At 49.9% G+C, this 106147-nt stretch overlaps 36 protein-coding genes across 36 annotated transcripts; 16 read left to right on the forward strand and 20 right to left on the reverse strand.

The window, feature by feature from the left end:
• Positions 1–6442: 6442 nt before the first annotated feature.
• COCSADRAFT_266540 (uncharacterized protein) lies at positions 6443–6632 on the reverse strand. Its single transcript, XM_007697468.1, has one exon. It carries the CDS (start codon positions 6610–6612, stop codon positions 6451–6453), a length of 162 nt encoding a protein of 53 aa, XP_007695658.1. The 5' UTR covers positions 6613–6632; the 3' UTR covers positions 6443–6450.
• Positions 6633–8868: 2236 nt separating this feature from the next.
• Positions 8869–10701, reverse strand: COCSADRAFT_156375 (uncharacterized protein; the record flags this gene model as incomplete). Its single annotated transcript, XM_007697469.1, has 4 exons — positions 8869–8895; positions 9130–9731; positions 9779–9990; positions 10049–10701. The coding sequence occupies 4 exons, from the start codon at positions 10699–10701 to the stop codon at positions 8869–8871; spliced, it is 1494 nt and encodes a 497-aa protein (XP_007695659.1).
• Positions 10702–12438: 1737 nt separating this feature from the next.
• COCSADRAFT_156377 (uncharacterized protein) lies at positions 12439–15181 on the reverse strand (the record flags this gene model as incomplete). Its single annotated transcript, XM_007697470.1, has 4 exons — positions 12439–12655; positions 13637–14224; positions 14418–15116; positions 15177–15181. The coding sequence occupies 4 exons, from the start codon at positions 15179–15181 to the stop codon at positions 12439–12441; spliced, it is 1509 nt and encodes a 502-aa protein (XP_007695660.1).
• Positions 15182–17798: 2617 nt separating this feature from the next.
• COCSADRAFT_22397 (uncharacterized protein) lies at positions 17799–18915 on the forward strand (the record flags this gene model as incomplete). The annotated part of the gene is made up of 4 exons (XM_007697164.1): positions 17799–17850; positions 17938–18080; positions 18412–18581; positions 18645–18915. The coding sequence occupies 4 exons, from the start codon at positions 17799–17801 to the stop codon at positions 18913–18915; spliced, it is 636 nt and encodes a 211-aa protein (XP_007695354.1).
• A 4047-nt stretch (positions 18916–22962) lies between these two features.
• Positions 22963–24434, reverse strand: COCSADRAFT_132964 (uncharacterized protein). Its single transcript, XM_007697471.1, has 3 exons — positions 23699–24434; positions 23563–23648; positions 22963–23513 (listed from the first exon to the last, which is right to left on the reverse strand). The coding sequence occupies exons 1-3, from the start codon at positions 24236–24238 to the stop codon at positions 23000–23002; spliced, it is 1140 nt and encodes a 379-aa protein (XP_007695661.1). The 5' UTR covers positions 24239–24434; the 3' UTR covers positions 22963–22999.
• An 841-nt stretch (positions 24435–25275) lies between these two features.
• On the forward strand, positions 25276–26703 carry COCSADRAFT_177834 (uncharacterized protein; the record flags this gene model as incomplete). The annotated part of the gene is made up of 1 exon (XM_007697472.1): positions 25276–26703. One exon carries the CDS (start codon positions 25276–25278, stop codon positions 26701–26703), a length of 1428 nt encoding a protein of 475 aa, XP_007695662.1.
• Positions 26704–29137: 2434 nt separating this feature from the next.
• Positions 29138–30763, reverse strand: COCSADRAFT_266589 (uncharacterized protein). Its single transcript, XM_007697473.1, has 2 exons — positions 30742–30763; positions 29138–30375 (listed from the first exon to the last, which is right to left on the reverse strand). The coding sequence occupies exon 2, from the start codon at positions 30303–30305 to the stop codon at positions 29229–29231; it is 1077 nt and encodes a 358-aa protein (XP_007695663.1). The 5' UTR covers positions 30306–30375; positions 30742–30763; the 3' UTR covers positions 29138–29228.
• A 1331-nt stretch (positions 30764–32094) lies between these two features.
• On the forward strand, positions 32095–32405 carry COCSADRAFT_266600 (uncharacterized protein). The gene has a single exon (XM_007697474.1). The coding sequence runs from the start codon at positions 32133–32135 to the stop codon at positions 32379–32381; it is 249 nt and encodes an 82-aa protein (XP_007695664.1). The 5' UTR covers positions 32095–32132; the 3' UTR covers positions 32382–32405.
• Positions 32406–33828: 1423 nt separating this feature from the next.
• On the reverse strand, positions 33829–35507 carry COCSADRAFT_32871 (uncharacterized protein). The gene has a single exon (XM_007697201.1). The coding sequence runs from the start codon at positions 35435–35437 to the stop codon at positions 34043–34045; it is 1395 nt and encodes a 464-aa protein (XP_007695391.1). The 5' UTR covers positions 35438–35507; the 3' UTR covers positions 33829–34042.
• A 1526-nt stretch (positions 35508–37033) lies between these two features.
• COCSADRAFT_167176 (uncharacterized protein) lies at positions 37034–39820 on the forward strand (the record flags this gene model as incomplete). Its single annotated transcript, XM_007697475.1, has 3 exons — positions 37034–38954; positions 39007–39428; positions 39479–39820. 3 exons carry the CDS (start codon positions 37034–37036, stop codon positions 39818–39820), a joined length of 2685 nt encoding a protein of 894 aa, XP_007695665.1.
• Positions 39821–41394: 1574 nt separating this feature from the next.
• On the reverse strand, positions 41395–43464 carry COCSADRAFT_32874 (uncharacterized protein). The gene has a single exon (XM_007697202.1). It carries the CDS (start codon positions 43195–43197, stop codon positions 41794–41796), a length of 1404 nt encoding a protein of 467 aa, XP_007695392.1. The 5' UTR covers positions 43198–43464; the 3' UTR covers positions 41395–41793.
• A 966-nt stretch (positions 43465–44430) lies between these two features.
• Positions 44431–46953, reverse strand: COCSADRAFT_266635 (uncharacterized protein). Its single transcript, XM_007697476.1, has one exon. The coding sequence runs from the start codon at positions 46743–46745 to the stop codon at positions 44640–44642; it is 2106 nt and encodes a 701-aa protein (XP_007695666.1). The 5' UTR covers positions 46746–46953; the 3' UTR covers positions 44431–44639.
• Positions 46954–47023: 70 nt separating this feature from the next.
• Positions 47024–50547, forward strand: COCSADRAFT_80034 (uncharacterized protein; the record flags this gene model as incomplete). The annotated part of the gene is made up of 4 exons (XM_007697477.1): positions 47024–47053; positions 47139–47159; positions 47245–47437; positions 47957–50547. Coding segments are annotated over 4 exons (2835 nt in total), but the record flags the coding sequence as incomplete, so codon positions are not given.
• A 331-nt stretch (positions 50548–50878) lies between these two features.
• Positions 50879–51934, reverse strand: COCSADRAFT_32877 (uncharacterized protein). Its single transcript, XM_007697203.1, has 3 exons — positions 51690–51934; positions 51166–51631; positions 50879–51109 (listed from the first exon to the last, which is right to left on the reverse strand). The coding sequence occupies exons 1-3, from the start codon at positions 51817–51819 to the stop codon at positions 51013–51015; spliced, it is 693 nt and encodes a 230-aa protein (XP_007695393.1). The 5' UTR covers positions 51820–51934; the 3' UTR covers positions 50879–51012.
• Positions 51935–52096: 162 nt separating this feature from the next.
• On the forward strand, positions 52097–54271 carry COCSADRAFT_107750 (uncharacterized protein). Its single transcript, XM_007697478.1, has 2 exons — positions 52097–53881; positions 53935–54271. Exons 1-2 carry the CDS (start codon positions 52428–52430, stop codon positions 54050–54052), a joined length of 1572 nt encoding a protein of 523 aa, XP_007695668.1. The 5' UTR covers positions 52097–52427; the 3' UTR covers positions 54053–54271.
• Positions 54272–54608: 337 nt separating this feature from the next.
• COCSADRAFT_177842 (uncharacterized protein) lies at positions 54609–56679 on the forward strand. The gene is made up of 2 exons (XM_007697479.1): positions 54609–55247; positions 55307–56679. Exons 1-2 carry the CDS (start codon positions 54933–54935, stop codon positions 56435–56437), a joined length of 1446 nt encoding a protein of 481 aa, XP_007695669.1. The 5' UTR covers positions 54609–54932; the 3' UTR covers positions 56438–56679.
• Positions 56680–57105: 426 nt separating this feature from the next.
• On the reverse strand, positions 57106–60348 carry COCSADRAFT_177843 (uncharacterized protein). Its single transcript, XM_007697480.1, has 2 exons — positions 59850–60348; positions 57106–59797 (listed from the first exon to the last, which is right to left on the reverse strand). The coding sequence occupies exons 1-2, from the start codon at positions 60235–60237 to the stop codon at positions 57468–57470; spliced, it is 2718 nt and encodes a 905-aa protein (XP_007695670.1). The 5' UTR covers positions 60238–60348; the 3' UTR covers positions 57106–57467.
• A 239-nt stretch (positions 60349–60587) lies between these two features.
• On the forward strand, positions 60588–61023 carry COCSADRAFT_156390 (uncharacterized protein; the record flags this gene model as incomplete). Its single annotated transcript, XM_007697481.1, has 3 exons — positions 60588–60723; positions 60800–60879; positions 60937–61023. The coding sequence occupies 3 exons, from the start codon at positions 60588–60590 to the stop codon at positions 61021–61023; spliced, it is 303 nt and encodes a 100-aa protein (XP_007695671.1).
• A 157-nt stretch (positions 61024–61180) lies between these two features.
• COCSADRAFT_266677 (uncharacterized protein) lies at positions 61181–62178 on the forward strand. Its single transcript, XM_007697482.1, has one exon. It carries the CDS (start codon positions 61337–61339, stop codon positions 61886–61888), a length of 552 nt encoding a protein of 183 aa, XP_007695672.1. The 5' UTR covers positions 61181–61336; the 3' UTR covers positions 61889–62178.
• A 33-nt stretch (positions 62179–62211) lies between these two features.
• Positions 62212–63253, forward strand: COCSADRAFT_132992 (uncharacterized protein; the record flags this gene model as incomplete). Its single annotated transcript, XM_007697483.1, has 2 exons — positions 62212–62425; positions 62477–63253. The coding sequence occupies 2 exons, from the start codon at positions 62212–62214 to the stop codon at positions 63244–63246; spliced, it is 984 nt and encodes a 327-aa protein (XP_007695673.1). The 3' UTR covers positions 63247–63253.
• A 41-nt stretch (positions 63254–63294) lies between these two features.
• On the reverse strand, positions 63295–65691 carry COCSADRAFT_32880 (uncharacterized protein). Its single transcript, XM_007697204.1, has 4 exons — positions 65448–65691; positions 65211–65390; positions 64873–65164; positions 63295–64818 (listed from the first exon to the last, which is right to left on the reverse strand). The coding sequence occupies exons 1-4, from the start codon at positions 65532–65534 to the stop codon at positions 63455–63457; spliced, it is 1923 nt and encodes a 640-aa protein (XP_007695394.1). The 5' UTR covers positions 65535–65691; the 3' UTR covers positions 63295–63454.
• Positions 65692–66836: 1145 nt separating this feature from the next.
• Positions 66837–72429, reverse strand: COCSADRAFT_177846 (uncharacterized protein; the record flags this gene model as incomplete). Its single annotated transcript, XM_007697484.1, has 4 exons — positions 66837–68259; positions 68308–71913; positions 72082–72168; positions 72229–72429. 4 exons carry the CDS (start codon positions 72427–72429, stop codon positions 67090–67092), a joined length of 5064 nt encoding a protein of 1687 aa, XP_007695674.1. The 3' UTR covers positions 66837–67089.
• A 335-nt stretch (positions 72430–72764) lies between these two features.
• Positions 72765–74397, forward strand: COCSADRAFT_156393 (uncharacterized protein; the record flags this gene model as incomplete). Its single annotated transcript, XM_007697485.1, has 2 exons — positions 72765–73784; positions 73834–74397. 2 exons carry the CDS (start codon positions 72765–72767, stop codon positions 74395–74397), a joined length of 1584 nt encoding a protein of 527 aa, XP_007695675.1.
• A 955-nt stretch (positions 74398–75352) lies between these two features.
• Positions 75353–76731, forward strand: COCSADRAFT_32885 (uncharacterized protein). The gene is made up of 4 exons (XM_007697205.1): positions 75353–75836; positions 75894–76240; positions 76296–76486; positions 76552–76731. Exons 1-4 carry the CDS (start codon positions 75788–75790, stop codon positions 76712–76714), a joined length of 750 nt encoding a protein of 249 aa, XP_007695395.1. The 5' UTR covers positions 75353–75787; the 3' UTR covers positions 76715–76731.
• A 439-nt stretch (positions 76732–77170) lies between these two features.
• Positions 77171–78367, forward strand: COCSADRAFT_32887 (uncharacterized protein). Its single transcript, XM_007697206.1, has 3 exons — positions 77171–77258; positions 77330–77419; positions 77553–78367. The coding sequence occupies exons 2-3, from the start codon at positions 77360–77362 to the stop codon at positions 78030–78032; spliced, it is 540 nt and encodes a 179-aa protein (XP_007695396.1). The 5' UTR covers positions 77171–77258; positions 77330–77359; the 3' UTR covers positions 78033–78367.
• On the reverse strand, positions 78339–79924 carry COCSADRAFT_266756 (uncharacterized protein). Its single transcript, XM_007697486.1, has 3 exons — positions 79807–79924; positions 78740–79735; positions 78339–78642 (listed from the first exon to the last, which is right to left on the reverse strand). Exons 1-3 carry the CDS (start codon positions 79888–79890, stop codon positions 78433–78435), a joined length of 1290 nt encoding a protein of 429 aa, XP_007695676.1. The 5' UTR covers positions 79891–79924; the 3' UTR covers positions 78339–78432.
• A 1108-nt stretch (positions 79925–81032) lies between these two features.
• COCSADRAFT_32889 (uncharacterized protein) lies at positions 81033–82076 on the reverse strand. The gene has a single exon (XM_007697207.1). It carries the CDS (start codon positions 81889–81891, stop codon positions 81256–81258), a length of 636 nt encoding a protein of 211 aa, XP_007695397.1. The 5' UTR covers positions 81892–82076; the 3' UTR covers positions 81033–81255.
• Positions 82077–83663: 1587 nt separating this feature from the next.
• On the reverse strand, positions 83664–84042 carry COCSADRAFT_266776 (uncharacterized protein). The gene is made up of 2 exons (XM_007697487.1): positions 83913–84042; positions 83664–83847 (listed from the first exon to the last, which is right to left on the reverse strand). The coding sequence occupies exons 1-2, from the start codon at positions 83950–83952 to the stop codon at positions 83720–83722; spliced, it is 168 nt and encodes a 55-aa protein (XP_007695677.1). The 5' UTR covers positions 83953–84042; the 3' UTR covers positions 83664–83719.
• Positions 84043–84264: 222 nt separating this feature from the next.
• On the forward strand, positions 84265–86687 carry COCSADRAFT_32890 (uncharacterized protein). The gene has a single exon (XM_007697208.1). The coding sequence runs from the start codon at positions 84542–84544 to the stop codon at positions 86309–86311; it is 1770 nt and encodes a 589-aa protein (XP_007695398.1). The 5' UTR covers positions 84265–84541; the 3' UTR covers positions 86312–86687.
• COCSADRAFT_167196 (uncharacterized protein) lies at positions 86669–87250 on the reverse strand (the record flags this gene model as incomplete). The annotated part of the gene is made up of 1 exon (XM_007697488.1): positions 86669–87250. One exon carries the CDS (start codon positions 87248–87250, stop codon positions 86669–86671), a length of 582 nt encoding a protein of 193 aa, XP_007695678.1.
• A 447-nt stretch (positions 87251–87697) lies between these two features.
• On the reverse strand, positions 87698–89097 carry COCSADRAFT_60823 (uncharacterized protein; the record flags this gene model as incomplete). The annotated part of the gene is made up of 4 exons (XM_007697456.1): positions 87698–88161; positions 88288–88548; positions 88597–88912; positions 88966–89097. Coding segments are annotated over 4 exons (1173 nt in total), but the record flags the coding sequence as incomplete, so codon positions are not given.
• Positions 89098–90566: 1469 nt separating this feature from the next.
• On the forward strand, positions 90567–94194 carry COCSADRAFT_156400 (uncharacterized protein; the record flags this gene model as incomplete). The annotated part of the gene is made up of 3 exons (XM_007697489.1): positions 90567–90739; positions 90791–90860; positions 90925–94194. 3 exons carry the CDS (start codon positions 90567–90569, stop codon positions 94192–94194), a joined length of 3513 nt encoding a protein of 1170 aa, XP_007695679.1.
• An 852-nt stretch (positions 94195–95046) lies between these two features.
• On the reverse strand, positions 95047–96304 carry COCSADRAFT_133022 (uncharacterized protein). The gene is made up of 3 exons (XM_007697490.1): positions 95951–96304; positions 95632–95895; positions 95047–95578 (listed from the first exon to the last, which is right to left on the reverse strand). The coding sequence occupies exons 1-3, from the start codon at positions 95990–95992 to the stop codon at positions 95378–95380; spliced, it is 507 nt and encodes a 168-aa protein (XP_007695680.1). The 5' UTR covers positions 95993–96304; the 3' UTR covers positions 95047–95377.
• Positions 96305–99445: 3141 nt separating this feature from the next.
• Positions 99446–100197, reverse strand: COCSADRAFT_266872 (uncharacterized protein). The gene has a single exon (XM_007697491.1). The coding sequence runs from the start codon at positions 100030–100032 to the stop codon at positions 99652–99654; it is 381 nt and encodes a 126-aa protein (XP_007695681.1). The 5' UTR covers positions 100033–100197; the 3' UTR covers positions 99446–99651.
• A 1387-nt stretch (positions 100198–101584) lies between these two features.
• On the reverse strand, positions 101585–102046 carry COCSADRAFT_32897 (uncharacterized protein). The gene has a single exon (XM_007697209.1). The coding sequence runs from the start codon at positions 101842–101844 to the stop codon at positions 101665–101667; it is 180 nt and encodes a 59-aa protein (XP_007695399.1). The 5' UTR covers positions 101845–102046; the 3' UTR covers positions 101585–101664.
• Positions 102047–103127: 1081 nt separating this feature from the next.
• On the forward strand, positions 103128–105911 carry COCSADRAFT_79901 (uncharacterized protein; the record flags this gene model as incomplete). Its single annotated transcript, XM_007697492.1, has 3 exons — positions 103128–104983; positions 105032–105297; positions 105346–105911. 3 exons carry the CDS (start codon positions 103128–103130, stop codon positions 105909–105911), a joined length of 2688 nt encoding a protein of 895 aa, XP_007695682.1.
• Between the last annotated feature and the right edge of the window lie 236 nt (positions 105912–106147).

Genomic DNA, 106147 nt, shown 5'->3' on the forward strand with positions numbered 1-106147 from the left:
ATATCTCCTATCAGTTTTACCTTAACGCGCTTGTATTTTGGGTGACGGCGAAGCCAACGACGTGCCCAGTTCTTTCTAATTAGAAGAGAAGCTTCATTAGTACCAAGATACGCCTCTTCAAGTAAAGCGTAGGCTTATATAGCGATAGTATAGTATTGGATACCAAAGCCGATCACTGTAACAATGTTACAACTTCGCCAAGTATCGGACTAATCCCAGAGCCGGATCGGAGGTAGCATTCGCCGCCCTCTTCATTAACCACTCGTTATAAAGTCAGATCCGATTCGGATCTAACTAAGATAAGTATATAAGAAGACACTCCCTGTAACTAGCTCTATAGACTTTTAATATCCTTTCGTACAAGGCCTATAGGTGTCTATTCGAATCAAGGCTCGTTTAATGTCCCACGCACTCCCATATGCCTCTGAGTGACACTACCGCCGATACTGATCCGAGTAGTCTTGCCTGCGCCGTTACAATCGCGTCGATCGCTTTAAGATACCGCTCAAGAGCAAGGTCTTAGGCTTTAGTAAGCAGACAGTTTGGCGGCTTTCGATCACAGCGTATAGGCTCGTTCTTATATATGCGGAGGAGTCGTTTATACTTTAGATTATAGGCTCTAGTATAAGATAAGATGTTTGGCTTAGGGAGCTTATAGAGCCCTTCAGCGTAATTTCTATACACCACCACCTCGTTAGTATATCTTAATACTACAACATAAGACTTGAGCAAATTTCAAAACTTTTAGCTAATTTAGATTTTAATTATAGAGCGTTGTGGTGTTGATCGTATTATCTTAAAAAATCCATTGCCCTTAACATGATCATTTCCCTTACGGTGGTAGGCCTGTGCGAAGCACGGGCAATCTTTTAGATTTTCCACCGGAACCGTTGGGCCCGAGTAATGGTAGCAGGTAACGAGATTACAAGGAAATCGATACTCGAATATGAGATAGTCGGTTACCGTAAGTATATGCAAATCCAGCTGAATCATAGATAAGACTCGATAAAGTTCGTGTGCTCTGTATTACTCCTTACATGCTCGCGAGTTATAGCCGTTAGCGATTGTAGCTTCACCCCTACACGTAACTGCGCAACGGTTTTGAATAGTCTCACCCTCTAAATGTGGCTTAGCGCTAGATGTCTGCTGTAGAATGGCTGATGTTATTAGTTAGTCGTTGATCTAACGATGACCGATTTTGTGGAATGCTGCACGCAGAGGTGGAGCCGTAATCGTTGACGGCCATATGTCCTGCATCGCTGTAGCGCTTTCTCGGGAGACCGGTAAAAGCCGGAAACAGAGCCGGCCACTCCACCACATTGCAAAGTCACCCGGAAACGCCGCCAAGATCAGGCCCTTGCGCATAGGCTGAGAGTTGAAGTTTGTTCCTTAACACTTTGAAACTCTACCTCTATATGCATTTCAGATTTCTTGGAGCCGTTTTGGACAATTATCGACTGTGCAGTTGGTTTTGCTGGGATCGAGCACACACTAGACCTTATAGAACCGCCGAACACCTTCTATCTTAGTTGCGCGGTTTCTCCTACTAAGACTGTGGCAGGCAGGTGGTGCCTAGGTCTCTGTTACGCTCATATTCGGTGGTTTTGGTGGGCGGAGGCCGCTTACTACGTGTGGTCAGTGCGTGCAACAGTTCACCCAATGCAACACCCCACCAAAATGCGTGCCTACCAAAAAATGAAGCTTTTAACCACCACCAGAACGTTATTATCGCGAGACTTTTTGGTGGAGTACTAAGATAATCGTATATTTAATATATATCTACTAATATTTGCTGGGTAACCGCACACTGCGGCAGCGAGTGGTGGTTTTAGTAGGAGGCTTAGCGGGTGGTAATGCATTAGCACTACTACTTTTAGCCTCTATAACACAACGCCACTTTAGTATTTTTCTATTCTAAGCTAATAAAGCTTTTCGCTTAGCTATATTCTGCCTATCGCGAGATTTTTATGAGGTTATAGCAGCGCGTTCCTATGCCTTTTTAGCGCGCGCAGCAGCTAGTTATATAGCCCTCGCAGCCCGCTCTGTAACGGCGCAGGCAAGACTACTCGGATTAGTACCGGCGGTAGTGTCACTCAGAGGCATATGGGAGTGCGTGGGACATCAAACAAGCCTTGATTCGAATAGACACCTATAGGCCTTGTACGAAGGGATATTGAAAGTCTCTAGAGCTAGCTACAGGGAGTGTCTCCTTATATACTTATCTTAGTCGGATCTGAATCGGATCCGACCTTATAACGAGTAGTTAATAAAGAGGGCGGCGAATACTACCTCCGATCCGGCTCTAAGATTGGTCCGATACTTGGCGGAGTTGTAACATCGTTACACTACCCCTCTCTTAGTAGATAGCTAGTCCTATAGCTATAAGACTATTCTTATACCTCTCTATTGCAGTTCCTTCACGCTAGCGCGAGAGACTGTTTTAGGTGACTTTCGGCTTATTCTATACCTACTTTTCTTTTCTTTCCCTACACTTAATCATTCTATAGCAAAGTTATATCGTCTATACCTTTCTCCTAAGCTTAAATCTACTAGCTAAGAACCTAAGAAGATCCTAGCTTTAATAAGTTTTGTTTATAAAACTCTCTAAGCTTATAAGAAGCTCCTATAAAGTTAGAGATAGGGTACTAGATAGGATCTAGATTATATCTAATCTAGCTCACCTAATACTTTAACTTAGTACGATATAACTTACTAGTAAGGATCTAATCTACTTCCCATTCTTCTATACCTTGAATAGGCTCACTAGAAGGCTTAGGAGCTTCTTATTCTAAGAGGGGGTCTTAGAAGTTCTTATATAGTAAGTCTAGAGCGAATATATTATAGATACAAGAGCCTACTAGTAGTTAAAGTCAATATAAGTAGCTAACTTTCTCTAAGACCTTAAAGAGACTCTTCTAATTAGTAGTAAGCTTACGACTTAGATAGTCAATCGCTAAGTTCTTAGTATCTAAGAATACTATATCACTAATGTCCTAATTAATAGGGCGACGATAGCAGTTAACGGCGGATCGTATCTAGTTCTAGGCCTTCTCTATCTACTACTTAGCGGTATTCTATACGGCGTGCATATAGGTAGTAAGCGCTAGAGTATCCTTATAATTAAGTTTATTAGTAGAGGTAAGAATACTAGTTAAATACTACTAGTCCCAGCTTTGCTTAGGTACGAATCTGTAAAGGATCTAATATAGAGATATACTAATAGAAGAGTAAGGTAGAGAAATTTAAGTATAATTAATTAGAGGTAGCAGCCTACTTTAGTTATCCTAGTAGTAGGTTACGAACGGACGTAGTCTCTAATTAATGTACTTATTTATAATCTCTATTTAACTATTAGTTTCTTTATAATAGGCGGTAGATAGCTTAACTTTAACGCCTAAGATCTAATAGAACTTAAACTAGAAACTAGACACGAACTATAGTCCTTAATTAGAGATAATTATCTCTAGAGTATGTCCAAATTAGTACACTTACTAGATAAAGAGTTTAGCTATACTCTTTACGTTAATTATCTTATAATATAGAATAGAGATAGCCTATTTAGATAATTAGTTAATTAGAACTATAATCTAATTATATCTAGCCTTATCTTTAGAGAATTTCTTAAAGTTAATATAGAAGTATTATATTAGCTAGTTAGGAATTAGAAGAGGGTAAATTAGCCCTAGAACTTAGGTCTGTCTTAGATAGGCTTTATAGCAGGCTAGGCAGTTCCGCACGTATCTCTTATAGGTAGCTTCTATACCTTTCTAATAGTATTTCTAAAATAGTAGCTAATAAGTCTTCTTTACACTTAGGTAGGCTAATAAGACCTAATTATAGGCCTCTCGGATTAGTCGCGTATACGTAGAGAAGTCTAGCTATATATAGAGATAGTTCGAGTAGAGTAATAGTTTATTTTCTATCTAGTATGTATCTCTATTACCTACCTCTCTAATTTCTGTACCTATATTAGCTCGTAGTAGTGATATTTTAAGGCGTTTTATTACGACGTTAGGCTCGCGCGGATAGATTCTAGAGATATAAAAACTACTTAATATATTATTAGCTATAAAAGCAGATATATACGCTACCTAAAATATGCGTAGAAAATTACTTTTCCGTATATTAAGTAATCCTTAATTACTATAGAGTAGATTAGTAAGCTTAGTACTATACGCGGTTGCTAGAGGTAAGTACACGCTAATATTAAGTAGCTAGAGGCTCTAAGTAGCGTAAGACGGAAATACTGCGAGGAGTATTTAATTAGTATAGTAATACTTAATAAACGACGGCGTAAGGTAACTACTATACTTATCGACGAGAAGTATTCTATAGTCGCGTTTTGCTTTATCCTTCGTAAGCCGATTAAACACCTATGTTACACGGGGTATTGGTCTATACTTCTCTATCCTGGTCCGCACTAAGGCAGGTGAGTATTACGTTAGTGTTCCGTGAGGCTTGTCTGGCGATGCAGTGGAGTTGGCGTGCTTAAGGAGGGTTTGACAAGACTAATCTATTTAATAGACTAACTTGTGACAATCTTGTTAAGTAAAGATACTAGTAAGAAAGTATAATTTGAGTTGACCACAACGAGAGTAATAATGAAATCCATCTATCCTTATATCCTCATTGCTTCCAGTCCTGACATCTGGCCAAGCCCTTAACATCTCTGATGTCACTGGCATCTCCAGATGTCCTGGCATCTCCTGAGGGTCTGGCATCTCCAGATGTCGTGTCTTGGCGAGATGCCAAATCACGTGATCAGCGCCCCGCGTTGATCATTACCTTCTGACGTGGACGTCCATAGGCCTTCCGCCATCTCGTCATTTGTCAAGGAGAGAATCCTTCTTGTTACTTGTAACAACCTACTTAACCTAAGATAGCGCGAGCTTATTATTACTCTATCTAGATAGGCTGCTGTAGTAAAAAATCTAGTATTTTTTAACCTCTAGGTTCTATAGCTATTTATCGCGAAGACTATCTACTCCCTTAAAGATTATTATAGGATCTACTAAGCTTCTATCAGCGCAGATATACCTAATAATCATAATCTAATCTCTAATCCTATCTTAGAGTGCCTTACGTACTTTCTTTTGCTTCTATATAGCCTTTAAAAAGATTCTTTTAGATAGTAAGATCTAGCTAAGTAAGAAGCCCTTCTTATTTGTATTATAGATATTATGTGGCGCAACGTTATATTAATTAAGCTTAGCATAGAGGAGATTAAAATATAATTAGTAGTTAGCTAGGTTTTTAGCTAGATAACGGTCGTGGTCAATACTAGTAGCTTTTCTAATATATAAGTTATCGTAGTAACAGTATAAAAAATAAGTAACCTAGCTATTAAAGGGCTCCTATTCTGCAATAACGGCTATATAATTTTTTACTACCAATTAAGAAGGTAGTAGGCTACGTTTTAATAGTTCTTCTATATATTTTACTAGCTTAGATTCTTATAGTAGAGTGAGTAGTTGGCGTTTTTTTACAGCTACCTCTCGCGACTATGTTTTATTTTAGTGCCGGCGCGTTAATATTATAACCTTAACACTAAACTTTTTTACAGCTACGCGGTACGAGAGTTAACCTTCTGCATCTTGCGAATCGATCACCGCAATCGCTTTTTCGATAGCTGTCATGGTGGTGGAGATATCACGTGTTGAAAATGATGGGTGGATATTTTGATGGGGCAGATAGTGTTGCATTAGGTGAACTGTTGCACGCACTGACCACACGCAGTACTCTCCATTCCCGGCTTTACCGTTGGGTTTTGCACCGTTGGAGGCTCCGCAATCACCTTTCCAGGATGGCCACCAAGTGCAGCTGCTCCAAGCGCGCGATCTTGGGGCTATCACGGAAACAATGGCTGCCTCTTCGCCAGCTGTCGCGAGGGTGATTCCAAGGTTGCAATTGAGACACTTTACCGTACAGGGTACACTATTGGTTGCGGAGTAGATCTTTCCACGCAGACAATCTGGTTTACACGGGACGGAAAGAGGCTAGCAAGTCATTTCAAGAACGTGCAAGGAAGATTGTTCCCTCTACTAGGGTTGAAGGATAAGGTGGTAGTCGAAACCAACTTCACCGGACCTTTCGTGTGGAAGGAAAGAGCAAAGTCTTCAACAAGCTGTTCAGAGGATGGTTTCGATCATGGCTCAGCTAATGCTTCAGATACAAGTTCAGTATCCTTGAAAGGTCCAGGCGATTTTGATTATACACGGCGTTCAGATGATTCAGCGTCCTCAAGAGGTTCGGGTGATTTTGATGATTCAATAAGAGGTCTGGAGGAGGATTCAGATTGAATAAGTCCCAAGTAAGCAACCTAGACTAAGATCGATTAGGTATGTGTAGGTAGAGAGCTAAAATCTCATATAGCGACACGAAGCAGAGCTGCTTAAGTGCCCTGCAGCACTAGCCTGTATGTCTCACCACTATGATGTATTGCAGTCAGCGTCAAAGAGTGCAGGCTACGAGCTGGATGCGTCCGGGGCGTTGGCCAAGTGCGCACAGCGCATTACGAGGAAGCGCAAGGCCATCTCTTATGCCCAGCGGAAATGCAGCAACGCCAAGGAGATATGCTTTGGTCTGGGTAATCGCATTTGAGAGGAGAGACATGACTTCCCTAGAGGTGAAATGCTTCAATCATGGCGGTTGAAATGATGGTTTTGGTCGTTAGTATCATCGCGATTGTGTGTGGCTGGTTTAGTTCTGCGTAGCGGGAGGAGATGCGCATATCTAGCATCATATGTGTTGTATGTAAGTCTATCCTCATAGGGGCATATCCCGATTCTTTTGCCTCTGAATTTCTTCGCTCGCGCCTTGCTGACTGTGGACGGAGCAAGAGCTTCGATCTGTTCGGCAGTGCTCTTTCCAAAACCACCTATATAGTATTGTTACGCAAAATGGAGAAAATGAGTTGACTTGACGTGATCAGTAAATGGATCTCTAAAGCCATCGCCTCTTAACGTGGGCTTAAACATGATAAGAGGGTCATGTCGAAGTCCGATCGTTCTAAACAGCCGTGCGCAGAAAGACAAGTAACGAGTATCCGAGTCACCGCACTACTAGGGACTTAGTACCCTTACAGTTTTTTTAAATACATCGACTGTGGTGAGGGTGTAGTTGATTGGTATCCTGAAGGTTGGACCGATCAGCGAAAGCAAGCCGGAGATTTTATCGCGAGGGTCGCTACATGCGAGTTCGGCGTGGACCTTTACAATCCTAGCGAGATCGCGCAGCTAGTCTAATAACTACTTAGTAAACTAATGGCTTGCATCCTGTTGGGCTCTTCCTTCTTCTAGCTTTGAGCCGTGTAGCTTCTTGGGCTACTCCATCCTTATTATAACTATCCCAAGTTTATTGTCTAATTCCTGTTATCCCACTCCCGCAGTTTCTAAATACAGTACTAAATCAAAAGTTTCGCAAGTCAGCCGAGGCCCCACCATCACCGAAACTCAACGCCTATGATATTTTTGGTGATATCTCACCCAAAACTGTATATAATTTAATTTTGAAATATAGAGTATTTTCGTAAATACTAGTACTTTATTTACTAGCCGCGCGGAGCTCTACAAGCTGCGAGGCGGCGAGGCATTAAGTTAATAAGCTGTTCTATACTCTTTCTTGGTATCCGCCGCCAGCTATCTTTTAACGCGTAGCAAAAGCCATCTATCTATTCCTAACTTTTACTATAGTTATTATACTGTAGATAGAACTTATTTATACGTCGTTTCAGCTGCCACCAGAGATACTTAATAGGGTTAAGATCTAGTGAATACGCTGGCCAGTTAAGTATTATAATATAGTAATCTATAAGGAAACTCCATACAACTCTAGACGTGTATATACGCGCGTTATCCTGCATAAATAACTATAAGGGCCTATAAGAAGGTAGAAGGCCTATACGAAGGGCTTTAATGTAACTTTAGCTGCTATAGCCACTACGTTCAGCATCAGTATCCCTTTCTATTATTACTAGTAGGCTGCGTCGACCTCGCCCACGTTCATCCAACCATATAGCCCCCCACACCATCTACGTAGCTACCTTGCCCATAATTACTTCCGTAATCATGCAGGCCTTCCATTTTTCTTCTAGATATCAAAATCACCACTCCTGTTCTTAGTAAGTACTCTTCTGTATAGAGCACTTATCTAAGAACTTAACTATACGGCGATGCTAAGCAAAACTTCTATATCATATAGCAAACCGCAACCGCTTGCGGGCATATTTTAGAGTTAATTTTAGACGCTTTTTACAGCGATATTTAACTATATTAAGACGGTGGAGCATCCGATAAAGCGTGAACTTACTAGGGGTAGGTAAACGGGTGCCGTTAGGTTGCACAATAGTCGCAGCTTCAAGTAGCTGTTTATACTTAATTTTAGGCGAACGGCGTGCTTCGCGAAAGATAATCTTCTTCTAGTGCCTTAAAAGTATCTGTAGCCGGCCGCTGTAAGGTCTATCTGCTATCGTTAAGGTGGTGTTGAACTTTTAGTGGAGGCGGGTGATGGTAGAGAGCGCGCGTAAAAAGATAGCTGCAACTTCAGTTGCAGTACAACCACCACGTAACATGCCAATTGCAATATTTCGCTCCTCTATTGTCATATTTTGGCGACGGCAAGTAGTTTGCGACATTCTATGATTGAATTGGTGCGCTGTAGCGTTAGTGGGAGGTATTCAAAATGTGGACGGTGGGGAGTGGGGTTTTGGTGGGGCAGCTTGACTTGCAAAACTTTTGACGCGTGGCTGTAGTATTTAAGTGGGCTACGTACCTTAGACATTTTTTCTCCCTACTACTTCTATTAGTACTTAATAATTATTATAGTGATTGTATAACTAGAGAGAATCTTCGATACTATCTATAAACGTGTCTAGTATAGGTCTCTAATTGAGAGTGCCTAGAATTAATCAGGATGTACCTTGAGTTTAGAATAGCGTTTATCGCTTGTCGTTAGTTAGCTAATCCTTTCCACAGCACGCTTATGCATTTAAGCCTATCCTAGTACCTTAGCTCACTCACTTAATCATGTTAATTAAAGGCTAGTTATTACATAGCTAATCTACTAATATAGTCCAAGAGTTTCTCCTACTATACTTCGGAATATTCCTTTTGGATCAAATTTCTCTCTTACACTCTTGAATCTTCTGAGGTGTTCTGAATCGATCTTGTTGTTTGCCATCGTCAGATTGAAGATATCTCTTGTATTCTTAGTCCAGTGTGGTCGACATGGAAATCGTTCGATTAGGCCTTTCGCCAGCCTGTCATAGAAACCCTCGTTAAACCTTTTGCCATCACCCCAGTTAGGTTTGAAAGTTGGAAAGTCGAACATCATAGCGCCTTTTGTCCAGTCTGCACCGTCCTCAGTGCCAGTGGAGACTTGTCCAAGTAAGTCATTGTAAGGCTTGCCGAACTTGATATTTATACCAGAACGATACGTGGATGTCATCACAATCCCTTTCTTGAGTTCGTTGTCGAATGCCTCTCGCACATGCTTAAGCACATCATTTGCCATTGTGACCGGGAACGCAAGCTCAAGAGTCAAACCTCGAATTCCAAGGTCCCATTGTGTTCCGTAACCAGGATAGAGTCCGCCGATCAACACGTCATAGTTCCAGCCGTATACCGGCCAAGTTAAGATTGGTTTGTCTGTTCTCTTATCACGGAAGTTCGGTGGTGACCATAATGCAAAGAATAATGTCTCAGCAGCCATGTTAGACGTAGGTAGGAACTTGCCTTCTAAATATAAGTAAATGTGCATCATAATTTTGCCCAACACTGACCAGAGTTTAGCAGACCTGCTGCAAAATCAGCTTCAGTCTTTGTGACACTAAAGGTTGATTGAAAGCCTTCTTGATCGGACAACCCTGCCGGAATCGGATCGTAATAACGATGGTGAAACTTGCGCAGATAGGGCCACCACCAAAGGTTTGCAGTTCCGTACGGCGCAATCAGTCCATAGATGTCACCGTTAATTACTTTATTCTCAGCGAGACTAGGCAGTTAGTCAATCCAGTATAGACAATTATCCAGACGGACAACGGAGTACTCACATGTCTTGCTTAGCATAAACCTTGAAATCCGGATAGATCTTGAACTTTACTTTGGCAATGACTCCAAGTAGACCCAGTGAGGTAGATGCAGCAAGCCATTCGTCGCTATCGGACCTCTTGATCACACGAAGGCCGCCATTTCCGTCGATTATGTGCAGCTCCAACGCACCTGCAGCTACCATACTGTCCTCGCGAAGGCTGCTCCGATGGGCACCCATTGCAATACTCCCTGCCAATGTTATGTTCCAGTTCACTAGTGTATAACCCATGCTTGCGTTGTTCAGATGAAGATACTCAGCAAGCTGGAAAAATGTAACGCCTGCCTCAATCATCACGGAACCATCTTGTGCCCCGACCGGAAGGTCGAATTCGCTGATGCGGTTGAGCTGTTCGGTCCGGACAATCACAGTCGATGGATCATCAGAACACATGGTATCATACCACATGTGGCCTTTACCTGACGCTCTGATAGGTGTGCCATTGCTAGCAGCTGTGCGGACAATATCAATTGTCTCCTCTACGGTGTTTGGATCGTAGACTTTTGCGACTTCGCGACACGCAGGGAAACCTGGACCGTCGAAGGTATTGAAAGGGTCAGAAAAGACAATTGTTGAAAACAACGAAGCAAGGAGTGCAAATCGAGCTTGAGGCATGATTATGCTGGTGAAAAGCCCCCACTGTTTTTTACTCTTCGATTGTTTCCAGTAAGTGTAAGATGAGTTCAACAGTTTGTCTTATGAGCAAGATATTCTAGCTACTTATAGCACTCATAGCAAGCTGAATCCCGTTTTTTTCATTCATGTGATATTGTAAGCAGCCAGTTGATGCCGAGAAGAGCTTCCTTTTTCACAATGACATACTTAGATAGAAAAGGGCCGCTCAATATCAGATATCATTTAAGTATCTAACGACGGAAATGCACCCAAAATAGGTGTTTAAAGCGAAAAATCTGCGGGAAAACACATGTTTTCGAATACCAAGCAGTATCTACTGCGGGGTAAAAATATTGGTACTCTTGGCATAGAGCTTGGCATAGAAGGTCAAGACGCTCCGTCATTACATAACTGGAATTGTACAAACACGAAGGTTTTTCTTACTACAAAATAGCTTTGGCATTATTCTCTAGAAGAAAGATATCTTTATCACACTACTAGCTGTAGTGTATGAAACTGTATTTAGATATATACTTCTCCTGCCGAAGTTGAGATACACAGCGTTGTAATCACCGCTTTTAAAGACGAATTCTTCGTAGGGTTGTTCAGTGAAAAAAACGAGGCTGCCTCTAGATGCAGCTTGGCCATTATGATAGCACTTTATGGAATTCCTTAAGGTATCAGCAGATTGTTCAGGTGTCGGTGCGGGCTGATTACCAAATCATCCGCCAGATCCGCCATCTGGTGAACCCGGGTCATACGGTATGCCGGGTTCGGCATCCTCTAATAGATTGACTGGTATGCACATTTCGTTCGTCTAGTTCTCATGAACCTCTTCTTCTTGAGGCTCTTCGCCGCCACCGCCGCCAATCGGACACTGAAGGGAGTCAGATAGCTCAAGGTGTTGTGCAAGAGGATTCGATGCAGTTTTTACAGTTGGGCTTGCTGCATGCGTTGCAATCTTTTCCTTTACAAGTCGTTCACGTGGGGCCTTTACACCCGAAGTAATTGGCACCACTGCTGATGTTGTAGACAGGACCACGGCAACTGAAACAGTCGAGGTCCAGACATTTAATGCAGTCAACACCAGCACACATTTTACAGAGCAGGCCTAGTTTGCATCCACCGCCACCGCTGTCTGGGTCGCAATCGTCACCTTTGAGACCTTCGTCACTACCATCGGTGTTATCTTCAATGTAGGGCGGACAAAGCATGGCCGCATTAGTGTAAGGGCAAGGCGTGTGGAGTAGGGAGTAGTTGTAGGTCACCGGGGGAGCCCAGAAATGAACGCGATGTCTCCAATGCTAGAGGTGTATTCAGGTGGAAATGAAAGTGAAGATCCGGATGCGCAGGTTATTATGGTTTTGCCAGCAGGATCTACAACAGTAAAATCCGGCCATACTGGTGTAGTATACAGTGTAAGGATAGTGATGACTGTTGCAGGTACATTGGGATTTGTAGTTTGTCTGCTTCCACATTCGACGACCAGCGTAGAAATACAAATGACTGCGACCACCACTGGCGGTTGTGTAACAGTGGTGGTAAAGCCGGGCTCTGTCACGGTGACAGGAGGGCACTGCTGGGTGGTCGTGACCTTTGTATACGGCGGTAGGACTACCGTGCAAGGAAACTCACATGTTATCGTAGGTTCTTCAGTGTTCCAAATTTAAGGACCAACCTTGGACGCATAATTTCAGCACAACTTCGAAGCCAAAGAGTATAATGGGTGAAACTTACCTAGACGAGCTCTGAACCTCCGCCACCGCCAGCACTTGCGTCAAAACCGATGGACCAGATCGTTGTACCACCAAGACACATGGAGTTAGCAAAATCCTCCTTCATCGCGATGGTTTCGACATCATCATAGCCAACCCAGCTGTCGCCAGCATAGTTCATGTACTTTACCATTACAGTCCTGTTTAGACACAGTGTGGTACCGTTATTGACCATGTCCCTGATTTCTCGATTAGACAAGACTCCTTCGAATGCCGTACGCTCTCCAGCTGCCGCTAGTCTAGCGAATTTTCATTGGTTCATCGTAACGCAAGATGCATTAGCAATCTTGTACGTACGACCATAGTATACCGAACCCATATTGATCTTTACAGGGTTTACGTTATTGCACCAAAAGGGATGACTCCAAAGCTGTTTCTTTGAAATCTATGCAACGCGACATTCGAAGGAAACAAGAATGGAGGTAGTAACTGGGTCGAATGACCATACGATCATAATTTGTGACAGGGATGTCGGTGGGAAACAACTTGCCAATTTGAAATCCTCCAAACAAATCCAACAGGATCAGCCATCTCATGTTTGGGAATCAAAACGCTGCATGGAGGGTGGTTTCATGAACACAATATGAGGAGTGCATTTCTAGTAATCTATGAAGAGCTTTCGATCAGCAAGAGACGTGTTGAAAGAAACTACGGTATCTGACCAACTGAACCGACCACACCAGGAGAAATCAACGCGGCATTCTAGTGCAAACGATTGTCAGGAGGGCTGAATATTGCGGCACGATACATGATGGAGCTCAAAAGATCAAGGGGAGACCTGCAATCATGATAGAACAAAGCTGGAATCTAATCGCTGCTAAAGGATTGATTAAAGAAGGTCCCTATCTACGTACGAAAGAAAATCGCTCTATATACCCACGATCTAATCACGTGATACAACACCACAATATATTGAGAACATATCGCTGGGTGTTGTGGAAGCATTTCGTGAGTCTTACATAAAGTTGCAATATAATAATTCTTCTACACGCGTAAAATAGAAAGTAAAAACGCTATAGAAAGCGCCCAGGAAATGGCTGAAGGTAGTTTTTAGCTTTTCAGAGATGGTTTATAGCATTGAAATCTAGCGACCTATCTCGAATAAGTCTTTCAATAAGTAGACACAGCATAGGATTGGATCCCCAAATGCAGTATCTAACTTCTCAACCTCTTTATCGATCTTCTCCTCCAGAGCCCGCAAGAAAGAGCGTGTCGCATCCATCGCGCTAGAAGCGTGCATTCGATCAAGTATCTGCTGCTTCGCATGTTCAGGGAGTTTCTGGTTAGGTCGGCGGCTCAGCTTCAGAATACCAACAACTTCATCTTTGCATTCTGGAAGCAAGTCAAAAAGTTGGATCAGAGGATAGGAAAATTCCCCTTCATCGAAGTTTTCACAAGAGCCTTTCTGTTTTCCGTATTCAACAGAGCAAAGGTTCATGTAGTCATCACGGATCTGAAAGAAATGACCGAAAAGAAGGACGATAGTATCCAAGCCCAGGTTTGAGGGGTAGCTCACAGTGTTCTCTGATTTGGCAAGCTGAAGCAACATGCGAAAAAGACCACCGGTTTTACAATCGACCATATGGAGATACTCGGAGATGCTCGGACACATCATTGTATGCTTCCAGTACAAGTCCAAGGTTTGCCCCTGATACATGCGTTCAAGACCGTCTAACAATAGAAGGACTGCAACTTCGTTCTTCAACCCAGAAGCTTCCCGGACCGCACGTACGAACATAAAGTTGTCGCTATTGATAGCTTGTACTTATCCAAAGACAAGATGAGTTGCCGTTTATCCGCAGCGCAGATCCGAATCGTCCTCAATGTCATCCAGTATCAAGGATGCATTGTGAAGGTCGGCTACGATTTTTTAATGACATGCATAGGATTTTCGGGAACCTCCAGCCACAAGTTAAAAGCCTCAACTAGCATTGACCGTACACCATTTGGAGGTATGAGGCGATGTATTTGATTGGCCTCATCAACACCCTGTCATTCTCGTTCTGAGTAGGGTTCTGATTAGATGTGCCTCCGAGTTCAATAATTTGATTGAGTCCTTCGGAACCAATGTTCTTATCAATCTCGAACTCATTCACAAGGTCTGGGGTAGTCAAAGAAGTCGAGGCTGTAGAGCATTGATCGGAAGAGTTGTCTTCAAACTCGATTGTGTTATGAGTGCATGACTGGGCACCGTCTTGTGTAAGTGGAGTGTTCTGCGCTTGTTCACGATGCTCTTTCCAGCCATGGTGGCATGCACGTGACGACGCCCAATAGTGCATACCTCTCATGATGGAGCCGGCTAATTCGATCCATCTTCGGAGTTCCAATGACAAATTTGGATGCTCTTGGTAAAATTCCACTTTATATTGCACATATTCGCACTCCAGACCAATGAGACGTTCTTTCAGCCACTCTTTCGCAGTCGCTTGATCAAGATTCAATATTCGCATTGCAACATCCACACTGTTATTGATGCGGTTTCCGTTGGTAAGGTGGTCGGAAAGCTCCCTTTCCCAGCTCCAGTAGTCGTTGGTCAAGCAGATGCCCTCCTCGATAGGTTCCAAAACATGCTGTACAAGATCATGTTCTTGGGCAGCTGGTTCATAGCCCATAGAAAAGGACAGCATCGGCCAGAATGCACTGTCAAACCGTTAGTGGTCAGTCACCTGTTGTTTATGCTGTAGATTTGTTCTTGCTTACCCCATCCAAATTTTTGGCTGCTGTATTTCGTATGCTCTTGCAAGCTAGAGAAGCCTTCCTCAGGTCTTGGTTTCTCAACAACATCTACCCACTCAGTACGATACTTATCCACCATGTATAAGCATCGCTCTCGATCAATGTTCATGCCCTTGAGCATACTCTCTGCAGCCATACATTTCATACCCAAGACTCTATGCCACTGTTGCCCTTGGTTACATGTAGGCTGATGGAAGTTGATAGCTGCTGCGAAGGCACCATGTTTCACCCAAGCTTGTTTTTCTTCGGCAGCTTCAGTGTGCTCTAGAAAATTATTAGTGCCGAATAGGGTTAGTGACGAAAAAGCGGCCATACCGTCTTAGAGGAGTCCAAGATCACCCCAGTACGCAGCTACATCCAATCTGTCTTGCGGGGATTCGATAAAGGTGAACGAATACATGTTACTTAAACTACTACAAGCGTTCAGAGTGAGAAACCCTTGGCCATCACCAATGTAATTTGCCCAATCCTAGGTGATTGCTAATATAGTGAACAGTGTTTCTATATCGATCAAACTAAGACAATTTTACCTTCATGACGCGCTCGATTGCCAGATTTGCCTCATGGTCATAGATAATCCGTCGAACCTCAAGAGTTGTGAATGATCCCGATGCCTTTATGATATCGCTGTGTATTCTCTCAGAGTACCTTCATATATCAATCCGAAGACTATCGTATTTTTCAAGCTATGTGTCATTCTTTGCTCGATTGATACCAGCGCTGTTGGTGAGTTCCGTTATATGGTCTTGAAGTAAGTACATTTTAGTTGAGGTTTGCTGGTTGGAAAGAGGATGGTAGTAGGAGAAGATGATTTGCGATAGGCGAGATTCCCTCTTATTCAGACTGAGCTTTTATGTTTCCCAAGAGATTAGTTTCTAAGATAGATAGGTATAATACGTTTTGTTGCATATCTACCTATGGTGAAGAAGCGGTGTTTGAGCTTGCGCAGCTACCTCTCTTGATAGTCGTAGTTAGGTACCCTGGTTTCAGATACTCAGGTATGTTAGGCATACCTTGCATAGCTAAACACTAAAGACCCATCTAGATCATATTGCGGAAGTTGCCGCAGAAATCTGAAAGATAGCTTAAAATCTAAGCATAGAAATAACTATATTTAGCGTCTGTAAGATTTTAGGCATTGCCATTTCCGGCAACATAACGGCCGCAGTCCCTGCTTCAGTCTAACATCCAAAAAGTACAGTAATGTCCTCTTTGTCTCTTGCAACGTATTACTAGATACCTAAAATATGTTAATTTCATACCCAAGTTATTCCTAGCTCATCTCTCTAGGGTATATAATCTCTTCTATTAGCAGGCCAACCTCGTAACCACGAGCCTGCGCATATGCTTTCTTTATTTGCTCATGTTACACAAATATAAGAGTAGCTCGACGTAAAAATAGGTCTTTATGCATTTCACTTTTATAATTAATTAAAACAACAAGCTAAGCTACTCTGCAGAACAAGGAAGAACTATAGCAAGCTTAATATTAGTAATGGAATATGCGTTCAAATATTAGATAAAGGCTTTAAGCTTAGTGATATCTATGTGTGGCTCTATCATCGATAATAAATAATTCTTCTCTAACATGTGTACACACTGACCTAGGTAATGATTGAAGGCTTGCTACGTTATGATACGCTCCTGTTATAAAAAATGAGGACAACTGAATTTGATGCACTGATGGCACGGAAGCAAATAGACCAGACAATAATGAGAGAAGTTTCTTGATAGTTATGCTACTCAGATAGTATCAAGTCGGCGCTCAACGACTCTAATACGTACCGGTAAACGGTAATCTGCCCATAATGCCGAGCTCTTGCAGTCTCGTTCCCAGATGAAACAATCTGGACTCGTGAACTCAATGTCATGCTTGAACAGCAATTTCGCAGTAGTTAACCGTAGCGACTGCAATGCCATTTCTCTTCCGATACAAACCCTTGGACCAGAAGAAAAGGGCTTGTAAACCTCATGGAGATCGTGCTGGTACTTACCGACGTCCTTGTGCTGCAAGAAACGCTGAAGAAGAAACTTGTCAGGATCGACAAAAGCATTAGGGAGCGCTAGACAGTATACGATCAATGTATACCTGAGTTCCAAAAGGGACCCAGTATCCATCAACCATGGTACCAGGAGAGCGACGGCTCATGAACTTGCCTGCAAGCGGAGGCCATAGTCGTAAAGACTCACTGATGCAAGCGTTCAAATACGGCAATCTTGCGCATTGCTGCGCGTCGATCTCGTTAGAAGCTCGGAAGGCCCTAGTCTAGTTTGATTTAATCTATTAATCGCTTGAACCAGTATTACACATAAAGTGTTGAACCCTGTTTTCGAAACTGTGGAGCTGCAGGTTGTAGACCCAGACCTTGTACGATCGGCATTGAGTCATTGCCAGATCACGTCAGCGCAGAGCTAGTCTTTGCGACGACCAATGCATCCCACAATTGGATTTACATAAGGATCGGAGCTTATATCCGCAAATGCAACAAGACCTCAAACAGCGAAGTTATAAACCGCCCCAGGTTCCATAGGAACACATAGCGGATCCCACCTTTACATTATCCATTTATCCCGGCAGGTGTAACAATGGCCAAAGATCTTGTTCTAATCACTGGTGCTGCCAGCCATGTTGGTTTTGGTACACTCGTTGCTCGCCTTCAACACGACTACTGAACACGTATCGTCCATCGTCGACAAGAACAAATTGACAAACTGAAGCATACAGCAACTCTACAGAAACATCTAGAAGATGTTGAGTTTGTGCTTATTTCAGACTTGCAAGAGCCCAGTGGACTGAAAGAAGCTATCAAGGGCGTAAGCGGTGTTATCCATGTTGCCACACCTATCCCGTTAAAACTTGACAGAGATGTAAGTTAGCTTCTAGAATAGCCTCTCATCATGGTTACTTGGAACTAAGAGAAATAGTGTGACTGACAAAAGCATTTTTACGATTCGGCTAAGAGGGGTACCTTGAATCTGTTTACTGTTGCAGCCAACGAACCAAGCGTGAAACAAATTGTTGTCACTTCTACCTGTGGCATAACTGAATATGCACGCCCCGGTCCAACTGGTAGTAGGTTAAAGTTAGATATGTACCAGACTCAACTCACCAATTGCATCCCTAGACATTATCCCATTACTAGACGCTGAGACAGCGAAGAAGGCGGGTAGTGCATATTTGGCATACCAATAATCAAAGGCTATGGCGTACTATGCGGCACTTAAGTTCATCGAAACCAAAAAGCCTTATTTCGATGTGATACACATGCTGCTGGGTTACGTCCAGGGCGCCAATGAGCTGTACAGCTCGGCTGAAGAAATGGTAGATACAGATCGATGTGGATCCAATAATGGAGTGATATTGACAGCGTGAGGAATTTTGTCGAACATCCCCCGCATAACTGCACAAGTCCATCTCTCTGACGTTGCAAGAGCTTATGTTCTTTTCTTGGAGCCAGAAAACGCGAAGGGTTGTGATAATTTTATCCTAGCTGGGCATAGCGGCCAGAACGTCCCTTGGAAAGAATTTGTTCCCATCATTCGCGAGCGTTTTCCAGACGCGAGGAACGATGATATCCTTATTTCTTTCGATGTTAACAATTCTGAAGCGGCATTCGGCAAATTCCTTGGAAGCGAAGAAATGATTCAAAATGTTGTTAGTCAATATGTAGATCTTCTTGAATCGCAAGACAGTATGCAGTAGATCTTGGGCTCTTTATATATTGAAATTAAGAAATGATAAGTTTGATATCTACTAAAAACTAAGATTTGGCTTTTCGTATACAGAGAATACTGTATAATGAGCAGTAGACATAGTAGGTCCGCCTCTTTTTTCCTTTCTATTATAAACTACTTCTTCCCTTGAACACAAAAACAGTTGGAACACTATATAAGATGATCAGCACTCTCTATACTATGAAAGAAGTGCATTATACACCTAAGGGAGATAGAATCAGAGTACTTACCTGAGGACCGGATGCAACTTGTCCATCCACACCACAACAAGTATCACTAACACAGTGTGGGTCGCCTCCAGGAAGGGCAGCTGGAGCAGCTGTAACAACGGCAAGTAATACAGAGAGTAGTGGAAGAAGTTGGAACTTCATGATAGCGGTTGTTGTTGTTGGTGTTAATGAGAGATTTCTTTGCGTAGGTAGAAAATGATGCCGAAGAGTGAGATATCTATCAGAGGAAGTCACTCTATTTATGTATTTCCTTTTGTTTAAGATTATACAGGGCTTTGTGGGGCGCGTTAGAATGATGTGGATGGGGTGGGCCACCTGGTAGGACATACTAATGATGACTGATTTTGTAGAATGTCGTACACCGGGGTGAAACCGCAATCGCTCATGGAATGTGAACAAGTCGTCTATATCTTTACTATCTGTACATTCTAAACCGAACCGATTATTACCGTTGTCAAGGGTAATGAAACCAACTGGATGGTCCGGGTCTAGCCTTTCATATTGGCAGTAAAATTTGTCGTATGATACAGAGAAGAGCTTTTACTACACAATTAGACTGCCAATGCCGACTATATCGTATTACTCCATCATTCTACATACCACATAGCTGCCGTATCTGTCTCTACATTCAAGCAGCTTGAAATTTAGTATATCCACATTTATCAGCCATCACATTGACTAAGTGTATCCAAGATCATAGCTTAAGATTCTTCAATTAGGTGTATACACACTAGGAAGCACTGGGGCGAACATCTGATACGAAGTGCAAGTGGGCTACGATGATATTTGTTTTTGAAGTTTTAAATCATGAGCACACTGGGTCAACGGTTTGGAGTCTAGAGCGCTGCACCCGCTGAACCCGACGATAATAACAACAAAAAGATGCAGTTGAAGCACGCATGAGAGCGGGCCAAAAGGAATCTATGAACCAATGCCCAGTATGCACCTCTCGCTCCCCGATAATACAATCTAGCTGCCACCGTCCCGCATGCAAAGTCGTCCCTGTCTGCAACACAACTTGCGTAGCATTCGGCGCGCCCACAGGATGCAAGCAATGCTGAACATGCTCCACCGAACGCGAGTACCCCACATTCCAATCTATCGCTCGTAACTATAGAATCTGTTTTCGGGTTATCAACACGTACTCATGAGGAACTTGAGGCCATGAATAGCCTAAGTCAGACAAGAGATGAAGAGCTAGAATTACTTCTGTCCCAGGAGATAGAGTACTCCACCAATGTATGTTGGAATACTGGGGATGAAAATTTAAGTAATTTACGTATATAGTAATCTATATATGTAAATAGGCTTATTGTGGCATCGTGTGATGGAAGAAAGGCACGACCTTAATCACAATGGCTTTCTGAGGCGATCGTGGCAGAGTTACCAAATCTTGTCTCGAGATCGAGTAGCATCGTATCGCACAAGGTTGCCATGTCTGCTATAAGAAGTTGTAGCATATACTTCCTAAATGCAATATGAGATGAGCAGGGTCCGAAACGGCCTTGTTGTATGTTTCTAGCTAGTCATCTTCGCATCTACTGGCTCGCACAGCTGAAGCAGATATAAGTATGTAGCTATGAGTGTTTTGACTGTCACCTTTAATCTAAAAGCTTAGTGCAATTGGCACGTCGGCCTGTAATACACGTAAAGACCAAAACATGGCTTTTTTGTCCTGTTAATCCCAGCAAGATAGATCACGGATCGAATATCCAAACCTCCAAAACTCCATGATTACGATGGTAAACAACTCTCGCCCACATCGAATTAGGGTAGAGATTGGATCAGAGTAGCACGCACCATGCAGTCAATCAGGAAGTTCGTGGACTCCTGAGCATGAAAACACAGCTTAGGGCCGGGGGGGTAAGGCAGAACTATATAGCTTGAGTAACGCTGTTATGAGTGAAACTATGTTTTTCATCGGTCTTTCACCAAGCCAACTCATCTTCGAACCCACAAAACCGGAATTTCCTTACTTCCATCTCCTTCCCCTCCAACATGATACTCGCACGTACGACTTCATAACTATCCCCTTCGTATAACTAGCCTCAACGCATCTTCTTGATCTGTGGACATTACTGGATATACATATCTATCCACTCTTTTCCCGGGACAATTAACCAATGCTCGATATGCACCCACCCATGTCAATATCTTGCCATCTAGTAAAGTTGCAGGTTCAAGGCGGGGAGGCTGAGGTGAGGTAATCGCAAAGAGCCTTGATAGTCGTGATGGCGAGACTAGTGAGCCGTAGAAGAAGTAAGTCACTAGGTACATATCCTCTCGATTGTGATCTTGTTCATTAGGCGAAGCGAGCTTGGATGGAAGATGATGAGGAAGAGTGGGATCACAGCCTAAGGTTGGTAGATTGAGAGGATCTTTATGCGCGATATTGAGTCGAATCTTGGTGAAGTTCCTCGTAGGGTAATGCTCGCCGAGCCAGGAGTGCAATGCATCAATATCGAATTGGGATAGGCGGCAGAAGTGTGCTTCGCCGTCTTCCCCAGTCTCAGTCTCGAGTCGTGGGACGTAAGGAAGTCCCAAGATGTCAGCTACGTCCTGCGAAATTGAAAGAGGATATTCCAGACGAAAGAGATAAACTGCTTGCACTCGTCTACGGCGGTGCGCAGGGTGTTTTCGCGAGGGAAATGTGTTTTTAGTTATAGTAGTAACTATAGATAATAGAAAGCATACTAATACCTCCTACTTAATTTACTAAGTGCTTGTAATACGGAGTCATTAAGCTTATCTAGATAGTCTATTAAGATATCGCAGAAATTAAATAGTCTTAGGCCGCTGTATAGATCTTATTATAAGCTTTAAGTTCTATTAGAGTAGCGCATATTGTTCTTGTGATGCGAGCAAAGATTTTGAACATCAGTAAGAGAAGAAGACGCGACGCGAGTAGCAACAAATCATGGTATGTACTTATATGTAATGAGTTCTTACGTCTCCCAATCATATCAAATATGATTCGCCCTGCACTAATAGGCAACTAAGGTATTATTGTACTGCGCTTCAGCCGTAATAGATATTGGTCACTGACAACACAACGCGAAGTGATGATCTAGGGTATGCATCTCTTCTTGTTGCGTTAAACCATCGTGCAGTATTCCATCATGTATTACTCTTTGCCCTGATGTCGCCGCGATCATGGATGTTGTTCGTGGACGCCTTGAAGCTACCGCTACATGCGCTGAGGGGCGAACGAGCGAAGAGCAGCTACGTACCGCTGCCGCCAACGAAAGATTCACTGGATATGGTACGGCGGTAAAAGGCATGTTGAGACAAGATAACACGCTCAACTCACTCTGTAAACCTCGCTCATTGTGACATAACGTCTTCCTTGGTAAGATATCGTGGTGTACGCCTGTACACAGCAACTCTGTAGTATAATCCTACTTACAGCTATGAGTATGACCTACCTGGGCAAGGAAAGGGTGCTAGGTTGGGCTGGCGAAAGATCACACTTGAATTGTCAATAGTGACTCCTTTGGTTGCGTCAAATAGAAGCTGCCGTCTCAGTGCTATGTAGTTGTCCACAACGCATATTTGGAGTTCAGAGGAATAGCTCAATCAACCACGCGATCGTCGTAAAGATCTTATGCGACGCTGGCTCCGCCGAGTGCTGAACTCGCTAATGAGCTTGGGGCTCATCGCATGACGAAATGAGGCGAAATATTGGTAGGGTCTTACTGTAGTGGCCAGTCAATTGGGCAAATCGAATGTGCTGGTCAACTTGAAGCCCTTTACGAGATTGAGAACGATGTTTGTGATGCTAAGGCATCCGAATCATATATTTGGGTTTGGATAAAACATTAGCTACTTTTTCTCTTTTGGCTCTTGTCTCACTTCTTTCATGCGGCCTACTGCTTTGTCCATGCCACTCAATTTCCTGATGAGGTGCTGAACACCAAAAGGAAGTACACCAAGGACTTGGATATATCTTGAGTAGAGGGGTACTGCAATCTCTCCACTATCGCCCTTCTCAATCATGCGTATAATGTCCTTGCCAATCTCAGCAGGCGTGACAATGGGCGCAAGGAAGTTGCTTGGAGTCTTGAGGTCTGCAAACATCCGTGTGCCCATCTGACCAGGCGTTACAAGGATGGTTTTTATATGCTTGGCGTCGGGGTTCTGCGCAAGTTCAGCGCGCAATGACTGATGGAGCGCCAGGAGTGCTGCTTTGGAGGCAGTGTAGGCGGATAGATTGGCCGCGCCCAGGTGTCCAAGGACAGACGCAACAGTAACAATGGTGCCTCGGCCTTCCTTTAGCATATGTGGTACGAATGTGCGAAGAGTGTTGAAGTGGGCAAGTGTGTTGACGCGGAAGGTCCTGTTTGGTGTATCAGCAGATGTCCATGTTGGCGACGCTTTATGCATACCTCTCCACTTCCTCCGCAGTCGAATCGAGGACCGACTTGGGCTGCATGATGCCTGCATTGTTGATGAGAATGGTTGGGGCCCCGAGCTACGGTTGTCAGTATCTAATGCGATGCGTCCGAGTAGAGAGATGCTTACATCTTCAACAATCTGAGCTGCAGCGGCTTCGACTTGTTTTGCATCGCTAACGTCACACTCATAGTACAGCACGCCCGTATTCTCAGAGACTTCGTCGTCGACCTTCTTGGTGTCGAGAACAGCAATGTTGGCATTGCGCATGCCGTATGTCTCGGCCAAGAGTGCGCCCAATCCTTCGACACCGCCCGTGACTACGATGACCTCTTCAGCCAAATCCACCTCGCGCGGCGGTCCAAAAGCGATGCGGTCGCTAAGCAGGCCGAAGATGCCGATGATCGACATGAGCATAGCCCAGGCAGTAGCGAGGCGCATCTCGAGGTTACCATATGGTGTGTATTGCGCCCGGAGGCACAAGACGACGACCCATGAGACAAACGGATGGAATATCGTGTACCCGAAGACGTACCATATCAGGTCAATGGTAAGGTAGTGATGCCATGGCTCGTCAGGACGGTCGAAGCTCTTCGGGAGCTGGACAGGGATTTCTTTTATTCCGGACGGCATGGCGGGCATGTCGATACAGGAAGCTTGTTGGTGCATCGAGGATGGCGGGGCGCGTACTACGTATTACTGGCGCGTCTTTGGGGCTTGGGCGCGAATCGGACCTCTGCACCGGACCTGCGGTGCAAAAAACTAGCGAGGAAGGAAAAGAAGAAATGAGACAGCGGTAGGAAAAACAATGGCGAAAGGCATGCCAGGGGCCATGGTCTTCTTATTATTCTCCTGTCGTTGATGCTGAGGGTTGCAGTGTTTCATGCCCGCCTCAGGTCGCAGAGCCGCTAGCCCTCACAGTCCCAGGCAAGCCTTGGTACGTACCAATTCTGCCCTGACAAGCGCAGACTTGTTCTCTTCTCGGAGCCTTCTTCGCGTAGTTACGAGTCAGTACCTACGACGTATGCGACACCCATCTTGCGACAACAACTAGAATTGATATATACATTGGACAATGTGCGTAGTTGTTGTGACCGCAATCACCAAGGCGGGCGGCTCCGTTTCGACCACACCGACATTATTGTATCAACCAAAACCCAACGACGCCAACAGTACAAGAAAGAAAATAGTCTGGAAACTCTCAGGGCAGATCCGATATAGACAAATCTTCATCCATGATAGTTATACATTGATTCAGTTATCATAACCAACAAGGAACTGATATCCTCGCTGGATATGTCTAGCGGTTGGCAGCATACTTGGCAGCATTTTCCAAACGATGAACTCGAAAGGCGTTCCACAGACACATGCACAGCTAGTGGAAATATGGACGAGCCTCATAGGGCGTGCTGGCTGGTTGCGAGATAGTCTATGCCACCACGTTTGCACTTGCTTACCTTGGCTATCGATACACGACCTGCCATACCTGCACCTGACAACTTCAATGTCATCCGAGAACCGGGAATGAGGGTTCTTACCAAGACTGCTTCTGATCGCTTTCTGTAATGACGTTTGCCTGGCACATCATGAATACCTGTCCGTTTCTTTATACATCCATCCCTTCACCATCTTACTTTGCCTCTGCTGTCCTAACCAAATCGCGCCCGAGTATTCGCCACATAAGTGGTTTCTACTATCTCGTCAAAATGATTGGGCTTTTCTGTATTACGATGCTCCTCTTAACCCTAGCGCAGGCTCGAGCCATCGTGACCAACAAATGCCAGCATAACGTGTGGATCTGGTCCTTTCCATTCCTCGGTCCTAGTCACACTGAAAACGTCCCTGTCAAGCCTGGAGGCCAATACCGGGAACCCTGGCGTCTCGGATCGATAGATGTCCCTGGTGTAGCAATCAAGATTTCGACGCAATCAGATGGCATCTACACGCTTGTGGACGAAATTGACTTTGGCTATTCAATCAAGAACAAAGATAAGTCCAAGGTTTGGGTTCACTTGACCTCAGTTGATGGAGACTATCTCCGCCATAATCTCACTTTTCATAGCTGCGCCTCCCAGTACAACTCGACTGACGTTGTGGCGCATGAGTGCGATGCAACAGACGAGGTGGAATTGGTCCTATGTGGGACCACTCGCACCATACCCACCAAGGACATTGCGTCTCTTGAGCAGATCCGAGCCTGCTATTGCCCCAATGGCGATGATATCGAGGTACCTGATCGGCTTGAGTACCACGGATCCTTTGAGCAATTCCCAACCGACATTGACGCGGATGAACTCGAGGAACAGCTGCAGAATCCCCGATTCACCACTCCTTGGCACTGCAACAACCACTGGTTTGACCCTTTGACATGCCACAAATTGAGGACCAACGATGAGCCATCAGTAGACGAAAACCCTCTTTATGGAGACGATTCTCCAGTCAGTTATGAGGTACTCATCATCACCAATCCACCAGTCGTTCGCAACTGTCAAGCTAGGGTGATCTACCCAGGAAGACGAACCGCCCATGCATCGCCCACACCACGAGCCACGTCCACGTTTCCGCTCAAAATTCGCGAGCAGCATACGTCGCTGTGCCAGCTGATCGAGAAACACCACCCTGGAGCCATACGAGACTGCCACGAGGAAGTGGTCAAGGCCCATGCTCGCGCTCTCCACCCTCACATGTGCGATCCCAAGTACAAGTTGCTTTTGATAGGCTTTTCTTGCGAACAAGTAGCCAAAAAGCTCGAGGAGCTGTATCCAGATGTCGTGAGCGACACAAAGACGATTGGACAAAGGTACAATGTTGAGCGCAGGGAATGCTTGTCCAACTTTTGCGAGCCAGTAATCCCTGGGGTCGACTGCATCCATGCTGCATACATGTTGAGAGCTACGATTGAATCATTGGGTATGAGCTATACCGACGTGATCAACGAGGACTTGGAAGGATGTGCGCCCACGCCGATGCTTGCTCTTGATGGGCGCCCTGTAATTTATATCTTGAGGCTCTGTGCTGCACTGTATGCGGAATCCGAGTGCGAAGATATTCAGGCTTCGCTCAAACATAATGCCAAGGGCGGGATATACCAGGACATTGAGTTCAGCATTGATGCTACCATCTGTGGCAACTGAGACGAATTTGACTGCCGAGTAGTCACAAAGTGATGGAGGGTTTGGTTCTATAGTGAATAGTGATGGTATGCGTAGTGTATATAGTTTAAAAGGCAACACGAATGCCGACTCGCGTTGATATTTATTTCAAAAGACAAGTAGTGTGTGGATGCAACAGGTTCTCATCTGGGAAAGGAAAATATACTCCGTCCATTCCCAAGTCCAAGACTTGGTAGGGTTCAAGGGGATCGGCAATATACTACAAGTTGCGGGAGGTAGTAGTGCTGGCAGCCCAATCAGTGCAAGGCTGAACTGTTCGTCTCGACAAGGCTTTGCGCTTATATATCAACAGCGATTAACTAGTTACAACTAATCACTACGCCGTATCCAGCAGACTGCATCTCTTGAGATATACAGTACAGTAGAAGACATAGCATGGAATGAAGCACCCCTCTATGACATCACTCTCCTCCAAACTCACCAATATATTTCCATAGGCCACGCATACGATGCCCAAGCCAAAACCCAGAGCCACAGAACATACGTAGGCATAGGCGTAAGTGTGTCCATCTTCGCACACGATGAAACAAACACTGGCGATCCTGTCCCTGTCCTCTCAACTTGGTCTAGTCGCAACCGTCTCGGTCCCACTACAGCAATCCCACCAATCACACAGTTAAACCTGCACCGGTATAATCTCCACGCTAGACCCAAGCGAGTAGAGGGGGGGGAAAAAAGCAAGAAAGATGAAACATGGGGCGCGCGCGAACAGGGCATCCACCGCCAGAGCCCAAGGGTAAAATACTTTAATGTACAAGCAACATGCAGAGTGTCAGATAGCTGAATCCGGATCACCGTTTGATCTGCACCCGGGTTGCGCTCGTACACCCAATAGACCAAAAAAAGGGTAAATTAATTGGCGAAAATAAGTTTCGACTTGTGCGACACCATGTTCTTGGGTATGTAAGTACTTACGCGGTACGATATGTACGGGCTGGGTTGGCGAGACAGATGCAACGCCAGGTAGATGCAGAGGGGGGGCAAGTGTGGGAGGTAAGCGAAAAGATTGGTTTTCTTTGGCTGTCGATAGGGGGGAGTGTGGTTGATTTAGTTAGATGAGCATGCATACTAAATTTTTCTTTCGCTCTTCTTCACAAATCATGTAGAGTAGCAATACGTATGCTGTGCTGCCTTGGTGTATGCCGTGCTTACCGCGGGAATCTTCGACATTGGTATCGCGGGCTACGTGTCAGCTTAGTTCCGGTCTCAAATATCACCTACATCCCGCACTTCATTGGTTTTTCCGCAACGGGTCTGGGACGCAAGGCCAAGAGACAAAAAAGCGGCAGACGTAGATCATTCAATCAAACAGTAGGCAGGTAGACTTGGTACATGTAATAGGGTATAGTCTGTCAGCCCAATGTGGCTGCGCAAGCGGAGATGGACGAAGAAAAGGTAAGTGGGACATGATGAGAAAAAAAAAATGCCCGAGTCGCATCACGAGGCAGATACGAGAGGATGACATAGTAGTATATGTGCTTGCGGACAGATATTCGGGTCATCTACTACTATACTATGGAAATAAGCTATACCCCCCATATGCTACTGAGACACGCCTGCGGCCCGGTCGGTCATCGGTCAATCTTTATAACAATCCTGATGCTGTAGGCAAGAGTATATTCTTCCATATCATAGCCCTCTCGTGTGTGTGATTAGTTAAGACGGAAAAAAATGGAGGACGGACACGGCATGTCCCTTTTTTTTTGTTTGCCGCGGCCTAAATGTGGCATGTCCCTCGGCCATGTGTGTGAGTCGGGTTTGATAATGGATCTACAAGGGGTCTCAGCGTCTTATTGATCCCACGTCCTCTTTGGAACTTTGGCACACAGGTCGCGTAATGTAGATGAGTCGCGCATGGCCAAATGCAACAGTCGTTCCCGCTAGGTGGATAAAACGCCCTAGTAGTCGTGCGGTGCGATAGATAGCCGTTGCAGTCCTAGCGCGCCCCGTCAGATGCAATCTACCGAGATTGAAAGGCAGAGCAAAGGGCGTCATGCTGTTTTATTTTTCGGAGACCCAGGCCGTTTGGTGCACCGCCAAGCCAAAAGAAGATGCAAAAGTCAGAAGTGGAGTGATTCGAAATATGTTTAATGATTTTTTCATTACTCGCGCCACCTGCCAAACGAGGACAGACAGCGGAGCGAACCTTGAACTAGTAGCCGTATGTCGGTGCTCCGACAAACTATTGATGATGTGATGAGGATGATAATTTCCAACGCCGATTCCATGCTGTGTTATGCAAATGCTGAGAAATGAACGCCTTGCAATGCAACTGGTGACGAGATGGGCGAAGAAATGTCCCATCCAGTGAGCATTTTTCGTCAGATCATGTCAGCCGTATAACACCCGTTGAGACTCCCTTTGGTGAAACCAAGCGCAAAGCTAAAAGAAAGAGAAAAAAAAGTAAAACACAAAGAAGGAAACATGACAAGGTTGTGGTAAGCGACAGTGTGTGTGTGTGTGTGTGTGCAAGATAGCGAATCAAATTAATACGTGACCTGACGGCCGGCATATGCGCCCGTCTGGCCGAACATCCGGCTGAAGATGCCGCCCGCCGACGTCTTGACCTTCTTGGAAGGCTGGTGCTCGTACAGTGGGAGAGCATGCTGCTGCTTGGGAGCTGCGTACGGGATAGGGCCATTGATATATACAACATTGGCACCCTGGTCCGCGTCGTAGCGGTGGAGAACAGCCTCTGATGGCTCCTCGTGGAAGCTGGAAGGCGACTCCGATGAGACTGAGGCCGAGGAGCTTCGGGTGGGTGGTGATAGCGAGGGTGTGCGCGAGGGTGCGCGGGATGATGGGACGTATTGCATGCGATGCCTCTGAGTACGGGAAGCGTGTGAAGACATGGATGAGTTTGATGGGTAGGTGTGGACTGAGCGCGAGAGGTTCTCAGTGGTGAGCTGGTACTGCTTACGGGCAAGCTCCTTCTCCTTTTCGGCAAGCCTGGCCTTCTCGGCCTGGCGTGATTGCCAGACACGGATGGGGGCTAGGAAGGGCTCGAGGTGGTAGTAGAGATCGTCCGTGTTGATGCGGAGGTCCCAGTCGAGGAGGAAGAGCAACTGCTTCTCCATGAGGTTGACCTCAGTGATGGAGAAGCCGAAGTTGTCGTAGCCGCGAACAGAGGAGTACTTTGCCCAGTGCTTGTTCTTGGGCGATGAGTCGTTGAGGTTCTTAGCCGCAAGAATGAGCGAGGCGAGGAAGATGCGGTGGACAGTGCAGCGCATGCCCTTTGCAACTGGGGGGAGGCGTGACCGTAACCGGCTGAGGTAGATGAGGGAAGACATGAGGGTGGCAGTCTGGACATGTGACCTCTCGACAATGGAAGTGATGAACTCTTCGACGGATGGAAGGGCCGGTTCCCGGGGGTGAGAGGCGATGTGCTGAGGGGGCGAGGCTGGTGGTGTGGGTGGGAGGTTCTTGTTGACGCATGGCTCGCAGCGGATGACTTGAGTGGCCTTTTGAGCAAGATATGAGATCATGTCACTTGACACTGGGAGTTGGATGAAGTGGTCCAAGGCCGCCTGGTTCTCGGCAGCAAGATTTGGTGAGTAAGGCATGGTGAAGTTGTGTGGTGGTGGTGGTGGTGGTGGTGGTGGTGATGTTTTTAGAAGTGAATGTGGTTCCGGTCTGAAGAGTGGGTAAGCGGGTGTCCAAGGCTGATTGTGCTGTGGCTTGGTGGCAGCACGACAACAAGGTTGAATTGGCAAGGCAGCAGAAATATTAGAGCAACGGAAAAGTCCGAGTCCAGTCGGAAGACGAAGGGTAGTCGAGACGGGGGGAGAAGTTTTTTTGGTGTTGTGGAGAGAAGGTGTGGATGGCGCTGCCAATAAGGGAGTTGGGGTGGTGGTAGTGGTGGTGGTGGCGTTTAGTAGTAGGGGGAAGGAAGGCGAGGGGTCACTGCCGGAGTGGACGAGGCACCTGCACCGCTGGGATGGCAGGGTCGGAGGTGGGAAAAGAAAAAAAGGGAGGGAAGAAGGGAAGTTGGTGACTGACAGTGTGTGTGAAGGAGTGTTTCCGAGCGCCGGCGAGCGTGATACTTAATAGCAGCAGGCCCCTGGGGTGGTGGTGCAGATGGGATGCTAAACTGAGAGGCAATCCTACGGGCCTATGGGCGTTGTGGTTCGGCGGCTGGCGGTGGCAGCCAATCGAGTGGGTAGCGCGCGACGCTGGGGCGGCGGCCAGCGGCTGTATGGCCGGTTCGGGGGGGTTGCAAGATTGCGAGTGGTGCTGAGGGCACGAGGGCAGGAATGCACAGTGTTTCAAGTGCAAGCCAATGGTTTGCCAGCAGGGCAGGGCGCGGTAGGCGACAGGGAGCGACGGCCAATCAAGGCGTGTTGCGAGTCGCGTTTCGAAGGGCGGGCGACAATGTTTGAGGACAGGGAGGGGAGATTGAATGGGTGTGGTGTAGTGTAGTGTAGTGTAGTGTAGTGTAGTAATAGTAGCGATAGAGACGACTGCAACTGACGACTGCGCTGCAGGCCAGGGCGTTCAAGACGTTGCAGTTGTGCAGCCGGCCGGCGTCGTCAACAATTATGTATCTGCAGACACGGCGGGGACTAGACGGGCCTGCTGGCAGCGCACCTGGGTCACGTTCCCAGCCTGGTAGACGGTGCTTGAGGCGGTGAGGCGTGTTAGAGTGGAGCCGGATGGGCGTGGTGGATGAATAGCAGGCGACCACGCAGTAGCAGTAGCAGCATAGAGTACAGTGACGCACACGAGCCCGGCCGTAGCAGCACCAGCACGCCCAAAGCAGGGCGACGGGCCCGTTTCCCAGCCTCGTGCGCCCGGGATACTCTGGCCACGGGGCGGCGGCCTCTGCGTGGGAAAAGCATCTTCGGTGTGTGTGTGTGTGTATGTGCGTGTGCTGCTGCTGGGCCTCGACTCCAGCGTACTTACTCACTACGACGCGTAGCAATGCGTCGTGGATTGGGCGGCGGAGCAGAACCAGCAAAAAAGGCAGAGAAGCTTTCGCTACGCCTGCCGGCACTATGCTACCCTAGGAAGGCCTCGTATCTACTTAGTCTATGCCTGGCTTCATCCAGCAAAACCATGTCTGCAGTCAAACGATATGGCCCTGTAGCATGAACACTCCAGTCCAGTCCAGTCCAGTCCAGTCCAGTCCAGTTCATCTACAAACATACGCCGGGCCACTGCAATGACGAAGTGACCGTGAATGATTAAACAAAAAGAAGCACGCCCACACCCACACCCATACCCATACCACCACGCCCTCTGCCCAATGTTGCATGTGCGCCAAGGCCCGCGGGCGATCAGCAGCAGTTTCTGCCATCTGTCACCCCGTCGCATGACAGCGTGTCCATCCGACCTCTCTCGCGACGGCCAGATGGTGCTCTACGCTCCGCCAGCTCCACCACCGACGGCCCATGGATCCCTTGGATCGCTGTCATGCGCTACTTGCCTGGCTCCGATATGCCCTCGGGATTGGCTCATGCGCATTGCAAACACCCATCTATTTGTTTCAACACGTCTGTTTTGCATTGCTCTCCACAAATCGCCATGCTGCCGCCACATGCCAGCGTGCACCCAGTCCAGCCCTGCTGCGGTGGGTAATGGAGCCTGATGCTCATTGTACTGCTACATGCTACTCCTACCGCGACTCCGTACCATCCTAACCATTCCATCTCTACAAGGCCCAGACCCTTTTTTTTCTGCCAACGGTAGCGAGAGCCTCAACAGCCGCTGCACCGCCTCAGCCACCCCGGCCGGCCAATCACCGTCCGACAAAGCCACCGATATAAATGTACATAATGCCCATGTCCAATCAATGCTCATGCAACTTGGTCTAAATTGCATCCATCTGCCTCGGGCACTGGTCCTACCGGAGATGCTGCTGTTCTTTGTCAAACCATGTTACCAAGCACCACGTGCATCGGCTTGCCCTGGCCGCCTGTTACTCGACGCATGAACATTTTGCTCCCAAGCCGGGCGCCAGATGAGGCTCTTTGCATGCTAGTCGCCCGCCGGCTGCTATAACGGGATGCTGGTTCGTGCGAGCCGCCCACCCCACGAAGCGCTCGCGTCACCCACCCCCAAACCCCAAAAATGGCATCTCTATCTTGGTCGTCGGATCTCGTCGCCTCCGCTTGAACTGCCCTTCCCCAATTTCGTCGTCTTTGCTTACATACGCCCCAGGGCTGCTACTATTCACGGTACGCCTATACGCTCGACTCTAACCCAGACCCCGCATTCACCATTGCACCATGGCGCAGGCCCCCCACCACACCCATCATGTTTCATCCAGTCCCGACCACACCCAACCGATAGGCCACGGCTAGGTGTAAACGTCCCAACGCATCCCAAAAACATACTAGCCATAGCTTCTTGGCTTCTTGCCATTCGCCTTCCATGCATTACCTTCTACCTTCTGGACCGCGCCCCCTCCCAAAAAGGGCCCGATTCTATCTAGTAGCTTGTTGGCCTGCTTGTCGGCCGGCAAACCTTTCATGCATAAAGCAGGAGTTACATGCTTCATGTCACGGTACTCGTACGGCAAATGCAGTTGGACTGGCTTTTGCGGCCATCCAACTACAGGCACGCACGCAGAATCGACGTGTTCGCCCCAGTTCGAGTCATAGCCGGCTGCCAACGCGCTCCATATATCGTCATGCCCTTCCTTCCCAATGCACGCCACCGTGTACGTACATGGTCCCGAAACAGACAGTTGGCTGCCTGATAGCTCCCGCGCCTTGTTTCAATCTTCATGTACAGTGACATGTCCAAAGCTACTGCTTTCACGACGACGACGACGACGACGCAGAACAAAACCCTCTCGGCACGTTCCAGACAAGTCATGTGGTAGTAACGCAAATCAGTGTAGCCACACTAGACTCGTCACATCGTCTTCTGCTCTATCGAAAGTTTAGTGTACCAAACTACGTCTCCGTCACAATTCTCGGTAAGACAACGGCATGGCTGGAATAAGAAAAAGTGGGTACGCTTGGCAGGAACAAGAGCATGTTCGTCAATGTCAACTACAGCATGCCCGGCTTCATTACTATGCTGGTCCTCTGTAGACCACAGCACAGCTAACTTCGAGAAACCTCGTACTTAGTTTTTTTCTTCATGATAAGCTGTACCAATTACTGTCTAGAAAATCTACACTCAACACCTATTCAATACAGCAGTAAACAAGACAGCAAACCATGCTCATCTCTTAACCCTGCCATGAACTAACTCAATGTCACCACCATCACCACCACCACCATCCCAATTAATCATCCAATCATCGGATTTCCCCATTCTGTTCAACTCCAAAATTACCCTGTCCACCTACTTACTCCATCATCCTGCGCTCAACACGCCCAATCCTCGGCGGTGTCTCATTCATCATGGTCCGGTGCTGTTCCTCGTCGCCATACCGCGCAGCCACATTCGCTTCCTCGCGCCGCATCACCATACCATCCCCATTATTCTCTTGATCACACTGTTCTGGCCGAATCCGCCGATACGTCCGCCCCGTTGCTGCCGCCGTGGCTCGAATGAGTGACGACTGCGTGTATCTGCTCGTAGTCCCACTGCCTTGCTCAAACGAAGCAAGAGCACTTAGAGGACCATCACGCCTTGGTTGCAGGCTGAGAGAGCTAGATCCCGATCGATACATGCGTACAGGCGCGTGGCTTGCAAACTCGGCCCTATACTGGCCCGATGGCTGTCGTGGTGACGACCTCGGTGCTTCGGCCTCGACTACGTGGTGACTCTGCATCTGAAACTCGTGTTGCAGCGGGTGCATGTGCAATGCGCTTGCTGAACGAGAAACATCTCCACCGCGTGGCATACCCGTCGTTGCCGAACCATGCGCCGTGTAATCGCGAGATCGATTGGATGCGTCATGCGGGGCCACGGGCGGCAGCGCACTGTAACGGGATGATGACATCTCACTGCCTCCTATAGCACCAGAGTACGTGGTGTAAGGTGGACTCTGCAAGCGTTGGTATGCCGCTCTGTGCGCCGGCACTCGGCCATAACGGGCTGCATCACCATGATTGACTGGCACTGAAACTGGTGCATTTTCACTCGAGCGTTGTTCCATCCTGAGCGATTGAATTGGCCTGAGAAAGGTGGGTGAATTGCCCCTGGTAGAGAGCGAAGGATGGGCGGGGTTTGCATACGTAGGATAATTGAGCAAGGCATGCTGAGTGTGTACACGACGCTGATAGTGCTCTGCATACGGATCCAGAGGCGATTGCAAATCATGGACGGCAGCAGTGGCAGCTTCGACATGGCCTCCTGAAATCTGCCTTGAGCCATCTGATATTGGTGATGGGGAGGTGGCATCACTCTGCATTCGTGTATATGGCATAGACGGAAGTGGTGAAGGTCCATGTGACCTGGTCCTGACGCCATCCAGCTGGGGAGAAGGAGATGCCCCATCTTGTGAATGCTCACTACTTGGGAACCGCGTATCCGAAGAAAATGACCCATACCAAGAATAGCCGGTATTGGCGCTGGTAGCGTCACTGCCGCGCTCTCTGGGTCTCACGCTTTTATGATCTGATTGTCTCACACCTCCCACAGTGCTTGAGAAATTTCTCGGATCAAGTGTTGAATGGTCATTGCTGGTCAAGCTGTAAGAGTCCCTGTGACATCTGGTGGAATATTCTGGCACTGCTGGTGTCCCGAACACGTCGTCAGATGGAATGCTTGGACATGTGACACTGGACAACGGCATGGCTCCTGATGACAGGCTTCGTGTAATAGCTGGCTGAGGACCACTACTGCGGCGCGGCTCACTATTTGGCAGGCGCTTCTGGGAATGGCAGTACGTCTGTCTCGGAGTCTGAGTCAAGTAGCCATTTGAGCGGAGGGTAGAATTCTTAGAGCTAGGGTTAGTCGGTGATTTGGTGGGGTCTCCTGGAGACACTTGCTGGGCAGGTGAGGCAAGTTTCTGTACCTGATGTAATGGCGAATGCTCACGGATGATATCTCGACGACCATGGCGACCATGAGCGATGCCTGCTAGACTTCCACCACCTCGCAGTCCTGGTGTGTTCCCAACAAAGTCGGCTGAGGGCAATCGTGCAGATTGTCCATTACTACTATCGATAGTCCCAGTGGGTCCAGACGTTGCGGGTCCAGGCAGTGGATTTGGGGTTGGATGGGAAGCGCTCTCACCTTGTTCATCAGAAGTGACGTGTGTATCTAGTGCCTGGCGGTCCGGTCTAGGGCGAAATGGAAGCTGCATGGTACGTGATGCCGGCGAGACTGCTGGAACTGCTTCATCATTTCCCTCAGGCATGTGGTGGGGCAAGGCTGTATGCATGTTATCATGGCCTGGTGGTTCAGTCGGTTGCTGGTTGTGCACGTGCTCTTCCTCATTGACAGAATCGAAAACGGCTTGCTGGGGCTGCAAGGTGGGAATGTCACCGAAGGCAGTGATGGCATCACGGATAGCTCTCTGCGGCCCACGTCGCAGAATGGGCCGGCCGGGCTGTCCGTGAGGGCGCATTGCCCAGTGTTGTCGTGCTGTTGATGTCTGCTTGAGGGAGATACGGCCGAATGTCTCGTCAACGTCGTCTGGTGTCAGGGCAAGCTCTGATGGGCGCAAACGTAGCATAGTGAGCCACCTTTGGGCAAGCAAACAGCAATTGCCTGAGGGTTCTGGCAAAGGGATATTCTAGGGTCCAAAAGCGGAGGGTCTCAGCATGGTGGTGAACCGGATGGAACTGGTTCGAGACATGGTGTACGCTGGCCGTGGGCCACTGGCATTTCCAGTACTATTGCCATTGCCATTGTCATTGCCATTGTCATTGCCTTATCCGTCACCATCTCCATTGCCGTTGCCTGGTGTTGCACAGGGTCTCGGGAAGTTCCATGGCGGTGCACTGCTGCGCGAACAGCGATGCATGACGCCGTACCTGCCTCCCCGTACCTGGTGCTCGTGGGCAGCCATGGTAGTAGCAGAGAACTGGCGGGTGTGGTGGGTGTGCATGGTTGGAGAGATGGATAGACGAATAGACGGAGCATGGTGTCGTCGAGGTGTTGTCAGGCCGTCAGCCATTTGCCGAGACATGGCATCACCGAGCGTCTGGAGCACCACGGCCAGAGCAGCAGCCGCAGCAGCAGCGCCATACGAACCTCACCTCGCCGCATCTCGTCCCAATCCCCCCCCAACCCATCGATCGGCCTCTGGGGCCCCTGCCATGCCTCCGCTGCACCCTCGTATCCCGCACGCTAATCGAGGCTCCTTTGACGCGCCGCGGGTGGTCCCTTCGCTACCTGCAACCCTTCGCTCGTTTACCGCCAGTGCAGCCCACCGGCCGCCACGATGAATGGCGACCTGAGCCTGTCGCAGACGCTCGGCGGACTGCGCATTGCCAATCCAGACGAGGACGACGACGCTCCCTCGCCTCCCAGCCCCAACCCCCAGCTGCTCCCCCAGCCCTCAGATGCCCCAGACGCTCCGCCGCAGCTCCCGCAACCCGCGTCGTCATCAGCATCAGCATCACCACCACCTTCACCACTACCGCCCTCGCGCGCCTCGTCCTCGGCCACCGTTACCGACAGGCAGCAGCACCAGCAGCAGTACCTTCAGCACCCCCAGCACCACTCGCCCCTCGCCTCGTACGACCCCGCCTCCTCTTACGCGTCCATAGACGAGGAGCCCGCCGCCTCAGACTCGCTTTCCGTCAATCACAATGCCTATGCCTCGTCATCTTCGGGCTCGCCCGCCGCATTTCCCTCCCCCCTAGCAGAGACGTCGTCGTTGTCATCGCATTCGCCGCGCCTGTCCCACCGCCAGTCGATGCCCCTGGCCCAGCAAGCACAGCACCAGGCTGTCTATCCCGCCTACGCCGCCGCCCCGTTGCTGCAGCAGCAGCGCAGCGCTGTGCCCACGTCGCAGCCCATGCGAGAACGCCCCGTGTCCACGAGCATGTACCAGCATCCCAACCTCTCCACCTCGTCCACCACTGCCCCTGGCACATACCGTTACAACGACGACGCAATGGCCACAGACATTCGCCGTACTGCGAGCTCGCGAGTCGCCCCGGGTGCCATGCCCACCAGAGAGCACAGCAGACGGGACCCCTACCGCCAGTCGGCACAAATGTCGGCCATCAACGGGCCTCTCCCGCCACGGAGAAGCTCGCGGCGGGTGCCCATGGAAGCACACCATCCTGGGGCATCTCAATTATCCAGCTCTCCATACAGTGTTGAGGGTGGGCCGCTCTCAAGCAGCGAGGAGTGGAAAGAGCGGGGCGCCGCTGTGAGCACCAGACAGGACCTGGATCAGAATGGCAGGCCAATCACCCGCGTGGTGAAGAAGGGCGTCAAGGACTTCAACTTTGGTAGGACATTAGGCGAAGGTTCCTACAGTACCGTCTTGGCAGCAACAGATCGCCAGACACTGCGCGAATACGCAATCAAGGTGCTCGACAAGCGCCATATCATTAAGGAGAAGAAGGTCAAATACGTGAACATTGAGAAGGATACGCTCAACCGCTTGACGGAGCACCCTGGCATTGTCCGACTCTACTACACCTTCCAGGACGAACGCTCACTGTACTTTGTCCTCGACTTGGCATCTGGTGGTGAATTGCTCGGCTTCCTCAAGAAGATGGGAACATTTGACGTCGAGTGCACACGGTTCTATGGAGCCCAAATACTGGACGCAATCGACTACATGCACAACAAGGGCGTAATACACCGAGATTTGAAGCCCGAGAATGTCCTCCTCGACGATGCAATGCATGTCAAGATTACGGATTTTGGCACAGCAAAGATACTAGACCAGAAGAGATCAAATGGTGTCGGGTCAAGTGCAAGTGGTGACCCTCTGGATACCAGCGATTCGGACCGCGCGCAATCGTTTGTGGGAACTGCGGAATACGTGTCGCCAGAACTACTAACTGACAAGAACGCGTGCAAAGCGAGCGATCTCTGGGCCTTTGGCTGCATCATTTACCAATTACTTGCCGGAAGACCTCCGTTCAAGGCTGCAAACGAATACATGACATTTCAGAAAATTGTCGGACTCGAATACTCATTTCCAGACGGTTTCCCTCCATTAGCAAAAGACCTGGTTGAGCGATTACTCGTTCTGGATCCATTGACACGACTCCCTATGGAGCATATTAAGAATCATGCCTTTTTTGATGGGATCCAATGGGGCAAGGGGCTGTGGAAGCAAAAGGCTCCGCGCCTCAAGTCCTACAGTGCGCCCCCGCAAGAACCAATCAAGCTTAATGGTATAGTCGGTCCCTTCATACAAAGGCAACAAAGCAACTAACATCCTTTCAGGACCCTCTGCACCCGCAGCAACAGCTCCCACTCAACCCCCGGCGCGACCAAAGCCACGGCTCATCACCGAATTACCCCCTCCCTCTCAGCTCGACATCGATTGGTCTCCAGTCCTCACAAAACGAGACGAACGAATATTGAAGCTTGGAAACATGTTTGTCACACAGCATCCTCCTGGTCACGTCGTCGGCGCAAAGGAAGAGCCAGCGGAGCCACCCAAGAAATTCTCGCGCTTTTTCGGTGGCAATACTGTCAAGAAGCGACAGCGGCTCGTAATGATTACGTCCAACGCTCGCGTTCTGATGTGCGCGGCAGGCACAAACGACAAGAAGCTCAAGGAAGAGGTATCATTGCTCTCAGCAGGCTGTTCATGGAGATCGTTCCAGGACTCCAAGGGCCTTACTGCTTGGCTCGTAGAAACGGTACGTTGTAGACATCCTCCAGAATTGCAACCCCAGCTGACAAATTATAGCGAGATAAGCAGTACGTCTTCGAAGACACGAAAAGCACCACTAGCGATCCCGAGGGCAGCAAGTACTCTACTCAAGAATGGCTGGATAGCATTGACCAAGCTCGGGACTATGCCTTTTCACAAACAATATCGAATTCGTACTCTGCTGATGCAAGTCTGAGTGAGCTCGTCTCAAACCACACCACTCCCACCAGTACGTTGGGAGCTGACTCTGCCCTCGAGGGCGTGAACATTCCCGCCTCCCGCCATGGCCATCTTCGCAAAGAAGGCGATACTGACTCAGTAAAGGGTAGGAAGCGCTTTAGCAAACGCCACTCAAGGAATGGACTAGCAAACTTTTGAGAGCGGAAAACGACAAAGCTCGGAACTTATGGGAATGCAGATATCCCGCCTCCGGGTGCTTTCTTCGCAATACCATGCACAAACGACCATGCAACTACATCTGAACATACTCCTGCGTAAACCACAAGTGGTAAAAAAAACTTGACTTCAGCTCCAGTGCAATCCAGGCTCATGGGAATCTCTCGATACAGCGCACGGCGTTTGTGGCGTCCATTTCCTAGCGTCAGTTATCCCAGCTCATCCGATCATCGCCACTATCAATTTCTTTTGTTTTCCATTCTACAAGTACGGCATTACAACGTTCCATCTGCCAACAAGCGATATTTGTCGGATTCGGGTTATCTTTGCATTTAGCGGCTGCAGCTTTTTTTCGCCGTGACTTTTCGTTTTTCATACACATTCGGCTTGCCTTTTTTTTCTTCACCAAGACTCGGATTTTCTCTTTGGCTGTCGCTCAGATGATGTAAGTGAGGCGGCAGCATTCTTTCCCTTCTTCTACCTCTACTACTATTACTCTTTCTTTTCATCTTCTTCTTTTTCGAGTAAGGTTGGTTCGGAGAGACGCGTGCCTTCGCTAGACTTTGAAACAAGAATGTATTGCCGGTGCGTTGGAAAAGGTGATTTTTATCCTTGCAGTCGGAGCTTCGTGGTTCAGGGGGCAGGACGCGAGGAGTGGGAGAGAGGAGAAGTAGCGAGGGGTAGAAGCGAGGAGGGCGAGGAGGCAGTAGAAGGAAGGGCTAGTTTGGCACATGTACACCCATGTTTTGGCGCTCGGTGTGGTGAGGTGTCGAGGTCAATTAAAAAGAGAACTTGTAATGCAAATTTTTCGTGGCTGGTTATACATAGGACCAAGCGCTGTTAATATTGGTGTTTTTTTTTCTGCCCTTGGGTGTTTCTTGATCGGGTGGTGACTATGTATAACTACACATTGATGGATGGGTGTAAAACCATTGGTTTTTTTTCTCTTTTCGGGTGGGATGTATGCATTCATTGCATTTCTTTGCAAATATATCTTCAAGATCTAATCACGCGTTACTCTTATTCTGTGATTACTAACTTCTACAACAATTTAATGTCTGTAACTAGTAAATAGAAAATAAATTAACTATCTCTTTTGTTGTAGAAAAATAATAGTTATATCGTTTGCTTCATGTAGGGTAATGAAGATCGAAATATACAGCACCAAAAAAAATAAAAAAAAATAAGAAAGACGATGTACTCATATCAATAGTTAGTAGGATTAACTATTCTATTTTGGTAGATAGGTGAATGTAGGGAATAAGTGGAATAAAGGTTTTTAGTGCTGGACCTACAGGATAATCCAAAAACGATTTCTGAAAATGACTTCAAAAACATTATTTACATAAATCATCAACGTCTTGATTACTTTTATGATTTTTTTTTGGCTGTTTGAGAGGTATGTTTTTATTTTCGGGGAGGGGGGGTTGGTCTCTATCTAAAGCAATCATGCACAATCAGCATACTTTAGATAACTAACCAAAACTCGATAAAAGTACAGTGATAATATACAAAGAACATGATATCACATCATTCGCAACAAAGATACAGATATAGCCAAAAGTCGGATGACGGTATGTCCAACGTATCCAAAAGTGATTTATATTCATCATGATCATAGAGTTTGTCTACTCTTTTTACTTGAAGATAGGAAAGAAGCTAAAGATACAAAGAAAAAAAGGGGGTTTGCACACACGTACGAGCGATGAAACGCTAGACCGTACATACATACATAGGTACAAGAAATAGAGATAAAAAATTCATCATCAACCCGGCCATCAGGCGGGGTGGGTATACATCCTTTTGCCAATTCCAACTTGTGGAAAAGGAAACAAGATGGTCATCATGCAAGATAAAAGAAAACGCTAACAGATACTAACCCCAAGTTACCTTATACACACATATACATCCTTCTCCTCATCTTTGGGGCATTTCTCTAAGAACAAAAAGAAAGACTAATAAGCATCGCCAAAAATCTCCTTTGGCGTCTGAACCATTTCTTCTCCGCCACGGCGTCTCCTTCCGTCCATCTTCCTCTCCATCTTGCGATCGCGCCTCGTGGTCAGATGCGGTGTCACGGGTGTGACTGGTGTAAATGGCATATAAGGGCTGTAGGGTGTAAAAGGGACGCCGGTCTTGGGAGTACCCAAGGCCAGTCTGTCGACGCGGCGGTCAAGCACCGTGGTTTGGATGCCGGGAGAGTTGAGGGGCGAGGAAAAGGAACGGAGCGGAAGGGATTGGTTAGGTGATGTGGCGGTTTTCTGTTTTGACGGTGGGGGCGGGGTGGAGATGGTGAGGCCGAGGTTGTTGGACATATTCGAGCTTCCACGGCGATGGGGGGCGGGGTGAGGTAGTGGTTGGACTTGATCTAGGCTTTCGTCGGCATCGTAAGGCGATGTTGGCGAGTTTGTTTGGGTTGGAGGCGAGGGCGGAGCACCAGGTGCATAGAAGCGAGGGGTTAGAGGTCGTCGAGCTTCATCATCATCATCTGCGCCAGGGTACTTCGCAATGGGGCCAGAAATGCGTAGATTCTTGAGATTGAAGCGCGTGTTCTTACTGCTTGTCGTAGCATTTGATGTTTGCGAGCGCTTGGAGAGGATGCTGCGGGGGCTTGCAGGGGCTGGTTGTTCTGCACGGAGTCGGTCACGAGTGTTTGATGCGGTTGTCGGTCTATCCTGGTGACCTGGAGGGTATATGGCTCGAGCAGGAGACGCAGGGTTGTCGTAGTTGTCTTGAGAACGTGCGACACTGATGGCCGACGGTCTTCTCCGGTCAGTAGGCGGTGGAAGAGGCTCTGTCTCGTCTACACTAGCTCTGGCGGATTGTTTCTTTGCGTCAAACTCCATGACGGCAGCATAGAGGCGCTCCATGTCGGCTTGATCCTGGTCACGATGGGCGTCGAGAACCTTTTGATCAAAAGAACTGGGCGATTGGACGACAGGGCTTTGGGGGCTGCTGGGAACAGAGTCGTTCTTCTTGAATTTCCTCAACCACGATCGTGCGGATAGTGGCGGTGATGTGAGACCAGGAGTCTTGATGGTCGGTCTTGTGGGCTTGTTCTCCAACTCCAGCTCCAGCTGCTTGGGTGGCTCGAGTGCCTTTCGTCTCATCTTTCTGCCAACAGTGAGGAGTAGTACCCCCCAAATAAGTACTGTGAAGACGTAGCCGCCAACGATACCACAGATTTCGTAGGGTAAAACACTCTTGTCTCGGGTAGCGTGATATGAAGCAGGAGGGCCGTCTTCAGGCGCCGGGGCGGGGTCGCGATAGTTGTCGGTGAAATCGTAGGGTGCAGCAGAAACACCAGTTGCAACAAGGAGGAGGGATAGCAGGGCTGGTGGAAGAGCCCTCTCCAGCATGGCTCCGAGTGGGATCGAACCAAGGAAATATAAGCAAAGAAATAGGAAAGAGAGGGGGTACGTCTATCTTTTCTCGCACTGCCAGGATAAGCGATGATCTAGGGCTGCAGTCACACAGGTTGGTTGCCCACTTCCCGACAGTGAGGAACCGGGTGAAATGCAGAGTGTAGCAGGAGGCGACATGGTGATATGAAGAGGGATTCGCAGCGGGTAAGTACTCTGATCAGCGGTCTGCAAGTGGTCGGGCGCAAGAGGCGGACGACTGGGTGTGATGGCTTGGAAGCGAGAAGGCGGGGCGTGATTGGGCGGGCGCTATGTTGAGCGACATGCAGGCGTCCAGTGGATGCACTCAATCAGCCGCTGGAGCGGGGTCGCTTGGATGCGCGCTAGGCCCAGACGGGACCGCGGCCGATAAATGCAATGGCTTGCGATGCCAATCTATTGCTCTTGTTCTCTCCGAGTGGCTGTACGAAAATAGGATGTGACGAGGCTTTCTGTATGAGCATGAGCGCAGTGCCGGCGTGGCCATGGGCTTTCTCTCCGCATGTGTCGGCAGTTGGTCGTCGATACAAGCATTCAGCGAAGAAACATGTTTATCCGCCTCGCCCCCAATGCTCGAGCTGGCTTGAAACAGAACAAGTGCAACCCAGCCTCCAGGACCGAGGGCGATCTTGCTGCCAACTCGAGGCACAGTCGGCGGGAGGAGACGGTCCGCATGCATGAACGGCGTGCCCTGTGCCTGCAGCGTCGAAGAATGCTCATGCCCCCCCGCCCTCCTATTGGCCAGACTACAGCTTTTCTAAGCGCCCGGCCAAGCCAATCAGCACACCGTCGGCCCATGACACTAGTGCCAGCATCAATCATCAACCATCTCGCCAGTCCACCATTGCCTCAGGGCTTGCGTCTGGCCTCGTGGGTCGCAAATTCTCCGCAATCCTCGTCACATTTTCCACGTTGTCATGCAATCATGTGCCGTGCCTCACCGACTCGTCCTGCAGTACTAAGCTCCCAAGGCCCCCATTGACCACCCGCATCACCGCCGTCTTTCTGCTATCGCACGCTGCATTGGCTGTATCTTTTCCATTTCAACGATTCATGCAAGCCTCCGGCAACTCATGAGGACGCCTTACGCGCGTCTGATTTCACACTGGTGGGTCACTAGCAAGCAAGTCGTCAGGGGAAATAAGTGCTCTCAACGTGGTCAACATGATGACGGCCGCTTCCATTTCCAGTCCCAGTCCACGTACCTACGTACGCCCGGCTGCGTGCCGACATGTCACTATCACTGCCTAGGCATGCATCAGACCGATGCTGGATTAGCGAATGCTAGCACACATATCTGCCCATCAGAGGCTATAGAGGCTTACCCTGCCAGAATCCCACTATCCAATTGCATCTTCCACTCCAAAGTCTCCATGAGCACACCGATAACGCCGTCAGCTTCACTTGCCCTCGGCCTTGGCAATGAGCACTTCGTCCAGGTCTATCGGATCCCACACGCTCTTATCTTTCTTGTTCTGCACCCACACACTACCATCCTTGAAATAGACCACCGCACCTCCACGTCCTGTCGCGCTCGCCGTGATGCGGAAGAGCGGCAGGGCCGTCTGGTCGTGTGCTTCACGCAGCGGAATCAAGAGCAGATTCTCCTCTTCACAAAATCGCTCTACCGTATCCTTGAACGTTCGTTCTCGTACCGGCGGCGCAGATGCTACTGGCTCCTTATTCATTGGTTTGGCCGGTCGTACCGTCTCTACAGAGGGTCCAGTACTCTCGATCTGAGGCGACGGGAGATCTGTTAACCTCGCCTCACCAAGTTTCTCTGCCTGGTAATAAAGCGAGTATGCTTTCTTCCAGCCCGATTCCACAGAGGGCACGTTACTCAGTTCATTTCGCACGTCGTTCCTCCACCACGCAAGCCAAGCCCGGACCTCCCCAAACACCACCTCTTCGCTCGACACCCATTGATAAAGAATTGCAAGAAACTTGGGAAAGAAATGCGCCCGCAACAACTCCCCAATGGCCTCGTTCGATAACAGCCCTTTCCATGCAAATACAGCCTTCAGCGGCGCGACGTCTTGCTGTTCGTTAGGGTCTATTTCAAAGTAGTCTCGTAGATGGGCTGCCAAGCGTGGTAGTAGATGCGAGGTAAGCAAGTGATCAAACTCGCCCTTGCCAAAAAGCCTTCGCCACTGGTCCATTCCGGGTAGTGGCCCCTTAGAGAGATCAATTGAGTGCAGTGCGTGACGAATCTTGCGCTTGATTTCAGCAACAAGCCCAGATCCCTTGGGATCCAGATCTGCAGGCCTGAGGAATGGAAGCCACTCCATGACCCACGTGTGTGGGCTCTTCTTGAACTTTCGAGGATTCCACTCATGGATAGAAGTCGATAGCTTCCGCGTAACCTGTTCAAGCACTCGCTTGCCTATAAAAGGTGGAAGAACCGGTGTCCATACTTCTACCAAACGCAACAGGGGACGCGGATGCTTCACATCCCATTGTGTCACTGCTGAGCTAACGGTAGGAAGCCACAATTTTAGCATCATAGATTCGTATGCCGATGTAGTTCCACGCTTGATTGTATCTTCCTCTTCAACCGTGTTTTGATTAACCAATGCTTCTGAAGGATGGGTGTAGGCCTGAGACACGATTCTTCTGCTTCGAGGCTGTATGATGTTGGCCAGTTCCGCAAAGGCTGCTGCCATATCTTCAAGCGCATCCTCGAGCGGGTCCCATGAAGCCGTGACCTTGGAAAAGTGTGGATGTATGACAGCTATGGACTCGTGATGTAGTGGTTTCGACGGATATGCAGCGCGCAGACTCTTGAGCCCTTCGCAGACAGCCCCAAATGTACCAGTACGCAATGACTGCATTCGTGAATGCAGATCCTCAAGCTCGTCCATTTTTCGTTCCAAAGCTTCAAGCTCCTTCTGTAGCGCATACTCCTGGGGTGGAATGGACTGCGATTCGATTTGTAGTTGCTCAAAGGCCTCCGAGAAGCTGTTCAGGTCTCTCCGCACGCGTGCTTGTAGCGAATTTTCGAAGGGAACAATATCGGGTCCGCGAAGTGATACGCCAGAAGTAGGGGTAGATGCGCCTGTTGTGGCATCGATGATGGACTGCAGTACGGGTGGTACATGCATTCCAGCAGCTTCCAACTCGTACAAAGTCTTCTTGGGCCGGGGAGTTGCGGTACGTGCCTCGCCTCTAGCCTTTGCTTTTCTTTTCTTCCTCTCCTCGCGCTCTTCCTCAGACGTGTCGACATACTTTTCGCCATTCTCCTCAGCCTTGCGCCGCTCCTCACGCTTCTGTTGTTCACTCTTTTCCGCCACTGAACCGATGCCTCCCTTGGTGCCGCGATTGACGACCTGGATGGGCTCTGAGATACCGGCTCCTTCCTTTCCCAGACCACCTTCGCCCTTGTATCCCATCTTGGCAAGCATCTTCGCGCCAAAGCCCGTTTTGAGCGCGCTGCCATCCTCGACCTTTGCGCGCTTGTTCGGCTGCTGTCTGAAGCTGTGCTTCCGCTTGCCACCGTCGGCGTCCATGGTGGCGGTGAATGCAAGACTGATTTATTGGTCTTATCGTATACGGAACCAACTATCGATTGCTCGTCGCGCGTGCAGTGCACAGGGCAGTGGCCGTGTCGCCAGGTGGTCACGGCAGGAGCTTGCAATATCTCAGACAAAGTACACGATTGCGATTCTCCCTGTGTCCACGACGCGGGTGTGTACAGGCAGTGGTGGCATTGGCAGTGGATAAAATTGCGGGATGCGGAGTTAAGGCACTTGTACAAGTATTACGCTCGTAACGTGACCGCGCCAAGCAGGCGGTTAGCGTCGCGTCACCCTGGCTGGTACGCGTGCTATTATTGGAAGGGGTTTGGTTGGGACCCTATCACCCTCCATCCATGTCGGTGTCGGTGCAACAAACATTGCCAGATTCCCCTTTACGACAACCAGGTACGCATAAGTACCGACTCCCATTGTCCAGCAGTCTCCCTGCTGCCGGCCGTCCGCCATGGCCTCCACGCCTCCACCCTCGCAGCCCGTACCCATACGCTCTCCCGATAAGCGCAACGTCGACATCCGTCACCCAGTCCCCGATCTGCAATCGCTGCAAGGGGCCTACCTGGGCAACATTGAGCGTCTCGAGGAACATGCCGAGCGCATGAGCGAGGCCGGCTCCGACCTCCAGGAGGAGATACGCAAGACGTACTCGGAACTCAAGCTGACAGACAGTCGCCGCTCCTCGCTGCGCTCTCTCCAGACGGGCGAAGAACTTACCAGGCGTCTTAGCAACAGGAGCCGCGGCGTCTCCATCAGTTCCCATGCCAACTCTATAGTCGACCTGAACGGCAATGCACGATGGGGGGGTTACTCTCCAGGGGGTTACATCACGTCACCTGCCGATTCTTTGCGCTCGGGATCCTTGCCCAAACCTCCGACTTCAACCCAGCGTCAGCGATCAGAGTCAAAAGCGTCACGGCTGGGCCAGGTTGTACATCCAGAGCAAGTTAAAGTCAGACCAAGATACTATGCTGCCCAAACATCGTCACCCACACTGCCTCCAACTGCTCCGCCCCCCGAGGACCGTGATTCAGTATCACCTCCACAGCGAAAAGTCTCGTCCTTTACTAGGATATTTGATGATGTCGCAAATGGACTACCTGAAGACTTGCGCAATACCGTCATGACGGGCACACCTCCTAGGCACCCTGACGGTCACTATTCTGAAGACATGCACGATCAGTATCCAGACCACCGCAACCTCCCTGACCGACCGCCCACCTCGGCCTCAACCGACACCACCCATCAAGCACACACATTATGGCAAGACTTTGATGGTGTCCACTGCCCAGATACTGTCAAGGAAGAGTCAGAATCATCGCCCCGCAGTCGCCGTCGTCATAGCCGGCCATCTTCCTACAGCCACTCATTTATGGATACCAATCTAGGTCATCAGTCCTTTGGCGCTCCACCACCTGAAGATGGCATGGTCTTCTATCCTGCCCCTGTTCCACAAATGCTCAACCTTCCAAAACGTCTGTCACAACTACCCCCCAGTGATACAAGAACCCGGCGCCGGACACAACTTCTTGAATCGATGCAGGCGGAAAACAGGAAATCGATGCCCATGAATCCAGATAATATCGTGGAGACCTCCAAGCCAAACAAAAGAAAGACGAGACAGAGTTTAATGGGCCTACCACCTCAATTGCGGGCAAGTGCTTACTTCGACAATCAAGCGGCTCCTTCGCAGGAATTTGCTGTCAAAGGTGATTCTGCTCAAAACACACTCGAAAGCATATTGGATGCATCTGCACGTGCACCAGTCTCTGCATTTACCGACCATCCTTTTGGCGGCGATGTAACCCGTGAGGTTTATGGTGTAGATCACAAACGCAAGAGCTCCAAACTGCCAGAAGTGCCGCCAACACTACAACAAACCAGGAGGCGAAGCTCCTTCAATATACTCGACACCAATCACAATGCAAATGGAGAACGCCTCAAGAAACTGAAGAAACGCAATAGTTCAGCTGATATGAACCTACTTCTGGTCAAGGCAAGTGAAAACAGGATGAGCCTAAGTGACGATTTGGACCATTGTGATGAAGAAGAGCGAGGCCCTCATACTGCAAATGATTTGGACCATTCTCAAAATTCCCAGGAGAACCCGAATCGTCACTCTGATGACAATGACCGTGAACATGAGGATACTTCGAGTGATGAAGATAAGGAGGAAGAGGACGAAGAATCAGAAGAGGAAGAGGAAGAACTCCAGTTTGGTGCACCAACCACCTTGCTAGCTGAACTTCAGCTGCGACAAGCAAAGCAAAAGTTAAGAAACATGAACTACGTCACCCTGATGGATCAAGGTCTGATTGACGGTCGCCAAACTTTGCTTCAAATGAACGATGTAGCCGAAGCTGAGAAGCAGCGGAGGATCCGCAAAAAGGTCAATCTTGCCTGGGAAGCCCCTGGAGAAGATGATGATTCCGAGGACGATGTACCGCTTGGTGTTTTGTATAAACAAACTGCGCCCAACTATGCCCCACGCAAGATTGTGGGACTGATTGAGCAACGCGAAATGGAGGACAACGAACCCTTGAGTCGTCGGCGAAATAGGCTTCGTGGGGCTGACCCGAGACCTCGCCAGGCTCCTCAGCTCGGACAACCTGGCCATGAACCGAATCTTGCGGTTCCAGACGTCATGGCTGATCCCATCTCAGAGGAAGAGGAGGGTGAGACGCTGGCTGAGCGTATGCGTCGGCTAAAGGAGAAGCAACAGCTTGATGCGGCCTTAGGCGATGACGTTCGCAAGAGCACTGTGAGCGGTGATTTTGCGGCTGAGATGATGAGCAAACTTGGTGTTTCAGAAGGCCAAGATGAAGCCCAGGATGCACACAAAGCCGCGGCTGCCCCAGGTGCTGGGGAGGAAGAGGAAGAGACTCTTGGTCAGCGCCGCGCCCGCCTCCAAGCTGAGGCGGCGGCCCGTGGTGACCAGATGCCACCCGCCGGCCAGCGTCCTATGTTACGTGGTGCCTCTTCTCTCGCAGACATTCTCTCTGCCAATCCACTTGATCCTCACTACCAAGCGCGCAAGGTGTCAAACGAAGCATTGATTTCGAATCTCCCCCAGGGTAGCCTTCTGCACCAAAACATTGTCGACGAGGAGCGAAGAAAGCAGCAACGTTTAACGGCATATCGGCGGACCTCTGGCTATGGACCCATGGATCCTCTGGTCCCAGGCATCGGCGACAAGGAAAAGGATGATGACGATGACAACATTCCTTTGGGCAAGAAGATCCAGGCCTACAAGGATGCCCATAACCCAATCACGAATGGGCAGATGGCTGCTAGTATCTCCAAACTCAACGCTGCGCGACCTCCGTCACCACCACCACCTCAACCGCAGCCGCAGCCTCAGCTACCAGGTATGCTGGGCATGAACAGCATGGGCATGATGTCTGCGCCCAGCTTGAACATGCCTATGCAACAGCCCATGATGGGTGGAGGCATGGGCATGGGGATGAACATGGGCATGCCAATGGGAATGGGCATGAACATGGGTATGATGGGTGGCGGCATGCGTCAAAGCACCATGATGGGTGGTGGTGCCGGAATGCCCATGCAGATGAATCCCATGCAAATGAACGGAATGGGCGGTATGCAAATGCCCATGCAGATGCAGATGCCCATGGGTGGTGGTATGCCAATGGGAGGTATGGGTGGTGGAATGCCTATGGGAATGCCCATGGGCATGATGCCAGGACAGATGATGGGACCGCCCATGGATCCGAGACAGAGAGATCAGATTGATCGGTGGATGTCGGGCATTAGGAATTGATCGTGCTGTCTTTTTTTGCTGGGTTCTTTCTTCCCTCTCCTTTTCGTAGTCTGGATGTTTGTTTAGGCGTCGAGTACCATGTTTTTTCGTTACCAGCGTCTGGGATGGAAGGATATGGAGATATTATAGCATAGCATAGCGTTGTCCTTTTTTGTTGTTGTGGTTCCTCTATCCTGCATACAAATAGTTTTTTTTACAGCACCATCTTCATCTGCATGTCGGCGTTTAGGGATTAGAAGGGCTTGGTACCGTATATGTGCGAACAAAAGGGACTTAATATGGGATAAAAGCGTTACACAGCAACCAATGGAGCGATGAGTTACAAAAAAAATAGGCATTGTCATGGTGTTTTTTTTGGTATTCAACTCGGGCTGGTATATACACATTACTAGGCTAGACACTGCGTCCAAAGGGCCCAGGCAGTTGACAAGCTACTGGCTCTGCCTTCACAGTAGACCTAAACGCTTACTTGAAACGCTTCTCAGCCGCCTTCCAGTTGATAACATTCCAGATAGCCTTGAAGTACTCGGCCTTGCGGTTCTGGTAGTCGAGGTAGTAGGCGCTAGCATGGCGTTAGTATGGTACTTGTCTTTGCATTGAAACCGTCCAAGGACTTACTGCTCCCACGCGTCGACACCGAGGATGGGGCGGAACTGGCCAACCACAGGGTCCTGGTTGGCATATGTCTTGATCTGGATGCCGCCAGTCTGCGTGTCCTGCACCAGCCATGCCCATCCGCTGCCCTGAATGCCTGCGAGCGCAGTGTTGAATTTCTCCTTGAAAGCGTCAAGGCTGCCATAGTTGGTGTTGATGGCAGCAGCGAGAGCGCCAGATGGTGGCTCACCACCACCCTGGTTGGTGGGCGCGAGGTTCTCCCAGAACAGGGTGTGGTTAATGTGACCGCCGCCGTGGAAGTTGATGAGCGGCTGCAGGGCAATCTGAGCCTGGATATCCTGCTTCTGCTTGGCCTCGGCAATCTGCTCGCTGAAGTTGTTGAACGAGGTCACGTAGGTGTTGTGGTGGTTCTTGTGGTGTAGCTCCATGATCTTGCCCGAGATGGAGGGCTCGAGCGCGCCATAGTCGTCTATAGCCGTGTTAGAGCAAGAAAGGAACTCATTGGTTGATGGTGTGAATAGGCATACAAGAAAGGTCGGGCAGAGTAGCCTTTCCGCGAACAAAGGTGGTGCCGGCCAGTCCAGCCCGCGAGGTGAGGGGCGCGGCGGCTCGAGAAGCCGAGCGGAGGGCGGATGTGCGGAGAAGAGTGGTGTTCATTGTAGCTGCAATTGATGAGGGTAACAAGTCAATTGGGCTTGTCTGGTGGTGTTACAGTGGTGTGTCTTGCTGTTGGGGCTCTGGGGATGCTGCTGATTTATCGCCAGACATTTCGTCATAGCAGAAGATGCCGACCGCCGAGCTTGGGAGCTCCCCCTCGCCCTTGCAACGGCCATGGATCCCCCACCAATGATGCTCGCGCTACTTGGATAGTACGAATGCATTGTGCCCATCAGTCGCGATGAGCTGATCAATGTACATACATATCATTGTAAAGCCTTGACTGCAAACAACAACAGCCCATCACAAGAGCTGCCGCCATGTTCCCCCAACGTTGTGCAACCAACAAGCCTTGCGCGGCCGTTCTCGGACAATTGGACCAGTCAAGGGCCTTGGGGACGGGAGGCGACACATTTTTTTTGAACATCGCGTGCTTGCAGAGGAGACGTTCTTGGGGGCTCAATTTGGAATGATTTACTAATCAGTCACTTGGACTTGTCTGTCGTCTCACGCCATGTAGGCTGATTGAACTGCTCCCTGCGTTTTCTCGACTTTGGCCGTAGTCTGCGTTCCCGACTCGTCCATTCTTCTACCCCGCCAACGTCATCATGGCGCCTGTCAACGTTGTCCACCTACCCAACGGCCAGAATCTCACAGTAACGCCGGTATTTGGCGGTCTTTTCTTCAAGTCCAGCGACATCCAAACCCATTCGCATTTCCCGCCTGGTTGGACAGTTGTGCTCAATTCGGAAGATGAAGCTGCCGGCGAGGAACAGGAGCAACAGCTGCAGCCGCAGGAGGGTGAAGAAGACCTATTTCCTCCGCGTCGTGTGCATCGGTTCAAGCGACCAACCCTAACTGGCGACCACCTCTACATATCTTCCATCTCGAATCCGAGTAGCAATGAATTCAGGCCCGCTGCGTCACCGACGCGCCAAATCGCCATGATGCTGTGGGCGACGCTGTACTGGTATTTCCACCAGCCCGAGCCAACGCTGCAGGTCACAAACACACTGTCCAAGAATACGGCCGATGCAGGAAAGCCCAAAGGAGAGTGGCGCATCAACATCAACAGAGAAGGCGTGTTCAAGGGCAGGGTCGTGCTGCCCAAGCTCGAGCGCATGAGTCTTATAGCCACTGAGGATTCAACAGTGGGCTGCGCCCAAGACGAATCATCACCCGAAGGCTGGTCGCGCATGTTCGTTAGCCGGAGGACCTTTTGGCAGTTGGATCCTAGAATCTACCTCTTTACCCTTTCGCCGTTGGCTACACCCTTTCCAACAGCTTCACCATATCCTTCGCGACCGGCGTCGCCCGCCGCTGTAGCTGACGTGAAAAAAGAACAGCAGACGGATCAGATCTCGCAAGGTCTGTGGTCGCCCACCGCACCGGGTCCCTTCCACTCGAGCTCGCACCTGCCCACCTACTATCCTCCGCCCCCAGCGCAGTATGTCTTCACGAACAATACCCGCCACCCCATACGTCCGAAGCCACCGCGGCAGGGTGAGGTACTATACACCAGATACATTCCCAGCGTTGGACAATACCTATCATTCCGTGTGGCTTCGCTTTCAGCAAAGGCAGTGCGTCATCAAGGTCCTGTGTCTGACCACGTACCTAATCCGTATCGGCTGAGTGGCACTGCCGCACCCGATTCTCCAACCTCTGTGACGAACAATGGCATGTCTGATGTGGAATACCTGCACAAGTGGATGAACGATGCCCGCGTCTCACACTTTTGGGGTGAAGCAGGCCCTCAGTCCCACCAAGAAGAGTTCCTCAAGAATGGCTTGCGGTCGAAAAATTCTTTCCCTGTCATCGGATGTTGGGATGGAAAACCTTTTGGCTACTTTGAGATCTACTGGGTCAAGGAGGATAACCTTGGCAAGTATTTGCCTATGGTCGGTGACTATGACCGAGGCTTTCATTGTTTGGTGGGCGAACAGGAGTTTCGGGGTCCGCATAGGATCAGGATATGGCTAAGCGCGTTAGTGCACTACTGTTGGCTTGCGGACAACCGGACTGAAAGAGTCATGCTTGAGCCAAGGGTCGACAACGAAAAGTAAGTATTGCACCAGGAAACTTTCCGTCGGAACACTATACTTACGATTGCAGGCTTGCAAACTATCTCCAAGAAGCTGGTTTCTACAAGGAGCGCGAGATTAGTCTCCCGCACAAGCAGAGCAACCTTTTCAAGATCAATCGCGACGTGTGGCGAGGGCCAGCACTGTGAGCCCGCGGAGACGGGAATAATTGTGGAGTTGGGCAGAGCCGCATGAACGCCCGCTTGGGGAATAGAATTTTGTGGAGTACCCAAGGGGAGGGGAGATAGCACGGTCCAGGCTATGTTTGCGTACATAGTACTACAGTCGAATACATGCATGTCTATTATGCCGATTGTCGTCCTAATGCCGGCCTGTCAGAAATCGTATCGAACAGGATTGGTACCGATGGATAGCCTGAGAAATCTGAGATTTCCCCCGCCACCTTGTTGGGTTGGTTGCGGAGTGCGTCTTCGATATTTTTTCTTGGCACCCAGGTACCGCCGTCCTGTACATAGAATTTTGCAAATCCCGCACCCCTTCCATTGGCGCTTGTTTTGGGCAGATGATGTTGTAAAATCAAATGAAAACCCGTGTATAACAGTATGAGTCCAAGTTGAATGGGTTCATTTCGACGCTGTCGATTCCATGGAGAGGCGTTCCCAATGGTGCAATGCTTAATGTGGGGGTCTAGCGAGATCCAAAAGTTTTTTGACTACACGTGAGATCGTCACTCTTGCCCAACATTCTACGTACAGATAGTAGATTCACCGCGATTGGCGCAAGCACACAACATATGGACACTGCTTTCCATATCCATTGTGAACGCCACTGCCGATATACCTGCTGCCCTGATTACTAGATTGGGCTTAACGCAAACACTACTACTTAAGTGAGCTCCTACGCAGTTTCAATCCTCACTTCTCACAATCACTTCCTCACAGAGGTTTGGTTCAGTCTCATCTCCTTGCTCACTTTCAACACTGGTCCCCTACCTATATAAGGACCGATCCGGTACACTGCTAGCCCACACCTGCCAACCACTCAACACCTACAACTACCCCACACACCATGGCCTCCGGCACCTACACCACGCCTTTGACGGGCCGCTGGAGCTCTTCTGAGATGTCGCACCTCTTCTCCAAGGAGAATCGTCATTCAACCTGGCGCAAACTCTGGCTCTACCTCGCAGAGTCAGAGAAAGAGCTCGGCGTCGATGGCATCACTGATGAAGCATTGACCCAGATGCGAGAGCATCTGACTCTGACCAACGAGGACTTTGCTGTAGCTGCTGCTGAGGAGAAGCTGAGGAGGCACGATGTAATGGCCCACGTTCACGCTTTCGGTCAGGTTGCCCCTGCTGCCGCAGGAATTATTCACTACGGAGTAAGTCGATCATGTTTACCGCGTTGCTACTGAGGACGCAAGAGCTGACAGAATACAAGGCAACTAGCTGCTACGTGACTGACAACGCTGAGCTTCTGCTGATGCGCGATGCTCTGGATCTTCTCATTCCCAAACTCGCTAAGGTCATCTCCAACCTCCGTTCCTTTGCCCTGAAGTGGAAGTCTGAGCCTGCACTTGCCTACACGCACCTTCAGCCTGCCCAGCTCATCACTGTTGGTAAGCGCGCTGCTCATTGGGCTCAGGATCTTCTCTTCGATCTCGAGGACCTCGAACGCGTGCGTGAACGTCTGCTACTTCGCGGTGCTCAGGGTACTACGGGAACGCAAGCCTCTTTCTTGGAAATCTTCAAGGGAGACGGCGACAAGTGCGATCGACTCAACGAGCTGCTGTGCAAGAAGACTGGATTCCCGTCTTGCTACACAGTCTCTTCCCAGACGTACACTAGAAAGGTTGATTTGATCGTCGCAAACGCAGTCTGCGGCCTTGGTTCGAGCGCAAAGAAGATCACTGGCGACATCCGTAACCTGGCGAGCTACAAGGAACTCGAGGAGCCTTTCGAGTCCACCCAGATCGGTTCATCGGCCATGGCCTACAAGCGCAACCCCATGCGTTCGGAGCGCGTTGCCAGCTTGTCGCGCGCACTCCTGGGAAAGCACGCAGCCTTTGCTCAGACACACGCGGACCAAGGTTTTGAGCGCACCCTCGACGACTCTGCAGTGCGTCGCATGGATATTCCCGAGATGTTCCTCCTCGCCGACGCGATCCTGCTCTCGCTTGATAATGTGACTTCTGGCCTTGTCGTATATCCCAAGCGCATTGATGCACGCATTCAAGCAGAGCTCCCCTTCATGATTACCGAGTCTATAATCATGCGCCTTGTTGCCAAGGGAGCCTCCCGTCAGGATGCTCACGAAGAGATCCGCGTGCTGTCACACGAAGCAGGTTATCAGGTCAAGAATGAAGGCCAGGCCAACGATCTTGTTGAGCGTATCCGCAAGACTGAGTTCTTCAAGCCCATTTGGGGCGAGCTCGATGAGATGATGGATAGCAAGCTGTATATCGGACGCAGTGAGCGCATTGTTGAGAAGGTGTGTGGTGACCTCGAAAAACACTTGGCCAAGTACAAGGATTACATCGAGAACACCAAGACCAGTGAGTTGCATGTCTGAGGCACATGAGCATGGATTGCATTAGAAATATAATATCAAGTGAAATATGTGAAACGTGTGAAACCTGAAGGCGGGAACGTCTGGTCGGAATTATGATGCGGAATGTATGATGGGAAAAGGGAATTCGGTTTTATGAAAAGGCGTATGGTGGAAAAGGGAAGGAAGCTTGATTCAAAGCAGCTCCATAGCAAGTGAGCAAAAGTAATGAAACTCATCATGAAAATAACTTTTTTGAACGATGCAACTTCCCACTTTCTGCCTGCTTCCAAGTCCTTGATTATGTCAGGGGAATATCTGGTGAAATTTCAAGCCAGGGTATTTAACAACGTTAATTTTTCCTCAATTATTTGTATTGACTGATATGGAGGGCTCTCTGGAGTAGCTAGATGCAATTTCTTGAAGATTATGTTCGCAGTAGTTAGTCAAGACGAAAATATCAAAAAAAGCTTCTTCGGCACTAAAACGTAAAAACACCTTTTTATGGTCTCTGAAATCGTCAAGGAATTGATTTTGACATTAAATTGTGTTCCAGCAATCGGATGTTTTTGTTGGTTTTGGAAGGGGGGAGAGATTCGAGAACGATCTTCCTTGGTGGATATAATTAGTTCTCGTGACTGAGAGCGTGGTAGAGTAATGTAGAAAAAGGAGGTGTGTTTTAATGTCCTTGCCTACAACTCTATTGCATTGATAAAATATGTTTAAAAGTAGAAAACCCAGCAAAGGAAGAATATACCATAATTCATTAATATGCACACCTATGCAGGCGACCCCGTATAAACAAGACGAGCCCAATAACTCCGTTATATGACTCTCCTTCCCTATTCCGAAGAGGCAACCCCACCAAACGCCAGGCAATTAAATCCGCCCTGAGAATCTACCCAACCATAAAAGACGAAGAAGTGGTATAGAGCGATATACAAATGGCAACGAAGACGATGCTCTCCTTAAACAACCCCAACAAAAACACCCACAAAATGTATTATATGCACAGAGAAAAGAAGTCACCAAGCGAGAACAAGAACATGTAACCCTAGTACTTTCTCCCCCGTCGACGCGGTAAGCCCGATTCCATACCAGTAGACGTAGGTGCCGCAATACCCGAATGACCAACCATGACTTTCGGTGCTGGAATACCCTTCTTCGGCGTAGCATCTGTTAAGCCTGCGGCGCGGATGGAGTTTTCTTTTCCTTCTACCGAGCTAGTTAATTGCGGTAAGACGACTTTTTTGGGTGCAGCTAGCCGGCTTTTGCGTTGCATGGGGAGCGATGAGGATGATACCCCAACGGGTGCTACGTCTAGAGATGGCAGTTTGGTTTCGGATACGCTTGAGGAAACGCTGCTGTCGATTGAGGTGGGTGCCACGGGCATCTTCTTTGCCTTGGCTACTTTTGGCTTGGGTATTTGCTGGTGTTTTTGCTGTGTTCCTTTGTCCTGGCTTGTCTCTTTTTCTTCTTGCACTGCTTCCGGAAGGAGAGATGATGGAGCGGCCAAACCCTTTGCTGGAGTACCGTTGGCAGTGCCTAGGCCCCTGACTCTCCGGATCTTTGGTGTAGAAGTCTTGCTCGTCTTTTCCTTCTTTTTCTTCTTTGGCTCAGACCCAGTGTCTGAGAAGCTTAACTCGTCTGGGGTAGCCAGCGATTCTGCCTCAGCTAGGGCATTGGCGATAGTATCCGGGTTCTCTTGGTAGTATGCTAGCTGCTCATCCCAACGTACGTTCTTGCCGACGATAATTTCCTTGGGAGTATCGTCAATTGGTGGTAGGGTCATTGCATCCATTTGAGCCTTCATCAAACGAACAATGACACCGAATGCGCCTTGCTTATTCTTGCGTGTGTTTGCACGGGTCAAGTCTGCCAGGACTTTTGCATCGTCCTTCTTCAGGACAACTACTTCGTTTCCGTCATTGCGGCGGATGGCGATCTTGGGCGCTGGTATCGGTCCAGTTGACGCCGGCGCAGGTAGGCGCGACTTCTTGGCTCTCGATGAGCGTCTCGTAGTCTTTTCGTTTGTTTCGTCTGCATCTTCTGGCGCTGTTGAGGCTGGTGTAGGTGATGGCAGAGCTTCGCTAGGTGCGCTCAGTGTGGGCGTTTGCGAAAAATCAAGCGTCAAATCAATGTTGTGTTTGGCTGGCGAGTTGGGGTCTTTCTCTTCAAGAGCCTTTCTGGGAGAGGCTAAAGCATGACGAACGACATCTGAATCGCGACGATTCTGCAACGACTCCCTTCGATGTGTGGTGATGGCAGCCTTTTCGGCTTTGCTGGCGGCTGCGCGGTTGAGAAAGTCTTTTAGCATGGCCGTATCATCGTCGAAAGCGACCGTTACAGTGGTATCTTCGAAACCAGATGCTAGGCGAGGTGGAGGCGAATGAAGTTTTCGAGGCGTAGGTGAGGCGGGTTTCGACGTGCTCAACGAGAGTGCCAAGCCATCTGTAATGTCTTCTGTGGGCGCCTCATCCATGGTATGGTCCTCGAATGTTACAGAATCGCTGTCAGTGGCGGCTTCGTCGGCAGTAGGGCTGGCCTCATCACCCATGGAGTCGTCTTTAAGGTCATCCTCAGCGATCTGATGAGCTTGCACTTGCTTGGACAAGGAATCATCGCCTTGTGTAGCCATAGAAGAGGTTTCCTGCATTGTTTTCTGATAATCCCTTAGGATATCTAGCTGGAGAGATGCTTCGGTAAATTCTTCTTCAGGATCACATTCTTCAGAAGGACTAGGTGTGTTTTCCTCCTCTACGTCGTCCTCTGCGTTTTCTGTGTCTGACTCGGTTGGCAATGCCGCTTCGGGATTGTCTTCTGTCGTAGCCTGGTCTTCTTCGTGTGACGGTGGAGGTGACGAAGACTTGATATCGTTGGTTGGCAAGGCGGGGTACTGGATCTCAGTGAGAGACTCAGGCAACTGGTCTATGCTGTGTGAATCTTGATCTTGTAGCTTAGTCTTGCCGATATTGGCCTTCTCCTCGGGCTGCTCCGCAATGTCTTCTATGGCCGTTTCTGACTCTCCCTCAATGGCTTGAATCTGTGGCAGCTCGGGGTAAGAAACCTTGGCAGGAGAACGGAATAGATTGGCAAGTGTTGTATCCTCGGCAGACCGAGAATCGGTGTCTTGTTCCATGTCTTGGTGTCCATCTAAACTCTCGCGGTCCGGAAGGTCGTCTGTGGTAGTTGTGTCCAGATTAAATGCGAAAGCAGGCGTCTTGTGCGCGTCTACTGGGCTTGTGGCTGCGTCTTCTTGGCCCTGCATGGCCTCATCTGGCTCGTTGAAGCTTGCACTATCGCCTTCTATCAGATCATAACTGTGGTCTTCTCCCTCGTCGTCGCCAGTTGGTTCGTTGTCAGCAAAAGGGGTCGCTCGCTTCCCTGAAAGCGCGTCAGTGAATTATAGATAGCCATGCGCTGGTAAAAGACCTACTCGGCAACACGCTCTTCCTGCGGTCCCAGCGCGTGGCCTTGAAGGCGCGCTTCTTTGCATTGGGCCTAGTCGAGGTCTTCTCCATGGCCTTGGGGCTAATGTGCTGACGCCTCTTGACAGGTCTAGAGAGCGCATCTTGCTCCTCGTCATCAGCATCGTCCTGAGGGGTGTTGTCGACACGCGATCTTAGGTTGAATCTTCGCCAGATCTTCTTCTCCTTTCCCTGGCCAATGCGCTTGACCTCTTGCTTGCGCTCCCATGCGCGGGGTATTTTGGTAACAGGAAGGGTGCTGGGATCGAAAAGGGCGGCATCGGAATCATTCCAGGTGGTGTTGAACAGTGTTGTTTTGGCAGTCGGTGTGGCGCGTTTGCGCGGCGAGGGGGCCATGACGTCGACAAGGGGAAAAGAATGCTACACTGACAGAAAAGTCAAGGACGCGCAAACATGGGGACTGTAGTTGTGAGGGCCGTTAGTATCGTCGCATAGGGTTGATGTTGTGTGAGTGCTGTATGTGTGTGTGCAAGTATGCGCTGTCTGTATGTATGTAAACAAAGGCTAAGATAGGGCGCTAACATGCAAAGCAGGGATGACGACGGGGCAGCTCCGCACACGCCAAGCAAAGGCCATGCCCGCTGCGGGAAACTTTTGACCCGCCGGTGATCAACAACGACGACGACAGCGACGACGACAATATCTTGTTGCAATCCATTCACGTCCCGGGCGACTCTGTAACGATCATGGTCCCAAAGCCTCAAGGTAGTGCCGTTCAATCGGCCACTCATCGCCCTCTCCCACCGCTCCCCAAGCTCCGCGTCCGACGACCAAACAAGCCAGAGGTGAACCCATGCCTCGGCGCAATGTCCTCAGTTCTGGGTATGTTTTCGCTGGAGGATTATATAATTCGGAAATGTATTATTAAAATTGGCGCGGGCTGACACGTCTGCAATAGGGTGCTGGGCTTCGTCGGGTTACAGCATACAAGCATGCGCACAGCTTGAACAGAAATTGCGCCAGTGCATGGATGCTCCAGTATGTGCACTCGCTTCTATATGCGGATATACAAGTGGTTTCTAACCAATACTCCAGCGAGACCCCAACCAAAAGAAGAACAACATCAACTACCACCTCTCGCGAATGTACCCCAAGATTGTTGGCCCTCACAAGCGCAACTAGACGGCCTGTATCTTATTCTCTTTGTACACTACTCATACCCACGCCACGGCAGCCGCACGAAACAGCATCACGGAGGAGTTTTATCGCTTTTGGATCATCACTTGGCGTTATGGAGACGAAGGCTGTAGATAGGTCGTGCTAAGGAAGAGTCGGACGTTTGCACATGTTGAGTCTTGAGACCAATCTCTACTTGGAACCCTTTGCCATGATCACGTGTTGAGTACGCGCAGAAATGTGAAGCAAGGAAGAGGTCAGGCTAGGCTAAACCATTCACGCAATCAGCCTCACGAGGTGAGGCTGGCTACTTAGTCTCATGTGGCCCAACACGAAAACTAGGCCAGTGCGACCAAACTCCAAGGTCCGCCCTTTGCGCACGACCATTTGTGGCTTTGTTTGTTCTGTCTTGGGCCAGCGCTTACCACATTCTACCACAACTCATCCCTCAAGACCCTCCAACAGCGCCCGTCTTGCGAATCGTCGTGTATTGGTTGAGGCAATGCAACTCGGTCCCACACATTTTCCCAAGTGCAAAGCTCTTCTTTGTCTGCCTCAGCCTCTCACTTGCATGTCGATGCCCACTAAGGCGTGCTACAAATCACCTCCAGCCATCCGGGAATTATTGCAACAGTACTCGTCTTCGTCATTTTGCATGAATATGCTGTGTCCCGTTCGCTCAACATGCCCACTTTACCTATATTTACGTCCTGTTGATCTGCCACATGCACGCTCAGACCCACCCACTCTACACCACCACCAGTGCGCAATCCTACGCTTGTCCCGATTCGGCACAAATATACAATCTACTCGTTCCACCAGTGGTCAACTACTCTATCGTCCAGTCCAAGACAAGATAACCGAGGTGTGATTGGAGAGAGTGTGAGGAATGCCTTGCATGCTCATACTGACGCTTGCCCCCATGCTACCGTGACATTTCCTCATGATCGCACCACGATACCGCTTTCGATTGGATCGCCAGGGACATGACCCGATTGCTATAGGTAGGGGAGGCTCTGAAGCTGCCCTGGCCGCAGTAAGTGTTGCTGGGGTATTCTCCCTCGCTCTCACTGCGCTCAGCCGCCGCACACTCTCCGCCATACTGCTTACTTATGTACCCTCTATCTTATTGCCTCTGCCTCGCCATTTAGATATCGCCTTGAGAGAAGAACCTCCCGAGTACATGGAAACACAATGACGACTACTCTTTTCGCCCTCGCCTTTCTGGCGCCAGCAATCGCAAACGCAGTAGCGCTGTCAAGAGCGACACCAGAGCTTACACATTTCGTCCCTTCAGTGGATATATGGGGTTCCGCGCCAACAGCAGCAGCACAATTGCCCTTATCTCTATCCAAACGCCAGGCCAGTGGAAACTATTACACATGCGGCTTCGTCTCCGGATCGCCAGGTCAGTCTTCCTCGCCCACTCGAAGCTACCAACTTACTCACTTCAAAAAAGACAGCCCAATAACATGCGCAAACCCGACCCAGACCTGCGCAACAAACACCTTCTTCGGCATCCACGGCTGCTGCGACCCAGCATCAAATACCCCCTGCACACTCCCCACCTCCTGCATCGCATCCACCGCCATGACCGCCTCATGTACAAACACCGCCTGCTCATCCGACGAAGCAATCGTAAAATGCACAGCCAGCACCGCTCAAGAATGCTACCAATGGCACTTCATCTACGAAAACATGGTAATGACACAGCATGGTTGCGCCGAAACAGCTTTTACTAGCACTGCGTACCGTTCCCCTGGTATGGACATGTTGTTACCGAGTAATACGAAAACAGGGAAAAGGGAAACTGTTACTGCAACTGTGACTACGAGGGAAGTTGTTTCCGGCATTCCTACTCTTTCTGCTGTGACGGAAGATAAAGATACGACGACTTCTGAAGGAAGGAAAACAAGCCTAGGGGCTGTGATAGGGGGTACAGTTGGTGCTTGCGTCTTCGTCTGTTTCCTTGGTTTTGTGGTTTTTCTGGCGTGGAGGCGGTGGAGGAATTTGAAGGGGCAAAATGCGCAGTGCTACCAGCAGCAGCAGCAGCAGCAGCAGTCAATGGTGGAATATCATGCTGCTGTGTGTGAAGCTGCAAAAAAGGCTTGGGATCATCAGTGTGGGGTGGTAGCGTGTGAGAGGGAGATTTGCATGGGGGGTGGTGTGGGTGTTGTCGAGATGGATGGGACACAGAGACCTGTTGAAGCGCCGACGAGAGAGAAGTGAATATAATTTGAATCATGTTTTGTTTTCAAATCAGAGCTTTACATACTGTCACCATTTCAAATCCAAGCCACTGATTTCGTGACAATATATGACATTTGATGCTTCACGCAGACTATGAATCTCATATATTACTGTAGATAGACCCATCAGCTCTCCTTTACAGAAGCAACAAAAGCACAATCATCACAAAAATCTACTCTTCCTCAACCTACCACATCAAATCAACCTGCTCCATCTCAAGGTGGTGGCCAACATCCCCCTTGCCTCCATCATATCCCCCGCCTGTCGCACTACGCTCCTCCTCCTGCTTCTCCTCTTGCTCCTCTTCTTGTTCCTCCTCCTCTATAGGCACCCAACTCATCGGCCGACAATCCTCAAGCGAATAATGCTGATCAGGCTTGAACCAACATTTTTTCTGCCCCGTCGACTTGGGGCCCTTGCAATCCTCCTTTTGACACAAGTGCCCAAAGATACAAAGCTTCCTTCTACACTCACTTTTCCTGGGACACGGAGTGCGCTTCACAAGGTACTCGAGTACGCGCCTGACTTGTGCGTCGAGCTCGCTGTGGTCAAACTTGCAGTCATAAGATGTGCAACTGCCCTCAAGATGAAACGCGTTGCACGGTTTGGCCTTGTGAAAACGCGTGTTGTATGCCTTCCAGTCATGTGCGGAGGGTTGCGGATAGTATGGGTCGAGGCGCTGGAGGTTTTTGTTCACGGGAATGAAGCCTGGTACAGACTCTTCAGGAAGGACGGAAGAGATTCTACTTCGATCACCCAGGGGAGCTTGGGAAGTTTGAGATGATTCTGCAGGAGCCTGTGCCCAGGATGATTCTGAGAGAGCGTGTAGTGTTGGGCTTAGAAGTAGCTTAGAGTCCTGACCGCCATCACCACCATTGACACTGCTAGTCAAACTGCTGGGGTCGTGTGGGAAGGTGCATTTTCCACCAGCGCGACAAAATCCCTTTTGGAAGTGTCTGCACACCGGTTTCTTCTTGACCGGTCCAGTTAGCATGCTCTGTGGTGCTTGGTCGCGTAGGGGTGGACTGTCCCATCGGGCAGGCTCAGGCTCGGGCTCCACAAAGTCATTTGATTCTTCAGGTGATGAGTCGCCAAATGCAGACTCCGTTGCGCTCACTGGTCCACTACGTCTCCATGAACTCCCATGGGGGGGTTGTAGTCCGTTTGTCAGTGCAGGAGAAAAGCGACCGGATGCAGACTCTGCTACGCTCACAGAGTCGTTTCGTCTCCACGATTCTTTATGTAGGGCCGCTAATCCAGGTTTCAGTATGGGTTGTTGCAACGGCGCTTTTTGTTTGAGCGGAATAGGCGTCGCCGGTTTATTGACCGGTGGCACAGAGGACACTCCAGACCAACTAAAGACTGTGGGGAACTGGGTCACCTCCAAGTTGAATTGATGAAATTCTGGGTGCCATTTGCCGCCTTGTACGAGCGTGACCTTGTCACGTGCACCATTATAGGATACGAGTAGGGACTGATAAGCCGGGTCGTTACAGGCCGCGAACAGAATGTGACTGCAGGCCGCATCTTCGGACGCAAACTTGAATTGGTCTGCAGTACATTAGTCGTTGTCTTATAATTGTCTTAAGAAGTCAGTAACTATACCTCTGATTTTGATCCTGGTACCCTCTTCATCCAAGGTATCAATGAAGTCGAAGAGACTAAGGGCACGTGTGAAACCGGAAGTGAAAGACGCTAGAGATCGCTTCTCCATCCCAGTCAACTTTAGCCTTGCGAGCTGCTTGGACAAGTTGGTGAGATCGGCGTAAATGCGTACAATTACGCGTCTGGGCACAGTCTGCGATATGCTTTGTATATATTTTTCTATAGCATCATTGAGCTTGCGAGCAGCGCGCATGCCGCCTTCTTCCTTATCGCGGATAAGCTCCTCATTGAACTGTGCAGAGTCAGACAAGTCATTCCATGCAAAGCTGAAAACTCACAATATAGTCGTTTCCATCGACTAGTACAAGGACATAGGAATCAAGCGGCTTTTTTGCTGCAGTTACAGTAGGTGTTCCCACTGTAAATGGCTTTGAAATAGTGTTGGTTACCATGTCCTCGTAGGCTTTCTTAAGTACTTTGTACTCGTTGAGCAATTGACGATACTCTGCGAGAAGGTTCTAAGTGGGGGGTTAGTAGAGTATGGGGGAAGTAAGCGGATCTCGATATTCTCCTACGTCCAAATCAATCCGTCTTTCCTGATCACGTTCTTTGAACTGCTCCAAACGCGCGCCAAGCGAGTCGATTTTCTTTTCTGGTAGCATAGCGGCTGTGGTGCGACGTTACTATCGGCTTATGGCTGCAGATCTACTTCGGTCAAACAGCAGGCCGATGAGTTAATGGGGCGATGAATAAGAAATCCAGATCAATTGGAACTAGTACAGCCTCATAGTCAACCACGCTATGGATATTTTATATGTGGAGCGGAGTGTGTCGGCGCGCCTGCTTGCTGACGTAGGCAGGCAGTCTGAGTGGTCTGAGTGGCCTGTGCAGTAATTTAGCGCCCCTTATCGTCGTCATGTGACAGAAGAACTAGCCTCGCTCTTTCGCACTCATTTCAATCCATGCTCGAGGCAACAATTAGGCAAGAAGAGAATGGAAGAGTTAAAATATTGTGAATTATACGCATGATTGTAGTATAGTTAGAAGATCACAAATAATAAGAGCAAGATCAAGCTCAATTGTAGATGCAGGGTTAGCTGTAGCGAAGGCCTCAAGTTATCAAAGGTATGAACGAAAGTACAAAGAGATCATCTCTACGCTCTCACCAGAACCAACCACGAATGTAAATTTTACACAACGCAAATAAACAGCGCTGTGATGTTCGTTCTCAGGTGCGGAAATCTTATATGCCGAGGACCATCCACGTGACATGCAAAGTGGGCAAAAAAAATAAAAAGTAGCAAAACAAAAACATACGACAGCGAGGATTCACTAGTGGTCATCTGCTTACATATAGGGTAGACAAATGTATTGCTATATAAAATGTGCTGGAGTATGGAAGGCACCAAACCAACACCTGAAGGTAGCGTAACTTTCTGTAGCCCGCTCCAGTCGAATACAGGTCGCTCGATACCAGGGAAGAGGAAGGGGAAAGGGAAGGAGAATAGGCGCTAAAGCAGCACCTGAAGGTGAGGCAACTTTATGTAGCTCGCTCGAGTCGAGTACATGTCGCTCAATCACCAAGGGCAGAAGCGCTAAAGCAGCACCTGAGAAGGGGAGGTGGAAAGGTAAAGTAACTTTATGCAGCCCGCTCTAGTCGAGTATATGTCGCTCGATGCCGGGGAAAGGCGCCAAAGCAGCACCTGCGGGTGGGGAGGTGAGGAGAAGAAGTCAAGTGCAGTAGGCTTGGTTAAATATCCAAAAGGCTTACGTGATGTTATCGACAATCCAAGCGTAGCTTGGCACTGCTGCACTGCAAGAAGTCCACACACTATATAGACATAGTCAAAGCATCCAAAAACAGGCAGGATAACATGTCAGCAGCACTGTGAGCATTGTACGTGCGCAGATATGTAAAGGTATAGGCGCAGAGTCAGTTTGTTGTAGTCATATACGAGAAAATCAGGGATATCAAGAACTGCATTGTCACTACTCTTCTCCTCTATGAGCTTTTGCTGGAATAATCATCCCCGACCCGAGGCCAAGCAACCGACTCTGGCTCATGCATTTGAATGATCTATTGGATATCTGAAACACTCAGTAACTCCTACTGCTGCTGCCTCAGCAGTGAAGCCAATATCACTATTTCCTGGAGAGGATGTCCGGATCACAGTTTCCTCTCCTACTCAATGACTACAGTACCCAGAAGCTATATACTCAATCACTGCCCAAGAAACCTCTCAGGGCAGTTTCGACTTGCTGGTCGTTGTAACCCTGCCCGTGCATCTGCTGGATCATCTGCTGCTGCTGCTGCTGTGCGTGCATGCCCTGGCCTTGACCAACGCCGCCTCTATGACTTATTTGTGCACCTGGCGGTCCCGGAAAGCCATGACTAGGTGAAACATTCGAACCGCACCCATTAGTAGTGTTGGGTGGCTGAGGGTAGGTGTTATTTGGCAGATACCCAGAGCCGATGTACCCAGGCGGTGGAATGGGCTGAGCCTTGGCGAGAGCTGCCTTTTCTTTGTCCCTCTTTTTCTGCTGCACAAGAGTACCCTTGACGCCACGTAGATACTTTACTGCTGCATCTACAAGCTCCTTGTCTTCTAGTGAGCTCTTGAGAGCCTCCAGCATTTCACGGACTTGGGTTTCGGATTTGATGTGCGGACATGTGCGGGAGTAACCGTAGTGCGCTAGACCACACAAGCCACAGTATTCGACACCTGCGACTTTGAGCTCACAAGCACCTTGTGGGTGGCTTTTGAAGCAAGCTGGGCAGGAATGATGGCTGTAGGTACCATATGCCAACGCAAGCGGATTCCGGATCGGAAGCTGTACACGCTGGAACAGTTTGACTGCTGTCCTGTTAGTTTTTGATACTTTTGTCGCCTTCCGAGACGGATCTTGGAAGCTCGAGGCATCAGTAGATGAAGAGGGGAAATGGCCTGGCTGTGTGCCACTGCCAGGCTTTCTGTACTCATTGATAGAAACCTTGAAGCCGCCTCTCGGTGGTACGATCGCCATGGATGTAGATGGTAGAGGAATGGAGACATCGGGAAATCTTGGGGGTTGGCTTGGAAAAACACTGGACACACCTGCGCCGTTCTGCTTGTATAGCGACGAGTTGGCAGTGTTTGTTGTACCTTGACGATGATCATTGCCGAGCTCTCGAGCAACGTTGGCATCTTCATTATCCGAACCAGGCTCGCTCTCATCCTCAGACTCAGCTTGGAAGTCAGTGTCACTTTCAGAATCTCTTTTGATCTTGCGCTTCTTCTTCGACTTCTTGATAGGAGAGGGCGGAAGAGCGAGGTTGTCTTCGAAATGGTCTTCTCCAGCGACAGAGGTATTGTCAGCATCTTTCATCTCAGCAGTGTAATCAACATTCTGTATCAAGTTAGTTTCTGCCAACACAAGTAACAAAGCATGACATACAGTTTTAGCCCGTCGACCCCTACCCATGGCCTCAGCCCGCGCGAGTGCCTCAGCGGCCGCTGCAGCTTGCCTCTCCTTCAAAATCTTGTCCCAAACTCCAGGGTCTGGAGCCACCTCTTCGTCCGCCATATCAAAGTCGTCCTGTAATGTGCCTTTCTCATTCACCCAAATGCGCGCAAATCCAAATTGTGACTCGGCCAAATCATCTTCGCCCGTCTGCGTCTTCTCAATCTGGCTGCGATCCAGCAACTTTTCAATTGATGCATCGTCATAGCGAATGTCGTGGTCTGCATCATCGTCTTTGAAGAGCTCTGCTGCACCGTATTTGAGTATTGACTCAACATCCTCATCCTCTGGGTCTTCCCTGTCGAGATCTTGAACAACCACCTTGTCCAAAGCCATTTTCTTCTTTCCCATCTGCATAATCTTCTCTTCCACTGAGGCTCGGGTTGCTAGCTGCAGGCAAAGAACTTTGTTCTTTTGACCAATGCGATGAGCTCGGGCAATGGCCTGGAGATCCTGGTGTGGGTTCCAATCTGGATCCAGGATGATGACGGTGTCGGCAGTTGCAAGATTGATACCAACACCACCCGCACGAGTGGAGAGCAGAAAGGCAAAGAGAGGTGAGTTGGGGGCATTAAACTGATCAATACGCTTTTGCTTTTCGAGCGAACCCATTGTCCCGTCAAGTCGCTGGTATGCAAGCTGCATGCCATCGAGGAAGTCTTCAATGATGTTGAGCATATCGAGAAACTGGCTGAAAATAAGTACTCGGTGACCACGCTCCTTGAGTTTCGGCAACAGTAGTTCCAGAAGACCGAGCTTGGCAGAGGCTTCGACTAGGTTGCGATGAGATACAGCAGCAACGTCGGTTCGCTCCTCGATCTCGCGGCTATAGACAAATGGATGGCAAAGACATTTGCGCAGTTGCATGAGGATGTTACCAAGATTGCTGCGTTCTCGGGGGTTGAGTTGCCTGTCAGTGGTGAAGAGTGCCTTGAGAAGCTCAGGGCTCTTCGACAAGATCGACTTGTACACTTGCTTTTGTAGGTGGCTCATGGATATTGGAAGAATGATCTGACCCAGGGGCGGAAGGAAGGTCAACACCTTTGCTTTCGTCCGACGAAGGATAAAAGGACGGATTCGATCGTGTAACTCCCTAATCTTCTCCGCATTCATATCCGCATACTCCTCTTCGAGCTCAGCAGCATCAATTGTGTCGTCCAGGAACTGCAACAGATTGAAGAGCTCCCTGGCATTGTTTTGAAGCGGTGTTCCAGTTAGTAGCAATCGAAAAGGCACACGTACTGCTGTGAGAGCAGAATACAGCTGGCTCTTGTCGTTCTTCAAACGCTGACCCTCATCAACGATGAGACCTACCCAGTTTACGCTCCTGAAGAACCTCCTGCAACTGTCGTCGGCGGCCGCTTCATACGACGTCACAACAACGTGGCATCGTAAGTCTTTGGCATTGCTGGGATACATCTCGTATTTATAGGCCATTTCACGAGCTTTAGCTGAGCCAAAGTATGCAACGACGCGGAGAGACGGTGCCCATTGCTTGATTTCCCGTCGCCAATTGGCACAAGTAGAGTTTGGTACAACAATCAGAAAGGGAAAGCAACTATGTTCCTGGACGAGTGTTGCCATGAAAGCAATGACTTGAATTGTCTTTCCAAGACCCATCTCATCGGCAAGAATGGCGTTCTTTTGATCGTACCATTTGTAGTAGAGCCAGTTGAGCCCCTCCAGTTGGTAGTTCATCAGTTCTCCGCCCACAAGATTGTCGGGCTGCTTCTCTCTCTCCAACATGGCAAACGGTGTGCTACGCACTTTGTCGAGGCGTACCTTGAGCGCACTTTGTTTCGGGCACTTCACATAACGGCCCGCGACCCAATCGTTGTATGCAGTAACAAAGTCTAGCCATCTATCGCCATCTTCTGGCGTTGGGACGCTCTCCCATACGGCGTCTTCATATCCGAGACCTTTGTACTTGATAAGAGCCTGATCCACCTCTTTAATACGAGCCTTGTCAATTTCCTCGCTACGGATCTCCACATAGCTGGTGTATTTGATGTCGAGCACGATATCGATGCGGAGGTACTCCTCAGGAATGGCGTCTTCAGTGTGCATTTTGGGACCTTCTTCGCGTTTGAAGAAGGCTTTTCGCTGGACTCCGGCGGTAACACCCCAAGTCCAGGCTCCAGAGTGCCATGCTGCTTGAAAGTAAGATTTTTTTTCCCATTTGATGAGATACTGCTTGTCGTCTTCGCAGATTCGCTCGCAAGGTATGCCTAATCTATATGACTCGACATCCGACGGTCGCCAGGCGACGATTGCACCGACTTTCCGGTCGTTGGTTTCGTCGCACTCTTTACAAAGCCACTTTCTAGAGTATTCGCGAAATCGCTCATCCGCAAGCTCTTCGTCATCACGGTTGACGTCCATTGCATAGGGAGATATAGGTGGCAGGTGATGATAATGCCATGCTCGAGAGCATTTCGTGCATCGAAAGAGGACATTGTTGGCATTGTTGATCAATTCAGAACGAACGTCGACCACCGGATCATATCCGTCATTCTCTTCGCGTTCCTTCATCTCTTGTTGAGTTGTTTTACGACTCCTAAAAGGATGGCACGAGACGCCAGATACTGCACAGTCCTGGCACCGGGACAGGTCTGGGGCAGTCGCATCCTTCATCTTGTAGAAGCCGATGCATCGCTTGCACTGCAATACAAAGTCCTCGTCGCCAATCTTTGTCACAAGATGATCACGAGTAGATCGATTGCCAAGACAGTTCTTGTGGTACGCAAATGAACACCCTTGACAATAGATCAGGGGTGCAACGTTGGGCCCATCAAAGCACACTTCGCAGCCTTCTGCATGGCGCCCGCGGAAGGTGTGACTTCGGGGAAGTTTTGCGAACACCTCGCGGACGACTGATACCTTCTGGGCAGCCACTTTTGGCTCTGAATCCGATCGGTATATGTCATCCATGCCCGCTTCCCGCATATTTTTTGTTGCTCGTGTTGCCCGATCAGACTGTCGCTGGCCTACACGAGGGTCCTTTTCCGGATGGGCAGTGCGCAAAGACTGTCGTTTGCGCTTTCGGCCAGCGCCCAAATCAGAGCGAAGAATGTCAGTGTCCTCCTCTTCCTTGTCGTCTTCATCATAGCCCTGCACTTGTAGTGATTGTCTCGTTGAACGACGTGTGGGCTTTTGTACGCCTTTGCGATTTCGGCTTCTCTGCTTTCTACCGGAAACGTCGGAGTCCTCGTCGTCTGTGGATAGTGCAATCAGGCCGCTACTCAGTGAGTGGGCCCTGGAGGATCTCTGCGAGCGAGCGCCGCGCTTCAGTGTCCGTACGCGACCATGTCGCTGTGTGCGTGAGGCCGTTGCGGGCCCATGTTGGTCGTCGTCTTCCGAGGAAGAAATGGGAATCGTTGAGATATCCACAAAATCCTTGTTGGTGACTTTTGAAGATCTAGCCCGGAGTTTCATATCGTCGTCGTCGGCGCTCGATGTCACACTGGAATTGTTGTGCAGTTCAAATGCGTGCAGTGCTTCTGAGCCACCAGGTAGTAGGAGAAGCTCTTCGAAAGAGAGCTGGGTTTACTTAGTAAGATATCGAGAGGAATATGACGTGTAGAAAGGTGAAAAGGTGGGCAAGGAAGGATAGTGGCGGCAGGAATTAGACCGCTCCTATGTATTGTGAAAGGCATTTCTACCGCCTTTACCTGTGAGAGGGTGATTCTCAATTGACATCAAACTCACCTGCTCAACGCCATTTCCAGACAACTTGACTTGGTAGGCTATCTCCCCTTGTTTCCCAGAAATCTCCCGAACAATGCGTTCAACGTTCTCGCTTGGTTCATAGTATGTATATTCTGCTCTATTGATCCCGACTGGTGGTATACGTACACACTGCAGTCTACGTCTCACTGGGGATTTTTGGACGCGTAGAACAGATTCATTGTCAGATGACGAAACAGCTAGAGGAGATGAGGCTGCTCCCGAAGGCTGCCTTACGGCCTGCATTGGTGTGGAATTGGGCATGAACTTGGGTATAGTCTTTTTCTTGAAAGCGGCCATGAGCGCCGCGCTATCTTCGTCACTACTCATGATGGTGCACAAACGGTCACACAGGGTCTAGACTGTGCAGTGCGGTTATCGTAGAGTGATTCACTGGCGTGAATCGCACGATGCATATATTGAAGAGCGGGGGTGAGAGCGTTGGACGACGGAACCAAAAGAGTGTGTAGGCGGACAGCCGATGGGATTAACTCTCAGCGAACGTAGAGCGCGCAGCCCTAGGCACGTGATGACGCGTCTGCGCTAAAGCTTAGTGCAAACGCCTGGCTTGGCGGGGTGCAACTTTTTGACTTTGCGATAATTGGACCTAATACTGCAATACAAAATTGCCAATTCCACGGCCGCAACTGCCTATATTTCTTGTTATGACATACCCCTTTATCAATGGGAGCTCGCTATTTTGGACGCAGCGAATAATCCTGCCACGCACTTTTTGTCGCTATAAATCCATCACTGCTGCTATTGAGAGGGGTAGATCAGGCGGACCAGATCGACCCTTTAGACCGCGCTCACGAGCTTTTCAGGACGGTGAGGATGTCCGGCCAGTGAGGGCTCGTCATGAGGCGAGGTTTGAGCGATTTGGCTCTCCACGTGATAGTGCTTCCAGCAGATTTCAAGAAGACCGACCCAGGACTCGTACATCTTACCCACTCACCAAGGATCATGTGACATTCGACAATGGGCGTGGTCGAGATGGAGCAAACGGACGTTTTTCTGAACCACCGTTCTCTTATCGATCCGACACGAGAGGAGCACCACGGGAGCGATTTGGTAGAGAACAGTTTGCGAATACTCGAAATGTAGCAGATGGACATTCTTCTGAATCGCGGTTTTCTCGTCGCACAGACACAAGAGCAGCACCAAGGGAGCGACTTGGTGGAGGGCAGTCTAGCGAGGTGTCTGGGACAAAGAGTAGGACAGAGGTTCAAAGGAAATCGGTGCAGGGACCAGAATCACTTCCCTACACGACTGCCGCTTCAGAGTTCATCTACGGCCACTCAAGTGTCCTCGCTGCGATCAAAGCAAACCGACGTAAATTCTACAAGCTCTATGTACACTCTCGGGGCGCGAGCAGAGATGGGCTCATGTCTCAGATCCGAGCCCACAGGCTTTTCCCAATCACAGAAGAAGTAGGAGACGAGTATCTGCGTGCAATGGACAAGGCCAGCAGTGGACGACCACACAACGGCATAATACTAGAGTCATCGCCACTTCCTGTTCTGCCCATTAGAGAACTCAAGATGGGATCCATTCAAGATGAAAGTTTCAGTGTAGCGCTTGGCAGCCAGAGCGCTGAGGATGTACTTGTCAACGGCAAGCAGGAGCTATACACATACAGGTCAGGCGGCTGGAGATATCCACTAGTTCTGTACGTGGATGGAGTAGTAAGTGGACACTGGTCGTTGAATAGAGAATGGAAACTAACCAGATCAGGTTGACGAAGGCAATCTTGGGGCCATTGCACGGTCGGCCTATGTGTTAGGCGCAGATGCCATTGTGACCCCGACGCACCACACGGCAAACTGGAGCCACATTGCGGTCAAGGCCTCGGCAGGGGCCGCTGAAGCGATGCCGCTGTTCAAGGTTGGAGATCCCACAGATTTCCTGGGTAAAAGCTCTAGAGCAGGCTGGCGGATATACGCGAGCGATGCAGTACCGCGCACTCTATCTAGTAGTATGTCAAGTGCCGAAGCCACTGATATGGAGTATGGCGGGGTTGTATACACTCTGGCTCGCAGCACCAAACGGCTTCCCTCGGGCCACAGCCCTGTAGCAGAGCATCCTACGATAGTGATGATGGGGGCTGAGGGTACGGGGTTGAGGGCTAGCCTGTTGAATCTGGCGCATTATAAAGTGGGTATTCCGCATGGTCGCGGGGTCAACGAGATTGGTGTGGACAGTCTGAACGTTAGTGTTGCAGCCTCTATCCTCTGCTACGAGATGCTGCAGAGGCCAAAGGCGCAACCGAAGCGTGATGCAGAAGAGGCTCTCTTCTAGATGCTTTCTGTGCCCATGAATTGAGACGCCAACGGTTTGTAGCACGCAGGTTTTGTCTATCAGGGTCTCAACTAATGTTGTGGTCGGGGGTAATCAAGTAGGGGGAGGGGGACGTTGGCGTGGGAATGCTTGGCGGACGAGTGAGGAAGGCGCGGCCGTCGGCGAGATGCATGGTTATCAGTACATACGATATGCGCTGACTGCGACATGGCCCAATACGCGACGCGAGGCTCGCTTACAGCAGCAGGGCAATATAGATGGGCTGGGGAGGGCGCAAGAGACGAGGCATGATTGGAATCGGAGACGTTGAGCAGCAACGGCCTTAGCCAGCGAGATTTACGATGGCACTCAACAAGCGCGAAACCATGATCAACACAGCGCCCGCCCCACCGGTTTACCGGTGCTGCGTGTGGCGGACACGGTCATCGGTGGACATGTCTGGACGTGTGACCAAGTTTCTTATCTCTGAAGGCCAAACTGGGCCCAGGTGCAACCCATTAATCACACCAGGAGTGGTGTGCAAAGTTTTTTACAGGGCCGCAAGTGAAGCTGGCAAGGCGACAGGCAGTGCTAAGGACTGAGGGTGCATCGGCGATCGGAGAATTCAGCATCGAGTTTGACACCGCCATTTGACAATGCGATGGTTGCAGCATATCACCGCGGAGGACATTCCTGTATACGCGACAGGGGCGGGGGGAGGGACAAGATGGCCTGTGATGGAATACTAAGCGAGCAGAGCAAAGCAGGCTGGTTGGCTGGTTGGCTGGTGGTGCATCCATGGCGTGACTGGACCATGGGCGGCAGACGATGGTGGTACTGTATATGTACTATGTATGTATGTATGTGTGGAGGTGTAAGTGGTGTAGTTGCATATTAGCGTACATATATGGTAAGTAGTATAGTGTGCATGTGCATGCAATGGACTTGGGCCTTTGATTCTTTTCTTTTCTTTTCCTGCGCGTCGGGGGTGGAGCGGGGCAGGACAAGGCAGGGCAGGGCAGGGCAGGCCGAATGGCGTCCCCCTGTCGTCATGGCAAGAATCAATCGTGGTGCTAGCGCGACAACGACAAAAGCCCTGCTCTGATCACTCATGGCTCGTTTCAACCCTCCATGACCGGTGCCGTCATCATCATCATTATGCTGTGCTTCGCCCTCGTCCTCTTCTAGGCCCCCGGCTTCATCCGTCTTCTGCGCCTTCCCCCGCATCCTCTGCACGCGCCGTACCCACGCCACTACCACGCTTGCAACCCTTTTGCTTTGGTCTCTTGTCTGCGCTTTTTATCCACTACTTCAAATCGCGCACTCCCATCCCACTCCCGCCTACCTTTAAGGCCTCCGCTACGAGCCCTCAACGCCACACCCTCGACTCCTCGACACATCTACTCCCACCATGACGCGAAGAACAGTCTACGCCGCCGGCCTCGTCCTCACCTTGGCCTGTATGCACCACACACCCCGTCTTGAAATGCGCTCATCAAGGGACTAACTTATCCCAGGCACCATCATGACCATTGCAAGTATCTCGATGCCGCGCTGGGTCAGTTACAGCCCCAACGGCGAGCGCGAATACTCCTATGGCCTCCACACTCGCTGCTCTGCCATCACAGGCACCTGTGTTTCCTTTCCCAAGTCGAGCGACTGCACAAAAGATCCCTCCTTTTGCAACATGTGGCGCACTGTTGGCTTCCTGACCTCCTTTGGTGTTGTCGTTGAGCTTTGCGCCATCGTCGCTTTTGTCGTCATCATTTCTGGTGGTGTCCAGCGCAGGGCCGCTGGCTGGCAAGTTGCTGTCGGTGTCTTGTCCTTTAGTGCCATTGTCCAGTGCGCTGGCATGGCTATAGTGGTATGTTTCTTTTTGTCTCAAGACGCTAAACCCACCACCTAACAACACTTGCCAGGCTTTCCTCTTTGACCATGACGATCGCTTCTGGAACGGCTGGCATCTCGATCTCTCGTGGTCTCTGTGCACTGCCAGCTGGACCATCCTCATCCTGACATCTATTGGCATTGCCGCTTCCGCCTTTTACCTGCCTGCCGAGGGCGACTACGAACTCATTCCCGAAGACTACTACGGTCCTCCAGACGATCGGTGAGCGCCCTCGCTTTCCATAGCCATAACATGTGCGCATGTGGACTGTTTTAATTGTGGGTTAGGCTTCTTTCGCGCATTTCGGCTTGGGACAACGGTTTCAAGGGCCCAGACTCCGGAATGCAGTACAGCTATCAGCGGGATCAGGATAGCATGAGTGACGTCGTCAGCATCGCCGCCAGTAGCATTGCTGCCAGCCATAGACGGGAAAGTGATGTTCGGAAATAAACAAATAGATGCAGCACGAGGACCGCGGTACACCTACGGGCCACGCATACCATGACCCGCGATATACGTAATGTGGATGGAACCGGTGTTTGGGAGACGGAGGCATATTTTTTACCTTTTGGCGTCAATTTGATAGCTCGGCGGGATTCTGTGGCGTGGATTGTTATTGATTTCGACGATACCCCTGCCATCCACTGGTGGTTGGGCAGTGTAACTTTTGGCTGAAGTTGATGTAATTACCCAGAATTCGAGAATTGAAGCAATACCAACTGATTTCCCAGTGGTGGTTGCCAGTGACCAGGATTGACCCAACCCCAAACAAAGGTACCAATGGACAATGCAGGTCTCGTTTAATTAATAAATCGAGCATTGACGAGTAAGCAGATGCATGCGCGAGGTGAACGCACATATGTACATACATATTAATTTTGCGGGGATGGAACCACTTTAGCGCCACCATAGGGCTGGCCTTAGCGAAGTGTTCGCACATCTCCAATTCGCGACAACGACGACGGCGTCTAACTCAACAATCGCGTAACGGAATGTAAGAAACTGCCCTGTGCCTGCCTGGAATTCGTCACTTCCAATGATGGTCTAAACTAACAATTTCAGCAGAATCTCACCAAATCCACAATTTCGCACACAATGGCCGACCAAAAGGCACTAAAGTACTACCCTGCTGAGGAGGAGGCGCAGATGAAGAAGGTATGTGGAATTTCTTGCAGGTGAAATCGTGGTATTTGGGAAGATGAACAAGAAGAAGAGACACGAGAAAATAGCCAATTGAACTAGAAACAGGCGCACAAAACTACATAAACTAACAAGATCTGACTATAAGGCGCGCAAAACCGCACACCCGACCAAATACCGCGACTCGCTCGCCCCCGGAACCGTCTTGATCCTCCTCTCAGGCCGCTTCCGCGGCAAGCGCGTCGTGCTCCTACGCCAACTCGACCAGGGCGTCCTCCTCATTACCGGTCCCTTCAAATCCAACGGCGTCCCTCTACGCCGCGTGAACCACCGCTACGTCATTGCCACCTCGACCGTCGTCGACATCTCCGCTGTAGACACCGAAGTCGTTTCGCGCGTATCCAAGGACGAGTACTGGGCACGTGAGAAGAAGGACGAGGACGAGTTCTTTAAAGAGGGGAGTGAGACGCCGGCTAAGAAGGAAGTTGATCCTCAGCGGATTGAAGACCAGAAGGCCGTGGATAAGAGCATCATGGCTAGTATCAAGAAGACACCTGATCTGGAGGCTTACTTGAGCGCAAGCTTCAGCCTCCGGGGTAACGAGAGACCGCATGAGATGGTTTTCTAAAGGCGAAGTAGAGGGAAAGGAGAGGATGGTAATGAGATGACGAGTCCATGTGGTTTTTGGGACATGAATATGAAGAAAGGAAAAATTCAGGGCTTGCCTTTTGCTTGAAGAAAGAGTATGTTCGATTTGAAACGGGGAATATGGAGGAAAAAGTGATTTTAAGGCGACAGAGCACGACTGAATGCCTTGTTCGACTGCAAGTAGCGGCAAAAAGGCACGGTTTCATATGTATATGAGATACCCATGAAATAAAACTACATGAATACAGATACAAGAACGACAAGCTGCATATTCTTGCTACATTTGGTAAGAATATGGTATTCCAAGTCCGGTCCACTCCCTCTTCCAAAGCATCCATTTTCCTGCCCACACCATTCAAGAGGGAAAAAGAAACAGCCATTCAAACAGTAACAGGACTCTCCAGCGCCTTCTCAACCGTAACCTTGGTCTCCCCGTCATAAAACCTCAGCGCCTCCCTCGCCTCCGCAGCCTCCTGCAGCATAACCTCCTTAATCCTCTCCGACCTCGGTACAAACCTCACCTTGAACGGCTCAGGCCGCATGTTCTCGCTCTTCGTATAGGCAAAGATATCAAGCTTGACTTGATTTCCCTATCCAGAATAGTCACATTAGTTCCTCTTCGACATATGGGAAGGCCAAAAAAGTGAATTGCACAAGGGGGGGGGGGGGGGGGTTTATATTTCTTACATTCTCATCCAACCCAGGTAAGATGTCAAACGCCCATATCATTCTCGCCATTGAATATAGTAATCCTTGCTCTGCAAGCGGTTGTCCGCTACATCGGCGTCGCCCCCATCCAAACGGATTCATACCGTATTTATTCGGATACGGCATCTTTGCACTGCCCTCGCCATCTAAAAACCGCTCAGGGAGAAAGTTATCGGGGTCGGGGAAGTCGCGTGGGTGCCGGTGGATGGCCCAGAGGTTGGCGGTGAAGTTTGTGCCGGCGGGGAAGTGGTAGCCGTTGTAGTCGACGGGTTTGGTGTTTGCGTGGGGGATTCCTGCGAGGACGGTGACGGTGCGCCAGCGGAGGGTTTCTTTGACGAGGGCAATAAGGTAGGGGATTTTTTGGGCGTCGATGTCGGTCCAGCTTGGGGAGCGATCGTGACCGATTACTGCGTCCATTTCTGCGTGGGCTTTGGCTTGGATGCGGGGGAAGTAGGCCATGGCGAGGATGCAGGAGAGCATTGTGCTGCTGGTTGTGTCGACGCCGCCGCCGATGATGAGGCTGGTTAGGCCGGCGGCTTCAACGTCCGAAAGGTGGTGCTTGTGCTGTGCTTCTAGCACGTATTTTGCAAAGTTGTCGCGTTTGGCTTCGGCGCCTTCTTGGGTGAGAAGATAGAAGTAGCGTGACATTGTCGCGGATCCCGAACGCAGTTTGGAGGGGAGTTCGTAGAGCCATGCCGGGGCATGGAGGAGCAAGGGGATTGCTTCCATGATGAATACACCAGGGATCACATAGTCTACGGCTTCCATGAAGGCCAGTGCCAGCTGTGCAACGTAGTCATTCTTTCGGTCGATGCGTCGTCCCCAGCCGATGATGGATGCTACGGAGACTGAGTACCGTTCAATCGACAGTTCGAAGTCGTTTGAATCGAGGAAAAAGTCACGGATCAGAAGTGCCGATTCAGCCGCTTGGAAATCACGATAGTTTCGAACTGCTTGGGTGCCGACCGCGGTATGCTAAGTTGTGTTGCGTCAACCTCTTGTTCACACTTGACTTAGTTATCCATGATTCATGAAAACAAATTTACCATAAGTCTCCTATGCAATCTCCACCTGTCCCCGTATTCCAGATTCGTCAGACTAGTCTCAGTCGCATTAATCGCATCGCCCATGACGACAAATCTCGGGCGACTTGAGAAAATATCTGATCGCTTCTCCAGCAGGTCCGACGCAACCCATGTATCGCTCAGAATGATCCGCGGCGAACGGCCAATCCACAACGTCAACATTGGGGAATCATAGTACTTTGCCCATTTCTCCCATTCTATCCATGGCTTGACGGAAGGCGTCTGGAAGTGGTTTCCTACGATAGGCCAGGGAAATGGCCCGGGAGGGAGGTGACGCCGCTGCCAGAGCATGTAGCCATAGTCGAGTACGAGTCCAAGGAGGATAGTCAATGTCAAGATCTGTATCATTGTTATTTTTATTCAAGTCAAATTGAACAGTGAATTTTACAATCCCCTTAAGAAAAAGGGGCAGTTTTACTACTACCTATATATTACATTAGAGACATGATGCACAGATGGCTCCGCAGCCAAGCACAACCTCCGCATATTGGAGATACACAGAAGGGCCGTTCCTAACTTCTGAGAAGAGGGATTTGGGGAAAGAATGTGGGGTTTGGTGGGGTAGGTTGCGGGGAACTAATGCTTGGACGTGAGTCGGCGCATCTACTGTATGTACTCGCCGCTATGAAAACACAGTAGCAGCGCCCCACACAACGGTGTACTCGAGGTTTACATGGTTTCTAAAACTCTGAGGTATATGTGCGCTCTACATATGACTTTATATATGTTGGAGGGAGAATACCGACTAGCGTACTGATACATTGACTGATAATGTGATTGAACTTAAGCTAATGTAGGATCACATGGATAGCCTTGCAAGATCGTTGTCAGCTTACCGATACTACTAGCCACGCCATTATCTGTAACTACCTATTCAAAGTCTGATAAACTAGATTTTGAATCGATCATGAGTGGAAACATACTAGGTGTGATATTTCATGGCCTTTTGCCATCGTGAGCAACTAGCCTGTCGCATAGGTTCCGTACGGTCGGCCAATACACGTCACTCACTGTGCTGAACCACTCCTTATAAACCCAAGCAACAGGCTTTGCATCATGTTGATTTCTATCGTAAAGTACGTTGGCTGAGACATATTCCCTGCTAATGGGTAACCAAAAGATAAGTCATGTTAAGCGAGGACATGCACGTACAGTCATTGTAGTTAAGAGACTAGCTTCAGAAGGTATAGGATGTATTAAGAGAATGTAATTATCGCTTTGTGCTTTCAATGAATGTAACCATCGTTCTATGCTCTTAAGGAATGTAATTACCATTCTACGCTTTTAAGGAATGTTATTACCACTCAAGTCTATCCGCATTCATCATGAATTATTACCAACAGAGAACCAACTCCTTCTCGCATCTTGACATTATATCCATCATTCGTTGTGAATACCATCACCCACATCCTAGACAAACACCCTCGTAACATTGACCGCAACACAGCTCGGGTTGTCGGGCTTGTCTGAACCCAAGTTCCAAGCAAGGTTCTTGTAGTTGTAGCTGCCGTAGAAAGTCTCGCATGCGTACCAGCGGTAAAATTGCTCGTATTTGCCCGTGCCGTTGCTGCCGCGAACGTAGGCTTGGATAGCTAAATCGTCTTGGGAATCGAACGTCACCAGTGTGGGGTTGTCGCTGCCTGGGCTGATGATGGGGACGGCTAGGGAAGAGATGGGATCATATTGAAACGCCGCCGAAGATGAAACATTGAAGGCGCTAGTCGGGAGTATCCACGTCAGGATTCCAGGAACCCCAAATGATTCATCTGGTGCAGAAGAGTAGATGGAGGTGTTGAAGTAGAACTCTGCACCAGGGATAGGGGTAGGGCTACTGCCAAAGTTTCCGTTACTAAGGCAGAGTGACTCCAGGGCTGCACCGACGTGGCAGGCACTCAGTGTGTCGTTAACTTTTCCATCTTCGGACTGTACAACAAGGTGAAAGGGCTTGGAAGTGATATTGTAGAACGGTTCCGAGGCTTGTGAACAGTCTTGTGCGCTGGCAATAGCAGCCACCGCAAGAGACAAGAGGATTGAGGGGGCCTTCATGCTGTTATTAATAGAGTAAGGTCGTAGTTTGTATCGGTTAATGTCGGAATTGATTGTGTGAGTTTTGCTCGAGTAGACTGGGGATGTTAGGTGATGTTGGTGATATTGGTGAGGCTACAATTTTCCGGGCAGGATGACGAACTTTATATTGACGGTCGTCCTTTGTGAGTTCTAAATGAGGACGGCCTCAACGTCACTTTCCAGATTAGGTTCCACGGTGCATAACGGCCACATGTGTGGCGGAAATAGCAGTCAGCAAACAAGCCTTTAACGTTCGGTTAGCCGGTGATGCCGGTGGTGCCACACCCACATTACCCCTCCAGGCTGTTGTATCTGGGCACCGATTGTTCCAATACAACTAGAGCACATTGCAGCCGGATCAGGATAATCATAAATGATGCCGCCACGTTAGCGAGCGAGGCCCCCCAGCCGCGGTAGGCTCTGCATAGTGTGAGGGTGCAGTCTCGTTCGTGTCTGCAGCATGGGATCTGCTGCCACTACAAAATCAATAGTTCACAACCAGCCCTGCATGGAGAAAATAAGCAATTACGCCGAGAGACTGTTGGTCGACTTGCGACGGTTGCAATATGGGTGGTGGTGGAGGTGCTGTGTTTGGTGATGATTAAGCCGGTACGAGATGAATGTAACGATTGCGTGCAGTGTGCTGATGATTCAATACTCTCATGCAATACGTTCCTGATGATTGCAACGTTTGTATACGAAGAGATACAAGGCTTTCGGGTGTACAAGGGAGCACAAGGGAGCACAAGGACATCTCGCAACCATCCCAGATGGTGAATGACGCAACAAGACTGGTATAGGCTGGCCCGAACGCAATCAACAGACCGATGCGCTAACCCAGACTTCGGCTCGTCACGCTCGGTGCGCGTCTCGTGACCTGCCCGCACTAACAACACCACCTAGCATGGTGGACGCAAGGTTTGACGATCTCCAGCTTTTCCGTTTGGGTGATCCACCTATGCTCTGAAACGTCCTGCTGGTCCGATACTGACTTTACAAAGACCGTGCGCTTCTCTAGCAAGAATAAATAAAAGTATCATAATATTGCTCTAGAAAGTAAAAGAGCGTTCAAAGTACTAAGATGCATATGCAAGGTACAGGATGATGCAGTAGTTCAACCGACAAATGTCAGCGTGAGAGCGTCACCAAGGCACATATCAACTCTATCTCTTCGTCAAACAATCACATCCGCCTTCATTCACTCTTACAGCAAGACACGACACTTCGTACAATCAAACTTGAACTCGAGTCGTCCATCACACTACGTACTGGTGTCTGACTGCGCCATCTTACTGTATTTCCACCACAGGACATTTTCCTGTTGAGAAAACCTAGACTGTGTCAGATACCAGTATATCCACGTAAGTCCGCGGAAAGTGCCATCAGTTCTGACACCGCTCACAGCAGGGTGCTCAAAAGGGCGTGCTGAGTCTGTGCGAGGCCCCCGTAGCTATAAGATGTCGCAGTTGTCCGTATTAGCATCATTCCAGCACCGCCTAAGAGTAGCACCTACATGCAGTTGTAGGCATTATTTGCGAATCCAACGTCTTCTCACAAGTACTTCGCTGACTACCTGCAACTTATACAAAAAAGCACAAGTATAGTTAGCGTCATGCCGTATACCTTGGTGTGTTAGTGCCGTTATGTCAACTACATAGTGTGTACTGCCTTATTGTCTACCCCTTTACTCTAAGCACAAGCCAGGAACCAGTATAAGGAAGAAGATCTGAAGCAACGACCAATACCTAATATTCCGTCTTATAATAACTATCTCCCAAGCTCCCTTGAATGGACCTGTCCCTTTTAGCTACAAGCGAAGGGAATCTGGTGTGGCTCTGCCACGTGAGCTATGCGTGGTAATTTTTTTGGAGTAACCGAACATATGCATGTGTATTGCAAGTATGTAAGCTACCCACAACCAACAAGCTAAACAGTCTAAACAGTCAGGCAGTGGTCTTGGCCGGGGTTAATGATGCATTTAGCGCGGTGGGACAGCGTACCCACGTGTCCCGTATCCGGGCGGGGTCGTGGTGAAACCATGTCCAAGAATGTTGAGCCGCTCTGACATACACTCGGTTCACTCTCCAGCCTTGTTGAAATCGAAAGGAACGTGTCCGAGGAGCATGAAAGGATCTGCTGCTTTGCCGAGTACATGAAATGATGACCAGCCAGCTCTGTCGGGAAGGAAACAAGCACGATGCAAGGTCGCTTGTTGTACCAATGACCCGGTGGCTTATGCAGGGATAGCCAGTCCCCACAGCACGTGCCGGCCTGCCAAGGCGCCAGCAAGATCGTCGTCATATGTTGCTAGTCGTCACCTCTCGTCGAAGATTCTGGTTTCTCGTCTTGCTACAAAAAATCACGCCCACACCATTTCTTACAATCAATCTAGCGCCGCTGCAAATACTCATAATCTACTGCTTCACGCTGCAGCTGCTAAGCCCCTCAAGAATTGGTGATGACACGCACACGGACCATTTAAGCTTTGCAAACCCTTTCATTGGCTACTGTTTCATCAAGTGCACCTCACCGCCAGATTTAAGCAGCCGACGCACATCTCTTATAAATTCCCCAAAGTCTACATTCCACCTGCTCCGGCATTGCTGTGTTCATTCAAAATCCACCAGCCATGACTGACACACCCCAGACGACTGCGGGCGCCAACCCGCACGAGGCAAAGGTGCTCGAGCGACATTTGGACCCCAGCTACGACTTTTCGGAATTCGACCCAGCAACACCAGCACAGGAGGAGGGCCAAGGAAGCTCTTCCAACTCTACCGACCGTCAGATGCCAGAATCCTCGTTGCGCCTACAAGGTGGCGATATCCACCGTGATCTGTACAAGATTGCGGCGCAGAACAGACGCGAAAAGTTGCATAAACGAGCAGCAACCTTTTCAGAGCCTATTTACTTTGGCGATCAACGCCGCCCCTCTAACTCTACCGTTGATCACGATGAGCTTCCAGTCCGGGATCAGCTCTTGCCAGGTGGACTAAGACGACAGTATCTGCAACGGCAAAGCAAGCGTGTCAGCTACATTTCGGAACCTGTTACGCGAAACTTCATTTCCTTCCTCGCTCTCTATGGCCAATTCGCTGGTGAAGATCTTGAAGAGTCAGACGACGATTCTGCGCTAACGGACGAGGAGGAGGCCCAAGGTGAACGTAGACCGTTGTTGGGACGTCGCCAGAGCTCGAGGAAGCTGAGAGCCCAAGGTGATGCCAACCAAACAAAGACCTTTTTCACCCTCCTCAAGGCCTTCATCGGTACCGGAATCATGTTTCTGCCCAAGGCTTTTAAGAACGGTGGAATGCTGTTTTCAAGCATTACCATGATCATGGTATCTGCCATCACAGCTCTATGTTTTGAACTGCTGCTGGCAACGAGGAAGCGTTATGGGGGTGGTGGTTATGGTGACCTGGGTAGCATTGTTGTTGGCCCAAGGTTTCGCGCCCTTATTCTGGTCTCCATCACCCTCTCCCAAATCGGCTTTGTCTGCGCTGGTCTCATCTTTACCGCAGACAATCTAGCGTCCTTTCTCGACGCCGTCACTCGTGACAAAGCACCCTTATCTACGAACCAACTTATCCTCATCCAGGTTGCCGTTTTGATCCCTATGTCATTCATTCGGAACATATCCAAACTGGGTCCTGCGGCACTGCTTGCCGACGTTTTCATTCTTATCGGCCTGACCTATATTTACTGGTACGACATCTCATGGATCTCCAAGATGGGCGGCTTCCATCCTTCTATTGAGCTTTTCAACCCACGCGACTTTACCTTGACCATTGGCTCGGCAATCTTTACCTTTGAGGGCATCGGTCTTATTCTTCCCATCCAATCGAGCATGAAAGAGCCCGAGCACTTCAGCAAGCTACTATACATTGTCATGATTATTATCACAGTCATCTTTACCTCGGTAGGCGTGCTTTGCTACGGTACTTTTGGTGAACACGTCTCTGTCGAGGTCATCACCAACTTCCCGCAGAGTAGCAAACTTGTCAACGCTGTCCAGTTTCTCTACTCCATGGCCGTTCTTGTTGGCACTCCTGTCCAACTCTTCCCTGCCATGCGTAACATTGAGCTCAAGATTTTCGGTCGCGCATCCGGCAAGCAGAGCACCATGACCAAGTGGAAGAAGAACGCTTTCAGAACCGTGCTTGTCATTGTTTGCGGTCTCATTTCTATTCTAGGAGCTAGCGATCTCGACAAGTTTGTTGCTCTTATTGGCAGCTTCGCCTGCGTGCCATTGGTGTACATTTATCCCGCCTACCTACACTACAAGGGTGTGGCAAACCGCCCTTGGGAGAAGTTTGGCGACATTACCATGATGATTGTTGGGCTTGTTGCCATGGTGTACACTACCAGTATTACGATTGCGAGATGGTCTGAGACTTGAGGGTAGAAGACGAAGGTGAAGAAAAAGGCGTAGAGAGAAGACGAAGCTGAAGAGGAATCAAAACACACGATCGATTTTAGACGATATATCACTGTTGCATAGTACGTTTATCACACAATTGGCGTTCTTTTTCTTGGTTTTGGCTCGGAAAATGGAGAGGAATTGTTGCATGCGGTTTGCGATTTTGAGCGTGCATTTACATTTCGTTTTGTCATAAAGTACATACAGTAATGTCATGAAGAGAGAAAAAAAACAAAGGAAAGAATGACAGCTTGTAGTTCAGGATCTTATTCGAAGTGCGAACACAAGACCACGTAAACGTACAGTTATGAGGATATGAATGGAAAAAAATGAATACTACGCACATCCATCCTCCCCAACCAACATCTCCATGTGCGTAGTCCTCCACACCCCATCCTCCTCCTCAACACACATAATGCCAAACCCATGCTTCTCCCAAAAAGCAATGGCACCAGGCAAAAAAGGATGTGTATGCAAATACAATCTCCCTACCCCATCTTGCACCGCGCGCCGCTTCAGCGCACACACTAGCGCAGACGCGAGTCCACAGCGCCGGAACGGCGGCAGCACAAAGAGCCGCACTACCTCTACGGTGCGGCGGGCATCGGAGTAAGGCGGGAAGTGTGTGAAGCGGTGGTGATACGGGACAAAGCCGATTGTAGCTATGATTTCTTTTTCATCTTGATCTTTTGATTCCGATTGCGTGTGTGCCGATTCGTTGGTTGCGAAGAGAAAACAGCCTGATTGGATCCAGCGGGCGACTTCATCGTCGCGCTGAGCGCAGAGCTGCGGGAACATTTCGCGGCGCGCTTCTTTGATGAAGCGCACGACTTGGGGTGTGGTTGTGTGCGTCACGGGTTGGATCTGCCAGCATGGTGTTGGCGTTGGTACTGGTCGTGTGGCTGGAGATTGGGACATGGTGGTCGCTAGTATGGTCGGATCTGTATGTAAGCCAAGGTATAGTAACAAGGCTGGCCAACAAGGTGAAAGCGTTTTGATCGACTAGCACGAATACGGCAATGCCAAGTCCTGGGAGAAGTTCCTGACCACTAGAAGGAAAGAAGAGGCTTGGTGATTTTGGAAGTTTTCTTCATATTTTCTTTGTCTTTCTACTGCTTCTTTTTTTCCCCTATCGTTCTACTTTATACATGATCTCATCAAATAGACAGCATTGCATAGTGCATATCAATCATGTACACTGTCAGGCTGCAAGCGCTTCCCTTAACCATGGATAAATTTGATATCATCTCCAGCACCTAGAATCCCATATCCCCACTAGTCCGTGATTTTGGAGCCGTCTCAGAACTCTATGAGCATGGCCTCAGCTGCACCTCCATTGGGATCAGGTCCTTCATGGTGTTGTTCACCACCGAAATTCTCATTCGGCGTGATCCAATCCTTAACATTCGGATCGATCCCATGGTGTGAAGAAGGCATTTTGCAATATGAAACTCTGCGTTTCTTGCACTCTTTGTAGTGACACATGTGACCTCTCATGCAGAATGCATCGCGACAGCTTCCGGCATTGCGGCATGGAAGTGCTCTCATTCGATATCGGAGACAATGACGTTCGTTGGCGCTAATCTGGCCATGATCGTATCGACATAGTCTAAGACTACATCCGTGGCCCACGTGGAACATAGCGCATAGCCTTCTCGTAGTAATGCAAGCATTATACTCGTTCCACTGGGCCTTGGTGGGTGCATCCATGTGCTTATCGATGCGATCGCCAGACGCGTTGATGAGTATGATTTCAGATGCACTGTTCCTAGGAAGAGAGACTGTTGGGGCGGGCGGCATATGTATCCAGCTGACCGTGGCTTTAGAGGCTCCTCGTTGGGAGCTTCCAGTGACGGAAGACATCGGGCTGGCATAGTTCTCAGACTGCTCGCTCTGTCGATATATCAGCAGTTTCCCGTATATGGTGTGGGGTGCATGAATTGCAGTCAAGTTACTCACTTCGAAGCCGTTGCGTGTTTCTTTCAAATCATTCGAGTCGGCCTCGTTCCCCCCGAAGGACTCAAAGATTTGCGGCAGTGTTACACTCCGTAGACCCAGATTAGTGAGACTAGTATCTTCACTGCCTCTCTGGACAAGCGTGATCTTCTTGGCAAACGAAATATGCTTCTTAAGTGTGCGCATATACTGTGCGCTGCCACTCGCGCAAAACAAAATCTGGTTGCAAGCAGGGTCCTTGATGTGCATCTCGAACAATCCTGCACTGTGGTCAGCTGTGGTTGATAGAGAAAAGCGGTATCATTTACCACAAATCTTGCGCTCGACAGCCTCATCGTCAGCTACATCAACGCAGTCGACAGAAACATGACCACGAGAGAAGCCGGCAGCAAACGCCCCAAGGCTACGTGGGAAGGCCGGTTTTCCGAAGCATCGATTTCGGGTAGCGTATTGATTTGCGGCTTCGACCGACAGCTTCTTAAGGTTGGCGTACACACAAATCTTCATGCGACACGCCTTTCTGCTAGATTGTTGCGTTATAAGGTACTCGGTGACCGCTTGTTTGAGCACTGCAGCGGCCTTCTCACCGCCGCTCTCGGTGCCGTGCAGATAGTTATCCTTGAACTACAAGCTGAGTTAGTAATCGGAAATTCGACAGCGCTATTGGATATACTTACGTTGTGACTATGTGCGTCCACCAGCACGAGATTATATGAGTCTACCACGGGCTCATACGCGTCCGGTATCACCAGGACGTCACTGACGGAACTACTCTTCAATGTATTATACTTGGCCAGCAGTCGGTGGTACTCGAGTTCGATCATGTCTGCACGGCTCGCCGTAGGAGTAGCCTGGGTGAGGTATCAGTAGCGCCAATGGATTATAGAGAGGATTTTAGTCACCGTAAGGTCCCTCAGAAGCTGTGCGGCATTCTCGTCGCCAAGAAAATCGGGAATATCTCCAGACATTGCGTTCGTTGTTTAGGGGTGCGGTATAGGAGAGATCAAGGTGGAGGGGGATTGGAGGACTAGCTTGTTTGGCCAATATATATGGCAGGAGCAGCTAAAGGCAGCAGTGTTTACATGACTGGACACGGGTGAATGCAAACGGAGTGCAACTGCCTGATGAAATGAAAACAACACTTGGTACATAGTGAACCTTCCTTTCATTATGCTTATTCATAACCAGGCAAGCTGATTCGTTTCACTGGCAGGACGAGATGCGACTTTCTTATGTTGAGTTCAGTAGCTGGTCACTATTGTGGGGGCTGCAGAGAGCAGTATGAGTGATGTTCTTTGGATTGATGGGCAATGTTGATGGAGTATGAAATTGGCACCAGCAAAGGGTCCGTACCAAGTCCCTTTGCTATCTTTGGAAGATGAGGGAGAACTTGGCACCTGTTTTGATTCTCAAAAAGAAGGATAGTTATCATAGTAATCTGATTGTACAAAGTCAAAGACGAGGACGTAGTCTGGCCCAAGCTTATCGATTACTGCGAATGCGACGGAATGTTCTTTTTTCAGTTCAGGGTACAAAACGGCTGTCAAACCCCTTCGACAAGCATGGTCCTGGAAGTTTGCATTGGCTTTCAATATTGTCGAGACCAGTGTGATTCCTGATGCAGCAAGTGTACATACTACGGCCTGGTACTGTTTATCGATACCACAACATTGACATTGCACAATCCGCAGAGCTGAGAGTATTACCCCAGTGAACAGGATCGCAGTAGGCTGATCGATAGGCCGAGGCCCAGAAGCCGTGACAAAGATAGCCTGGTGGTCAGTGTTCAATGGCTGCAGCTGCAGGCGATTCCCGACGTGTGACAGTGTCGGAGGGACAGCCAAATACAAAAGTCATCGCGTCTCCGCCTTCCACAAGAGGAACCAGAATACGCGATCGAAGCCATTTTCTCAAAGCCCATAAAGACAACGGTTGTTATGCAGAATCCAAGTCGGCCATGTCACCCCGCGACACCATGGCCTGAAAAGGGAGAAAGCGGGCTTGGCAGCGCTCGGGCCAGCGCGATGTGCGGCCCACGCCGATTGTTTGGACTCGTCCCGCGTCACAACATTGAAGGCTCAACACACCCACGTCCAGACGACCTTCCCCCCCTCAGGATAGCTTTTTTAGCCTTTGGCTCAGCTACAATTGATTAGGACCACTTTGTATAGACATGTCTAGCTAGCCTAGCCCGCCCATTACCTTCACCCGGAACGCGACTGCCACCATCGCGACGCGCTTCATTCAACCTTAACACTTACCCAAAGACATATTCGACATGACTACACGCACCAAAGCACCCACGATCGGGTCCGCCGGATGGATCCTAGAGGAGCGCAACCAGGCAAACACGCTCGTCGCGCAGGAACTCGAGGATTTCGGCTTCTCTGTGCGCAATGAGCTTGAATGGCTTAACGAGCACATGTTCGACATACTCGCCAGCGACAGGCAGTACGTCGTGTCCCCCGTGCAAGCGTGCGTCCCATGCTGACCTACTGCTAGACCTAACCTTGATGTCTTCAAGACGCCTGGCAAACTGCGCGGCAAGACGCCTCGTACAGCGCGCAAGAAGGTGGCCGATCGACAGGCATGTTTCTTCCCTGTGCCTTTTGGTCTTGTATACTGACAGCAGACAGCCGCTTGCCAGCATCCAGTCCGCAAACCTACAGCAAATCCTGAGCCCGGCAGAACAGAGCCTGAGAAATGTAAAGGCTAGATTCCAGATTGCCGAGGACGCGGCCAAAACGGTTCGACACTCGCCCGCGGCCCGCACGCCAATCGCACGACAGCTCTTCTCCAAGCCGGAAAGCGCTGGCAAAGAAAACGTAGACAGCATCCACCATGCTCCGCTCTTTGAAAAGCAACAAGCACATGCTATCGCAGCACTGCGGAGCCCTATTCAGTCCACCCAAGATACAGTCGAGTCTTCGCAAGCCAGCGACGTCTTTTCACCCATGCAGTCACAGGAGACCCAGCCCACACAGCCCACTAATTCCTTCAGGCACTCGATAGAAGCAAAACATACAAGACGCGACACAGGCGATTCCTTCGTCTCGGCGAATGAAGGCTTCTCCAGCAAGGATGCATCCAAGGAGGACTCGCATGCAAATGATGTTAGTGTCATGGATGTTGACGGCGAGCACTCACGCTCCGATGCCCAGGATACCATGCTGCATCACGACATTTCCGATGCAGAGGACGCCGACATGGAAGAGATGCACGAATCTCCCGACCCACCACGCGCTGTTTCCGAGCAGTACAGCATCTCTGCCGAAACCCATGACGCGTTCGACACGGCCAACAACCGCGCACTCATGCCAGAACCCAAGTATCTTGCGCCAGAGCAATCCACAACACCCGCCGGTCTTCCACCTGCCCTTCTGGAAGCTAACGTTCACGATGACACTGTCCTTCACCACGATATTGACGATCAAATGGACGTTGACGAAGAGGATGATGTGCGCTCCCCTTCGGACAACTCCAGCCCAGTAAAGCCGCTTGTTAGGAAGAGCAGCCTTACGTTTTCATCTCTTCCTGCGCGTGAGCCATTGCTCCCCAAGAAGAGTATGGGCAATCGCGTGTCGCGTACAAGCCATATTGATCAAAACAAAGCCCGCAACAGCCACATGGCAAGGTTTACTGGAGGCAAGAGTCTGGGAGGATCGCAAATTGCTTACCCTGCTGAGATGCATCACGATGACGAGGACGAGGACATGGACGCTGACGCGGAGCGCCCAGAAGTTCCCAAAGAAGAATCTGAGTCTACCAAGGCTCACAACAAGACTTCCACTCAGCGTCTGTTCGAGCGCATCAACATGCTCAAGCAACAGAATGAAGCCCCTACGCGGATTAGCCAGAACATTGCTTCACAGCCTTCACAGCCACAGGGATTTTCGACGCAACCAAACGAGGAGGTTGCATCCACACAACTTTCCCAACTATCATACCCAAGCCTCCCACCACCAGAACCCACACAGGAAGAAGATGATGACGATGACTGGATATCACCAGTCCGGACAACAGCACCTGCGCCTAAATCAGTCAGACCTGTCTTTGGCAAAAACCACACTGCTGAGGCCCGCCCGTCTCCCCTCAGGCCTGTACCTGCAAGCCTTATTTCGGCCTCAAATCCAGATCTCACTGCGGATGCTGAGTCAACCACCCCTATTGGCTCTCCCACTAACAGGCGATACATGGATGCACCTCTGAGCGCCTCAAAGTCGAAGCTATACTCAGCGTTCCGGGCAGCAAAGGATAAGCTAATTGGATCAACTGCTACAAGCGCCCAAGCGAAGATGGATACCCTCAAGGAGAGCCCGGCAAGACCCAAGTTGCCCTCGCATGATTCATCAGACGATGCATTCAGTAGTCCCAGGCGTGCCGAGAGGCCGATTTCCATTTTCGATCACATGCGCTCGCCCTCCAAGGACTCTGACAACTCTAGCAAAAGCGGTAGCAGTCCCTCCAAGGGTGATGGCCGACGCACTCGCAGCTCCACTGAGCGGGAGAAGCAGAAGGAGAAGGAGACAAGAGAGAAGGAGGTTCGAGAGGCCAAACAGCAGCAACGTACAGAGGACAAGCTCAAGCAGATGCGTGAGAAGGAGCAGAGCAAGGCTGCCGCACATGCTCAGAAAGCCCGGGCTATGGGTGCAAAGACGCCAACCGCCATGTCGTCTCAATCAAGTCTCAGGCTGCCAACAGCCACGGCTAACATCAAGACTCCATCACAGGCGACTCAATCTGCCCAACCAGCCACACAACAACCGATACTTCGTCCTGGCATTCCCCGATCCAACACGGCGACTTCGAGAGAAGATGTCGACTCGGCGGAAGATATGCCACCGCCACCGCCACCAAAGAGCTTGCTACCGACTACCAAGCCGGCCAAGGCGCCTCTCCGAGAGCCCAGGAAACTGGCCAAACCGGCAACCAAGGAGACTATTCCCAAGGCAAAGGCGCCACAGAAGATTATGGTCAATCTCAAGAGCAGTCACTATGGCCAAGCGCCTCCACCGGCTCCACGCCCAGCTACGGCAGCTGCCAGGCCTATATCTGTAGCACCTCAAGCTGCTGGTAAGTCCACAGCTACGGGAAGGCAAACACCAGCCGGAACAACACGACCGGCTTCAGCTCTATCTACCAAGTCTGGACCTTCGTCCAAAACAGTACAGCCACTCGCTAAAGCACCAGCTCCTCGAGCAGCCCGACCTCAACCGCAGACTGTTGAGAAGCCCAAGGCTCCAGCATCACAACCTCCACGGCCTGACCTTGGCGCTGCACGACCTGTATCACGGATGCAGACGGTGCAAGATGCCAATCGTATCAACATACCCCCAGTCAACCCAGCTAAGCCGCCCCCTAAGCGACAGTTTCCTGGTGAGGGGGATGAAACTCTGCACCGACCAGCCAAACGTCCTTCACAACAAGCAAAGAACCTGAATCCGATTACACCAGCTCACGCGCAGTTTGCCAAGGGCAAGATTCCTTTTGCAGAACCTGCGCACCAATCACAGTCTCAGCCACCGCAAATACAATATCCTAACGGGGAAGACATCAAGCTTCCTGAGATCATGACGGACTCTGAAGACGAAGACTCTGATAACGAATTCGAGCCACCAAGCTGGGTCAACACGCCTAACCTCCGGGAAATGCTCAGCAATCAGCAGCTCATGGACCCCGAGCACATCTTTGGACCGATTGCGCCGCTGGAGATGGAGAAGGTGTTCCCCAACAAAGAGCGACACAAGCGGTTCCGTGAGCGAACGAGCAGTGCGTACTGGGCCAATGACGAGGTGACTGCCGAGGAGAAGCGCAAGGAACGCGAGGCGAGAGAGCGACTTGTACGGGATGGCGGGTGGACGTATAACCCATCGCCGCTTCCCAAGCAATCTGGATCTTCTCGTTAAATGGAGAGATGAGGGGGTTTTTTTTTTACGAAAAGAAGACCAATGGGGTGGATGGGGGTTTATGATGAACAGTGTTCTGTCTCTCTCTCCCACTCTCTCTCTCTCTCTCTCTGCCTTTGATTATTTTTGAAGCGGATTGTTGCGTTCTGTCTGTTTTTATTATATCAGCATGCTCCCCACCCCCCTTTGTGTTTTGAAGCGTTTACGGGGAATTGAAAGCATTGCATGTTTTTGCATATGGCCATGAAACGGGTGGAAAGGGTTCCGTTATGCATGAAAGTATCCTACTCGCGGCGTTTCTTTTTTGGGGGAAGGGTTCTTCTTCTTCTTCTTCTTTCACTTCTTCTTTTCTGATGGAACGAGTGCGGCTTATTACTTGTTTCTATCTACACTTTTTTTACTCTTTCTTGTTCGAGTAGTATATCATGGAATGAACGAACATGCTCCTTTATTTCTGCCGTTTATTCTTTGGTTTCTCGTTCTTCTATCTTTTTTTTGGAAGGGGGGGGAGGCGGCGGCAGTGGATGCGTACATAATGTGGGGGGCGGGCGATGGTGAAAGTGAATAGTGGGGGTTTGTTTGGTGTTTTTGACTTGGTGTTTATTAGTAGAGTATATACGGGATATTATGGCATATGGAACATTGGACATGTATAGGATCATAAAGACATCTAGGAAGTAATGCATGAATTCATCGATGTATAATCTGTAGTTGTGAGTAATGATTAAGTGAGTTTACATCATAGTCAACCCGGATGGGCGTTCTTGTTGGTGTTTTTATCTTCAACAAGTGTGAAATGAAAGTAATTTTTTGCTGTCGTGTCAATGAATTGAAAGATTTTTTTGTGAACATGGAGACAATAGCAATGAGTATCAGTGAAACTATGTATTAGCTATGGAAAGTCATGTGTAACTACGGTCGCTTAGAAAAATCATAGTATTGTAAAACACGCCCGCTGGTAAACAAAGTCATATGTATACTGGTATCCATAAAGCCCATCCAATTCGTAAAACCCTTGCCATAACCAACATCAGCATCCAGTGCGATGTTGTATCCATCATCGTGTTCCTATCATACAAGAGCCGGAATGCAAGCTCAGCTCAGCGAATGTGGTTGAAGTTCAGACACTGGTGGTGTCTGACCGCGTGTTCCAAGAGGCGTCTGAACACATTCTGCAGGCATTCTAGACCTGGCTCATGGCGGGGCCACGGCGGGCGCTACGGAGGTTGGCACCGCCGCCACGACCGTTCATAAGGTTGAAGGCGAGGGTAGCGACAAAAGCAGCCCATCCGAACCAGAGGAAGGCGGTGGTGGCCTGGGTTTGACGGCAGTTTTGCTCAGTGTTTGGTGAGCTGTTGAGGACGCTGTTGGAGTGCGTGTATACCTGAGCAGTGTCAGATTGAGCTCTCGAGCGAAATGGGCACAAAGAATACTTACAGAGTTGGAACAACTGTGGGCACCGATGTACGAGGGAAGTGCGACGGCGGCGCAGAAGCCAAAGATGACACTGAGGGCATCGAGTGCAATATCGACGACCGGGATACTGAACCTTTCGATGAAGGACGTAGGCAGGAAGTAGAGGAGAGTGAGCAGCCACCAGACGCCGACGAAGAGGGAATAGTTGATGATTGAGTGGGTTCCAGCCGTGGCACGCGCAATGTTGTTACCCATCAACGCAGTGACGATAACGGCGCAGATCAACTAGGTGGTGTTAATAAGGGGTTTTTTTTTTCATAGCGATAATGTGTGTACATACCTGCCAGGCGCGGAGGCCCATGGACAATGCCCTTGACACCATTTTTGGTGGTATATGTGTGTATGTATGTAAGTATTGGTAAAAAGGGCAGATGTGGGCGAGGTGCAGGATGCTGCTGGGATGCGGCGAGTAGGGTGAGCAAGGATTGGGTTCAGAGAAGATGTTTTTCTTGCAGTGGACGGTGGTGGGCTGAGGAAATATGTATCGCAGTCAGCGGCCCTGCAGCGTCATCGCAGACCCCTACGTCACTCCAGGGTCCTTCCGACGCAGCCTTTTCCGGGAACATCGGTACTTACACAGTAGGCGCTCACTAACCCCGTCGATCACAAAACGATGCTGCTGCAGGGTTGCAAAAAGGCGTCTGGGTGTGGATACTGTTGGATCGAGTGTGAAGTGGATTCTCAGAATGCCAGAGGGCGGGCTTGCGGCCTACATGTATCTTTTATCAGGCGTTGGGCGGGTGTTGTCAGCGTTGCTGCGCAACAGAAGTGGTGAGGATGCAGGTATAGCCAGGGATGCTCGCCATGCGCCATCAGCCACTGGACGACTGCACCGCCGCCCGACCTGTTCCTCCGAGCGAGAGCTACTGCACTCTTCGACGTAAACTTCTTCATCTATGACATGTGCTTTTGTCCAGACCCTCGACCGCCCCAATACCAAACCCCTCCTGTTGTCATAGTTCATGTCCAGTATTCCCCGCATCGACATGATCGTCATCGTTACGCACAGGTGTGGGTGCGCTGTCTCTGCACCTTGCTCATCAACGGGTTTGAAATGTCCACTGACGACTTGACCTGTATATTTGATAAAAACAAAACAAAACAAAAAAAGACGCAAGCCTAGTCGATTACACTTTCGCTGACTGCCGGTATTTCCGCTGCGGACATGTCAGACCCGCGTGCATTGTTTCGTGGCCCCGGCCTATTAGCCCGGTCAGGCCTATCACAGAGCCTGGCGCTTGTTGTCATAACCTTCATCATTCGCATTGTGTAAACACACTCAATGATCCTCTCTTCCTACAGCACATCCTCAAGCACCACATACAATTCAAAACTCGACAATTCAAAACCCGTCTCATTTACCAAACTATGTACAACCCGTATCTGTATTGCAAAGACAAGAATCTTGGTCTAGGCGACTTTTAAAGGCTGCTCGTCCAGACACCCGTCGCCGCTCCAGAGCGCGAGGGTGACGTAGACTGTTCATCTTCGACGTGTCTGGACAGAATGCGACAAAGCACTCCTGTCCACACTCCCTTGTGCCACTAAACAGGCTTCAAACGAGTGCAATCCTGTCGGAGCATATTTCTAATGCCACTGGAAGTGTATCATAACCTACTTGTTTGTCCGTAACTTCTCCATAGCTCTGAGCTAGCATAGGCCTTTGTCCAGTCCCCAAAGACAACGGAAATAGTGTCGCATTGTTGCATCAACCAAGATACAACATCTTGTTGCCTTACCTTCTATTGTCCGGCTCGGGCCTGGTATTGCTTCATACTCGATCCTGTCCAAGTCCAGTTGTTGTAGAATCAAAAGGCAATGCCATCATCCACTCGCCTTTCTCTTTGTGACCCGTTGGGGAACGTTGTTAATCGACTTTGTCTACATTATGTGAATCTCTTTGTTGTCCACGTTTTGCTCTTCGACATGACAGTGTGCTATCCCCAAATTTCTGCATCGTCCATCTTCGGTTTCGAGGCAAATTGAAGGCACGGTCCGACATCGCCCTGGTGTATGGAGGCAACCTTGATATCAGTCTATCATTTATACATACCGAAAGCTTAGCGACGCGTAGGCAAACTCGTGCAAATTCTCTCGTACAGTCGTTGCTCCCGTCATTGAGCTTGCATACCAGTGAATCGGGGAACAACATCATCCCGTCCACACTGGTGAGCTGCTATCTGCGTATATAGGAGAAGCTCTAATGGTTGACTCGATCGCGGAGGCGGCCACGAGGGTTGAGATTGTTGGTGATTTTAGCCAGAGGCGGATCTAACAAGCGCTGTCATGCAGTTAGTTGATACAAGCTTTGTCTCATCGTGCAATTTCGGATGGTGGTAGGGCAATGGACAAAGGAGTTGATGCAGTTCGAGTTAGAATAGCCGTGCGCAGACGACCAAAGGGCTTCGAGTAGCGGGGCAAAGTCGGTGCAGGAACAGTAGAGAATCCAGTAGTTCCAATGCAGGCCCAAGAGGAACGTGTGACTTGCCAAGACATTCAAAGGGCATCGATCTTGCCTGTCAAACTCGTAGTAACTGTTTACCCACATGCATCTCAATGCTCCCAGCAGTACCCGCTTGGTGGCTTCGATGATCTCCCGCTTTACCTGCCTAGCAACCGACCAAAGCGCTTGCAGCAACGAACGGAGAACCCCCCATCACCCACACTTCCAACACCTACCCCTTCCAACTCTACATTGTCAGAAAAAGGTAGAGGTCATTACATGTACCTACCCCGCCTTACATCCTCGAGTTTGTGGCAATCACCAAGAGGTTTTGACACCCTTACGGCGATCTAGTCCAGGTGATGATACCTCGAGCCCCGACTGCAAACTCGCCCCGCCTCCAAGACTACACCCACAACAGAACCACCAAGATTTTTTCTAAAGGTCGAGGTCCTTCTTGCTCTTAGATGAAGTTGCTGATGCTTGCTCTTTCTCTTATCTCCTGAGCTAAACTTCGCTGACCTCGACCGATTGCAATCTCCACGGGCAGCTAACAGACTTCTCAGAGCCACTCATACAGCATACAGCTACACGATTGAGCAACCTACACGTAGACGGACGCACCTTCAACAACAAGGATAAGCTCAAGCACCCCTCGGACGTCCTCTCCTGGCACTGCTTACTGTATGGGCGGGGCACCAATCAGCAATCACCGCCTTACAGATAGCCGTCAGTACGCGGAAAGCACACAAATCCGTTTGGTACTGCCAAGGATACCGTCGTAGAAGATACCACCTTGAACGCAAGAGACTACTTTGCTTAGGGATAGCGACACCGGAGATCCGGAAATCCTCGACAAAGGATACAAGAGGTGACATGTGATACACGCCTGCAGCCCTCTCTGCAACAATGCCATTGTTGAAAGTGCAAAAGGCCACCGTCTTTGTCGTAGTGGATCGACGGTTGTCGGGCCACTATGGCTCGTCGACAGCCCCGAACATGGCTCGATGCGGTCGCAGACAAGGTTTGTGTCAAGTCTCAGCCCGCGACAGACTAACGGTCAACGTGTCCAAAAAGAAAACAGCAGTACAGAATGGTTCAAGACTTGACAGGGACGGCAATTAGAAGCATTCTTTGCATCAGTCACATGCACTCCACGCGTGGCAAAGGTACTGAACGCCCAGCGAACGCGTCTCGGGTCGACACATCGAGGCCCATAGCCTTGGAAGCCGAAAAGGTTGGACTGATCCGGATCGGCTATAGGCCAGCAATAGGTATACATCGCCGTCTGACTGTGATCGGGAGGGATGTTACAAATCGGGCCGGAAACCTGCCTGGCGTATAGAAGAGGGCGCCCAAATATCAGAACCAAACCACTCGCTCCCGAGGAGTTTGCAGGCTCCTCACGAGACATTCATTACGCGCAGTTACGTACTTGACGGCATCAGTCACAAGCTTTGGAACAAACTTCTGCGTCACCACCGACGATGATCGAGGCATGTCTTCTGACTCGGCCCAAGAGAGGGGCTCTGGTGGGATCACAGCCATTTGAAGAGCGGGTGCATCGTTGACCAGGGTAGCTCATGGAGCTTGACTGTTCTTGAAAACGCCAATGCCATGCAGCAAAATGCGGGGTTGGCAGCAGCCAATATGCAACGCCGACAAAAGGGAACCTGTCCGACAGGCGTCGTACTATTCTTGCGTGTGCCCAGCAACAGCCAGCACCGCGGGCATTGGAGCACCCTGTCAGTTTTGCAGATGCTCGCCCAGCCGGCCAACTGTCGAGCAGCGTTGGCAGCATCGTTCGCGACTAGTTCCAGGAACGCTCGCCGTGCAGCCGTCGACTGTGATACGTACATCAAACACGAGGGCGAATAGGAGGGCGTCAAGGAGCTGCACAGAAGCGCCCACAGGATCATCGCATCGAGCGGGGCATGCCGCGGATGCGTCAAGCAGCTAAAGAGCTTGGTTGTCCAGATTGTCGTCGAAGGCGTAGGGGCGCGTGATTCAGTTGGACTCTAGGGCTGAAAGCGACGGTAGTGCTACCCAAGGTCTCGCCATCGGCGATAGTGTTGTAGATGAGGCATGGCGCTTGCAGCGAAGCAGAATGGCGTGCGACAGGCATGGAGCCTCTGCGTTGAGAAATGGGATCAGGATGGATGTGTTCCGACGGGCCCGACCGAGTCCAGACGGATCAAATGAGGGGCTCGTCGACGTGACCCCTGGAGGCGCATAGTGGATCAGCAGCTCTAGGGTGACGATGGAGGAGGCTCGCTGGCTTGACGCGAGGCGATGCAGGCGTCTTGTCGAAGGGTTGATGCTGAACAAGAGGGGTTGACAGGACAGATGATTTGATCCATCGGGCCCTGTCCGGTGGGCGTCGCTACCCCCAACAGCACAGCAATTTGCACCCGTTCGCCTGAAGCACGCACGGCTAGCCCTAGTTGGCCTGGCCGTCTCCGCATTTTCCTGCGCAACGACCCTACAGAAGCCCCTGACCCTTGGCCGGGCGTGTGAGCTGCAGAAGCCTCAAAGGCGTTGCATGTCTGCGTGTCTCTACGCTTCCGCTGATTTCCCCGTAATGACGGTCTTGCCTCCACCTGTTGTCCATCGTGTCCAACTGGCAGCTGTTCTCGCATCCTCTTACTGACCTCGCAGCAAGCTTGTCGCGCCTTTGCTGACCGTGTGTGGCCCCCCCCCTGATCTGACAAGGCGCGCGCGCGCGGAACGGCAGGGTGTGTCTTCTCCCCAACGTTTCGAACAATCGCCAAGACGAGACGCTGTTGCCATCACTTCTGGCCTCTTGTCCAAAGCCGTCCGCCTTCTTCCATAACATAACCGCTTTCTCAGTCGTCCGGGACACGGGGCGACATGTGCCTGCTCTAGTAGTCTCGCATCCCTCCTACTCTACAGACTGCGGTCCTAGAAATTGCGGGATAGCCTGGGTTTAGCAGCGTGGCGCTTCCCCACCTAAGGACCCGAAGCCCTCTCGCCGATCCTAGGCACGTATGATCTCATGCAACAACTGATGCCATAGCGTATCGTGTTCGTGTTCGACATCTTCAACAAGAAAGACTAGGGATAGACTGGTTCAAGAATTTGGCGCTTGGTTTGCGTACGTTTTAAGGTATGTTGTTACGACTCGCACCCTGGGCCCCGACGGGCTGCCGCAAGACTGTCTTGTTGGAAAGCTGACGTCTGGTTATAGTTAACTTCCAGATCGGTTTGTTTTATTAGAGTTATTGTGGGATAGAGCTTGCCCGGTATGTTTTCATTGTGCTGTAGCAGCGGCCGCAACACCCACTGTCCTGAGCATGCTGAGGCCATGTCTAATGGCCTGGCCTGGCCAGGCCAGGCCAGACCCAGCAGCTGCTCTGCATGCGCGCCGCCATCTTATGTGCGTATAGAATCTCACGTTGCTGATGTTTCCAAACAGGATATACCGCTCTTTCTTCTGATAGATCTGCTTTGGGCATCGAGCTCGGCACCGCGTAATTTTCCTAGACAATCCTGTTAACTAGGTAAGCAAACTCCATCTCGTTTTACTTTCCTCAGTCTTCCTCAATCGTTTCGTCAGCCATTTCTTCTTTCTGGTCTCGGTGTGCGTTCTTTTTTGTTGTTGTTGTGCGGTTGCGGTGTGGGGAGGTGGGGGGAGCAAGGCCTTGCGGTGTTGGCGGAGATGAGACAGCGGATGAGAAGTCAACAAGAGCTCTATCAGCCGCTGTGCACATGTTCGCATGCACCACAGGTCCTTTTCTATCTCCAAAGAGATCTTGGGATGCTCGCCTGGAAGATGAGAAGGTGTTTGCATCAGTGTCTTGATGACGCTCGAGGTGTCGTGGCCAAGTTTCCTTTGAGGATCGTCACCACGGACAGCAGCACATTCTTGTTGTTAGGAGGCGAATCAATCAGAGCAACGCAACCATTTACTCATCTTTTTCTTGTCTCCTATCACTACTTGAGCTTTTGAGCACCCTGAGCACTACTAAGACGATCATTGATAACAGTAATCTCTAAAGCCATTATTGCAAGAGGCTCCTGCAGCGAGCATCTCCATCGGTCTTTCCCTACAAACGTCTCTAGGCGACGGTCGAGCCACCTGAGCACAATAGAATAGCGCTGGCCCACGGACCCCTGCCTTTTCCTCCTTCTTACTCACCTTCTATCCAATCTCCTACTCCACCTCTCTTACTATTGACCTTACCTCTACTCCCTTCAACCCATCCTCTACCCATCCTCTTCTTGCTTCTGCGGTGTATCACACTTGCACCATCATCCCCTTCCTCCACGCTTCGGCGTCACTCAGCTCTTGTAGAGCAGCGGCGAGGCAGCATTAAGCTACCCCGCTAGACTCCATTGCAACAGACATAGTTGTTGCCTACCACGCCAGGTAAGTCGGCATCACATCTATACTATCGCCCTGTCTCACTAGATGCTTCTGCTGCAGCCGCTAGCTGCCATGGTCATCGCCCCTTTCTGACGGCGGGTCACACTAACGTACACTCATAGACTATCACGAAGCTTTGACAGCTTCTGCTTCAAGAGTTTGCACCTTTGCTAGTGTCAAGAACCCTGCTAGCTGCTATACACGTGGCGTGGTCGTCCAACTTGTCCAACGTATACACCTAGAACTTACATTTTTGACATCCACGATCCAGGTATGTGCCGCATGCCATGTCTACCCACTCCCTGCTTTATCTATATCACCTCTGTTGCTCTAGCATTGCTGCTTTACCCTTTGAATACTTGTGCTGACAACCAAGGCACTTGCCTTGACAGACAACTACGGTCTTCTAGACACACCCGCTACCCTAGACGGCACATTCTCTTACACATTCTGCCACAAGGTACAGCACTTATACAGTTTACTCAGTGCATTTTCCTTGAAAGAGATTGTGCAACTAGACAGCCACCTAGTCTCTATCCATTCACCTCTTAGATCTCAAGGTACGTCCGTGTCGGTTGTATAAGCTTTCGACAGTAACTAATCTATTCAAGACAAAGACGAATCAACATGAGTTCCAACACATACAAAGGTGGCTTGGCCGTTGGTGGCTCCGCCCTCGACAAGTCCAAGTTGCAGCTGCGCCGTCCAACGCCAGACAGTGATGTCTTGGCATCCAGTGATGATGATCGTGAGCACGTGGCTCCTGTCGTTCGTCAGGCTCCTGGCGCGTACCCTGCAGTACGACGCCCCTCTTCTGGCTGGCTCCATGACATCCAGCCGAACCGCAAATACTCGTTGCCATCAGTGTCATTTGCAGGATCGCTACCGACGACACCATCGCTCGAGTTGCCGCAGCAGACGCGCCCTAGCACTTCGGCATTCCCTTGGAATACGCCTAGCTTCACCTCGAGTTCAAACAGTCGCCTGAAGGAGGTCGCCCCCTCGCCTACGTCTGCGTACCCGCCTGGCGAGAAGCCTCTTGCCTCTCCCACCACCACGTACGAGGCCGACGACGGCATTGGTTTTCTCCTCAACCAGCAGGCTCCAAACCCATTCCGCAAGGCTGTCCGATCGCAATCCTATAGCATAGGCCAAGGCGATATCGAGCACCACCCTGTAAGCCGCTTCTCACGCCAACCCCCTAGTTCCAGCCTCCGTCACCGGCCTTCTAAGCCAAGCCTCCTTGGTGAGTCTGCGGTCGGTCTTTCGCAGCTGCGCGAAGACGACGTTGACGATATCGAGTCATCCAACGGTTCAGAGCACGGTGTGCGTTTGCCTGCTGGATACTGGGAGCGCGAGCAGAAGCAAGCTTTGCTGAAGCAAGCCGCCATGGAGAATGCACGCGCTCGTAACCGAGCCACCTCCACTGGTTCTCCAGTTCTTCAACTGCAGCAGCAGCGCCGTAAGACTACTGCTGGCTTACGCAACAGCGGGTACAACAACGCAGCCGAGTATGCTATCGAGGAGCTCGAAGACGTCGACCCGGCACTGAACGTCCCTGCTCCCGGACTCACTCGTCGCTTCAGCGAGCATGTCTCAGTCCTCAAGCGAGACCACGAGGTTGAAATTGTTGATAGTCCGCAGAAGCCGCAGTGGGCGACCGGCAACATCTCTCCCGGTGAGGCTGACCCCCTTGGTCGTCGCCACTCGTTTGCGCACTATGGAAGCTACAACTCAACGATGCCACTTTCGACTTTGAGCAACACTCAGGAGGAAGAGGAGGAGTACATGTCCCCCCGACAGACTTCTCCCAACGAAGACAACGAACCGTTTGATGCCGCAGCCTATTTCACTGGCTACGGCCCTGCGTCTCGTGCCATCAATTCCTCGGCTATCTCTGCAGCTCATCCAGATCCAATTGTGCCCAACACCGCAATGTCTGCCGGCAATCCGTACGCTGTTCCCAACATCCTTGGACGTTCCAACCGTCGCCTGTACGTCGTCACGTTCAAGTGTTCTCGTGCCGACATCTACTACGTATATGACAACACTGGTCTTGAGGTTCGCCGTGGTGATCTGGTCATCGTCGAGGGCGACCGTGGCTGCGATCTTGGCCAAGTCACTCATGCTGACGTGACTATGGAGGAAGCTAAGAAGTTGAAGGCAGAGGCGAACGACGAGCACTTCCGCTGGCTTGTCATGTTCTCTCAGTATTCTCTAGCTGGCACCCAGAACGATTCGGGAATGCTTGGTGCCCTCGCGCGTGCTAATGGATTTCCGAACCCCATGAGCCGCACTGGACTGGCAGGTCAGGGAGAGCCAGAGGTCATTAAGCCAAAGCTTATCAAGCGTTTGGCTCAACAGCATGAGATCATGGGTTTGCGTGAGAAGGAAGGTGGCGAGGCCAAGGCCAAGCGCCTCGGAGCACAGAAGGCTGCTGACCACAAGTTGCCTATGGAGATCTTGGATGCTGAGTACCAAGCGTAAGTGCTAATGTGCTCATGTTGGCTTCACCTACTAACACACCTCAGTGATTACCACAAGCTCACCTACTTCTACTACGCTGAGTCGTACGTCAACTTCAACGAGCTCGTCACAGACTTGTTCAAGCAGTACAAGGTCCGCATCTGGATGTCAGCGGTTAACCCAGCATCTGTCGTCAACCCGGCAGGCATGTCTCAGATCCCGCCACCCTCTGCCATTGGCCCTGGAGCGATTCTCACTTCCAACACGAATGCCCCGCTTTCTGTTGGTCCTGGATTCGGGTCCAACACCAATCGTCCTGCCCAGCAGTATGGTAAGTCTATCCCTTCTTCCGTCGACCTGTCAACTTGCTAATTGTGAGTAGGTCAAGCTCGTAATCATGGCTCATACGGTAACTACGATGAGGGCTTCCACGCTTTCTCGCACCAGATCCCTGCCTATCCCGCACAGGCTCAGTACAACATGCAACCATGGACTCATGGCCAGCAGATGGCACCTCATGGTCAGCAGATGGCGCCCCACATGTACCGAAATTACTATCCCAACGTGAGTGCGAGTGGCAGCCAGATGACCTACGGAGCCGCTGGCTACTATCCGCCGACAACTTACCCTTCGTCTTACGGTGGAAACTACGTCCCAACCACAACTACGGCTGGATATGCTACCTCGCGCAACTATACATCAAATACTGGCCAGTCGTTCGTTCCCCATGTGCCTACAACCTATGGTGGCAGTGTTCCCTATACCTCGGGAAGCAGCCAGTCCAATACTGGTGGTTACTATGGCACATCTGGACCACAAGTCAACGGCACATCTGGCGCTTATGCGGGTGGCGGTGCGCACACGACAACCACTGCAGCTCACCAGAACAACAACTACGACCCTGGTTTGATGAATGCCATGCAGCACATGTCTCTCGGCAACTAGGTCCGCTCGCAGATGTGGCAACCCCAGGGCCTCTCCAAGGTCCAAGCTAATCTATCAACTCTGATCTTGTAGCTGTCTCTACGATATGCTACATTTCTTCTCCTGATTGATCGTATGTGCGACAAGATCAATTTCGACCACAGTTTGAGGGATTCTTCCAGACTGTGCTTTCTTTCAGTACCATGCTTTACGGATCATTTAGGCGCACACGGCTGCTTCATGATGGATATTACATC

Source organism: Bipolaris sorokiniana (assembly GCF_000338995.1).
Source record: "Bipolaris sorokiniana ND90Pr unplaced genomic scaffold COCSAscaffold_2, whole genome shotgun sequence".
NCBI lineage: Eukaryota > Fungi > Ascomycota > Dothideomycetes > Pleosporales > Pleosporaceae > Bipolaris > Bipolaris sorokiniana.

Excerpts from the sequence above, each read along its gene's own strand:
- COCSADRAFT_266677 (XM_007697482.1), top strand. The coding sequence starts at position 61,337 with ATGTGGCCCAACACGAAAACTAGGCCAGTGCGACCAAACTCCAAGGTC.
- COCSADRAFT_32897 (XM_007697209.1), bottom strand. The coding sequence starts at position 101,844 with ATGTGCACAGCGGCTGATAGAGCTCTTGTTGACTTCTCATCCGCTGTC.
- COCSADRAFT_266635 (XM_007697476.1), bottom strand. The coding sequence starts at position 46,745 with ATGGACGCCGACGGTGGCAAGCGGAAGCACAGCTTCAGACAGCAGCCG.
- COCSADRAFT_32880 (XM_007697204.1), bottom strand. The coding sequence starts at position 65,534 with ATGCTACCAGAAAAGAAAATCGACTCGCTTGGCGCGCGTTTGGAGCAG. Across the intron at positions 65,391-65,447 it reads AAAGACGGATTGATTTGGAC|AACCTTCTCGCAGAGTATCG; the intron begins GTAGGAGAATAT and ends CCCCCCACTTAG. Across the intron at positions 64,819-64,872 it reads TACCAGGATCAAAATCAGAG|ACCAATTCAAGTTTGCGTCC; the intron begins GTATAGTTACTG and ends AATGTACTGCAG.
- COCSADRAFT_32889 (XM_007697207.1), bottom strand. The coding sequence starts at position 81,891 with ATGAAGGCCCCCTCAATCCTCTTGTCTCTTGCGGTGGCTGCTATTGCC.
- COCSADRAFT_266776 (XM_007697487.1), bottom strand. The coding sequence starts at position 83,952 with ATGGTTTCACCACGACCCCGCCCGGATACGGGACACGTGG. Across the intron at positions 83,848-83,912 it reads CCCGGATACGGGACACGTGG|ACTGTTTAGCTTGTTGGTTG; the intron begins GTACGCTGTCCC and ends CTGACTGTTTAG.
- COCSADRAFT_266540 (XM_007697468.1), bottom strand. The coding sequence starts at position 6,612 with ATGTCTCTCCTCTCAAATGCGATTACCCAGACCAAAGCATATCTCCTT.
- COCSADRAFT_266600 (XM_007697474.1), top strand. The coding sequence starts at position 32,133 with ATGGATCCCTTGGATCGCTGTCATGCGCTACTTGCCTGGCTCCGATAT.
- COCSADRAFT_107750 (XM_007697478.1), top strand. The coding sequence starts at position 52,428 with ATGGCGCCTGTCAACGTTGTCCACCTACCCAACGGCCAGAATCTCACA. Across the intron at positions 53,882-53,934 it reads CCAAGGGTCGACAACGAAAA|GCTTGCAAACTATCTCCAAG; the intron begins GTAAGTATTGCA and ends TTACGATTGCAG.
- COCSADRAFT_32887 (XM_007697206.1), top strand. The coding sequence starts at position 77,360 with ATGGCCGACCAAAAGGCACTAAAGTACTACCCTGCTGAGGAGGAGGCG. Across the intron at positions 77,420-77,552 it reads AGGAGGCGCAGATGAAGAAG|GCGCGCAAAACCGCACACCC; the intron begins GTATGTGGAATT and ends TCTGACTATAAG.
- COCSADRAFT_32874 (XM_007697202.1), bottom strand. The coding sequence starts at position 43,197 with ATGCTGGAGAGGGCTCTTCCACCAGCCCTGCTATCCCTCCTCCTTGTT.
- COCSADRAFT_266589 (XM_007697473.1), bottom strand. The coding sequence starts at position 30,305 with ATGCCTTACTCACCAAATCTTGCTGCCGAGAACCAGGCGGCCTTGGAC.
- COCSADRAFT_177843 (XM_007697480.1), bottom strand. The coding sequence starts at position 60,237 with ATGGCCCCCTCGCCGCGCAAACGCGCCACACCGACTGCCAAAACAACA. Across the intron at positions 59,798-59,849 it reads CAGGAAGAGCGTGTTGCCGA|GGAAGCGAGCGACCCCTTTT; the intron begins GTAGGTCTTTTA and ends ACGCGCTTTCAG.
- COCSADRAFT_32885 (XM_007697205.1), top strand. The coding sequence starts at position 75,788 with ATGACGCGAAGAACAGTCTACGCCGCCGGCCTCGTCCTCACCTTGGCC. Across the intron at positions 76,241-76,295 it reads GCGCTGGCATGGCTATAGTG|GCTTTCCTCTTTGACCATGA; the intron begins GTATGTTTCTTT and ends AACACTTGCCAG. Across the intron at positions 76,487-76,551 it reads TACGGTCCTCCAGACGATCG|GCTTCTTTCGCGCATTTCGG; the intron begins GTGAGCGCCCTC and ends ATTGTGGGTTAG.
- COCSADRAFT_132964 (XM_007697471.1), bottom strand. The coding sequence starts at position 24,238 with ATGCACCAACAAGCTTCCTGTATCGACATGCCCGCCATGCCGTCCGGA. Across the intron at positions 23,649-23,698 it reads CAGCTCAGATTGTTGAAGAT|CTCGGGGCCCCAACCATTCT; the intron begins GTAAGCATCTCT and ends TGACAACCGTAG. Across the intron at positions 23,514-23,562 it reads ACTGCGGAGGAAGTGGAGAG|GACCTTCCGCGTCAACACAC; the intron begins GTATGCATAAAG and ends TACACCAAACAG.
- COCSADRAFT_266756 (XM_007697486.1), bottom strand. The coding sequence starts at position 79,890 with ATGGGCGATGCGATTAATGCGACTGAGACTAGTCTGACGAATCTGGAA. Across the intron at positions 79,736-79,806 it reads GATTGCATAGGAGACTTATG|CATACCGCGGTCGGCACCCA; the intron begins GTAAATTTGTTT and ends AACACAACTTAG. Across the intron at positions 78,643-78,739 it reads TACCTGGGTTGGATGAGAAT|GGAAATCAAGTCAAGCTTGA; the intron begins GTAAGAAATATA and ends TATTCTGGATAG.
- COCSADRAFT_177842 (XM_007697479.1), top strand. The coding sequence starts at position 54,933 with ATGGCCTCCGGCACCTACACCACGCCTTTGACGGGCCGCTGGAGCTCT. Across the intron at positions 55,248-55,306 it reads CAGGAATTATTCACTACGGA|GCAACTAGCTGCTACGTGAC; the intron begins GTAAGTCGATCA and ends ACAGAATACAAG.
- COCSADRAFT_133022 (XM_007697490.1), bottom strand. The coding sequence starts at position 95,992 with ATGGTGTCAAGGGCATTGTCCATGGGCCTCCGCGCCTGGCAG. Across the intron at positions 95,896-95,950 it reads TGGGCCTCCGCGCCTGGCAG|TTGATCTGCGCCGTTATCGT; the intron begins GTATGTACACAC and ends AACACCACCTAG. Across the intron at positions 95,579-95,631 it reads CCCACAGTTGTTCCAACTCT|GTATACACGCACTCCAACAG; the intron begins GTAAGTATTCTT and ends GACACTGCTCAG.
- COCSADRAFT_32871 (XM_007697201.1), bottom strand. The coding sequence starts at position 35,437 with ATGCCGTTGTCCAGTGTCACATGTCCAAGCATTCCATCTGACGACGTG.
- COCSADRAFT_266872 (XM_007697491.1), bottom strand. The coding sequence starts at position 100,032 with ATGATCCTGTGGGCGCTTCTGTGCAGCTCCTTGACGCCCTCCTATTCG.
- COCSADRAFT_32877 (XM_007697203.1), bottom strand. The coding sequence starts at position 51,819 with ATGAACACCACTCTTCTCCGCACATCCGCCCTCCGCTCGGCTTCTCGA. Across the intron at positions 51,632-51,689 it reads TACTCTGCCCGACCTTTCTT|ACGACTATGGCGCGCTCGAG; the intron begins GTATGCCTATTC and ends ACACGGCTATAG. Across the intron at positions 51,110-51,165 it reads GGTGTCGACGCGTGGGAGCA|CGCCTACTACCTCGACTACC; the intron begins GTAAGTCCTTGG and ends ACGCCATGCTAG.
- COCSADRAFT_32890 (XM_007697208.1), top strand. The coding sequence starts at position 84,542 with ATGACTGACACACCCCAGACGACTGCGGGCGCCAACCCGCACGAGGCA.